The sequence below is a fragment of the Silene latifolia genome, chromosome X (assembly GCF_048544455.1).
Source record: "Silene latifolia isolate original U9 population chromosome X, ASM4854445v1, whole genome shotgun sequence".
NCBI classification, from domain to species: Eukaryota; Viridiplantae; Streptophyta; class Magnoliopsida; order Caryophyllales; family Caryophyllaceae; genus Silene; species Silene latifolia.
In genome coordinates, this window is record NC_133537.1 from 336,971,133 (window position 1) to 337,113,615 (window position 142,483).

A 142,483-nucleotide genomic window follows, 5' to 3' on the forward strand; every position below is an offset into this window, starting at 1 on the left:
CAGCGTTACATTTCTTCATGGAGACTGCCGCTCTTGTCGTGAGGACAGTATGAGCTGGCGTCTGTTTCTTCATAACGACCGCCGCTCTTGTCGGGAGGACAGTGTGAGCCGGCGTCTGTTTCTTCATAACGACCGCCGCTCTTGTCGGGAGGACAGTGTGAGCCGGCGTCGGCTTCTTGGTAGAGACTGCCGCTCTTGTCGATATGACAGTGTGAGTCGGCGTCATTTCTTCATAACGACCGCCGCTCTTGTCGGGAGGACAGTGTGAGCCGGCGTCGGCTTCTTGGTAGAGACTGCCGCTCTTGTCGATATGACATTGTGAGTCGGCGTCTGTTTCTTCATAACGACCGCCGCTCTTGTCGGGAGGACAGTGTGAGCCGGCGTCGGCTTCTTGGTAGAGACTGCCGCTCTTGTCGATATGACAGTGTGAGTCGGCGTCTGTTTCTTCATAACGACCGCCGCTCTTGTCGGGAGGACAGTGTGAGCCGGCGTCGGCTTCTTGGTAGAGACTGCCGCTCTTGTCGATATGACAGTGTGAGTCGGCGTCTGTTTCTTCATAACTAGTGACTATGTGGAAAAAGAACGTTTTGTTGGGAGACTTGGTATTTTTTAAATTAGATATAAAAAATGCGTCGGGGTGCCCACAGCCATTTTGGACACCTCCGCCGCTACACAAGGTCTACTAGTTCCCTAATGCTTTTTCAGTGGCGCTCCTTCCCTGTCAGCCGTCAGTCGCGTCCATGAGGTCGCCCTCCTGTTGTAAGGATGAGCTTTTCCCCCTCTCTGATTGTTTTGCCACTTTGAGAGATTGCATGTTGCATCCTCTGGCAGATACCTGGACGTTGACCACCTCGTCCTTCTCGTCCTTGGAGACGAGTTTATGCGCTTCCCCCCGGTCCGAGACGTACATCAGTGTCAGGGCCCGAATGGACATTACCGCGTCGGCCTCGCTCAGAGTGACTCGGCCTATGAGGACGTTGTAGGCGGACGAGCCGTCAATAACGACGAACTCAACTAGGACATTCTTAGCCGCATTCCCCTCGCCGAGCATCATCTTTGGCGGTCCGATTGCACCTGGGGTACCGAGCCACCCCAGTAGAAGGCATGCAGGTGGATTGGTGCGGGGCTTAAGTCCTTGACTTTCGGTAGAGGCTAAGGAAGCACTCCCTGAACATGATGTTTGTGTAGGCGCCTGTGTCAATCAGGCACCTCTTCACCAGGTGGTTGGATATGTCCAAGTTGACTACAAGCGGGTCGCTGTGAGGGGCGATGACTCCCTCGTAGTCCTTCCTCCCAATAGTCATATCGGGAATGTCAGGGGCGGTCGCTGTGTTGGGCACAAAGTTGATGGCCTGATACAGCTCGTTTAGGTGCCGTTTGTGCCCATGAGCCGACCCGCCGTTCTCGTTTCCCCCGATGACCACATGGATCACTCCTATCCGCTGAAAGACGGATTTCTTATCTGAGCCGCTGGCGTCAGTCTTTTGGCCTTTGGCCACATACTTGTCGAGGCTTCCCTTCCGGATTAGCTCTTCAATGGCATTCTTCAGATGCCGGCAGCTTGTCGGTGAGGTGGCCGTGCAACCGTGGTATTCACGATCGGCTCGTGTCGCCGTCTCCTTTTGGCTTGGGAGGCCGTTCCCACTTCTGGCCCTCGTTTCTGCTCAGGGCGAAGACCTCGGCGGCCGATGCGACCAGAGGGGTTTTGTCATGGTAATGCCTTTGGTAAAACGTTCCCGAAGTCCCCCCGGCGCCCGTCGAGTCCTGTTTCCTGGCAGATCTATCAGACCGTGACCTGTTATTGTCACGGCGTTTCTCATCGGACCGTGACCCGTTATTGTCACGGCGTCTCTCATCCGGGTTGTCATCCCGGTGGTTTTTCTTTTCTGAGGGCTCGGCCTCGCTGGGGCCTACCCAGGTCTTGTGATAATCTTCCACCTTGATGGCCTGGTCGGCCATCTTCCTAGCGGCGTCTAGGCCCAAACCCCCGTACTTGATGAGCTCGTCTTTTAAGTCTCCCCTTGGGAGGCCTTTCATCAGTGCGAAGGCCGCCAGTTCGGGGTTGATCTCCTGAATCTGCTGAACCTTGCCGTCGAATCTTTTCACATAGCTTCGTAGAGACTCGCCCTCCTCCTGTTTGATAGTTAGGAGGTCCGACGTCTCCACGGCTTTCCTCTTGTTGCAACAGTACTGGGCTATGAAGGCGTCCATTAGGTCGGCGAAACAGTATACCGAGCCGTCGGGTAGCCCCTTGTACCAATTTTGAGCCATCCCATGCAGAGTCGTTGGGAAGACTCGGCACCAGACCTCATCGGGCTGCTCCCATACCGACATGTAAGACTCGAAAGCCTCGGCGTGGTCGGTTGGGTCACTATCTCCTTTGTACGTGAACGCCGGCAACTTCAGCTTAGTTGGCACGGCGGTGTCAAGGACATAATCACTGAGTGGCTGTTTGACCACGTGTCGAATGACACGCGGCGATCGGCTCCTCGCATTCCTAGTCCGGCTCCTCTCCTCGTAGCGGGAAGGACTCCTTCTTCGGCTCGGGCTTCTTCTCCGACTCTGCTGAGTCGGGCTTCTCTGGCTCCTCCGGGGTGTGCCTCGTCGGTGCTGCGGCGACGCTGTTCTCTCACGAGTACGAGAAGGACTTAGGTTTACCACGACCACCTTGGGCTCCTCCGGCGTCTTGGCATGATCTACTTCTCCCGGTGCTCGTTTAAGTTTCTTGGAGTTACTTTAAGGGCCCCGGTCTCTTGGATGGTTTCCGCGGCTCCGTTGGCGTGACAGTGTGAGCCGCGTACTCCCACCAGGTCCGGGAGCGTCTTCGATTTCTTTGTGTCAACCACATGTCCCATGATGGTGACCTGGTTGACGGGCGACGGCGTGTCTGGTATTATCGGCATTCCGAATTCCGGTTGGATTACTCCGCCGGTGGAGGGCTGCACGACTCCAGAATTGTGAAAAGTATCATCTTGGCAGAGTGCGGTTTCGTCGGTCACTACTACCTGTTGTTGTTTTGACATCTTCTTAGCTTTTTTTTTTTTTGGGTGGGTTTTTTGTGTTTTTGTTTTTGTTGTTTGGGAATGAATGTGACTAGCTTCTAGTGTCCATTCCCACAGATGGCGCCAATTGTTCCGGGTGTAATTCCAGAGCAGATATTTGTTACCACTCGTAGCTCGTAGAATGATGTCTTTGCTCGAATCCTCCTAGCGGTCTCCTGAAAGGATGAACAAACTGAGGGCTCGGCTTTGGCCGAGCGTACTCACTCCGACGCTCAAGTCAGTTAACTTAGAGAGGTAAATTGTTGTTACTTGGCTAAGAGTATAATGTAGAGAGATAAGGAAGATATTACCAGATGAATAGTGGTTATTAGGTTAATTTGTGGATCCTTTCCTCAATGAAGGTTGAGGAGTATTTATAGACTTTCACCTTTTGTCACGTAGTGGCCAAGTGGCCAAGTGGCTAGCGGGTGGAAAGACCGTTCTACCCTCGGCCGATGGACCTATGGCAGGCCGGCCGAGGGGTCTTGGATATGAGCACGCGGATATGTGCCCCGGCTGGCTGGTTACGTGGCCGAGACCCAGGTGACAGGCCGATGGATTGCATCGGCTAGACTGTCTAAGTCTTTGACCTTGCTCAATATGTTGACCTGGTCAGCGGTGCAGAATATGCCCCATCAATAATCTTAACATGGTATCAGAGCCTCACGCTCTTGAGGCCTAAATACAAATTTTCGCTGCCTCGCCGATGGGTGTCAATATTCGATAATGTAACACACCCACCGGCGAGATCGAATTCACAAAAGTGTTGTTTTAAGACACTTCCTAAAGTTTCTGTTTCATGAAAATCAATACTTTGGCTATGGGCTATGGCGTGGGATTTGATAATTAATAATATAAACCACCCTTTTAGTCGAGAAAAAAAAAGAAAAAAAAAATCCTCTTTTCTTCAAATCCGATTAAAATCATTCAACGTCGTTTAAGGTGGTACTTGTTTATTTGGAGTCCGAAAAATTAACGTTCTCCAGATCTTGAAATTGACGGATAATTTTCCGTTTTATTGATATTTGTCAGGTTCGATTAGGGTTCCTGCAAATTAACTCATATTCGACAAGTCCGAAAAGCTTAACGTTCTTGTTCGAAGAAATTTTAACGAGTCTTATACTCGTTTCTTACCTACCTTTGAAGACGAAGAAGATTAATGAAGATGATGAAAATTGAAGATTTTATTATTCATTTTTTATATTTTTTCTTTGTATTTTTTTCCAATCGTAAAGTTCGTACTACGTACTGCCTTTACGATTGCGAGAGGGTATTAGGAGATTGGGCATATACTAGGCCCGGCTACCATTAGGGTTAGCCAAATTAGGGTTAATCTCCATTAAGATGAGAGGTATTATAAATACCCTCACCATAATCATGTAAGTCACAATTCAATAATACAATTCCTTTATGCAATCTCCCCCTCTATAATCTTAACAGCAAGCTCCTCTCTTACACTCTTAAATATGAGCTAATTATATGGCCTCTCCTATATCACCCAACACCCGGTCATCAACTCTAAACAATGAGAAAAAGGATTGTACATCAAATGTACTACTTCACACTTAATGAGTTTTTGTGTAATTTTTTTGAGTTTTATAGAGTTTATAAATTATATTTTAGTTTTATGACGTCAAAAATCAAATTTTTCTGAGTTTATATGTAATTTTTTGAGTTATAATGTAACTTTTTGAGATTAACGTTTAAATAAACAAACTCAAAAACTTTATAATAAAACTCAAAAACTTTATTTTAATACTCAAAAACTATATCATCTGATGTACTAAATACGGATATTTTTCTTAGCAAGGTTTGGACCTCCTAAAACTAACTTTTAGGATATTTTGTATAGACAGTTTCACCGCCTTCGCATTATTCAATCTTGAAATCAAAATGATGGGGCATATTCTGCACCCGCTGACCGAGTCAACATATTGACCAAGGTCAAAGCTAAAAGACAACAGGCCACGAGAACAGCGGCCTAGCCGACGAAGCCTGTCGGCCTGTCACTTGGGTCTCGGCTCGGCAACTAGCCGGCCGAGAGGCATATCCGTTTACTCACATCCAGTCCCCTCGGCATGGAGTCAACCAGGCATGTCGGTCTGCCATGGGTCCCTCGGCCGAGGGTAAGACAGTCTTTCCACCTGCTACGACCACTTGGCCACTTGGCCACTACGTGACAAAAGGTGAAAGTCTATAAATACTCCACATCTCTCATTGAGAAAAGGATCACGAAATCACAATACTAATCCAATAATCTGGTATAAACTCCCTTATCTCTCTACAATATACTTTGCCAAGTAACATACAACTTATCTCTCTAAGTTTACTGACTTGAGCGTCGGAGTGAGTACGTTCGGCCCCAAGCCGAGCCCTCAGTTTGTTCATCTTTACAAGAGAGAACACAAGGAAGAGACGAGCAACGACATCATTCTACTAGCTCACGTGGTCACAAAACTCTGCTTCGGAATTACACCCGGAACACAAAACTTAGAAGGATTTCAAGTAGAGCTCTTTAAATGTGGGTTTGGGTCGGACATGGGTCGGGTTGTGAAGAAAAAATTGCCCTTTAAGACTATAGTGGGCGGGCCAGGTTAGAATATGGGCCAATTATCCTTGCACATACCCGCCTTTTAGTCAAAAGTCGGGCGGCCCATTGGCTAATGGGCCGTAAAACTAATCTTTAACTGTTAATTACGTATTTGGTATAGAATGACTTCAATTTAAACTACTTTTTATATCTCATACCTTGATTTGAAATTTTAAATTAGGTGTTTAATATATATGGATAGTGAAGGAATACATATAAGGATAGAGGTAGGGATTGGATGTATACATTATTGTAACTTGTAATACACGGTAATTAGTGATGTTTTGAATATATGCGCCTATTGGAAAGACAATCAAATTTTAATTAGCATGAAGATATTTAGAAAGACAACGGTATAGGTTCGACTTTATTAAATAAAAATATGGTTTTATTTTCTTTCATTAAAAAAATAATTATTTACTCCCTCCCAGTCACTATATTGTTCCCATTTGATATGAGCACAATACTTAAGGAAAAGTATTAAAATAGAAGCAAAAGAGTTGTGTGGGGTTGGTGATAGGAGAGAGGGATGAATTATTAGTAGTTAAATAAAGAATTGTGGGGCCAAAACATAAAGAAAAGTAATAAAATAGGAGTAAAATAGTTGTGTGGGGTTTGGTGATAGGAGAGGGAAATGAATAAAATAAGAGTAAAAGTTCCTAAAAATAGAAAGGGGAACATTAGTTGAATAATCCGTTTCGGGAAAGAGGGAACATTATAGTGACTGGGAGGGAGTATAATATAAAACAATTAATATACACAAATAAATTAAAAATTTATTATCTTATATTTTGAGTGGGTCGGGCGGGTTGACCCGTTTGGAAAAGCTTGTGTCCATGTCCAGCCGATTTACTTAATCGAGCCAGGCTTGTCCAGCCCACGGCCATTTTTTAGAAAAATTTGTGTCTAAGCCCGCTAAAAATAAGAGCAGGAGGGGCCGGATTATTGGGCGATATGACCCATAAACAGCCCTATTTTCATGTGAGAGACCATATATTTCGTCATTTGGGCCCTAACCAAAACAGCTCATCGAAAATAACCCGATAACATCATAAGATAGACCCAAAACTTTATAACCCAATCCAAAATGCACTCTATATACTCCAAATAACCGACCCAAATGAAGTCAAATCTGAATTTATGGACCAACCCAAATACGTACGATTAACCTGTTTTTGTTTTGAATTAGAGTTGTTCATGGGTCATACCGCCCAATAATCCGGCCCATCCGACTCCTATTTAATTTCAGGTGACAGCAATGAAACAAGAGTACAAGAATGAAGTCAGTTCATTTTCCTGGGATCCTCTAGAATTTGACATCAGTCCTGTTTATATATAAACCCGTCATCTTTTCTCCACACTTTTCATTATTTATATATAATTTCACGTTGTTTCTCGACAATACTCGACCCTTCTACTGTTCTACAGCTTCCAACAATCTCTACTGTAAGTACTCCATCTTTTTATAATTTTTGTTTTATCATTTCTGTATTGTTTACAATTTTCTACTAGTTGTTTACTTGTGTAATTTTTTTTATTAATCAATTTTTGTATTGGGTTTGTCATATTTTTTTCGGAAACAGTCTCGTTGTGTTGCTAGCTGCTATAACTAGGTAAGGTTGCGTACATCCGACCCCCTTTCCTGCATTTTGCTTTCTGCTGGCTGTTTTTTTTTTTTTTTGACATTGTTTTATTATTTGGACTACTATTAGTTTGCTGGGATACCAATTAATGTGATCGAGAAGAAAAATTAAGGGTATTTGTACTTTTGTAGTTAGATACGGAGTAATTGAAATTACAATTGTAATCATCACGCAATAAACATGGAGAAAACGGATTACGCATCTGAGGTAGTACCTCAAACCTTGTAGTTTTTGAGCATATACACATTTTTTATGAGCATATTACCATTTATAAATATAGTTTTTGAGCAATATTATATTTTTTTAGTGTAATGTTTTAGTAAATGTGCTCAAAAACTTTATACTAAAGCAGAACTCAAAAACTTTAAAATAAAACTCAGAAAATAAATAATAAGAGTACTACCTCAGATGTATAGTCTTTGAACTGATAAACATGGTTGTTAAAGTATTTATACTCCCTTTGTCCCGCTCATTGGCTTACTTTTTTTGTTCTTTATGAAGAGTATTTTAATAAAAGATAAATAAATGATTGAGACGGAGGAAGTGTCTGTCGACTGTCATTGGGTGGAATTTTGATGGTTTATGATGAAAACTTCATTCAGCATAAAAGGTGGTGTCTTTTGATTTATAGGGAAATTCCAATAGAAAGTGAATTGCGAAAAATTCTTTTCTTTGGAGAAGAACATGCTAGTATGCTACCCTTGATTATGGTATTTGATAGGACTGTGAGTTAGTTGTCATTCTTGATGCAAGGAAAGGGTAGTAATAACGCCACTCGGAAATATAGTTTTCGCACTTAAAAAGCATATTAGAAAAGTTAATCTATCTATTAAGATAATACTCTCTTAAAATGAGTGGCAGGAGTACATTTTTTCTTTGGCGTTATCATTCCCCTAAGGAAATTGGGCAAGTAAGTTAGTTTTATATCTTCTGTCAAGGGATGATTAACTTGCGTTTATAGTACATCTTGAGAAGGGGAGCCTTGGCGCACCGGTTAAGGTGTTGCTTTGTGACCGTGAGGTCACGGGTTCAAGTCCTTGGAGCGGCCTCTTGCCAAAATGGCAAGGGAAGGCTTGCCCCAATTACACCCTTTGTGGTGGGACCCTTCCCCGGACCCTCGCCTAGCGGGGACGCCATCGTGCACGGGGCTGCCTTTTTTATAGTACATCTTGAGAAATGGCATTGTTCATGTTACTGGGGGTATTAGTGGTGGATAATGAATGCTGATTTAAAATTTGATCTCAATTTGTGTGCTATAAATGCGAGAGATGCAGTGTCAGAAAGTTGCTGCGGAATCCTTTGAAACGACTTTTGATACCATGGTTTAGTACTTTAGTTTATTGTAGGTTTATACTCCTATCAGCTACCAGTTGATTGATGTGGGTGGGTTTGTAGAACAGAATTTCGTCAGTATTCTTAGAAGTTCAGATGGTGCCCGCAAGTTGTATGGGTTGTCGAGTTTTGATGACAGTGTGCTAGCCAAGCGGTGAAATTGAATCCGCCTAGGCTCATCGCTGGTTGGCAGACTGCGTGAAAATGATTTATGTGTTTAAGATTGTGTCTGCATTTTTCTGATGGTGGTTGAGTAGTGGTTTGTGTGTCGATGATCTTGTTGATACTAGTACACAAAAATGAGTTATTACGTGTGGTCAGCCACATGTGTTATACGAAGTATAAAATTCCAACATGCACTATGCCATTGGTGGTTGTCTAAGGTTATCCGTGTCGATTTACACTTTTGGCTCAGTACTTGTTTGAACTGCCATGAATTAGAGCCCTAATCATTAATTTCTTGACTGTTCTCGTGGTTTCATATAGACCTAGCTCCATGTTGACGAATGAGCTTATATTCTGAACCTTATTTGGGGACTCCGTTTTTCTGGTCTCATTGGCTAGCCAACCAGTTGGAAATGGAAAATTTATATCTTTACCCGGTCCCGGTGTCTTGCAAGCTTTCTGCTCATCAAGCTTGTGTATTGCTCGTCTCTCTGAATGAACTTTTTGCTTGTATGATGAGTAGACAGTTAAATAGCTGTTCATGAACTCAAATTTGAAAGAACTAATTTTATGATCTGGGAAGTTCATCCTTCTCATTCTATGCTAGTCACTGGCCGCTACATGTCATCGCTATTTCAAATCATGTGAAACTCGTTCTTTGCTTAGTGCTAACTTGGCTTAGACGGAATTAGAATCTAAAGCTGTGTCAAATAGGTTGGACGTGTGAAACCCTTTTCTGTTACTGAAAAAACTCGAACAGATGTTTGATTATGTATTTATGTGAATTCATTAGTGCAGGAATGGCTGAACAAGCATACACTGTGGCATCTGACAGTGAAACTACTGTGGAAGAAAAGCCTTCTGCTTTCCCTGACACTGCAATTGGTATCGATATTGGTACTTCACAATGTAGTGTAGCAATTTGGAGTGGCTCTGAGGTGGAGCTCGTCGAGAACACTAGGAACCAGAAAATAATGCAATCTTATGTGAGCTTCAAAGATGACACCCCTACAGGAGGGGCCAGCAGTCGGCACGCCCATGATTATGAAATTCTGTCTGGGGCCGCAGTCTTCAATATGAAGCGACTAATTGGTAGAGTTGACACTGACCCCATTGTCCATGCGAGTAAAACCCTACCCTTTTTAGTTCAAACCCTAGACATCGGAGTCCGGCCATTTATAGCTGCCTTGGTCAACAATGTATGGAGGTCTACCACCCCCGAAGAAGTTCTGGCCATTTTTCTGGTGGAACTGCGGGCCATGGCAGAACTCCAGTTAAAGCGACCTATTAGAAACGTTGTCCTCACAGTCCCGGTTTCATTCAGCCGCTTCCAGCTGACTAGGATCGAAAGGGCCTGTGCCATGGCGGGTCTTCACGTCCTTAGATTGATGCCTGAACCAACTGCTGTCGCTCTTTTATATGCACAGCAACAACTACAGACTGTGCGTGATAATATGGGCAATGGGAGTGAGAAGGTTGCCCTGATTTTCAGTATGGGAGCTGGATATTGCGATGTTGCTGTCAGTGCAACTGCTGGTGGTGTTTCACAGATAAAAGCCTTGTCTGGTGCTCCCATTGGCGGTGAAGACATTCTTCAGAACATGATGCATTATCTTGTGCCCGACTTGGATGCTAAATTCTCAGGCAAGTTTTTTTTAACACTATATTGCAGAATGTTATACGGCCACCACCACACAGACACAACTACAACAATACCCCAATACCGTAAGGCTTAGATTATGAGGTGGTGTGCCTTTTATTCCCCGACACCCAAAATACATGCGATTTAGTGAACCAGCGCAGATTGTTACAGTTCAGAAATTTCATCTACGAGACACAAAATAAAAAATCTACTATAAGATCACTTTCGACTTTTTGAAAGGATCATCCTCAGTATCATCATAAACAGAATTGCAATCAAGATAACACGAAGAGTAAGCAGAATCAGATTTATTCATATTAATGTTTGAAAACGGCTGAAATATAGGTCACTCCCTATATTTTGCTTTGTTTTGTAAAAGAAATGGCCCGTTTGGTTCTAAAAATTATATGGAGTATGTAATCAAGCTTCTTTAATCGTATGTGTAATGAGATTCTAATTTACGAGGATTGGTGTATTCATTTTAGGCCATGGACTAAATGAGATCAAAGCAATGGCTTCTCTACGAATTTCAACCCAGAATGCTATTCACGTACTTTCCTCTCAAACTAGTGCCAAGATTGAAGCTGACTTGGGAAATGGCAGAATCGTATCAAAGGTTATTGACAGAAAGGAATTTGAGGATGTAAACAAGATCCTGTTCGAACAGATCGAGATTCTTGTGAAACAATGCCTGCACCGTGCAAAGGTAGAAGCTGGTGGTCTCAATGATATAATATTAGTAGGAGGATGTTCCCTGATTCCCAAGATAAGAGATACGGTCAAGCGCATATGTCAGACAGATCACCTATATGAAGGAATAGATCCCTCAGAAGCTGCAGTCCGTGGGGCCGCACTGGAAGGAGCCGTCGCTTCCGGGGTGAGTGACCCGTTTGGAAATCTAGACTTACTAACTATCCAGACCACGCCTCTGAGTATCGGAATTAGAGCAGACGGGAACAGTTTTGTCCCAATTATTCGGAGGAATACAACTGTGCCATCGAGAAAGGACCTGCTTTTCACGACAATTTTTGATAACCAGACTCAAGCCTTGATTGTTGTCTACGAAGGCGATGAGGCACAAATAGAGAAGAACTATCTCCTTGGATATTTTATGATCACTGGAATCCCTCCGCTCCCAAAAGGAGTCCCGGAGATCAACGTGTGCATGGATATTGATGCTTCGAATGTGCTCAGAGTGCTGGCTGGGGTCGTGATTCCTGGTAACCCGCAACCAGTGACTCCAATCATGGAAGTTCGAATGCCAACTATTGATGACGGGCATGGCTGGTGTGGTGAAGCTCTATACAGATCATATGGTTCTAGCTTAGATCTAGTTACAGTACAGAAGAAATAAGAATGCACATGCATGATCTGAGAGCTGTGGCACTTTTATCTGTAAGGTATGTTTTTATGTAATTAGTTTTGAGATGAGTGTAATTTTATATCTTCCGTTATATATGTACTCGTAATTAGTTTTGATGTAAGAAAATGACGGGTTTTATCAATACAGTTCCCTGCTTATGTTACGTCTTGATTAAGTTCAGAATTCATAGGATGCCCTCTGGTCACAGTGGTGGAGCTAGGGGGGGGCTAGCAGGGGCGGTCGCCCCACTGGTGGTTGAGTTTTTCGAGGTTTTAGTTAAATTTTTCAAAAAAAAAATCGAGTGTGCCTTATATTATTACCCATCCGCCCCCCCTAAAATTTTTCGCCCCCCCTAAGCTCAAATCCTGACTCCGCCACTGGTACTGCCTCTGGAGCTCGAAAATGCTCGTTTTAGTATGAAAGCAAAGACGTTGGTTTGACAGGAGACTCCGTTCAGATGACTTGTATTAAACGCGTTCATTGTCCAAACGGGTTTAGATTTGTACTGTTGAGTCTGCAGTCAAGGTAAGTCGAATAAGCTAAGCTGAGCCTGAAATGCATTGTCAAATCGACTTTTATTTGTTATAATGCGATAACTGCCTACTGCAAGCAGGTGCCGAGAGATAAGAATTGACAGGAGTATAGGACCCATGTCTGCATGAATTCAGTTGTCACAGATACATGCATTAGACTGCCCACCCAAATAGTTACAGTACAGTCTCCCAGTACGAAATGAAAGACGTTTTGACAGGAGACTCCGTTCAGATAACTTGTATTAAACACGTCCATTATCCAAATGGCGTAAAATTTGTACTGTCGAGTCTGCAGTCAAGATAAGTCGAAGAAGCTAGCTGAAATGCGTTGTCAACCCGAGTTTAATTTGTTATAATGAGATAACTACTGACTGCGAGCAGGTGCCGGGAGATAAGAAGTGACAGGAGCATTGGACCCATGTCTGCAGGAATTCAGTTGGCATGTATAAGCATTAGACTACCAACCCTGCGCACCCAAATTCAAGGATCTTGTTATCAGATATGTACAACTTATACAAAATCAGATCGTTTTCACGTGCAATCTGGACAACTTTTATGAAGGATCATGGTTCTGGACAAATAATTCAGAGATGTATATGACATGTAATTCAGTGATTTAGAGTACTTGGTACTTCAATTTTTGAAGTAGAGAGTCAAATGGTGAACAGGTGAAGTCATGCTTTATGGATTCTCAACTGAGAAATAATCAAGTAGACTATATATGTTGAACCATCTTGCTCTACATTTACTTTTTTGGCCTAAAAAACTAAAATACTTCTTACGTCTCAATTATTTATTTACTTTGAACAAATAATTGGGATGGAGGGAGCGCACATTTCCAATCTTTAGGATTAGTCATAAAAGGGTTTTTTTAGCACAAATAGGATCCTACATCCAGTTGTATAATGCTCATTATACAACTGGTTAGAATTCGAGCTAATATATAAAGAATTCGAGCTATATATTTTGAGGCTTGAGCTTATGTTTACCCATTCCAACAATTTTTCATATTTTTAGTATATGTTTCGAGTTCTTGGCATTACATCTACTAATGGTGCAACAAAATTTTAATTATATGAGATTTTGAGTCTATAATATATTGACCTCATAAAGGACATGTATGAGGGGGCTAGTGCAAGTGTTCGCACTAATGTTGAGAGAACGGAAGAATTTCCTATTACCATCGGGGTGCATCAAGGTTCCGCACTTAGTCCTTTTCTCTTTGCTATAGTTATGGATGAGTTGACAAGGGATATTCAGGACGACATCCCTTGGTGTATGATGTTTGCTGATGATATTGTGTTGATTGATGAGACAAAAGAGGGGGTGGAGAGAAAGTTGGAATTGTGGAGGCAGACTTTAGAGACTCGTGGGTTCAGACTGAGCATGAGTAAGACTGAGTATTTGAAGTGTCAGTTCACTAAGGTGGCGGGATTGAGATCGACAGAGGCGGGGAGTATTATTTTCGATGGGAATGTTGTTGAGGGTTCGGATTTCTTCAGATATCTAGGATCTATTATTCAAAAAGACGAGGAGTTAGACGGAGATGTGGCTCACAGAATTAAAGCGGGATGGTTGAAATGGAAGAGTGCTTCAGGGTTTCTATGCGATAAAGATATGCCCCAAAGATTAAAGGGAAAATTTTATCGCACGGCAATTAGGCACCTTACTACTTTACGGCTCCGAGTGTTGGGCCGTGAAGCATTGTCACATTCAAAAGATGAGTGTGGCGGAGATGCGCATGTTGAGGTGGATGTGCGGACATACAAGGAAAGATCGGTTAAGGAATGAGGTGATTAGGGAAAAGGTAAAAGTGGCGCCAATAGAGGACAAGATGATGGAAAACCGACTAAGATGGTTTGGCCATGTGAGAAGGAGACCTATGGACGCACTTTTGATTAGGAGGGCCGGAGACTTGGAGAACAGAAAAGGTCCCTAGAGGCAGAGGAAGACCGAGACAGACATGGTTGAGAGTGATAGAGCACGATATGAGAGTTCTGGGGCTTGAGGAGAGTATGGTGACGGAGAGGGCATAATGGAGGGAAAGGATACACGTGGATTTTTAGTATTTGATGTTTTTTGACTGATTTTATTCTTCTCTCCTTTATTACACTTTTTTACAAACCACTTTCTTATAGATTTTACCTTTCTTATAGATTTTACCTGGTTCATTCCGGATCCTTAACTCTATTTCGGTTTTTAAAAATCGTTTTAATCTTTTCTCTCGATTTAAATTTTAAGTTTTTATAAAAGAAAGACGGAATTCGATTTTAAAACTCCTAAGTTTACCTTGACCTCCCATTACATTTTCGTTCTTCCTTTTGTTTTTCATCTTCCCTTTTTTATTCGCATTTTGAGGCGTGCGTTCACCCATGAACGGTTCGAAAGGATGATTCATGTCAGCCGACCCCAAATCATTTTGGGATTAAGGCTCTGATGTTGTTGTTGTTGTTGTTGTTGTTGTTTGAGTCTATATAGAGTCTTTTGATTCTAATTGTAATGTAGAGTTTTTTTGTTGAAATTTTATATACAAACTAGTTTTAAGTTAGTTTTATATCCTTATTGATCTGTTGCTTAACAGTATGATATTAAACCTGACTTGTCAATTATATTTCCCAAGGCTTTTACGAGTCATCTAAGAAGACGAGCTATTACCCATAATTCATGTGTTATTGAACATAGAACTCGAGCTTATATAATAAAAAATTCGAGCCATCAGTCATTAGCCATTGAAGCTTCACCTGATGCGTGACTTGCCAATTGAATTTCCCAAGACTTTTGCAACTCATCTAAGAAGTCGAGCTATTACACATACTAGATGTGTTATTGACAATATAACTCGAGCTTAAATATGAAGAATTCGAGCCATCAGCCATCAATCATTGATAGTAAAAATTGATTTCGATTGAAGAAAGAGAGTTATAATAGTTGATTAAATAAATTAGCAGGGGAGGATGATTAAGTAAGGCATAATGGAAAAAAGATGGATATATAAAGAATTCGAGCCATCAGTCATCAGCCAATAAAGCTCCGTCCACCATTGATGGTAAAAATTGATTAATTTCTTAATGATTTTGATTGAAGAATGAGAGTCGTAATAGTTGAATGAATAATTTAGAGGGAGAAGATGATTAATCTGTATAAGGGAAAAAGATGGAGATCAGTAGTTAGAATAGGGAAGCAGTTATTGAGAAGAGGGATTACGTTTGATTTGTTTTAGGTTTGTTATTTTAGGATTTAATAATTGTATTAAAGAAAGACTAAAATAACCCTGGATGTACAATAGCATTATACATCCAGTTGTATAGTCTATAAACTGGTTTTTTAGTGTTCTTATTATCTACACTTCGCTATTCGAACTAGTGACGAAATCAGGATTTAACATTAAGGAGGCAAGAAATTCAAGCGGGGCGACCGACCCTGCTTCTGAACGGAGACTTTGTTCAGGAGTGTAGGACCCATGTCTCCAATTAGTTTTTTGTTGTTCAACGGGGTGACTGACCCTGTTAATCCCCACTTCACTCCGCTATTCATTTGGACTAAACCTAATAACGCAACCCCATCAACCCTAAAAATACAAATAATACACTACACTTTAGACCTGGCCAAATTGTCGGGTCATCAGCCCGACCCGACCCGGCTCTTTGGTCAACTTTGAGCCGGCTCGCATAACTCGCCCCTTGATCCGCCAGGCCCGTCCCATATACGGGCTGGGTACGGCTCTCGTGTCACCTTTTAGGTAAAATAGGAAAAAAAAAACAAATGAGGCCAGCCAGGCCAACCCACCTAAAACCCATCACGGGTCGAGACCAGGTAACAACCCCCAGCAGCCCGCCCTGCAATATTTACGGGGCTGTTAGGGCTCGGTGAGGTGAGCCCGGCCCGGTCCGACCCGAGCCCGACATGTGGCCCAGCTCTACTCCACTTAGCATGTGAAAGTCTCGGTTTCAAGCCGGCCCGATCAATGTTATGGATGATACCTGAGTACTATCGAAATGGTTTCAACTAGAATTGATCAAATGCGGTTTGAACCAAACATAAATTGGGATCACTTTAAAAATATTTGTCCACGAACAAGTGGTTTAACGGGTTTAGGATGAACTACCAGGCCAAGTCTTTTTAATTTTTCTAAAATGTCTCGTCCGTACCAGCTAACTATGCAGAGTAAACCCGTGAACAACACTATTTCAACCCTCTTTCACAACCACGATATAGTTATATATAACTCGAATTCATCTATGTCAAAAAAATGCTAGATGACAAAACATAAAACTCCAAAGAGGGTAATAACATAACAAATATGTAAACAAATAATTCATCAATAATGAAATACATTGTACAAGTAGCATCAATTGGTCACATAAGAGTGAAGCGTATAAGGCGCCATGATTTCAGTCAATTTTTGTACTGAAATGTTTAGAGTTTTCATTGGATTTTTGGTAAACATTTTACCTTCATCACTTAAAGACAATTTGTTACACGACAAGAACATGCTCAGACAGCCCAAAACAAGTTTGATACTTTACATACTTACATGTGGATATTTCCCTTATTTGACCTATTTAAATTCTCAAGAAAATATTGTTTACATTTCAATTGAAGTAGTATGATTTGATGTTGATATTACAACATGTAAGAAGAATAATCAGAGGTTGGATGTTGCCAAATGGTAGAGGCCAATCATCATTATGGATATAGGACTCGAATTGAATTGGGGTGTAAAATCGTTGATTGGGTCGTAATTATTATGTTCGACGGTTGATTGGAGAATTCTTTTTACTACATGGTATCAGGACGACAGAACTTATGCATAAAGGATTAAAATTGGATTGTAGTTTATTGAGATGAAAAATTATCAATTGGGTCTTAATTTCTGAAGAGCTTTGAAAAAAACTCGAGAAGAACTTAATAGAATCGATCACGCTAGTCCACACTCTCTTAAACTAAGTTCGTCGATGTAATGAAATTAAACTCCTTGTTAAGATTTAGAAGGGAATAGTATTGCATAATAAGAGATGTATATTTGATTGTATCTCATGAGAATACATGACAATATATATAATAGATGACTATACTCTAAACCCTAGACGGTAGCCGTCGTAAACTAAACCTAATAATAGTCGGGCCTAATGGGCCTAATATCCTAATACCCTCCCGCAATCGTAAAGGCAGTAAATAGTACGAACTTTACGATTGGAGAATTACAATAAAACCATAATCAATTAAAAAACGTCTTCATCTCGATCTCTCTTCGGAAAATCTTCTCATCTTCACAGGGTGGTAAGGGGTGCGTATAGGACTCGCTAGACAATTTTCATTGCGTATAGGACTCGCCAGACACTTTTCATTGCGTAACTCGCCGATTTTTCGATGCGTAACTCGCCATTTTTCGATGCGTAACTCGCTTTTTTTTCAGTGCGTATTGGTCTCGCCAGACAATTTTCTTGCGTAACTCGCCAGTTTTTTTCTTTTCTTTTGTACCACCTTGATAAAAAATCGAAAATTTTCTTTTAGAGCAATCTCGATAAAAGGATAAAAACATTATTAGAAGCTTTTTTTTTTTTAGCAAAAAAGAAATCCGGGAATGACAAATTTCGATCAAACGGAAACATATCCATTTGAATGTCACAGAAAGCATATCATTGATAACTTCAATGGATAACTTCAATGGTATTTTATCAAATTGCCATCACCATCAGTGGACGTTTTTTTTTTTTTTTTTAAACAGAAATTATTATTTGTGGTTGAAAATCCTACCGGTGGGTGTAAATTTCCGGCCACCCACCGGTAAGAATGCGGAAGCGGTTTATAGAGACCTCAAGAAGGAGGCTCTGATACCATGTTAAGATTTAGAAGGGAATAGTATTGCATAATAAGAGATGTATATTTGATTGTATCTCATGAGAATACATGACAATATATATAATAGATGACCATACTCTAAACCCTAGACGGTAGCCGTCGTAACCTAAACCTAATAATAGTCGGGCCTAATGAGCCTAATATCCTAATACTCCTCTATGTGTGTGTGGGGGGAGGGGGGTGTTACCAGAGCAGATCATCTGTCCCATTTCATGTCTCATCTTGTGTCTCATTACTTATCCTAATGACCTAATGACATATTAGCATTAAGAGATATAATATTACCATTTTTATTATTTCAAGTATGATGTGTCAAGATCTTAAGGGGATGGGACACAAGATGGGATATAAAAGTGGGACAGGTGATCTCTACTCGGGGGTAGTTGTGTAATTTTCATTACTATGTTGCCAATTTTCATTACTATGTTGGTCTCGGCATAGAAAGAAATAGTAGATAACAATTTATTTACGGGAATACTTATAGAATATATCTGAATAAATGAAAATGACAAAATAAAAGAATAATTCCATTACTATGAGCTACTTTTATTATATACCAAAGCATACAATCTAAAAGACAAATTAAAGGAATTGAAGAATTTCATTAACATGAGCTATGATAGAAGTTGGACTATACCCAAGAATAGAACCATGCATAAATCTCGAAGTTCGATAAAACACACACAAACACATACAAAAACGAGAAGTTCAAATATCCAATAATACAAACAACTATAGTACATACGTGGGTCAATCTAAGATAATGCAAGGCATATACGGAGTATTAAACTTGATTATTAATTAAAGTACTTAATTAAGTAATCAATTATTTCAATAATGTCAAGTTTTCTCATTATCATGTTCATAAATCATAACACATACACTTCGAAGTTTGCAACTATTACATGGGATCTCAAACGATTTTTTAGAACCAAAAATGCACAAATTTATTTGACGGACCTAATATTAAGCTTTGTTAATCATTACTTAATTAAATAATCACTAATTATTTTAGTAATGTCAAATTTTATCACTATATGTTTACACACAGTAGTAAATAACAAGGGAATCGAGATTTAAACTATTGATTTAGTGAGTCAATCTTTAAGACTCAATCATTGAGTTAAGGAGGGTCGCGACTGATAATTTGACGTTGTATTATTATGAAAAACCAGCGGAGTTCGCGTTTCCCCTAGGCATAACTAAGGTCCTTCAATTTTCATAGCACACACTTAAGACATTGCACCTATTAGGTCTTGTTCTTTTCGGCTTATTTTCAGCCCTCATTTAACTCACTTAATTCAATCCAACTCAGCTTATTTCAGCTATATTCATCTTCTCAACAAATTTCAAATCAATTCGTCTCCATTCAGCTCACTTAGCTCAATTGATCATTTCTCTTCAACTTTATTCCGCCCAAAAGAACATGGTCTTACATGATGGAGTTCAAACGATCTTTTAAAACCAAACCTCTCAAGTTTATTTGACGGGCCCGATATTAAGTATGATGATTACTTAATTAAGTAATCAATTATTTCAATTATAATGTCAAACTTTCTCATGATGATGTTCATAAGACACTCGAAAAATGCACTTAAGTTTGATTTTCAAAGCTTTGTCAACGTTACGACCACGCTATCTTATTCCCATGCATAGTTATTTTCCACTAACATGGATTATTATCATATTATTCATATTAACATCCCTCTTGGTACGTTATCTCCCGACCATCTACTCCTTGACTTTTATTTTTAATTAATTAAATTTATTATTCTTGTTCTTCATTAATTGTTCACACGAGTGCATGCTGATTAATTTCTTGATTTGTGTGCCTAGATTTTCTCAGGTAACTTCTTCTTTGACAATTACAAAAAATAATGTACCATGCATGGACTTTGGTTTCAAATTAAGAATAAGTTGTAGCTAGATCATGTTCAAACTAAATAAAATAAGACATTTGTTGTGATTTTAACGGTATTATTTGTCTCGTAAGACTGTTGCTAGCATTGTGTACGTCGATCTTTCGATATATTCGTTGAGCAATATTATTGTATAGAAATGTCTAACACTCGGTCATAATAAAGTTACGATTACATTAGAAAATAACCTTATTTTATAATTTTGTTAGTTTCGATATTAACAAGTCCGACTATTATAAAGTTGGTATATTTACAACGATCCCACAAAATAATTTGTGATTGTTTGAGAAAATTCATGAAGCACATATAATAATCCTAACAAAAACTAATTCGCTATTATATGTCTCGAATATTGTTATGTTTATTCTCATCGATCTCCATCTTTATTTGTACATTGTACAAACTATGTCCTAGATATGTCGAGATATAAACTATGCCACAAATACACTAGATTTATTATTTATTACTCCGTATTATATTATTATTATTACTAGGATAGCTCTTTTTTTTTTTTTGCAAATCACATTAATTAGGTTGAAATATATATTAATTATGTAGAAAATGAGGTACAAAACACGAAATGTGTCAATTGTATAAACTTACATTAGACACATACAGTAACATACAACAATCTCATATCGATTGATCCTCTAAATGAGGTACGAGTACAAAACAAGAAATGTGTCGATTGTATGCCTACATTAGACGACACATATAACATACAACGCTCTCATAGCGATTGAACTTAAAAACAACGTACAAAATTAGACATGTTTCAATTGTATGCCTACATTAGACATATACTCCGTACAATTTACAACGGTCTCATATCGATTGATCCTTCAAAACCGATGTATAAGACTAATTCAGTAATTCATAATACGATTAAACAAAAACATCAGTAAACATTTATAAAATGTCGATTGTTGTTACTTGTTACTTAACATAACAATATATAATGACGATCAAACTTTGTTGATAACAAAATTAACCCAAATATACTTTTTTTTTCCCTTCCTCTATGTACTACTCTTTGAAAACTGCCACGTCAGAACCGTTGCGATACCGACACATGGCGACGACGATGAAATTGACTTGAACCAACAATAGAGATTAACCCGCCAAGTGGAGGCTTCATTTTGGACCGGTATATCATCTCATCATACGCCCTTCTATAAAACTTAAAATAATTAACAAAACCATCTCGAACTTTCTCCTCTTTACCACCCGAGCACGTCCTATCGCGTCGACTAAATGAAAAAGCCGACGCGGTAGGCGTGCTAGGGAGTTTAGCAGCTTGAGCATCAGCATTGTGTGATTTCTGAGGTAAAGGAGTTGAAGGAATGAAGTTCTTTCTTAAAAGCTTATCTCCACCGTTGATTATATTGCCACGTGGCGAAGCGAAAGAGAATGATCTTGCTGTGGGTCCCAGGATGGATGATGACGTGGATGTGGTTATAGTTGGGCCTACTTTGGAGGATGACGTGTCGTGTCCACCTAGAGAAAGGTACCATGGTTTGAGAGAGTCAAAGTGGTGGGCCACTGTGAAGGTGAACCGGGATGATGCAGATGGGCCGATTTTTGATTGGGCTTGGATCGGGATTGAGGTTGGGTCGAACCGGAGTGAGGCGGCTCGAGGGTACATTGAGAAGTCGTTGTAGTCTAGTGTTACTGATTCTTGGTAGTCTGATGAGGAGACTATTGTTGTTACGTTCGATAGCTCGATAAATGGACGTACACCCTGATAAAAAAAAATGAAAAATGAGACGGTGTCATTACGTGGCAATAGTATCGAGACTCAATATCAAAACAGTTGATGGATCCTATAAAAGCATGTTAGTAAAGATTAACGAAAAACTTGTCCGATTTAAATGATATTTACATACTCTAATGAAAGATCGTGTTTTATGATATTTATACAGTGACTCAAAAAAAGAGTAATACTAAATACTAAATAGCATGACAAGTATTTATTTAGGTTGATCTTATACTAGTGGATGGTTGAATTTATTAGCGTATTTATTGTATTAGTTTATCTGATTTATTTGATTTTTTTACATTTGATTATAATACTACTCATCATAGAAAAATTGTACAGAATTTAAAAAATCGGAGTTAAACAAAGGTGACAAGCAAGCATGACAAATTAACAATAATAATGAGTTGACAAATTGACATCTAAAGTTTGAAAAATATTTAAAACAAGAGTCATACAGATTAAGGGCCCTATATTAAAAGTGATAATTTGTTACTAATATAGTGGAATTTTACTATTCTCATATGCTTTCAACTTACAAAATAACAAGCCATATGCACCTCACATGGAAATGTGGGGTAGAAGACTAGAAGGGGTGGGTTTACAAGTTTACAACAAACAATGCAAAAGTTACATGACATGCAAAAACATTTGACTCATTAACCCAAAAAAAGAGCAAGATAATTGAGGTAGGAACATTGAACAGAGTGAACATGGTAAGAATAATAAACAGGATTTTACCTTAGTTAACTTACCTAACCTAACAAATCTTGACTCAATCAGTAATTATTGTTTTATTGGGTAAAACATTTTCAAATTATAAAACGGTTTTATTGTACCTAAATCTGCTTCACGGTGTAAATAAAAGAACTGTCTCACAGTATTGACTAATATTAACCTAGCAAATCTTGACTCGGTAATTACTATCTCATCACATAGGGTGAGACGATTTCACACAATAAAACGGTCTTTTGTTTAGGAAATCGTTTCAGTGTGAAATCATCTTAATACAAAAGATCTCATTGGGTGAGACGGTTTTACACTATTTTTTTTGTGTAAAGGAAGTCACAATAGCGATTTGATGCTGACAAGGTTTGAACTCAGGTCATAAATATTACCGTTCATGACTTTACAAATTAAAGTAGGACGTCTACAAACTGTTTTACATAAAACAGTTATTTTATATGTAAAACCGTCTTATTACAAAGGGACCGTCTCAGAATGTTATGATCTTGACAAGTAGTAACTCTTTTTACCTAAAAGAAGCCTGAAATTTGATCCTACAATCATCATCAAAGGGAAGGTAAATGATGACCCTTTTAAACGGCTATGATTGGCCCATGATTTCACTATCAAAAGTCTTACAGTTTCAAATTAGTTTCCCTCCTTGCTTACTATTCACATTCTACATGTGAACTACTAGAAAAAGCCTTTATATCATCATTGGATTGAATTTCACCTTCTACCCTTATCCTCTCCTTTTTTGTTTTATAAAAGTAACATGTAATTATCTTAATTTTGAATTTCTTCAACAACCTTAGCAACTTTACAACTAATATATGGGACTAGTAAAACGTTTCTAGACATAATTAGTTATATTGGTACTCATGAATTTCATGTTAATTCAAAAATATGTTAGTAGCGGGATGAAAATGTATTGAGAACTGCATCGAATAATAGCGATCAGTTTAGAATTAATAAATACGTCATAGAAGAAGGTAAAATGATAGGTACCTTCCAAAGATAGTTAAAGAGAGAAGGAGGATCAATGACAAAGGCTTTGTGGAGACGACAAGGATAATGCTCGGCCACAATCTTAAGTGTCGGGAGTAATACGTTCATGAAACTTGAAGCCGATCTGAAAAAACCTGACAATTTACACATATTATTAGTTCAATGATCGAACAGGCATCAACTAGCCTTACATGCACAACTTCATATATATTTTGAACCATAATAGAAACTAAAATAAAAGGGGAATGTGACAATGTCGCGATTGCACATGTTCCGAGTATTTTATAAGTCCTCCTCCTTAGTATAGATTGATTGGTATACGGCCATGCATTACTATGATTTACATGAGTTTGAATGTCATCATAACAATATTCAAAGTTCTAATATCCAAATTTCATATTGTGCTTGTAAATTTTCATCATTTACTTTTAAACTCATGTTCATATGAGACGGGATCACAATAAGCTGACTTACTCTTATTCTTATTCTTAAGGAAAGTAGAGTATGTCATTCCTTTTCCAAACCCCAAAACAAGAAACACCCATGATAAAGCCTGAGTAAAATTGACTAATCTTAGTATAGTTTGTACAAATCTCCATGACATTCCACATTTACCCTTGGGAACTCAACTTACTATTGCTATTGGGATGAGTGTGATAGTGACAATTGAAGGGCAATCAATGGAAAAATCATCATAAATCAAAAAAAAAAAAAATTATCCACCCAACAAATTGCTGGGTCTTCCGACACACCAAAGTCTTACTTTTTTGTCCATGTGAGAAGACAAAAAGTGAAGTTTCTGAGAGACAAAAAACAGTGTTTTTGGACATACATTATGGAATAAAATCAGTGGAATTAATAATGTGTCTTCAAAATTTTTATTTAGGCGTGCTCTTTAAAAGATTAAAACAAAATAATAATATCATGCATAAAGTTATAAAAATGTTGCATTATCTATCTAGAAGTATACAAAAAGAAAAGCGAGTTTACTTAGTTAAAGTTAAAGCGTGTTTTTTACTTATTAAAACGAGTTTCAACTGCCTAAGTCATGACACGTAGACGTTAAAAAATAGTTATTCACAGAGTCAGTTTAAGCTGCCTAAAGCTATAGGTTAAAAAGTAAATGTCAGATCAAAAGAATTCGTTTGAGCCAGTTTATATTTATATAAAGCGGGTTTCAACGGCCTAAATCATGACATGTAGATGTTAAAAAGTACAGTAGTTATCAAAAGAATCCGTTTAGACGGTTTTATTTGCAAAAATGATGATTTTGTTTTTCCATTGATCAAAAACGGGTTTTAACTTTTAAGTGTCTAAAGCATGACACATATACGTTAAAGAATACCTATCTAAAAACCCATACAAACGAATTTATACTTATATAAAATTTTACATTATTATCTAAATCATGACATGTAGACGTTAAAAAGTAATTCGTAAATATTAAAAGAATCTATTTTACGATCTTACATGAGATCATATTCCATAGTTCCACAAGCATTGGTAATTAAAGTTGGAGAATTATAAAAAGGTGTATTAAGCCTTATAAACCAGATTCAGCCTTTTTATGAGAGGGAATCAGTGTTATAGTAAATGACGAAACTACCCTTTGTATTCAAATTTTAATCTAGGCGGGAAAGGATGTAAAGCAGGGTAATATAGTAAACTTACTTGCATCAAATAGTATGACAAATTGCTCAACATATCTTGACATTGTTTGTACGGCCACTTCTAGTGTAAATACCATTAAACGAGTAAATCTGCAAATTAAAAAATTTACCAAAAAAAATTAATTAAATAAAATTTTTACAAATTACGGAGTAAGACAGTTTTTATATAGTATGAGACGATTCTTCCGTTGATTAAATTATTAAACAGTGACTTATTACTACAAGTATGTAATAAATGAGCATTTTTATATACTATTTTGTGAATGTGAAAGAACCGTCTCATACAATAAAACGGACTTACACGATAATTATTGGATGCTTGAATTCATATAAAAAAGGGACTAATGAAGGTGACTGTGCTTACAGTTTCTGTGAATGAAACTTCTGATAGTCTTGCTTTATTCTGAAAACCTACAAAACACCAAACAACTAAAGTCTTCACATTTTATTCTCTTACAAAAACTGGTCATTTTCATTAAAGTCAACAAAAGTATATTCTTTAAATTCAAATACGATTGAACTAAAGCAAAATAATTCGATAAAATATTACCAATACGATAAAATTACTATTCTTTAAATTCAAATACAATGAACTAAAGCGAAATAATTTAAAGACGGATTTTTAGATTTAAAGTAAATGTCATTCGATAAAATATTGTCGATATGACAAAATTACTATTCTTTAAATTCATATACGATAAATTAAATCAAAATATGTCATTCGATAAAATATTACAAACATGACAAAATTACTATTCTTTAAATTCAAATATGATGAACTAAAGCAAAATAATTTAAAGACGGATTTTTAGATTGTGAAATAAATGTCATTCGATAAAATATTACCAATACGGGTCGTGATTCCTCATCGTGACCAGCTACATAAGCTAGACCTTCTGCCAACTCTCCAGAAAACTCATCTGCTATTAAATTCTCTGCATTTTTAATCAAAACATTAATATTTATAGAAACGGAAATTTGAGAAATGGAAAGAAAATAGACGGGTTTTAATTAATTAATTAAATTAAATTAAATACGTACCAATGCCAATGGTATCGCGCCACGTAAGAGAAGCTCTCAACTGTTTAGCAGCTTTCTTCACATTTTCACCCTTTACTTTCAAAAACCTCTCAACACAAGTTGTGTTACAAAATTTCTCCTGTTACAAAAATAAACTAATTAATTAATCGACAAATACATTAACCCCGGTGAGACGGTGTCTCAATGGTACTCGCAAATTATCGAAACGAATATAAATAATTACTTGTTTGAGAGAAAGAGGAGATTGTTTTTGGAGTAAGTGAAGAACAGCTTCAACTTTGGTCTTCTCTTTGTTGTTGTTTTTCCCCATTGAAAAATGATGGTTGTATTTGTATGTTAGTTTTATGATGGAATAATTGTTGGATTATATGCCAAACTTCGTTTACACGTTACAAACTTAAAACAATTGAGAAAAAAAAAACAGAGAGAGAAAGAAAGAAAGATGTTATCTGGAGTTTTATAGAAGTGACGCACTTATGAACTGAGGAAATTGAGATTGTGTGTATTTATAACAAGGCTTATCTCATTACTTTATATTGAGTCGGTCTCTCTTAATACGGTTATATATATATCCGTTTTAACGAGTTAAATTTTATTTGAACCGTTTCATATTTACACCAGAGTATCGGTCTTAAACCAAAAGAAAATTATCTCATGACTTTATATTGAATCGGTCTCTCTTAACACGGTTATATGTATATCCGTTTTAACAAGTTAAATTTTTTTTGAACCGTTTCGTATTTACGGCAGAGTATCGGTCTTAAACCAAAAGAAAAGGGTTCTGATGACTTTATATTCAATTGGTCTCTCATAACACGGGTATACATATCTCCGTGTTAACGGGTCAAATTGTACCTCATTTACATAAATTGAACAAAGTTGTTGCTAGTCTTTAAACATTCTGCTTTGGTCTTGTCTATTTATTTGAGCCGTTTTAAGTTTACACTGGATATATGTCTCTTGTAAAAAAAAAAAAAAAAAAGGAATGCATGGGCCCGGGTCTCTAAACGTTCGACTACCAGCTGGGGCGATGATCACTTGGCCACTGCAGCCTCCAGAGGGGGTGGCTTACATGGTCCATGTGGTGGTGCGGGAATGCATGGTCCCGGGGGATTCAAACTCATCGTCATAAAAAAAAAAAAAAAAAAAAAAAAAAAAAAAAAGCTAATATGGACTTTATAATCAGTTCATCTCTCTTAACACATTTATATGTATATTCATTTTAACGGGTTAAATTGTACGGAATAATTCATTTAGACAGATTGGACAATATTTATGTTAGATAATCGTCTCTAAAGAGTTTATATTTAGTCGTATTCATTTATTTAAATCGTTTTAAGTTTACAACGGATATAACCGTCTCAAACGGAATATTATGCTTTATATCATATGATCATGGAACTAACTAAGATTTAAAATTTTAAATGATGTTAGTTTATAACGTCAGTTTTGGGAAAGATCGGACGGTGGAAAATATGGGATTGATATAAAATTAGAGATTTAAGGTACATAGGCTTGATTTTGGAGGGATATATGGCCCAGCCTAGTGCAGTAAAGTGGGAAGGTCACCCGTTACAATCTCATCATTTATGAACTTAGCTTTATTTAATTTGTTTATATTTATTGCTTTTTCATTTTTAGTGATTTTGTGGTTTTGGTAAAATCTGTGTGTTATAATAATGTGACTATTTTGTACTGCAGTAAAAAGTCAAATTTAAGGTAGGCCTGAAATAGAACATGGTAGACTTCACTTGAGTGAAAAAGTCAAATGAAGTGTAGTAAACTGTGTAAAAAGACATGTAAACAGTTGTAAGTATGACAATTTTGTAATGGTTGGCTTTTACAATGGGTTAATCAATACTCATAAAATAAAATGTACTCTCTTAATATTTTCGAAAAATTCACACGGTACTCCTGAAATTTGACATTTTGCATAAAATACCTAATTTTTTTTATTCAGAAAACTTTAAGAGGTCATAACTCATGTTTATGAGTTTAATCGATTATCTTCTCGAGAACTACGATTTGAATAAAAATTATCGTATTTGAATTTGGTGGTTAGAAGTTTTTGTTTCATCTTTCAAAGTACGTATTTTACTATTTTTAATATATTTACGGTAGAAGTTTTTAGGTTCGACCCCAAATTTTTTTTTGGAAAGGATTAGATAACAAGCGATGCCATTTTTAATGGGAGAAGAAGTCTTACAAATCTCTTTGTGCTTTGTCAATCAGGAAGTCCCCTTGTAACGGATATATCCCTCATAAGCTTGTGACGGGTTAAGTATCACCAAATTAGGTATATAAGACAAAAATAAGAGTGTCTAGCAAATTACAAATGGTTTGTGTTTATCAACCCATGTGAATTTTATTTGACTCCTCACAAGCTTGTGACATATACTACCCGTCACAAATGAGAATTTGTACTTTGTCAATATCTTTGTAGTTTGTATCATTCAATGGGCCAAACTTTTGAGAACTTTTGAACACCTTCAGAACTTTGTGAGCCGGCCCAAACCAACTTGTTGAGTCAACCCACACAGAACTTAGCTGGCTCAATGTACGGTTAGAACCTTTGCAGTTTGCACAATCAATTAAGTGAATGAACCAACCTTGCTACAACGCTAATGAAGAATACAATTCCAGTGATAATTTGGAATGGAAATTGCACAAATAATTGAGATCACTTATATTTGTATAAAGTCGTCTTATACAAGTATACCATAAAACACACTTTGATAAATATACTTTTTTGTGGATCATATTCTCTTTGTGAATTGGACTAGTATCATATAAGACTTGTGCAAAAATGCATTACAAATGGATTAGGAGGTTGTTTGGTTATCACCTCATCCCTTAACCATGAGGTCAGGGGTTCGATCCCTGCCAATGGGAATATGGAGCAAACTCTTTGGCCAGCCGTTTACCTCTTCGTGAGAGCACGCGCGGCGAGGGGATTATACACTGTTGTCGACGGTGGACACCCCGGTTTACACCAAAAAAAAAAAAAAAAGGAGGTTGTTTGGTTATGGCCTTATATATGATGTTCAAGAAAGAGTAAGGAGGGAAATAATTATTTTTCTTGGTGTTATTGGACTATTTCATTAATATCTCATTTCCTTATCATTCGGCCCCAACCACCCGTAAGAGACGATAATTGAAGTTACCGCCTATTACATATGAAATTGTAACATTAAAAAAAACAACTAGTCTTGCTTGTGACGGGCTAATCTCGTCACAAGCTTGTGACCTCTCACAAAAAGGGAGAGGGGACAAGATGGGGGCACCCCCATGTGCTTCCCACTCACCTCTCAATTGACATTTTGTGAGAGGAAACGGTATCCATCACAAGCTTGTGACGAATATCGCCCGTCTTTAATGAAATTTTGTGTAAAAAAAAGAGGGGTAATGGAGGCATTAAGGCTCGAACTTTAGTCTCCCCCAGGAGAAGTAGCCTTGCAAACCACATAACCGCTTAACTATCATGCATGTTTAAGTCACTGCATTAAATGTAGCAAAAATTCGAGGTCAGATTCATGCCCACGTGTCCTAAGATCTGCAATCAACAGTCACAACGAATAATACTAGCACTTAACTTGCGACCACCACCACCACCACCTGTATTTGTTTTTTCCCCCGGTGAATTAGAGGGTTTCATAATAACGACATTGGTGGTTTTTTTTTGTTATGATGGCGCCGTAGTTTTAGAGAGCTGGATAGGACCGGGACTCGACATGTTGGAAGGGGGTTTGTCGCAATCCGAACTAGGGTGGAGATGGAGGCGTAGACATACACGATGGGGTAATAAAAGAGTCACCGACAGTGGTGGCTGTGGTGATTAGTGCCTTTTGTGGCGGTCATGGAGACAATTATTAGGTGGAACCGTAACGACAATTATTTCCCTTTTCCAAATCCATATTGTTTTGGTTTTTTTTGGCTTTTCCTGGATAAACGGTTGTTCTTCCCGCCTCTGTCAAAACACATACCAACTAAGGATTTGTTGTAGATAGAATTACTAAGAAAATTAATTGAATTGCATAAAAATTGTTTTGTTTGCACGAGGAAAATGAATTAATGTCAACACTTCGACTCATCAAGGGTAATTGAGAAATTGACGTCCTACATTTTGTTGGAATTAGAGTTACGTAAGATATTCTATTTCTGATAAACTTGAAAATCAAACACATCATTTGTTTTCAGTCTGGGAGAAATTTTACTTCCCATCATAGAGAAGGGCAACAAACAATCCCTAAATATCTAAATTAAAGGAAATTCACTTCATTTCTCCTCGTATCTCTTGTTTGATTCCACATTCATATCTACATTTGGCTATTTGCCTATGGTAAATTATATCCTACTCCCATGAGTAGGGAGTAGGATACTCTCATCATTTAATTATTGGTAAACCATAAAATCAAAACTTAAAACCTTTAAAATTTAAATTTGATACATTTGAAAAATATAAAAATTTGTACCACAATTTATAATTTTCGTTCCACTATAAATAGAGATCACTTTTGATATATTTTGGTGTTTATTTTGATTTTACTCACATATTCACATCACATAATTGACATATTCATAACAATGAGATATCCACATAACGTAATTAACATACTCATCAGATATTCATATTACATAACTAGCATATTCACATAGATTAAAAATTATATTCACAAAGTAAAACTCACATACTCACACAACTAATATAGATATTCAAACAATATAATAGACATGTTCACAAATTACTTGTTCATAAGAACAACAAACATTTTATTGAGTTATTCACAGATATTCATTTAACAAAATATACATATTCACACATTTTAACATGTGAATATATCACTTAAATTTTGTGATTATATATTTAAATATTATAAACGAGTTTCAAAATATAGCAAATATGATCTTTTTTTATTGAGTAAAAAATATTATGAACATTAGTGATTTTATGTTTTTTAAAATTGGTAGTTAGATTGAAAATAAAGTCATTTTAAATATATATGCATCTTTTAATAACTACCCACTAACTACATTACAACTAAAAAAAACTATGGGAGTACCATGCACCATACTCTTGGGTGCATGGTATAAGAATTTATTTGCCTATACTAGTTTTAACCCGTGCAAAAAATGCACGGATTTGACGTAATATTATTATCAAGTTATAATACACTAATTTGATATATGATGATAATACCATTTTATGAATATATTCATGTGGATAATTTCACATGATTGAATATTAAAGTACTATACTAAATTCAAAAGTAGTGAAAATAAATTTTACATAATTATAATTTAAATGGTTATGAATACCTTTCGATATAAGTCGTGATACAATTTAACTTGTAAGCCCGAAATGAGTAATGTGAATGCTTATAACCCCAAAATAATTAAAAATAAGCCCTAAACTAAATTCAAAAGCATTGAATGACAAATTTATCGCCTCTAGAGTCTTGATTACTCGACTCGTGTGTGGGTTGATTTGTGTCCTGAATTAGTTACTCATATTGTAGCCTCCAATTTCATTTCGGCATTTGATTAATAAAAGTATTCCTTTTTCCCTAAAAAAAATTATAAATGCTCATGAGCCTATAATTAAATTAAGCCCAAATTAGAATTTTCTAAGGGGGAATAAAGAAGGTGTAAACATAGAACGGAGGGAGTATTATACACTAAACACCCATAACGAAAACCTAAATCCACCAGCCCACCTTCACTAATCTAATACCCTCAGTAACAATTGTGAACAATTTTTGTATCACAATCTAACCCTCAACTTCACTCTATCACTCTATCCTTTCCGCCTCTACCTACCTATGTCACTCATTTACCTTCCTTTTGTTTTCTACTAAACCTATCACATTTTCCAAAATTCATCTACCATCATCATTCATTATTGTTCTATTTTTTTCATCATGTGTGATTTACATAAAAAAGATCTTCAATAATTTGTAAGATTCATGAAATCGTCCTACAATCCTATTAAATTTCAATTGTTTTGTAAATCGATATTTTACTATAATAACTCATTTGCATGTGATATCTAGGAGTAAATATTTTTTCGTTTTTAAATCTTCATATTAGTAGATGTTAAATCTTGTGTAATTTTTTAAACACTACTATAACTTCGATTTGTTTTATTATTATGTACTTAATTTTAATTTGACTGATTTCTTCAAATATTTACTTCATATTCCGTATATATATCAGGCTATACAACGATTGTTTTTTTTTTTTTTTTTAATTTACGTCAAATCGATTCAGTTCTAACTATCCAACTTTTATTCTATTACGCTGTTTTCTATATTTATCCTACAAATTTTTTCTATTAGCCTTTTTCTTCTTTAAAAAAATTTGGAGTTTTTTATTTTATGTTATTTATGCAAAGATGTATAATCTATGATTTTGTATTAATGAATTAATTAGAATATGAAATCTGGAAGAAAGAAAGTAATTAATTGCTTAGTGATCGTGGGTACTCTCAATCAGCAAAAATAAACTTTGCATTTTCATTCCCTAAACTGAGGAGAGAGGGAAATTAAAAGTTTAGATTAAACGTGGGTGGATTTTTTTTTCCTACAATCATGGAGCCAATGAGAATCATCTATTGGCTTCAGCTTTTATAGATAGGGGATATTGGTCTATTGGAGTCATTAACCCAACACCAACTTAAGATTATTGTGGAATAGTGAATCTTGTTGGATTTAGATCAAATTAAGTGGGCTAGATCACGAGAAATTTACAATCCATTCAGGAGTATCACGTGGCTCAAAATCTATGGATTGTTTCAAATTCAACTTTTGGTGCACCTAAAAATGTAATGAATTCACGATTTTGAAAAATAAAATTACATCACATATATTAGGTTGGACCGACCGTTAGAAATTTTATACTCCCTCCTATTCTACATAATCGTCCCATTGTCCATTTCCGTCTAGTCGGGTAATTGTCCCATTGTCTATTTTTGGTAAGTGTTGTGTGGTCCAAATTCAATTCCATTTCCGTCTATTCACATAACTGTCCCATTGTCAGTATTGTGTGGTCTAAACTCACTTTCTTAATTCTTGTGCCATTTTCACAATGAGAAGGTTATGTAGAATAGGAGGGAGTATTAGGTTGGACCGACCGTTAGAAATTTTTAACTCTTTAACGTAATGCTGATATATACTTCGTATTGATAACGAAGTATATATTTCTTTTTACACTATTTAAAGGACCCATGATTTTTTTTTTTTTTTTTTTTTTTTTTTTTTTTTTTTTTGAAAAGCTCTTAATTTTTCTTTTTTGGTAAATAATTTTTTTTGAAAAAAGGGTGAGAAGCGATAAAATAAACCTGCAAAAGAGGTGTCTCTCTATTCTAGGGGACGACGCTCAAGACTCAAGCGAAAACAACTTGTCCTTCGCTTCGTAATCTCTTTCCTGTTCTTCCCCAATTTTCATAACCCTAGATCGATTTGTAAGCTGATTAAAATTACTCTTCCACTTAATTAATCTCCATAATTCTTCAGCTAATTTACGAGGTACGTAATTCTCCTTGACGCAATCAATTTTACATGAAGTGTAATTTTTGCGTTTTATAATTCCGCGAAAAATTAGGGTTTTTGTCGCAATTAAGCTCGGATCTGACTTCGCATGCTGTAACAATTGCGTTATTGATACCTAATTGAAGTTATAATTTTGAATTTCGAATTTGTGGATATTTGATTGAGTTAGGGTTGATTTGAGAAAGAGAGGGATTAATTTCGTTTGTTGAGGTTTTGTGATGGTCAAATGAATAAAATGGAGGGTAAAAGTCAAAGTGGTGGGAGTAATTCAGGTGGTGTTGTGAAGAATAGGAACTCTTCGGGTTGTTTAGTGATAAAGAAGAAGCCGGATGGAGCAGGGGCGGAGACGTCGGGTGATCGGAAGGTTTACGAGTCTAAGAAGGCAAAGAAAAGGGCTCGAGTTAGTGCTGGGGACGGGGACTCGAGTGATGAGGAGTTGTTGGAGTATTATAGGAGGGAAGGTGGGGGATTAGGGAGTGGTTCAGGTGGGTATAATGATTTTGGAGATATGGGGTTTGGCAGGAATAGGTTGATGAGGGAGGGCGCGATGAAACGGAGTAAACTTGATGTGTATGATTTTGATGAGTATGATGATTTGAATGATGTAGAGATGATGGGTGCTAGGTATTATTTTGAACGGGAGATGGACGTTGGTGGTGGTAGTGAGAGGGGGATTTTTAGTCCGAGGATGGAGATGAAAAGTGGTAGTGGTAGTGGTGATGGGATGGATTTTGAGGGTGGGTCGAGTAAGGGTGATATTATTTATAAAAGACGGAAATCATTCCATGGGAGTACGGGTGGGGAGTACTATTCGATGGGGAAGGAGAGGTTTGGCGGTTCTGATGAAGCTATTAGGTTGCAGGGTAAGAATGGGGTGCTCAAAGTGAGGGTCAAGAATAAGGAGGAGGTTAATAAGAACCATCCACAAATGTATAGACCAATGGGGGGAAATAGTGTTAATTATAGGGGACAAGAACTAACTGCGAAGAGCATAATCATTCAGCGTCATTCACCGTATTCTGAAAGGAATCTGCCAAAGAAGCCAGTAACAGCTGGTGGTAGAACAGTAAAAAAACCAGCGGAGAGGCGAAAGTCTTGGCCGGCTAAGAGCAGTGAGGAGAGTGATGAAGAATCAGAGGATGACCATGCATCTGCCAAGTTCCAATCTGGTAGCGTGAAGGGTCGTCAACCCAATAAAAGGGGTAGGAGAGCAGGACGTGTACAATCGCCTGAAATTTCCCAAATAGCCAAAGCGAGGGAAGGGAAAGTCAAGCGTGGTACGGGTACCGAGAAGCAGCTGTTGCGTGAGAAAATAAGGAGCATGCTCATTAGTGCGGGTTGGACAATTGATTATAGACCTAGGCGTGGCAGAGACTACTCTGATGCAGTGTATATTAACCCATCAGGTACCGCTTTTTGGTCGATTATCAAAGCTTATGATGCACTTCAGAAACAGCTTGAGGAAGATGGCAAGAGCCTGAAAGCTAGCAATGACAGCTCATCTCTTGCACCAATATCTGAGGACACATTGAGTAAACTGACTAGGCAAACTCGAAAGAAGATTGAGAAGGAATTGAAAAGAAAGAAAAGGGAGGAAAGTGCGAGTAAGAAAAATCATGCCAATCGGAATTTTGATGAGGATGACTCGGATGAAGATAGCTCTGGCAGTGGCAGACCCGACGAAAAATTGAGTTCATACATGAAACGTAGTGGTAAGCCTTCTAAATCCTCATCTAAAGATGCTTGGAGAGATGTGGGCAAATCTAACCGGAAATTGCAAGAAATGGGTGACAAATCCAGTTTTAGGTTCATTCATGGAAGAAAAAGTAATAAGATTGGCAGGTGTACTTTGCTCGTACGCAATTCTGAGAAGGGTCATGATGTTGGAACTGATGGTTTTGTTCCTTATACGGGTAAACGCAACTTGCTTTCATGGTTGATTGATATGGGAACTGTTGAGCTTAGTGAGAAGGTGCACTATATGAATCGTAGACGCACAAAAGTGATGCTTGAGGGCTGGATCACGAGAGATGGTATACATTGTGGCTGCTGTAGTAAAATTCTCACTGTTACTAAATTTGAAATCCATGCTGCAAGCAAACTTCGTCAACCATTCCAGAACATATATTTGAGCTCAGGGCCTTCTCTTTTACAATGCCTGGTAGATACATGGAACAAACAAGATGAGTCACTTCGTGATGGCTTTAATAAAATTAATGTTGATGGGGATGATTCGAACGATGACACTTGTGCCCTCTGCGGTGATGGAGGGAATTTGATCTGCTGTGATAGCTGTCCTTCAACATTTCATCAGAACTGTTTGGATATCCAGGTGAACTCCCTTCATGATTTCTCCTATTGTTGTGACAGAGACAACTTAATATAATGCCTTTTCCATTTATTATGTTTGATTTTGGGTTACCGGATCTGTTAATTGATATTGGAATATTATGGAAGTGGAAAGAGTAGAAGTATTGTGAGACCCTCAGGAATGCTTTTCGTTCATTCTGGTTATACATTAAAGCGAGGCTCTCTTATTTGTTTATACTTTATAGTATTTATCTGAATAAGTTATGTTACTCTATGTCCAGACTTAGTATTTGCTCTAAGTTTTTCAGAGAATGTTAGAAATTCTCCTAAGCAGGTGACTTGCATAGTTGTAGACTTGTAGTAACAAATAAACGGACTGTTGTTAGTTTAACTTCAGACTAGAGCCCACATGTTTTTCTTCCCCTGCCATGTCTATTCTTTGCCCATACTCCCAACATTGGCAATTAAGTTGATCTGCTCTAATCAATGTGTTTGTCTACTTACAGGTGCTTCCTCCCGGTGATTGGCACTGCCCACACTGTTCATGCAAATTATGTGGCCTCGCCAATGTCAGTACGGTTGAAGGAGACGATACTAAAGAGGATATATTGCTCAAATGTAGCTTATGTGAGAGAAAATGTAATATTTCCAGACTTGATTCTGTTTTTTAGTACTAACTTAGGGCCAAGCATCTCTCTTGCCTTGCATACCCTGGCTAGCATGCACTTTATGTTGGTGTGCTGATATAACTTCTCTATCTTATTGCTTTGTTTGCTTTCAAATTTTGCAGATCACAACTCATGTGTGGAGATGGACATTTCCGTTGTTTCGGGTAGCACTCTTCCTTTTTGTGGGAAAGTTTGTCACGAGGTATTCTACCTTTTTTTTGTGCCATTTTATCTTCAAATATTGTCATGCAAAACATTAATGAGCTGCATAAGAATTATAGAAGTTTCAATCACCCCACTTGATCCATTGGGTTGGTAATTATTTTGTGTTTGATGTGGTTGCCAACACGCTCTTTTGATTTTTTTAGGATAATATAGCTTCTTGTGCTCTAGTAATCTAGTTGGTACCTGTGTTACTTTTCCAAAGGCAACTCTTTGCACAGATATATTACAAACCTTGATTTTAACCCGTATATCCAATAATAAGTCATGGATTATAATATCATGTGTCCCATCTCCCATATAATATAATAAATTGTATTATTTGCTTCATGTTTGGGAAGTTCCTTCAGTTTGCATGGTAGAATAGGAAGCTAGATACTGCAAGCTGAAACTGTTACGTTCTTTAGCCAGTCCTTAGCGTTCCTTAATTAATATTTTATCTTAAAAATATTACTCCGGCACAGTAAAACCTATCACGAAGGCCTTGTTACTGAACCAAAGTATCTACGATTTGCTCAAACTGCTGTGTTGGATATATTCGTATGAATACTTTAAATTTTCACTGTAGACCAAAAAATTAAAATCTTTCAGAAAAATAATGGGAGGCCCACAAAGTTACATGCTGTTCAATTAACTCTATTCAGCTAAATCATGTTCTCATCTGAACTTTAAAAATTTCAGCAAACCCTTCTTGTGTATTTGCGCCTGTCATTCACCTAGAAAGTACGAAATTCAAACTTATATGACGCGGTCGTACGTGGGAGGTCAACCCTTAAACTATATATGATGAATACATAAATATCTGAATTTGTCTCACGTATGAGTCCATCTCATACAAGACATATGGGATATGAAGTCCCTGTGTTCTGACAGTATCCATGTTCTTTCTATGAAAAAGACAACATCCATGTAGATCATTGCAACCTGAAAGAGTAATCTTTTCTTTCTATTTTTTACGAATTTTATTTGAATTATAAGCATGTGCGGATTTGTTACCTGTACAGGTCTTTGAGAAGTTTCAGAAACTTCTGGGGGTCAAACATGAATTAGAAGATGGATTGTGTTGGTCTCTCATTCACCGTACAGATTTAAGTTCTGATAACTCTCTTCGAAGCTTTCTCCAAAGAGTCGAATGGAATTCGAAGTTGGCCGTGGCTCTGTCGATCATGGACGAATGCTTTTTGCCCATAACTGACAGAAGAAGTGGTATTAACATAATTCATAATGTTTTCTACAATTGTGGGTAAGAACTATGACCGTTTCTGTCGATCTTTCCTTTAGTTTTCTTGAAACCTCTGCTCTTCCTCTCACTCGTATGTTTTTGTTTTGCACTCTTCTTTGCGATTATAGTTTTTTTTTTTCCTTATTTACAATTTTTTGTATTTACTTGCTTCATGTTATTTTTTTCCACTAGCACCTTTATATAAAAAACGTTGTTTTGTGTGTGCGTGTGTGTGTGTTTTCCTTCTGGAAAGAGACTAGTTGGTTAAGGCAGAATGGAGGGGCAAGTGGGCAACTATGTTATCTACACCTATGGAGACCCTGCCATCATCGTGCTTTGTAGTTGTTATGTCTTTTTGGACTGAAAAGTTGATACCGATAATAATGTCACCTCACATGTGTTTTTGTGATATGCATCAAAGCAATTCTTAATACTGCAACATAATAGCTAGAATCAGGCATACACTAGTGTACCGGTAAGAAGGAAATGAGTGAACAATATTTTTGAAGTATATCAGGCTTAAATAAAATTACTGATGAAGGTTGGCTTGAGAAGTTGAGATATGGTTGTACCATCTGTAGACACAAGTCACAACCCACAAGGCTTGTTGGTTATGGATGAAGGTTGGCTGTGACGTATTGTTTTAGGCATATAAGCTAAGTGTTAGAGATCACAAGTTTGATGCAAATTTATAGCAGTAATAATTGAGTATCATAGACAGTCTTACAATGGTCTGTGATGATATATGATTTTATACAAGCAACTCCTACTTTTCAAATTTAAGATTTTTGTGTTTGTTTTCAACTTTTAATAAGATACGTCTGTTTTACTTTTTATTTACATCACTCTATTATCATAAAATCCTACTGTTTAATCTGTAAATTTTAGGAGCTGACAGTTTGACCAGTACTTCATGGTCAGTCATATACAATTGTGTTTGTGTTACGAGGATGCTATCATGACTTGTGGTATTTACATCAAAAATTTAAATGTAGCTGCTTTTCAACTTTGGGTTCAAGTTATGTTCCTCCTATTTCAATTACCGGATTGTTGAAGACGATAACCTTATTCCCGATAGCTTATTTAGTGGTCATGCGAACCATATTCTTTTAAGTAGAAGATTCAGTCTGATTGAGCCATGTCTGTAATCTAATACTAACCACTCCGTCATTGTCACACATCATTTAGATGTAAAGGCCAGTGCTCTTGGAGGGGAGATTGATTAGCTTTTGCTTGTAAGAGTAAATCGGTTCCATTTATTGTCCAGTTTTGCTATATGTGCTGATGTGAAACACCCACATCTGGATTTTTGAAGAAAGCCAAATTTTATGGATCATAAACCAAACTGAGAAAATATATTGGTTCCTTGAAAAGTTTTTTTTTGTACTTTTGTACTTTAACTTTTCTGGAAATTTGCAACAATTAGAGTATGTTTGAGCTTATTTATCAGGGGACAAAAAATCTGAGGCTAGTTGCTATTTCTTTCAGGTCAAATTTTACAAGACTCAATTACAATGGATTTTACACTGCTGTACTGGAGAGAAGTGATGAAATAATATCTGCCGCATCAATAAGGTATAGTGTCATATTATCATATCATTTCTTAACATTAAGACATCTTATGGCTGACCCAATCCTCTTTCCATGTTTTTCAATTAATTATCGTCTTTGATGGATACCTCTCCGTTTGTAATCATGTAAGAATTTATATACGTGGTTAGATTGTGCTTATTATGGTTTCATAGTACTCCATCCAATTTTTCGGAGTTGCAAGGCAAGAATTTCTGAGTTGATAAATTACTTAATAGCATTTGCAAGTGGGGAAAATGACCCTCCATTTCAGAACATAACTGATGTAGTCTTTCGCTTCCCCTTTTGCTATCTTACTACTACACTTCTTTTGGTTGTGTGATACTGTGTTGCGTATCGACACAACACTTCACTCCTTCAGAGAAGACATTTGGTTTTATGCTAAAAGATTATTTACTCTCAGTTTTTACAGAAGGGCCATGTATGACATTCTTTCACCCCCGTGCCCAACACTTGGTGCTGAGTTTTAAGTAACGTAGCGTTTATATTCTCCTTCCTGGGTTATCTTATCTAATACGGAGTATAATTTTATTCTCTCTTCTTTTTGTGCCCAGGATACATGGTACACAGTTTGCAGAGATGCCGTTTATTGGAACTCGCCACATCTACAGGCGTCAAGGGATGTGTCGGCGACTCTTTTCTGCCATTGAATCGGTATCTTTGAAAGTTCCTGATCTTCATTATAATGATTAAATAATAAAAATTTTATAAGCAGTCTGTTGAATCAATTAATATTTCGATTTACAATTATTTTATTTCAATAAAATTGTTTGCAATAACAAAATGAGAAATCAACAAATGCAAAAATAAGTGGACCTGACCTATTGAATCTTGACTCTATTCGCTATTCTGATATAAAAATGCGATTGGGATTAAAGCGGAACAATGTACCTTTTTCGCCTGTATTTCAAATGCTCATTGTGCAAGAAATATTTTATTGAACTTGCCTCGGGAAAGCGTGCATAAGTACTACAGTTGAGCATGGTGCTACAGTTGCTAATATTTTTAGGGAATGCTGCTTGATTCCCTGCTCCTCATACGTGACATTTCTATCCAACAAAAAAAGAGTGTTATGTTTTCAGCTGCAAATTATTTCTTACGTTGGTTTATGTTTCTTAGTCCATCTATGCTACTGAAATTTTGAAAAACTGGGGTAATTCCAAAGAATAAGAGGGAGTAGAAGTTAATCCTTTGATTGGAGTTTCCTGTATACTACTATACTGTTATGGTTCTTTAGTGCATTTACATTTTGTTTTAGCCTTTGTTCTCTCTGTTTCCTACACTGCCACACTGGTAGTACTTCTTTGATTCATTCTCATATGTTGATGGGTTGTGGATGGCTTGTAATCTATTCACTGCGCCGTGATTGTCCACGAATTTCGTAGACTAATTGTCATATGGGCATGATGAAATGAATAATGCCAAATGTGTTCAGCAATTTCTTGTATTTTCTTGCTCTCATTTGTTGATGGTTAACTGCCTCATACCCACCGCATTTCAGACTCTCACTTAGTGTTGAGGTGGATAACATTTTTAGCTTGTTGAATACCATGCTTTCTCATGACCAGCCTTCTGGTTGCTGTCTCAGGCACTGCGTTCTCTTAATGTGGACAAGCTGATAATTCCTGCTATATCTGAGTTGATGGATACCTGGACTAGAGTTTTTGGGTTCAGTACTCTTGAGGAATCGGATAAGCGAGAAATGAAGACATTGAATATGTTGGTGTTTCCCGGAACCGATATGCTGCAGAAGAAGCTAGTCGATCAAGACGGTTTTGAGATTGATTTAAAAGGTAAAACTTCAAATGTTTGTAAATAACAGTTTTATACAACACTAGTGTATATCCCTTGCGTCACGGTATTTTAGACCGTATTGTTTAGAGATGTTAACAATTAAAGTCATCGTATTTCACTGGAATTTGTTATCATATTTCAATGCATTTTTAATTTAACATTACAATCTACATTGTTAATGTATGTACCAACAAATAAAACAATCTACATTGTTAATGTATAGTTCTAAGATGTTAAAAAGATTTAAAAAAAACAGTTCACCCCGAATAACATTGACAATTTAAATGAAAGTATATAAAATAATATTACTCCGTATATTATTACTGCATTTACTAAAGTCATTAAACTTGACTAATGACATTAAGAATAAAATCAAGTCCTTAAAAATGCAACGTATAATTTGAATTTTTTAAATATTGCAATTTAGGAAAATAAGTCTTCATGTTTAGCATTTAGTGTCACATATCGAATCTAAAAAAGTAGGTGGGTGAAAAAATAGGACTAATTATAGCCCATTAATTCTATAGTTTGGCACCCACCAGTGAAGCCCAATTCTAAGTGAATGTTATTTAGGTGGGAAGCTTTTTTTTATTTCTATTTTTTCATTTTTTGCGTTTGAAAATATACTTGCAGGTGTGGATTCATGTGATGCTGCTGATAACCCCTCAGATGCGCTGGATCATACTCAAACTTCTGATTTCAATTCTTCCCCTGGCCCCAGCATTGCTACTACATCACAGGATGGTGCAAAAGTTAATGACAATTCCTTCAATAGCCGCTGTTCTGAAGAAAGGGCGATTTCTGTTCAAGGAGCATCACCTGAACCTCGTCAAGATGTGGTTCATGAACAAGTCAAGCCTGCTTCACATAATACTTCCGCCAATTGTTCTGATGAGGCCATGCAAGTAGTTCCTGGTGATAACCCCTCAGATGCGCTGGATCATACTAAAACATCTGATTTTGATTCTTCCCCTGGGCCTAGCATTGTTACTACATCACCGGATGGTGCAAAAGTTAATGACAATTCCTGCAATAGTCGCTGTTCTGAAGAACTGGCGATTTCTGTTCAAGGAACATCACCTGAACCTTGTCAAGATGTGGTTCATGAACAAGTCAAGCCTGCTTCACATAATACTTCCGCCAATAGTTCCGATGAAGCCATGCCAGTAATTCCTGGTGATAACCCCTCGGATGCGCTGGATCATACTCAAACATCTGATTTCGGTTCTTCCCCTGGGCCCAGCATTGCTACTACATCACAGGATGGTGCAAAAGTTGATGACAATTCCTTCAATAGTCGCTGTTCTGAAGAAATGGCGATTTCTGTTCCAGGAACATCACCCGAACCTCGTCAAGATGTGGTTCATGAACAAGTCAAGCTTGCTTCACATAATACTTCCGCCAATAGTTCTGATGAAGCCATGCCAGTAGTTCCTGGTGATAACCCCTCAGATGCCCTGGATCATACTCAAACATCTGATTTCGATTCTTCCCTTGGCCCTAGCATTGCTACTACATCACAGGATGGTGCAAAAGTTAATGACAATTCCTTCAATAGTCGCTCTTCTGAAGAAATGGCGATTTCTGTTCAAGGAACTTCACCTGAACCTCGTCAAGATGTGGTTCATGAACAAGTCAAGCCTGTTTCACATAATACTTCTGCCAATAGTGCTGATGAAGCCATGCCAGTAATTCCTGGTGATAACCCCTCAGATGCGCTGGATCATACTCAAACATCTGATTTCGGTTCTTCCCCTGGGCCTAGCATTGCTACTACATCACAGGATGGTGCAAAAGTTGATGACAATTCCTTCAATAGTCGTTGTTCTGAAGAAATGGCGATTTCTGTTCAAGAAACATCACCTGAACCTCGTCAAGATGTTCATGAACAAGTCAAGCCTGCTTCACATAATACTTCCGCCAATAGTTCTGATGAAGCCGTGCCAGTAATTCCTGGTGAGGAAGAAAAAGGGCAGGACACCACAGTTTTACCTCTACAAACGGGTATGAAATTGGAGTCTATTGAACATGTGAAGGAGCATATTACTTCAGATACAAGAGAAAACGTTGATGTTACTAAAAATGTCTTGGACAGTTCTACTGATTTTATGGTTAATGGTCTATCTATGGATGATAAAGCACACGATGATGACTCCTTATCTCTAAGTGTCCAATCTGCTCCTTGTGATCAACAGCCGCCAATATCAGAAGAAGCTCATGATGATTTTAGTTCCAAGGATACTACTACTATAATTCCTGGCGAGAGAAGCCAAGTGACCACACCATCTCCTATGGAATTGGACATAAAGTTGAACGAGTCTTCTGAACATGTCAACGGCCATATTACTTCAAATACAAGGGAAGACATCGATGTTCCTGAAACTGAAATGATGGGTAATGGATTACCGATGAATGATAAAGCCCACAACGATGACTCTTTGTCTCTAAATGTCCATGATAATACTCCGGTAGTTACTTCAGATACAAGGGAAGACATTGATGTTCCTGAAAATACCTTGGACAGTTCTACTGAAATGATGGGCAATGGATTACCGATGAATGATAAAGCCCACAACGATGACTCTGTGTCTCTAAATGTCCATGATACTACTCCGGTAGTTCCTTGTGAGGAAAGCCAAGTGACTGCACCCTCTCCTATGGAATTGGACATCAAGTTGAAAGAGTCTTCTGAAGATTTGGAGGATCATATTACCTCAACAATTGAAGACATTGATATTGTTGAAAAACAGGATGTATCTGTTTCAAAAATAACGGGTAATGGCGTTCTTAAAAACGACGCTTCTGAGGATGATGGTAATTTCGTTGAAGCCATGCCAGTCATTGCAGGTGAGGGAATCCAAGCGGCCTCAAACCCTTGTCTTCAATTGGACATTAAGTCAAAAGAGTCTTCCGAAGATTTGGAGGAACATATTACCGTAACAGGTGAAGCAGTTGATATTGTTGATGGGTGAAGTGGTCCTACAAAGTTCTTCCCATTTTATGGGAACTCGTCATTTTTGATGGGTGAAGTTGCAGCAGATTGCCCAAATGACTTCGATGATTTTTCTGCTGTAGCCCATAGCCTTAGACTGTAGCCTTGCCTCGGAACCCAGATGTAACTTTGTATTTATACTAAAAATTGGCAAATAGGTCAAAGGGAAGGTCTCATCCGCCCAAGATGTGTAATTGGTATTATCATTATATGACCTCCATTGTTGCAGATTTTTCCGTCTTGCATTCGAATGTGAATTACTACTATTTCTGCTGCCTGTAATTTATGCAATTGCCCTAGCCTTATTTTTTTTTTTAAATAGCACCTGGAGGCAATCTAGTGTAATAATCTTATTTTTTTTGGCCGTATTTTTCTATCCTGTTTCATTTTTATCGTGTCAAATGGTGATTTATACCCGTCTTTAAATCATTTTAGGATGAAGACTTTGTAATCGCATCTGTTTGTGAAATTTATAACCTGTGCCATTGTGCTAACATTTTATCGTCTTTTTTCTTTTGTAAATGGTTTGTTTGTCTCACGTTTTTAACCCGAACATGCTAAATTTGCATCGGGTTTTTGTCGGGTAATTTCTTCTCTTAGATAAGATCGTGCAGGATGATCATGTACTACTATTATGTTTTTATGCCACAAGCTTGTGACGGATATTCTGAGAATTCGTGATTCTCTTTGTTGTTACCTACTTGCTTGCCAGTTGCTATCTCAAGTATAAACAATTCTATGGAAAAATTTATAAAAAAAATGGTGGAATGGTTCACTTGCTCCACTCATTGATCGTGCACACAAGTAATCCATCCCACCCTTTATATTACTTATTTCTCTACACCTTACCATGGAAACAAAATATATGAAGGTATAGCAGTTTTCATGTCGCCAATGAAGTCGAGGTTTTCGATGCAGAAGTACACGGGAATCGTCCCGTTTGTGTACACGGTCATCAAACACTTGAAGCAACGAGGTCGTCGATATGGGTATCAAAAGCTTCAACAAGGAGGAGAGCCCTTGTTGGGCGAATCCAGATTCTTCAACCGGCGATTCCGAATTGCTGGGCTTGCTGTTATTTTCTCTAGGCGTTATGCAAGTGTTTAACTTCAAGATGGTTTCGGCTGCCAAAAAAAAAAAAAAAAACTTCAAGATGGTTAATCTTTATATTCCATGTCAAGCTTTGTATGTGCTACATTTATGTATGCATGGTTACATTAATGAAGGCACTATTACCTCAATTATGCATCTTAATTCCTTTTTTTTTTTTTTTTTTTTTTTTTTTTTTTTTAATGATGAGGAAACCTGTAACGCCTTCGGTGGGCACTAGGTAAACACAAATAAATGCAAAATTGCAAAATGCTCGTATTTACAAACTCAAAACATTTAGAAATAGTATTATCATTAAAGCCTTCCTCACTTGGCCTTGCCCGATTGCCCAACGCGATTGGCGTTTCAATAGGCGAAACTCTAAGTCATAAAAAGCCTCTATCGGCATGATTAGTAGAGGTTTCAGCAAGCATAACCTAAATGTTACCCCAATACAATTGGATCAAAACTCAAAACTTATGTGCCAAAAAAAGAGATTCACCCTAACACAACCGACTTCACGCAATTATGAATACAGTAAAAATGAGTCCAAATCTTCCAACTTTATCTGTCACAAGCTTGTAACGGGTCAAATAAAACCTACTCATATATAAATAGATAAAGATAAATCATTTGTTATTCCAAATATATCGTAAAAACTAAAAGGGTAAATTATCAATAACTCCCTTTTAAAATACACTTTTTAAAATTTACTCCCTTTTAAAAAAAATTTAAAAATTACACCCAGAATAATGCAAAAATTTAAAAATTGCTACCAAACCCCTATTTTTACATTTTTATGACAAAAATGCCCCTAAGTTTCTATTCTCATATAACGAATATGATGGTGGATTTTGGGTGGAGGATTGTGGAGGTTTACCGTGGAGTCCTTGGGTGGTAGAAAGGTGGGTAGAGTTGTAATGGAGTTTGATAAACATATGAGAAATAAAAAAATGAGGGGCATTTTTGTCATAAAAATGCAAAAATATAGGTTAAGGAGCAATTTTTAAATTTTTGCAATATTTTGAGTGTAATTTTTAAACTTTTTTTAAAAAGAGAATAAATTTTAAAAAACATATTTTAAAAGGGAGTTTTTGATAATTTACTCTAAAAAAAAAGTTCAGATCCTCTCCATTCCGAATATTAAGCTTTTGGTATAAATCGAGAGAATCTCAAGTGCTTAGAAACTACACCACCTTCAGTTCTCACTTCCATGGCACTTTCAACTAATGCAACTCACCTTCTCAATCCAACACCAAAACCCCATTTTCACAACCTTCCTTCTTCAACAAATCTCACCCTTTTTCCTCATCAATTTCCCAATTTTTACAAACCTAAATTACCCTTTAATTCACTCAAACTCATGACTTCAAATCCCTTAATTCCTCATGCTTCTTTGCTTGATGATAATGGCGTCCCTTCTTCTACTTCCACCTCTACTCCCGTCACCTCTGGTTCGAATTTCTTCACTTTATTTCTGTAATTCCTGTAATTTTAATTACCCATTATTTCAATTTGAATATCTGTTTTAGAAATTTTGAATGTTGACTTTTGAGTATTTTGTTTGTTGACCGTGGCGGATTTAGGGAGCTAGTAGGAGCGGTCGCCTTATCATAAAAAAAAGTTGGAATCTTGATTAAAGTTTGCAACTTTGTGCTAGTTTACTTTATTCCATTAATAGTTGGCAGTGGCGGAACTAGGGGGACTAGTAGGGGCGGTCGCCCCATTAATAAATTCACGACTTTTTTCTAGTTTACCTTATTTCATTAATAATTCGCCCTCTTGAAAATTTTCGTACCCTAACTATAAGTCCTGGTTCCGCTACTGATTGTTGGGGAAGTTTCATATTATGGGTTTATTTAAGGGGTTATTGAGGAAGTGTTTTGCATAGAAAATTTATAGTTTGGAAGGATCAATTTCTGATTTTGATTGTTTTTATTTTAGGGTGTGTTTGGATTGAGGGATTTGGAGGGAAAAGAAAGGGAGGGAGAGTAGGGGATTTAAAATCCTTTGTTTGAATAGCAAATGAGGGTGGAGGAAAATGGAGGGGGAGAGATTTGGAGGGATCCTATTTCCCTCTTCCAAGCCTCTCCACAATAGGCAAGATTTGGAGGGAAATTGTATCCAAACAACCACACTTCATTCCCCTTTCCCTTCCCTTCTCTCCCCTTCCCTTCCCTCCTTCCCCCTCCCCTCCCTTTCCCTCAACTTTTGCTATCCAAACACACCCTTAGGGTTTTTCTAAAATGCGCCCTAATTTATTCTAGTTTACCTTAATTAATAAATTCGTCCTCTTGAAAATTTTCATCCCCTAACTGTAAATTCTGGTTCCGCCACTGATTGTTGGAGAAGTTTCATATTATGGGTTTATTTAAGGGTTATGACTTATGAGGAAGTATTTTGTATTTAAAAATGATTGATGAAGCAAAGCTTATAGTTTGGAGGGATCGGTTTCTGATTTTGATTAGTTTGTTGGTTGTAATTTAGTGGGAAGAATAGGGGAGGTGAAGCGGGTGACGAAAGAAACGAATGTGAGTGTGAAGATTAACTTGGATGGTACTGGGCTGGCTGATTCCACTACTTCAATTCCTTTCCTTGATCACATGTTGGATGTTAGTAATCTTAATTCCGGTTTCGTTTATTTACTTTTAGCTTAATTGCTTAATTGGTTAGATGATGAAATTTATCAATTGGTGTTTTGTTATCTGTAGCAACTTGCTTCCCATGGGTTATTTGATGTCCATGTGAGAGCTACTGGTGATATTCATATTGATGATCATCATACTAACGAAGATGTTGCACTCGCCATTGGAACGGTATACACTCACATTTTATATTTGTTAGCAGCCACTTTTGTATTTCATATCTAAAAAAGGGATTGTGGTCATTATGAAGATGTGCACGTCTCTTCGATGTAGGCTTTGCTGCAAGCTCTGGGCGATAGGAAAGGAATCAATAGATTTGGGAACTTCTCTGCTCCCCTTGACGAAGCTCTAATACATGTCTCACTGGTATGCCATCTCCATCACTTTGGCTTTTTTGTAGGTTGGAAGTTTTCTACACGCTATTAGTCTGATATTGTGGAATGTGGATCTTGTCTATAAATGGGTTTCAGAGTATTATGGCTAATTTTTATTTAGCTTAACAAGAAATAGGGTGAAATCTTCTATTAACCATAGTGTAGTGAATATGATTGATATAGGATAAGCTTGTCTACTCACACTTAGTGAACGAATTTGTTTCATTGGGCGTAAAACTAGAACAGTGCGTCATTTTCTGGTTCTTCCATGTTAGTTTGTACAATACAAAGTCCTTGTAGTTTCATAGCAATCCTGACGCGGACATGTGGCTGTTTAGTTAAGAACATGGAACAATACTTGAATGTCAAAAGGGTTTTTCGTTTGATAGCTTCCAGTCCCGTTTCATGTCTCATTCATCATTTTTTTTGAAAGTAATCTTGTTTCCATTGAGTTTGTGACTTTGTGCATACAAAGTAGGTAACTGAATTCCTTTTGCTATTAAAAGGCGAGGGTTTTGAAGTCAGGGTTATATCATTAATCTTTTTCAGTTAGAAAAAAAATAGAGAAGTATGCATTACACGTAGCTGTTATATTACCCAAAGAGGACTGTGAACCATATGAATATAATGTCTTAGATTTTAAATATGCTGATCGAAGTCTCCAAATTTTACCTATAAATCTTTGAACATGCTCTCAGTAGCATGTTCAATTACTCATGTGCAGCCTCTTTGAACAATGGGTTAGGGTCTTAAGGATTTGATAACTCTCAAGTCTTGGCTGTCAGACATTGGGCGGGCTGTAGTCTGGCGCTATGGCTTGGTTAAGTTTTCTCTGTTCTCTGATTTACAGGCATTTATGAGGATGTTTGCCTTGTTTTGACCAAGGGTTTACTGAAATACAGTTCTATCTTGGTTGCCCTAGATTTTGTATAGCGAGATGGCTTAATTTAGTCGTGGGTTTATCTTGTCTGTAAGGTGTTTCCATTTCATCTATCCTCCACATAGGGACTGCCTCTATGTCCAAGATTTTCTCCTCAGAGGTTTATTTTTGGTCTATTTCTTTCAACTGTTTGTCTGGTTTCAGTAGTTTATCACTTTAATAAGCTCAAATTCTTTAGATGATGCTTAATTGTATAATATCTTGTGCTCTTGGACAATTTAGACTGATGTACCTTTGCTGCAGGATTTATCTGGAAGGCCCTACTTGGGATATGATCTGCAGATACCTACTGAGAGAGTTGGGACATACGACACCCAGGTAACACTTGCTCCTTTGCTCCTGGGCTATCTTATTGTTTGGTTTATTTCAGGCAGACTTCATTGATCATCTTTAACTTGCTCCAACGCCAGAGTTTATTGATCCCCCAGATAGCTCATATGGTTTTCTATCACTTTTATCCATGTTTTTTAGATTTTCTTCTACCCCTTGCAATCTTAAATTTTCATTTTTCAAGCCTCTTAATTTCCGTGTCACTTTCTCTCCCAACTCACATGTTAAAACTACCTCAATTATTCTCCTTTATCTTATCTTCAATAGGTGCAAGCCGTGCAACTTCTATTTTCTCCCTAATTACCTCATTTCTTATCCGATCCTTTTTTTATGACCACACATCCATCATTCCACCGTAGTGTATGCACGTGAGCCCCCACATTAATGTATCCAGGCACATTTTGCTAGTCTTGTATATATATGAATATGTTACCCCTGATGGAAGAAGTAGATTAGTTTTCTTCAAATTGTTGTGTCATGCTGGTCTATTTTCTTAATACGAAGCACAGGTCAAAATGAAAAACTAAATTGTATAACTATTTTTATTGTTTCATTTGACTGCTACAAGTACATTTCTTCTTCTTTAATAATAGAATGTGGATCTCCTAACTTATCCCGGTGTCTTTGTATCTAGTTAGTGGAGCATTTTTTCCAGTCTTTGGTGAATACATCTGGTATGACGCTTCACATTCGGCAGGTACGCTTATCTTTATTGCTTATAATTTCAACTCATCCTGCATCAGGATTATTTTTTGTCTCGAAAACTACTTATCAGTTTGTTGAGAAGGTGAATGAATTTAAGGTGTATGTTTTTATAATGTTGAAAGGCGTCGACGAGAAATCTAGTGTTCGAAGTGGTAACCGTCTTTTAATTTTGAAAAAATGACTATGTTTCTTAAGAAGATGCACACATTTTCCTTGTTATCATTTCTTGGATTGGGTGGTGGTTATGTTTTTTTTTTCTTTGTTATGGTTTTGACATGGTATTAATTCCCGGCTACAACACTGCATTGCAACCGAGTTATCAAAGTTTGGAAAGTTACCGCCACCACATTTTAAGGCTATATAACCCCTTGTTTATGCTGCAATGTCTGAGATCATGACGCGGTAACCTATCCAAGACTAAGTCTCAAACCGATGTTTAATACCATGACCTCCAGGGTCCGTGATTAGTAACATGCCTCCATCAGCTTCTAAACTGTACGCAAAATACATATTAGCTGGGAGTTTATATAATTAGTTTGTTTGGTAAAAAGTTTCACTCTTTTTGATGCAGCTTGCCGGAAAGAATTCTCACCACATAATTGAGGCAACATTCAAGGCTTTTGCTAGAGCTCTCAGGCAGGCTACAGAATACGATCATCGTCGTGCTGGAACTGTGCCAAGGTTTGTATATATATACCTGATTAATGTTGAGCAGTAGTTTTTCTACTCTTCTTTTTCCATTTACTTTCTTCCCAATCTTGCTGAATTGAAGTTACGAATTGAGCTGGATCGATCTAATCAACCAGGCTTGAATAATGATTTACCGTCTTTGCACCGATAAAACTTTAGTACAATTGTTGCCTGATAGTTTCATCATGTACTCATGCTAAAGCATGTGTTCCTTTTTGGCAGCTCAAAGGGGCTCCTATCACGTTCCTGATGTCGACCATAAGATCGTCTCTGAACTTGTTCAAGAAGTTGATAGCCATACTATATACTGCGCATCTCGATGCATATACTATCCAGGTCTGAAAGTTGATGTTAAGTTTACAGGATGGTTGATATGTTCAAATTATCTGTTGGTTGGTGACACATTCTATAGCAAGTTTGTTTACATTCGAAGATTTTGATCGATAGGTGTTGGCAAATTTTGAGCGATATTGAACTTCAGACTTTGTAATAAATAATGTTACTGGATAATCCTTGTAATGTTAATACTCTCTGTGAAAGCAAATTTGTCGAAATTGTCGTCCTCCCCTGTGATAAAAAATTGCCTGTTGTCATCGGCATAGGGATAAGGTTCACCTGTGGGCCAATGCCAGCGTTGGAGGGTTGCCCTGCGGCTACCTCTCTGGATAGTTCTCGGAACCCTCAGCTATTGAATCTGGGGGTGAGTTAATCCAGTTCTGCTGTACGGCAAATCTGATTCAGTAGACATCATCGGAGGTATGGAGTAGAAAAGCAAGTAATCTGATTCAGTAAATATGGGTTTCGACATAACAACAGGAAACCAAGTTGACGAAGTTTGGATGAAATTAGGATTTCTACAACACCTGGGAATAATTCAACAGAGCTAACAAATTTATTGATTATTTCTACCATTAACCGAAAGAGTGTCAAACAGAACATATAAACTCTATAATACTCGAAAAAAATACACAAAAACTCAAAAAATCATTAATTATGATGTACTACATCCGATGTACGTCGACTTGGAGCAACCCACGGCATCAGCTTCTTGTAGAAACATTTAGATGCTAGAATCAGTAACCGTGTACTGACGCCAAAACTACAACAGCATGAATTGCAACGAGTCGATAAAAAACACTTTACGCTGAAAATACTGACGCCAAAACTCCAACAGCACGAATTGCAATGACTACCCCGAATCCAAGTGACCCCTTGGTAATTACCAGTAATCACCACAAGAGCAAGAACCATTTTGAAAATGATGAAACCGTTTTGTATCCCTCACTAAAATTTCTCTCTTAATTACCCGTGATACAAACTTAATGGCAGAGTGGCAGTCAACACACATCCGAATGTTCTTTTTAATACGAATAATGGATCCAGGCGGTGTGTTCAGAATCGCAAAAGCCAAGGCAAGCTTTTCACTGTGCTGCTGCAAATTCACTTCTCTCTCTCGGTCCTCCACAAACAAAAGCACCTGGTTAGTGTCTGGTACATACCCAATTTCTTTGATCTTTGCACTTATATTTTCCCAAGTTTTGTAGATCTCTTTGATCTGAGGATGAGTATGATCATCTGCAACAAACACATGGACTACATTCTCGATCTCCACCCAGCTACAAGCCGGTTCCTTGCTTACACCACATTCCTTCATCATCATTCTCACTTTTGCCACATCAGCCCTCCTACCAGCTGAAGCGTAAATGTTGGACAGTATAACATAGGGACCCGGATCACAGGGATCAAGCTCAAAAACGCGTTTGGCAGCATAAACACCCAACTCCATGTTTTTATGCGATCTGCAAGCACCCAATAACGCTTTCCATATTTCGGCAACAGGTTCAATTGGCATATTTGTGATAAATTTCACTGCCTCATCAAGCCTGCCCGCTCGACCAAAAAGATCAACCATGGTAACATAATGCCCAACCTTTGGCTCCAAACCGAACAATTTCATCCTATTAAGGTGATCCCATCCCTCATCCACAAGCCCAGCATGGCTACATGCAGTAAGCAGGCCAAGAAATGTTATCTCATTAGGCTGTATTTTCGTCTTTAACATGGCGTCAAACAGGTTGACCGATTTACGTCCAAGACCATATTGGGCATACCCAGTCAACATTGTGTTCCATGAAACAACACTTTGCTTTGTTAATCTAGTGAATACCTTTTCGGCATCCATAATGCTCCCACACTTTGCATACATATGTAGAAGAGTATTCCCGACAAAACCCACGAGCGTCATCCCTGATTTTATTACATGACCATGAATCCACTTGCCTTGCTCCAAAGAACCACTACTAGCACACGAACTAAGTACACTGGAATACGTAAAATCATCGGGCTCAAAGGTTTCTCTTTTCATCCTTTGGAACAAATTAAGTGCTTTGTCTCCTTGGTCATTTCTAGCATAACCAGCAATTAAGGCGTTCCAAGAGACCTCATTTTTGCTCAAAAGCCCATCAAATATCAATTCCGCTTCATTCATAAGGCCATATCCTATATAAATATCTACTAGAGCTGTCCCTACGTAAGCACACGAGTCATAACCATATTTTATGCAAAGCGCATGCATATGCATACCGTGCTTGACAGTAGAAACTGCCCTAGAGGCCTTTAGAAGGCTAGAGAAGGTAAATTTGTTCGGCTTGGCACCAAGATGAAGCATCTGTGGAAACAACAAAAGAGCTCTCGAGGGGCTTCCATTCTGCGAATAAGCTATAATCATAGTAGTCCAAGTGAACGTGTCTTTTATAGGCATCTCGTCAAAAAACTTTTGCGCTTCACGTACTGCACCACACTTCGAATACATGTACAGAATGTTGTTGTTGATTATCACATCATCCTTAAACTCTGATTTAAAGACATGAGCATGCACCATTCTGCCATGTCTGAGATGACCAAGCTCGGCAAATTGCTTCAGTAATCCACTATAGAATGAGGGATCAACAACACTAAGAACTTCTCCTTGAATCGAAGTTCTTACTGAAACGTATTTACCATAACATATGTTTGGTATAGGTACATCAATGGGTCTTTTTTCTTCTCCTTCCGAGACATCATGTTCAGCGCTTGTGCGCAAAACTGATGCTCCCAGGAAAGTCGAGAATGGCTCATGAGACACCTTTTTGATTTTGAATCGATTTTCATTCCCATACACCAATGTCCTTAGTCCCAGGGATACAGACCTTCTCATATGTCACAAGTACACTAAATTGAACATATGCGAGCCAGATATTTATGAATAACTAGCCATCAACCATTTTTGATAACAGTTCGTTTGCTATCACGACCTCCTATAGACCTCTACTCTGCAAACATGTACAGCGAAATGAATGCAAGGATAAGGAATAACGCAAAATAAAATAGCTACGTAAACAAAAACAAATCTAACGCTCCCTCCATCCCAATTATATACTCCGTAATCCTTAATTGACAACAATGGCGGTAAAATTATGTCCACTTTGGCAGTTTGACAGATACTTTCACATTCTGACAGTGTACCATACTTGATACTTCCAACATTTTTAACAATAACTACTCCATCCATCCCAATCATTTGTTCACCTTAGATTAAAATACGCCTCGTAAAGAAAAAGAAAAAAAAGGCAAACAAATAATTGGAAGTTTGGGACCGATAGAGTATAAAAACAATTGGTTTGATAAATGAAAGACGACAAATCTTAAATTTAATCTGTGTATATTTCGGAAAGAGCCGTTCCGGAAGCCCTTAAGGCATTGGGCTAATATTGTTGTCGTAATGGTGACATTAGAAATTGGCCGATCATCAAAGTCAAATGGGACAATAAGGGTGTGTTTGGATTGAGGAATTTGGAGGTAAAAGAAAGATAGGGAGCGTAGGGGATTTAAAATCTCTTGTTTGGATAGGAAATAAGGGTGGAGGGAAATGAAGGCGGAAGGATTTAGAAGGATCCATTTTCCCTCCTACAAGACAAATTAAAATCTCTCTACAATAGGCAAAATTTGGAGGGAAATTGTATCCAAACACCCTCTCCTTCCCTTCCATCCCTTTCTCTTCTCTCTCCCCTCACTTTCCCTCCACTTTTGCTATCCAAACACACTGAGGTGTGTTTGGATTGAGTGATTTGGAGATAAAAGAAAGGGAGGGAGAATAGGGGATTTAAAATCCCTTGTTTGGAAATGGAGAGGGAGAGATTTGGAGGGATCAAATTTCTCACCTCTAAGCCTAATCAAAATCTCTCCACAATAGGCAAGATTTGAAGGGAAATTGTATCCAAAGACCCACACCTCATTCCCCCTCCCCTCGCTTCCCCTTCCTCCTCCCCTTCATTTCCCTCCACTTTTACTATCCAAACACACCCTAAATATGGTATCGAGGCCATAATAATCAAACAAAACTCTTTCCAGTAAAGCAAAGATGACAAATTTCATGTCAAATTGTGACAGAATCAATTTTCAGCAAGTAATTTAAACAGGTATACATTATTTTCCACAACAAATGCAAAAAAAGAACAATAATTACAATGCCAAACCAGAAGCAAACAGTACTTCCTCCATTCGGTTAGATTTCATACATTTCATTAAAATACGCCTTTCATGCATTAAAAAAACGTATGAAATCTAAATGAATAGACGAAGTAATAAATAAACAACAAAAAGATAGGAGTGAGAAACTTACCAATGGAAGCCAACACCGCAAGCAACTATGAGAGTGCGAGGAGTGGGAACTGGGAACTGGGTTGAGCGTAGATAAACTAAGTCAAGCCCATTAACCAAACATGCAATAGTCCGAATTATACCCGATCCTTATTTAGGACCGTCTTAACTTAAGATGTCTCTCACATAGTCACGCCCAATAAAATAAAGATGAAAATGATTCAATGAACACAAATTATTCTATAGGACCATTTTATGAATAAGACTAGCCCATTTACAAAAGGTCCAACTAAAATAATTAATATATTTGTATATAAATATTTTATTTTAATAACCTAATATTTTATTTTGATAACTTGCACTTTTAAATATGTCCGAGTTCATCCTAAGATATTGAGTTATCAAAATAAAATTAAAATGTAAATATAATTAACTATTAAGTGTGGGGCTATTCTTTTATTGGGTCAGTCCTATGCTATAGGACGGTCCTATAGGAGAGTTGTTGTTCAATAAAAGGGGTTGTGAAAGGTTTTAAGAAAGACCGTTTTAAGAGAAATCCACTCAATTAATAAGTTTGATTATTTGTCAAATATTGCCCGAGAAAATTTGTTAAACATTACTTTTAACGATAGGTCTCTCAAAGATTCAGTCTCTTAATAAGTTTATTAAGAGACAATTACAATTAAAAATTAAAAATGGTATAAAAACTTACTCCCTCCGTCCCGGTCATTTGTTGTCTTTTGATTTTGGCACAAAGACCAAGGAAAAAGGAGATGGTCAATTACTAAATGACAAGTGGAACAAATTGAATGTGAATGATCAAATTACTCATCAAGTTCATTCTTAAAATAGAAAGGACAACAAATGACTGAGACACCCCAAAATGGAAAAGAACAACAAATGGCCGGGACAGAGGGAGTATAAAATCGGTACGAATTATACATAATGCTATAACGGTGTTGTGACAGCTCGCGATAACGCAATGAAAGTAGACACATAATTGCTATTGGAAAAACATGGATTTTTAAAGCTTTTTAATAAGGGTTTTTTTGTCATAAACTATCTTTTATTTAGGGTCATTTGTGAACAACTACCTCTCATTTGATTTTTGGCTTTCAACTACCTTTCATTTCTTCTTTTTGCAAGAGACTACCAGAATTTCATTTCCGACTAAAAAAAGTCAACTCTCCGACATTCAGTCGTCATTTTCATATTAAATTTAATTTTTTACTTCGTAAACCTAATAATTGACGATAAATATTGATTAAACCCAACATTAATCACCTCAATTTGTCCATCTCTTACCCGAATCAAAATCTCAATTCACCAAAAAACCACCAGAAAGTTATCAGAACATGGTATATACTTCTTCAACAATAATAATGATCTATTTATGGGCAAACAAAGCCGCCTAGTGTTAACTATTCAAAAATAATCATGGATTCACTATTAGGATTACTTGTCTACTATCTCATTAGTTTTCTTATACCCATCATCTTCGCCATGAAGAGAAAAAGAGGGTACTTTAATATGTCTGAGATGGACTCATGAACATTAGGTTGTTGAATCGTGAATAGTCTATAAGCTAAGATTGTCGAAATGTAAAGACGTAGTTGAAGGTGGCAGTAAAGGTGATTTTACGACGGAGATGGAGAGGGAGATTGAGATAGAAGAGACTTTTGATAAGGTGTTGGGCATGGAGAAGAGCTTTTTCACATTTTGTAGGGTGAACAAATGGGGAAATCTAGATTATATGTGTGAAAAGGGGAGAAAAGAGCAAGTCAACACCGGAAAGTTGACTTTTTTTCGCCGGTAGTGGAATTCTGGTAGTCTTTTGCAAAAAGAAGAAATGAAAGGTAGTTGAAAACCAATAATAAAATGAAAGGTAGTTGTTCACAAATGGCCCTAAATAAAAGGTAGTTTCTGACAAAAAAACCCTTTTAATAAATAATAAATCGCAAGTCTGGGGTTCATGTTTTCATGAAAGACACCTAAGAGGTTTTTGTTTTCTAAGGCGAAACAACAATGTGTTTTCACGATGTAGCTATAACTCGATCTTTTGGACTAGGCTTGTATTTGTACCGAAGGATTGTAATCTCTTGAAGACGTTTTTTTTTTTGACAAAAGGTAATAACTTACAATATTCCGAGCAGTACAAAATAAGCTATTCGACTAAGTAACACCAGAAATCCGACTAATGAATCTAGTATTACAAAGCCAGTTTCAGAGATGACATAAACATAAGATAAGACTAGGAGTACAACAACAGAGTAGGCTAGTGTAACGAAGGCAGGATGATGAAAGACGGAAGATTGGCCACGAGAATTTGTCCCAGCATCGTCAGCACGGAAAACCTCCAAACCCGTTGGTACGTTAACCGCTGAATGGCAATAGCATTTATGTTTTCATTTAAACTCTTTTATTGTATTAAAGCTTTAAACCTCTCGACTTTATGTTTTAGTGAGACTTGCGAATTTAATAGTACTATTTCTGTCATATACTTCAAGAGACAAGAGGACTAGAGATATAAGAGGATAATTCCCCTTGTGTCAATCTCATCAATGAAGATCAACTAGTGAGCAACAGTCTAAAATTCATTGTTAAAAGATGCAAAGATTTGATAGCTGAGGACCATTGGAGGATCAAGCTGGAACATTCTTATAGGGAAGCAAACAGAGCTGCAGAATTCCTTGCTAATAAGGGAGTCAATTCTAGTACTTTAATTACGCATTTAGACTCTCCTCCTAGTGAGTTAAGCCCTATTCTTAGGGAGGATATTTTTGGGTAGCTATTCCCCGTGTAATAGCCAGTAGTTAATTTTCGGGGGTTTGCCCCTCTTGCGCACCAAAAAAAAAAAAGAGATATAAGAGGATAGTAATGCCGTTTTTAATACCAGGACAGATTTAGGGGCACTCTTGTCTTGAGACAATTTATCATATACGGAGTAAATCACTCCGTAAAGAACATTTGATAAAATCTCAATCAGGCACCGTATTTAGAGTTTTGAGTGAAATATATTATAACACCGATTCTCATTGAAGACCGATACTTTTCGTCACAAGCTGAGAACAGCCCCCGTATTTAGAGTGGAGTATATTAGAGCATCCGCAAAGGTGGAAATCGAGCTTCTCATATACACTCTCTTTCCTCAAATGGGGCTCCTCATTGTTGCACCAAGCTCCCCAACATTTGGGGATCCACTGTTTTTAGGGAAGGTCCCCAAAAAAAAGTGTAATATCCCGAAAAAAAATTAACTTTTATTACCCGTATAGGTTAATATTAATATACGACTAAATTTTACTTCCGAGTAATAGTGACCTGAAATACACTAATTTGTTATGGCCTAAGATTTTAACCCGACTAAATTATGGTGAGTTGTAAGTTTTCGTTTATATTATTAAACAATCTTAAATATCTATCCATTATTATCTAGATAAACATCTACATAGGATTTTAGATATACTTATCATGCAAGTGTAGATGGCAAAGTAAGACTTGATTAAGCATAATGATTACAAGGACACTTCATATGGCCACCACGTAGCATAGAAATTTGCTTCTAGACCGTCTTTTGAAGCCTATAAATAGCCTTTCATCTTTCATTTTGTTAACATGTGAAAATTTAAGGAAATAGCTATTATTTCATAACTATCCGCATGTAGATAAAATAAGGTATGATTTCGGAATCCTTCGTCGATATGAGTAATTATTTACATTTGAAATAAGATATTAGAAATAACTGGTTATAATAGTTTTATTGTTAATTTCATCTTATGATTGTTATACTGCCCACATGTTATATTATTTACCGTCTTATAAAGTTATGACTGTGATAATGGTATTATCGTTATAATGTACTATTGGTCAATTGTCGCATTCGGGATACAATTATTGGATAGAGACGACATTATTTTGTCCTATGTACATGGAAGGAGGGGGAGGGGGAAGTATGACCCCATATGAACGATGAGAGGAGGGGGAAGTATGACCCCATATGAACGATGAGGGGAGGGGGGAGTATGACCCCATATGAACAATGAGGGGAGGGGAAGCATGGCCCCATATGAATGATAATTATGTTATCCGGCAATGGCCGAGATGGGTCTCAGACCCGGATTTCTTATCTTATGTACATGGAGGTGGGCTTGGCCCGGAGGAGTTTCGGCTCCGTAATGTCTCTCTTTTTAATATTGGTAGACCAGTATAAGAGTAAAATGAAATGTTCCATATTGAAAATGACAGGTTGTGCATGTCTATTTTATGATTCAATTGCACCCATGTGACCTATCACACAGCCTTGTGAGACATTATTAAAATACTAAAATAGAGGTAAGTAGGGCCGGTGGAGGTGACCGGAGTCATACTCAGCCTGTGGTTGGCTGATTCCGTTACTTTCATTCTTTTTCAGGTACAAGTGTCGGGGAAGGACAAGTGTGAGGAATTTCAGATAACCTAATAGGATGAATAATGTAATCGAGTTATTAGTTTTTAACTTTAACTTTGTATTTATCTTTATTTTTGTATAAGCCTTGTATTCTCCGAAGGGGGAATACGGCGGTGACGCCCTTGTAATTCCGTTGCTGTCTGTTATTAATAAAAAGAGTTATTTTGAGCTGCCTGTCTGCTTTCCGGGGGCGTTACAAAATGGTATCAGAGCAACTCTGCAACCGCGTGTTGAGCCTTCGGCCATACGTCTAGCGGGGGAGTAGATTCTTGGGTCTAGTATAAAATTTGTATCAGACACATAGAAACCGACTAAAAGAGAGTGAGATAAATATAAAGTGTCTCGAATTACTTGTTTAAGTGATTTTGTTTACTAATAATACCTTTATTGCTTTATATGGTACGAGTACATATGAATTGGATGTTTAATTTTCTTATGTGTGTACATTTGCATGGAGTTGTTAGTTTCATAATATATACATATTTCATTTTTTTTTTTTTTTTTTTGGTGAGATGGTTAGACAAGTTTTGGGATACACTATACCTCTAGGATTTTTACACTTTATCCTTTCACTCATTATATCTTGATATTGTTTTCATAGTTTCGAATTTTTGATTTTCAAACCGTTTCACATACTACAGAAATTTCAAAAAAAAAAAAAAAAAAAAAAAAAAAAAAAAAAAAAAAAGTGCAGTTAATCTTTGTGGCATTTAAAATTTTATGTTGTTTATTAAAAAAAAATGCTTACAAAAAAATTGAAAATAAACTTTTTCAATTTTTGTTTTCATTGGTTTTATGCGATTGGTTGGACGTTAGGACTTGTTATTAGAGGCATCTAATAACCGGTTCAGCGCCTATTTACGCATGAATTTAGTTTATCTATGAATTGGATTACTCGATTTCTTGTTCGCGACTGGAATTTTTGTGTCCCATTATATTTGACATACTTGTTTTTACTCATTTCACGAATGTGGTTGAAAGACTTTTATTAAATTAAACAATTGTAACTCTTTTGACTCTTGAAATAACGAAGCTTTTAACTTTTTCATTTCCTATTTTCAAGTTTCGGGACGAAACTTATTTTAAGGAGGGTAGAATGTAATATCCCGAAAAAAAATTAACTTTTATTACCCGTATAGGTTAATATTAATATACGACTAAATTTTACTTCCGAGTAATAGTGACCTGAAATACACTAATTTGTTATGGCCTAAGATTTTAACCCGACTAAATTATGGTGAGTTGTAAGTTTTCGTTTATATTATTAAACAATCTTAAATATCTATCCATTATTATCTAGATAAACATCTACATAGGATTTTAGATATACTTATCATGCAAGTGTAGATGGCAAAGTAAGACTTGATTAAGCATAATGATTACAAGGACACTTCATATGGCCACCACGTAGCATAGAAATTTGCTTCTAGACCGTCTTTTGAAGCCTATAAATAGCCTTTCATCTTTCATTTTGTTAACATGTGAAAATTTAAGGAAATAGCTATTATTTCATAACTATCCGCATGTAGATAAAATAAGGTATGATTTCGGAATCCTTCGTCGATATGAGTAATTATTTACATTTGAAATAAGATATTAGAAATAACTGGTTATAATAGTTTTATTGTTAATTTCATCTTATGATTGTTATACTGCCCACATGTTATATTATTTACCGTCTTATAAAGTTATGACTGTGATAATGGTATTATCGTTATAATGTACTATTGGCCAATTGTCGCATTCGGGATACAATTATTGGATAGAGACGACATTATTTTGTCCTATGTACATGGAAGGAGGGGGAGGGGGAAGTATGACCCCATATGAACGATGAGAGGAAGGGGAAGTATGACCCCATATGAACGATGAGGGGAGGGGGGAGTATGACCCCATATGAACAATGAGGGGAGGGGAAGCATGGCCCCATATGAATGATAATTATGTTATCCGGCAATGGCCGAGATGGGTCTCAGACCCGGATTTCTTATCTTATGTACATGGAGGTGGGCTTGGCCCGGAGGAGTTTCGGCTCCGTAATGTCTCTCTTTTTAATATTGGTAGACCAGTATAAGAGTAAAATGAAATGTTCCATATTGAAAATGACAGGTTGTGCATGTCTATTTTATGATTCAATTGCACCCATGTGACCTATCACACAGCCTTGTGAGACATTATTAAAATACTAAAATAGAGGTAAGTAGGGCCGGTGGAGGTGACCGGAGTCATACTCAGCCTGTGGTTGGCTGATTCCGTTACTTTCATTCTTTTTCAGGTACAAGTGTCGGGGAAGGACAAGTGTGAGGAATTTCAGATAACCTAATAGGATGAATAATGTAATCGAGTTATTAGTTTTTAACTTTAACTTTGTATTTATCTTTATTTTTGTATAAGCCTTGTATTCTCCGAAGGGGGAATACGGCGGTGACGCCCTTGTAATTCCGTTGCTGTCTGTTATTAATAAAAAGAGCTATTTTGAGCTGCCTGTCTGCTTTCCGGGGGCGTTACAAAAAGTAAGGCAATTTGTGTTACTTTTGGGGAGGTTCCTAAATTTTTGTGTGTAAATTGAGGAACCCCATTGTTGCATAGATGTAGTTATGAAATGAGGAGGGTAAATGGAAAAATTAGTGGAAAATGAGGTGGACGAATAAGAAAAAGAAAGAGAAAATATGGGGAGCCCAACTTTGCGATGCTCTTATATAGTCATCGAGTGATTTTTGGGTTGCTTCCTTCATAACGGATTAGTTGAAACCAGTCTCAATTAGGGTCCACCTTAACTAAACAAATCATGGCCGGCGAAAAACACAAATCCTCCGCCGCCGCCACCACCACCACTACCACCGTCAACCGCACGCCACCGTCCTCATCCAAACCACCACCATCCTCCTCCACCCCAAACTCCCGCAACTCAAACCCATCCAAACCCTCCCCCAAACCCGGTTCACAACCCGGTCCGAAACCCTACCCAACCCAAACCCCACCCCAAAACCAATTCCGCCACCAACCCGAACCGCCGCAACCACTTCCGCCACCGTCATACGGATTCCAAATGCTAGACCGCCGTACCATCGTCCTCGCTGACGGCAGCGTCCGGTCTTACTTCGCCCTTCCCCCAAACTACATCGACATCCCTCCCCAATCCCCGCACCGTCACCGCTTATTGGCTCCCGATCATCATCCATTGAAGCGCAAATTCGATGACGATCGGGATCGGGAAAGGGAAAGGGAACGGGATTGGCAGAAACAGCAGGTTCTCCAGTATGGTGGTAATAATGGGCCTGTTCTTGGGCCTGGGCCTGGGGCTGGTCCGAGTAGTAGTAGTCCGTTTAGACCGTCTAAGGTTGGGAAATACGATGGCGGGGGCGGCGGAGGCGGCGGAGGGGGTGGTATGAGGGTTGATCCAGCTGTTATTAAGGCGTTTTTGCGGTTTGTTAAGGTGATTTATGAGAATGGTGATTTGAGACAGAAATTGTTGGATAATGGGAAGCGAGGTCCGGTTCAATGTCTTGCTTGTACCGGGTTAGTCAGTCGTCTTTCTCTATTGTTTTTCGTGGATTATGTTTGTAGTTTATGCTTACATTCGACTCCCCCTACCCCGCAATTTGCTGTAGTTGTTGTTGCTTGTAGATTGTATCATTGTTTATGCTCGAGCCTCACCGCCCCAAATCCCAATCATTAGTTTTATCTGTGATTAAAATACCGTCATAAAGTCTAATAAAAGGTAAACAATTGATTGTGTGTACTTTCATTGCAGTGGATTTTGTTTGGGACTGTTAATTTCTGTAACGGCCTACCCCTCAATCATGCTGTAGTTGTTGTTAGTTTGCAGATTGTATCATGCTTGTACTACCTCCATCCTAGATAAATTGTTTACCTTTGATTTAAATGGCCGTTACAAAAAAAAAAGGTAAATAATTTATTGGGATAAAGGGAGTTTAAACTTCATTATTTTTTTTTGGTAAATAGGCACATGTTTTTGTTATTGATACGCTATAGTCCTGTCTAGATAGACTCGTATATGGAACACCATCTAGTTTTTAAGAGGTCGTTTCTTTAGAATAACTTAAGAACTGCGGTTGACTTAATCAGCTAATATCATTGACAGTGCCAAATGTCAAAGAATTTTATGTAACCCGCAATTTGCTGTAGTTGTTGGTTTGCAGATTATATTATTGTTTATGTTTGTAGTCTCACCTCCCCAATCTTTTGTTTTATCTGTGATTGAAATACCCGTCACAAAGGCTAAAAAAAGGTGCAATTGGTTGTATACTTCATTTCAGTGAATTTTCGTTAGGACTGTTAATTTCTGTAGTGGCCCTCTTAGCTTTTGAGAAATTAGCTAATTATTTTTTGTTTTCTGGATTCATGTCATTCAATCAAATCCAGTGGGCACTATGTCCACTAGGATACTGATACATGTCTGCTCTTAATGAAGGGTGAAAAGTTTGTCTTTTGAGGTTGAACAGCCATATTTTAGCGTGATTGAGTCTTTACTCTTTACATACCCATTTGAGTTGTAGATTGTACATTGTTTTAGCAAGGAATCTTTTTTTTTTTTATTGATACAGTACAATCTTGTCTAGATTGATGTGGATATGGAACACCATCATGTTTTAGCTAATATCATTGGCAGTACCAAATGGCGAAGACATTAAAGTCATGTGCTTTTTGGATAATGATTTACTTATCTGTGATACAGAGGAACTAGTTTCATGCAGTCATATTGCTTACTAGAAAGTCCTCCAGTTCTTGGCCTCGCCATTTTTAGTTCGATTTTGGCATATTTTACAAAGACTGCTACTTGTTTTGATGTGGCAGTTTTATGCTATGATACCCTTGGTCCTTCTATCACCTTTGGACCGAAGATTCGTTGTTGTAGTCTGTTTCTTTTTTCAAATAGCTGCTCTTCTGTGATACATAGTGGTATATGGTATGACTTGCTATTTGACAATGGTCGCATTTTAGTTCATTTTTTAGGAATTGTGTGATCAGGCAAAGTTTGAATGGACATTCTTCCTACGCCTTTTCAATGTCTTTGGTGTGTCCTTCATTACTTCCATCAGGTAGTTTAGTGGATTGTAAATTTGTAAGCTCTCTTTGGTGTTCCCTTAGGTAATGGCCTTTTATATACGGAGTAACTTATAGGGTACAATTCTGTATCATATTTTAGTTTTGTGGTTGTATATAGCTTATAAAGTGAGAATAGATAAGAAAAGATTTATTGAAAGGCTTATTATCATGTTTCTCGAAGGTCGGTTTTAGCTCTCCTAAAACTCCATGCCTTAGGCCATATAGAGTTATAGACTCTTGTCTGGTTCATATTATGCTCTCTACATGGCTTTAGTTTTTGTAAGTTGCTTTTATAGATCTTTAGCAAAGATACATCACATCATCATTGTGGATTGGGGTCTTTTGAGTCTCACTTATGATTTGGTTAATCAAGATTTTGGATGATGGTCTTGGAGCTGCTATTATTTCGATCTCTCTCTCTCTCTTTTCATGGGGACTTCTTTGCGCTTAAATTTTTTACAACTTAGGAGGCCACTATGAGTTAGCTACTTGTATTAATAGACATAGACACAAATAAGCATCAGTTGAAGCTAATATCTTTGTCATAGTGATTGAGGCTCATGATTTGATGTCGAGAAGCTAGGGATGTCAAATTTTGAAGTCTCTAAGAGCATCCACAATAGAGAGGATGCACCCTCCTCTTAGCACTCTCTTTCCTCTAAGAGGAGGTTCTCTCTATTGTGGAATAAAATGGATCATCCTCTTGTAAAGAGGAAGTAGCCCACTTCCTCTATAATTTGGCCCTTGTGCCAACTACCCACCCATAATATTCCATTTGGCGTATTAATAAATTTTTATTTTTATTTATACAGAGTTAAAGTATAATTTATGGTAATGATGAGTAAGAGGATCTCTCTACAACAACAACAACAACATCAGAGCCTTAATCCCAAAATGATTTGGGGTCGGCCGACATGAATCATCCTTTGGAACCGTCCATGGGTGAACGCACACCTCGGTGCGAAAAAATAGAAAAGAAAAAGTGAAAAACAAAAGGAGAGTGAAACATAATACAAAAGCCAAGTAAACTTATAGGTTTTAAAATCGAAGTCCGGATTTCTTTTATAAAAAACTTAAAATTTAAATCGAGAATAAAGATTAAAACGATTTTGAAAACTGGAGCAAAACTTAAGGGTCCGGAATACCGTAAAAGTGAACCAAGTATTAATATATAAGAAAGTTGTTGGTAAAAAGGGGTAATAAATCCGAAAAGAACAAGTTTTTTTTTTTTTAAATTAAATAAAAACATTAAATATCTCAAATAACGTCAAATACTAAAAATCCACATGTATCATAGAAGAAAATTTTATGAAGAGGATGTAAATGTTGGAAAATAAGATAAATGATAGAGAAAATGTGGTGTCAAAAAAAGAGAGGGAGACGAAAAAATAAGAGGATGATAATGTCCTCTCTATTGTATATGCTCTAAAGCTTTAGTTTTTGGTCAAGAGGAATTGATTACATACTTATTTTTGTTTGGTAGAAGTTTGGTTATGGTATTTACTCAACCTCGATGAACTGTGAACTATTCACGTATATCACTTCTATGTATTACGTATTCGCACCATTGTGTTTATCATAATTCTTGCATAGAATACTCTTCTTAGTGTATATTATATCTGTATTACGTGTTTGAATACGCGTATAATGAATTAGCACCCATGAGGTAGAGTTATGGTCAACATTTAACCGGTGAAATAAACCCTAGTTATCCATAGTTTTGGACTTAAGGTTCTTGTGTGTTGCTGATTTTAAGTTAAAATCCACTTCAGTGTGTAGGGTTTTGAATGTCTTAAAGACCTAAAAGCCTTGAAGTCCCTCTCCATCATGGTCATATTATCAGGCTTCCAAATTTGCTTTTTTTCTTGCTATGTTGTATTGTAACATGTAAGGCATGCTCTTCGTTTTGAGCATCTTCTGTTGTAGGGTAATAACATCACCGTCTGCGCAAAGCTCACAGAGCACCTGCCAAAAACGTCTCGAGTTGCGGCAAGTGCACTCTGGTGCATATTGCACAGACATAAGGTTCAACAAGTGATGCACACTCCTATGCAAATTCCATTTTTTTTCCTACTTTCATTTTGACCTTCATTCTCTTTGCCCCATTATCTCTATCTTACATCTTAGCCCTTTTCTAAGTAAGGGCGTTATTGGCTTATTGCACAATACTCCCTCCGATCCAGACAGATGGTAACACTTACCTAAAATGGATGAACCACACCAATGGTAACATACCATATTTGGCATGAAAAAGGACTAAATTACCCTTACATCCACTACCTATTTACAACTTTATCATCCACTCACCCACTCACCAACTACTTATTTAATCCACCTAAACTCATGTGGCCCCAATCAAACTTTCCTACTTTACCCCTTACTTTTCCACCTTTTCTTAAATAACTACTTTTTTCTTATGTTACCATTTGTCTGGATCGGAGGGAGTATTATATAGTGAAGAATATAGTTTTGTTTGGAAAAATGGCGTGCCTTGTGTAAATGAGGTGGGCTCCTTGCCTCACTCTTGCTCCTCATTGCCACAGGCCCTCATCGTCTCACTTCCCCTCACTTCTTTTTAAAATTAAGCTATGATTTCATTGAATTCCTAGGATTATACTCGGATAAAATACATGTGAAGGGAGATGTTTAAGGTTATTTGCTCTTATATTGCACTACTATATACCGTGTTCATTATCAAGCTTTAGCTTTGTGTGTTTCAGCCTTGCTGGTTCTCTTACAGATTCCATCAAAGGTGTTGGATTCTGCTGTAATCGTCTATCTAGATGACTTTTTGACTTATTTATATCTTCAGCCTTTCCTAGTTTTACTATGTATTTTCTGAACCAGCTTACAACATCTATTATAGATGGGGGCTTACTTGGATCTGCAGATAGTGCTGTACTCAGGCTATGCCTGTTTCTTTCATCGTTTTCCCTTAAACATTTGATCTTAGTAATTGTGCAATATGTTTATATTGTGTGTATCAAGGGAGGAACCATATATGTTGACTTGTCGCTTCATTACAACTCATTGTAATGGAATGTCAAACTTAGTGTGCATTCTTTTGTCCTTCACATACACCTTGGCTATGTAGTTCAATACTTCGGTGTGCTTATATAGTATCCCGCTGCTACTTGTGTTGAAAGTCAAATTTGTAATGCGTGAAGCAAACCGGACAAAGTGACACTTCTTGTTTCTCTGTGCTCCGTTGAGTGGGGTCAGAATAGTTTTATGTTTCTGTAGAAAATAGCATGCCTAGTTTAGATGTTTGGGAGTGTTTAATGTCTCACGTCATCTTTCTTATTTTATACTCCGTTATTAACACGAGCTTAGTACACACTCAGCGATTGCTTCTCCAATTATATTAGCTGTCCTTATCATTCTTCTGCAGCAGGTCTTTAGCTTCCTTAGGATTATTTCAAATTCTTATTTTATGAAAATGTTTAGATGGCTTGTGAGGAAACTTTCCACACTAAATGACAGCCTTGAAGGAGGTGTAGTGAGTGGTGTGTATGTATCTTAGCCTGCACCTGTTAAAAGCTGTTCTTTTGCGTGAATGAATCTTCTGGTATGGATTTTGATGGAGTAAAGCAAAAGAACTAGTTAAACTTACCTTACTTCTTTTTACTGTGAATTAAATGTCATTCTATACAATTCCCGGCACAATTTTTATTATGGGTCACCAGAAAGGAGACTTTCTGTGCCTTTCTATGTTGACAACACAGGGGCAGGCTGCATAAATCGGACCCTCTTATTCTGTCTTTTGCCAAAGCCCTTAGGCATTGGGATAACACTGTTGTTTTAAATTAATTTGAAAAGTTCTAAGTATATGTAAAAAAGGACATAAGTATGTGTTTTCCGACACTGTTGGTATTGGAAATTACAGGTCTTCTAAACATTTCCCAGATGTGCATTCTCTTGTAATGCACGCGCACAAGCCAGATAATGCAGATTCACAGGTGGATCATTTGGGCTTACACAGAGCTCTGTGTGCCCTAATGGGTTGGAATTGCATGAGGGCTCCTGACAATTCCAGGATGTATCAGTTTCTACCTGCTGAAGATGCTGCTGCGTTCCAAGATGATTTAATCATGTGGCCTCCCACGGTCATTATACATAACACAAATACCGGCAAGGGTAAAGACGGGCGCATGGAGGGTTTGGGAAATAAGGCCATGGATAGTAAACTTAGAGGTAAGATTCACAATTCTTTGATTCTGGAGTATGATGAAATAAATCAAAATCACTCACTTAACTTGTTGCGCCTCTTTTTATATAAAGTCTAAAGTCATTTGACACAGTGGTCGAACAATTCATTATGGGTCAGTCAGAAACAACCTCCCTGTGTTATTAACACAAGGGAAGGGCATAAGGGTGCATTTATCCCAACCCCGCCATCTGCGAAAGCCCTTGAGGCATATAGTTAATGTCATAGCTAAATTAAGAGGTATAATACACCCTTTATTGCTTACAGCAAATATTCTCCTTTAGCAAACCAACCTTGGCTCTTTGATACGTCTGCCATGTGTTATTTTTCCCGCCTTATCTACTGCGCTATAATATTGTTAAATAGATAGGCCTCTTGAGAATCTGCGTCAACCAACATGTTCCATATAAAACCTTGATTTAGATAAGTTTTCACTATTTGTATTTAATTCTATCCTCTGATTCACGAGGTACAGAAAGTTTTGATATGTTTGGGCTATAAACTTACTCATACTATCTGGGTTTCTTGTATATTGCTAGCATTTAAAAGAGCGAATGGTTGATCATTGTTTTAGCAGGTCTTATTAGATAGAAGCTGGTGGTGTTTCAGAGTGGTTTTTTGAGAAGGAACTTCTTTGTGTGAGGGCCGTGAGGCTTAATACCTATGAGCTCAAATATCTGCCAAGAGATTCTCGATTGCCCCCCTCCCCCCTTGACTTCTTTTCTCCTTTTTAGAGGTTCTCTCAGGCTTTTTCATTTGTTGTTCACTCTAGTTATATTCCCTTTTGCTTCTCCTCTCTGTTATCTTTCTTGAGATTTTCTCTCTTACCTTTTTTCCTCTAGTTGCAATAATGGTTTCATATGCCGTTTTCATATTACTGACCCTGAAACAGTTTTAGACTGGCTTTTAAGTAGGACAGTAGGCCAAAACATCTGGGAGTTGATGACATTATTTCTTCATTAAAGTGTGTAGACCCCCCTGTCCTTAAGGGTGTGTTTGGATTGAAGGATTTGGAGGGAAAAAGAAAGGGAGGGAGAGTAGGAGATTTAAAATCCCTTGTTTGGATAGCAAATGAGGGTGAAGAGAAATAGAGGGGTAGAGATTTGGAGGGATCCAATTTCTCTCCTCCAAGCCTAATCAAAATCTCTCCACAATAGGCAAGATTTGGAAGGAAATTGTCTCCAAACACCTACACCCCATTCCCCCTCCTCTTCCCTTTTCTCCCTTTCTCTTCCCTCCTTCCCCCTCCCCTCCCTTTCCCTCCACTTTTGCTATCCAAACACACCCTAACACTTGCAATGCAGTTTTTGGCAACGACCAGTTTATTCAGTGTCAGATTCATCAGCTATAATAGTGTGTATGTATACAGTAATGTGATTACAATTTTCTGTAAAGCAATAGACACAACATACAAGTATTAAAGTTAACTCCAAACTCACTTCATTTCTGTTAGGGCATGTTATACTTCAGTGAAGCATTTCAGTGTATTAAAATTGTTTTCCTGGAAGGATGAAGATCATGTATACCATGATGTCCCATTTTTTGTCGCATATACTAATCTTCTCCAACATCATGACCTAGAATAATTAAACAAAATTAAAGTAAATATGGTGATTTTAAGGATTATATGTGTCTCTGTGTAAAAAATAGGAATATAGTGGGGCAAGAGATGGTCACCATTTGGGACATGTGATCTGTATAAAGTGGCTCTTTTAATGATGATTTTCCTCTCTCACTAGGTGCCCATGAGTTAATTTCCATTTGAAAGACAATCTTTATAAATTGGCTGCTTAGTTGCATTTATCCCTTTTTTAGTTAGTAAGCTTTGCTTTTCAACTAAGCGGGTGATGTTTCACATTACACGAGCACTTGGTTCATTTTGTGCGGTTTCTTCTTGCAAAGTGTATTTGCACTTTGTCTCATTACATGACCTGTTAACTGTTTATATTAGTATAGTTTTTTTAAAAAGAAATACAGACTATACAGTAAAAAAAATTTGTTGGAAATATGTTTAAATTGGATAAAATTGTGAAAGTTCTGTAACGTCGAGTTCAGCTGAGTGACCTGTTTTCATAATTGACATTACCTGGATTTGATATTTTCTTTTCTATGATTCATTAGATATGGCTAGGGCTTAACCATTGTACTATGGGTTGTCTGATAATATCATGTCATTATTTTGGTTCAAAATTTACTGCTTATGGCTGCAGTGATCGTTGTAATGTTTCAGTATTAGGATGTATCATCCGATGCAGCTGCTACCGGATTTCAAAAATGTTTAACCGATTGTGTTATATTTGAACTTTTTCGTAACTTTTGAATTTGAGTTTCTTTCCATGTCAGTAGTCTATGCCGCGTTTTCCTTTTTTTTCCCCTCTATAAACTAAGTCACGGAAATCAGTATAAAACTATAAAACAACGATATGAAGTTTAGATTGTCATTGCCTTAATATTGGCGTCCTCTTAGAGGAGCTTTATATAACGGTAAATAACGTAATAGTAGCATGACCAGGGGAATGTTTATACTATGGCAGTTAGTTGTCCTAGAGGCTCTCTATTTTTTTTGGCTGATTAGCAGGAAACAGTGATGTTACTGTGTGAAGTGTGAACCTGAGGATTCTTCTTTATTTATTCTCTTCTGGATGAACCTGTATTCAATAATGTTGAACCAGTATTTATAATGGTTAAACAAAGTTTACTTACTTCTTCTTCAGAAATCACACACAAATGACTCCATTCATTTTATCTGATTCTTTTATTCTATAGTTTAGGATTTCTGTTTGCACTCGATTTTAAGGGTATTCGATCTATATTGCAGTAAGAAAATTATATGTAGGCCTATATAATAAAGAAAGAACTGCTATGTGTAGGAAGAATGGAGACAATTTGTGCTGGTGGTTATGGTCAAGGATTCTCTATACTCGAGTCGTTTGAATGTTATATGGTGTAACAGTTGGTCTTAATTGAGCGTGAATGTGGGATTAACCAATTTATCTGCTATGATTTTTCTGATTCTAAAGCACTGTCTAGACTGTATATCTGTTTTAATACTAATTTTAGCCTGGCTTCCGTGGGTATTAAAGAGGTTTTGTTCTTTGCTGGATTCAGGTAAGCAGGCATGATTGACTTATTCCCTCTTTTGGTATCAGACTCGAAAGTACTTGTATTTTTACTCTAAAATGTACATATCCGAAATCTGTTTACTCTGAATTACGGTAAAGAATTCTGCTTGCCTATGCAACATGCAAGATTGTGATAAACTAGCGAGTCAGAATTCTTACCGATGCTTTCATGGAATGTTTTTGGTCGTCTTTATGAGAGTTTTGATAGATGATAATGCAATGTTTCAGTTTTCTGAATGCTTTCATCTTATTACTGTTGTGAGAAAGTTATAGGTAAAACATTGGTGTGCTCCAATATCACTCAGCCTTCACTACTTGTATAGGGATGGTTTCTTGTGGCATTAATGCATTATCCTCCGTATGAGTCACTGCCAATGTGGGCGTAGTTTTTTTTTTTAAATAACATATTTTCCCTAATGCGAGATTACTTCCTAAGATCTGAAACTTTAGCTGATTTTCTATGTTTGTAGCTGATGAACTACAGTTGATTCTCGTGGCTCACTGCGACATTAACTTTTTCTTTGACACTGTCTTAATATATGTTCTTCCATTGTTAATACTTGACTATTGTTCCAGACCTTGGATTTTCTGGAGGCAAGTCCAAGTCCGTGTACAATAGAGAAGGTCATCTCGGGATCACTCTTATCAAGTTTGGTGGTGATCAGTTGGGCTTGAAAGAGGCCATGCGTTTATCTGATCACTTTGAGAGGGATCGCCATGGGCGTAGAGATTGGACTCACGTACAATCAACTGGGGCTGGCCAGAATGACGAGAACAACCCCAATCTCGTGATGGTGGATAAGAGGACTGGGGAAAGGACAAGAATACTTTACGGTTATCTGTTGACAGCATCAGACCTCGACAAAGTAGATCCAGATACACGAAAGAAGGCTGTCATAGAAAGCAAACTCGAAAAATTGCATGCTTCCAAATAAACTAATGTAAGTTTCCTCTATGTCTATCTAGTTAATATTTAATGGATATGCCATGGGCTGATGTTTATACCAAAAGGGGCTCTTGTTTGCAAGCAATATTTACCTTTTGTGTTAACTGTGTAGAATGACCGCAAATTGATTACAGTGGCAAATCTCTCGTAACACTGTCTACATGTAAAAACTCCAGTATAAGAAATTGGTTAACTGATAAATTAAGAACTTAGTATTAGAAAAACATGTGGCATTGCCCTCCTTAATGCACGACCGTTTCTATCCAAGTTTTGTGTTATTGTCGATACAGACTCCAAAAGCCTTCCGATATACTCATCCTTATTGTAATTTCTGTTTGCTCATTTTTCAATTTTTCTATTATTTTTCTATTTTCTTCGGATTTCTTTTTCTTTACCATCTTATACATGTATCATGTTTACTTTTTTTTATTCATAATTTTCGTTATTTTTATTTTTCACATTCATGATTTTAAAAAACTTTTCATGTTAGCTGACTACATTTCATTTGGGACTAAGATGTTGTTGCTTTTGTTATTGTAAATCAGATTTCACTTGAGCACTAGAGACGGAAGAACTGCTGTTCGGGGAATGAGAGTATTTTTTCGGAATGGTGGACTGTTACTTGCCAAAATTAGCATTATGTCATGACATGGAACTGTGACAATTGATGGAGGCCTTTTTTTTTTTTTTTAATTGTTTCGCTTTTAAATTGATACTAATGGCTTCATGCCTAAGGCTACACATGAAGTATACTTCCGGTACAATTGTTTTTGTGTATGACTATTGGATTTCCAGTAAATGGGAAATTATAAAACAAATTCGAGCTTCATTGTACAGGTTTAGATTTCAATTGTATTCCGGTGAATAAAAAGGGAAGTGCGCGATTTTGATGAAGTATTGGTGAAGCTTTCTTGGGAACAGATCTTAGATGGGCCGAAGAGGTGTTCGAGTGTTTCAACTCCCTGATTTCTTCAAAAACCGTCCATACAGGTTTCGCCCATATAGAGGCATAGAACAATTAAGTGTTCAAACCTGGTCGCGTATAAAACAATCTCATGCTGGTTTAACAGTGTCTACCATTGTGCTCTCCTCTTTTGTTTTGAAGAATTATTTGCGTAAATAGTAAATCATACTCCGTATAAGAAATTATGTCGAGGTTGAAAGGATTTTGAAGTCGAAAACGTTAATAAACGTTGCAATTACTGAACGTTCATAACCTCAAAAGATTCATCACTAAACGTTGCAATACTGAATTGAATGTTCGACACAAGGAAAGACGATATCTGTAGCCAATAATTGCAGTACAGATGAGCCTAGTGACTGTCGTTCGAGAAAAAAAACATACATCGGATATACTATCTCAAACTTTTTTGTTTTTGAGCATATATATGTATTTTTTTTAGCTTATTACTCAAACTTTATTTGTTTTTTAGCATATATATATATATATATATTTTTTTTGAGCTTATTAAAGTTTATAAGTTATATTTTAATTTTTTTTCCGTCAAAACTCAAATTTTACTAGACTTCTATGTAATGTTTTTGAGTTTTATAGTAATTTTTTAGAGCTTAATGTTTAAGTAAATATACTCAGAAACTTTATATTAAAACCCATAATTTTTAAAACAAAACTCAAAAACTTTATTATAATGCTCATAAACTATAGAATTGATGGTAGTACATAAGATGTATAACGTTCCGATTTCTGTATGATGACATAAACTTGGGAACCAATTGAATACAGAAATAAATTCCTACAATGAAAACATAGAAACAAAATGGATAACTTCAGAAAAAGAAGTAGTATTGCTTAAAACCGTCTTAACTTTAGTCATTAGCAGTAGCAAGTTGAAGAGACAGTAATTCCTCTTCAGGAATAACTTGAACAGTACAATCAGAAAGAGGATAAGCAACACACATAAGAGCATAACCCCTTTCAATAACATCATCACTAAGCATTCCTTCACTTTGATCAACACTTCCTTTTATAAGCTTAGCTGGGCAAGTCATACATACACCAAGCTTACAGTCATGTGGAATGTCGAGGCCGCTATCGAGCGCTTTCGACAGAATGCTCTCATCTGGGTCTACCTCCAGCTCTGTTGTCTCACCATCATGCTCAATCACCACTTTGTATGAGCATATGAGGGAGGTTAATGATTGTTGTCGCGATACGGGTCGAGGAAAGTGTGGATAGGGAGTGGAGTGGGGTTTGGTTTTGGGTTGTTTTGGGGTTGTGAGTGTTAATGGAGATGGTGGAGTGAAGGGTAGGGAAGCCATTGTTAGGGAGTGGGGGTGTGGGAGGATAAGGTTCACTTTGGTCCCAATGCTTATATATGTTCTATTGGGCTAACAATTGTCTCCGATTACATTAAATTCAATTAGTCTCAGTGTATACGGGTACATCCGTCTAAAGATGTAAACGGGTAATATGTCACCACTTCCATAATAAGACAATCCCCACCATCTCACTTGTTCTTTGTCTTATTATGAGAGTGGTGACATTACATATTTGACCTGTTTACAGCTTTAGACGGATAATGAGTCCGTCAAAAGTGAGATTTTGTGCATTAAATTTTATTTTACCTGCTTTTTTTTCCTTTTTCGGAAAATTATAAATACTTTGGGAGAGACGATTTCTCATTAAAACCCTGAGAGACTACATTTTTCGAATCTCGTTATATGTTTTTTTTTTTTTTTTTTTTTTGACAGCCGGAGAATAACTTACATTATTGTAACCGATACACAGTAAGCTATTCGACTAGGTAGCACCAGACACTTAACAACAAGATCTAGCACTACAAAGCCATACAAAGAGAAAACATAGCCTTTAAATAAACATAAATCTACAACAATAAGATAAGCAAGGACGAAGATGGTAGGGAGGCAAATGACGGTAGCTTGATCACGAACGTTGATGTCATCTTCATTGACACGGAAGACCTCCACAAACCGTCGATACATACAAACGACGAAGTGACAACGACTAAGTGCACTTACGCTCTTGCGAAAAGAACGTAGAAGGAAAAGAAGAGAGGCAAGACGGAATCTGCCCTCGGCGGAGAAAAATCTCCTACACCTGAGAAGTCGCACCCATTGATCATAGTACCGACTGACCGAGAAAACCAACACACAATGAGCAGCACGAACCCCCAGAGACACAAGCACCTCAACACCCGCACCATTTAAGGGATTTGGCTTACCACTAAAGAGACGCCTAAGACTCCTATTTAAGGAGATTATTAGCGAGAAAAAACAAGACAGAAACAGAAAGTGTGACACCATTTGACAAGAAGACCACCGCCTCAATTCCATCCAACGCCACCACCGGACACCCAAACTCACCCTACCCAACACGCCTCAACCGTAAAGAAATGCATTTGAACAAACAAAACCAAACCCCAACCCACGAAACAGCCAGACGCGAGCACCATCCACAAAGACACGTCCACCCAACGAGACCAAACACCAGAAACTGAGACTCAAAATTCCATACGAACCCCCCAGGACCATCGGCACACATCAAACCCATCAATCTTAACCCACATAAAACAGACAAAGAAAGACCAGGAAAAGAGACTAATCTGGTGGGGGAGGGGGCGAGGGGAAGGGGAAACACCAGATCATCCCGAGACCACCACCACTTAACAGAAAAAACCACCCAGATGAGCTATGCTCATCGACCAGACACCACGACGACCACCAACAAACAAGACGAAAGGACTTACCAGGGGTGGGGAGAGGGGCGAGGGAGAGGGGAAACACCCCTGGATCGCATGCGCCGCTTCGATGACAGGACAGGGGAACGAGGAACGGACCGACCTCAGAATCATACCGCCAAAAACCAGCAAAACACCGGACGAAACAGGACGGAGTCGACGAACCGGAAACCGAGGGGGGTGAGATCATGCCATTGCATGGGGGCCGCCGCAAAGAGGAACCGTGATCAATCACCGGAGATGGGGCAATGAGAACCCCATCTCCGGCGATGGGTAGGGGAGAAAGTGGGGTGGAGATTGGAAAGGAGAGGCGGCGGGTTCAAAAGCAGGAAATTAGGGTTTTTTTCTTAGAGAGAGGAGGGAGATTTTTTAGAGAAAAGTTATTGTTATCGTTATATGGTTTTTTGTAACCCATTATCATAACCAAAAAACTTTTTCATTTGGTATATGTTTTTATAATGAGCGTACCTATTTTATCGAAAATTGTGAGTTGTGATTATTATAGTACCTCTATGGCTCTACAGTCTACATACCCATTTTAAAAAGAAATTCCCACGAACTCTATTAAAAGAGAGTTTTTCGATAAAATGCTACTCTGTATTACAATAAGTGCGATACAATTTAATAATATAGGACAATAATGTTACACAAAAAATCCTAAAATGGTTACTAATGATATATACACATTAACTACGGAGTAATAAAGAAAAATATAGATATCAACTAATTTAATTGTTAAAATCATGAGAGATAACGCTCATCATCTAAATATAGATGCCAACTAACTTTAGTTGGTAAAAACTTAAAATCATGAGAGATAATACTCATCATGTGAATTCAAATCTTATGAGTATCATTGAAATCACTTTGTACGATATTCAAAACCTACTTTATGATGAAGTCCACTTTTCTATTTCAATCTCGAATCGTTTACTTCTGCAAAGTGACGTTATACTAAGGGGGTGTTTGGTTCGGGAAAGGAAAAGGTAATGAAGTCAAGAAAGGGAAAGAAGAGGTAAGGAATAGCACTACCCATATTATACTTGGGTGTTTGGGTGTTCCAGGACCCTATAATCCCGAAAACCATGTATTTTTACACTTCAATTTAAGCTGTTGGAGTAGTCGTATCAGAGCGTGTTTCTTTTTCTCCCGATTTTTATTTCAAGTGTCCGAGATTAATTCAGGAGTTATCCTATTAAGTTTGAGCCCCAAATACCTAGTATTAATCCATTTTTTCATGATTGTCCGAATTTCACTCAAGGTTGGTTTGTCGCATACCGTCACCCTCAAATGTTCTCTCTTGTTTCTCAAAAAATTATGGCAGGTTTAATTGGCATGAATAACCTATGTGTGATTTCTTGAAATTTCTTTTCCGGGAAACTTATAATCTCGAAAACTGTGGATTTTGCACTTTAATTTGAGCTATTCGGGAAAGTCATATCGGACCATGTCTCTTTTTCTCCCGCTTTTTCTTCCACGTGTCCTGGATTACTTCAGAAGTTATCCTATTTAGTTTTGGCCCCCAAAACCTAGTATTAATCAACTCTTTTAAGGATTATCCGAATTTCACGCAAGGCTGCTTTATCGCATACATCACCCTTAAATGTTCTCAGTTGCTTCTCAAAATTTGTGTGGCCGCTTTATCTGGCATGAGTAACCCTTTGTCCGGTTTATGTATATTTTTGTTCTGGGACACTGTAAAATCCAAAACCGTGTATTTTACACTTCAATTTGAGCTGTTCGGGAGGTCGTATCGGAACATGTCTCTTTTTCTCCCGTTTTTTTTCCACGTGTCCGGATATACTTCAGGAGTTATCCTTTTAAGTTTTAACCTCAAATGCCTAGTATTAATCCATTTTTCATGATTATCCGAATTTTACTCAAGGCTGTTTTATCGCATACCGTCACTCTGTTGTGGTAAAAAACAAATCTTATTTTTAACCTTGCAAGTGTACAAGTAGTCGTGTAGTATTGCAAGGGTCGAACCCTAGGGAGGGAATTATGGCTCTAGAATTGTTTGTTTAAGCTCCTAGTTTAGTTCAATCTAAGGTGATGGGTTGGTTTTAAGACTAACTAAAGAGATTAAGGTTAAAGTAATTAAAAGTCAAGTGATTATTAGAACGATAAGAAACAATGATTGAGAAAACTAGGATGTTCGGGTTCACTTATATAGATAAAGGAGGAAGTACACATAGATTAACAAAATCCAAGAGTAAATGCAAAGGAAAGACCCAATCTCTCAATGTGAAACTAACCATAACTTAAGATTGATTAAGTCCTCACTTGATTAACCAAACCCATAATTTCATCATGCGATTCCTAGATACTAGTCAAACTCTCACCCAACAAGTAGAAAAGATAGTGCAGACACCTAAATTCTCATTCAAGCATTTTCAAAAACACCTTGTATGCATGATAAAACCGTGTATTTTACACTTCAATTTGAGCCGTTCGGGAGGTCGTATCAGAACAAGTTTCTTTTTTCTCCCGGTTTTTCTTCCACGTGTCCGGAGTTACTTCAGAAGTAACCCTATTAAGTTTGAGCCCCAAATACCAATTATTAATCCAAGACCAGTTGCATCCCGAGACCAGTTGCATCCCGATACCACAAATAACACAAATACTATCCTGCAACTAGTTGTATAATAGCTATGTACAACCGCGTCAAAGTTATCGAGCTCTAACACAAAGTTGTTGAGTTATTTTATAAGTTATTGAATTATTTTACGAAGTTATTGAGCTTAATAATTATTCTGTTAAGCTCAACAACTTTGTATCATAACTCGATAATTTTGTTAATAGAGCTCGACAACTTTGGCCCTGTTCTTTTGGATTTAATTTCAGTTCTTATAAGTTGAGTTTAGTTCAGTTCAGCTTTATTAAGTTCAGTTCAGTTCAGTTCAGCTCCATTCAGTTCAGTTCAGATCGGTTCAGTTCAGTTCAGTTTATTTCAACATTAATAATACAATTCCTATTTTATATTCTTACTTTTATCATTATCATTATTATATTAATCTATTTAATATTTTTATTATTATATTAATATATATATTTATTATATTACTATTGTTTTTATTATTATTTTTATCATTTTATTTATATTTAAAATATTTATTTATTATTATATTATTATGATTAATGGCAATATTAGTAGTATAAAGTATTAATATTTATTATTATTATTATTTTACTTTTATTATTATTATTATTATTATTGTTATATTATATTTATTATTTATTAATATATTCATTTTGATTAATATTATTAATAACATATTTATTATTTTTATTATTATTTTTTGTTATTATTATATTACATGTATTATTATTATTTATATTAAACGTTAAAATTATTTATAATATTTATATTATACTATACTTGTTGTATTTATTTTTTAGTTATTATAATTAATATATTGTATTATTTAATATTATATTATTATTAAAAATGTTATCATTTATATTACTAATATATTATTATTATTATGTTTATGTTTATTATTATTATTATTCCTATTTTTTATATATATTATTAGATTATTATTAAATTATATTAATATATTAATAATAATATTAACGAATAATAATAATAATAATAATAATAATAATAATAATAATAATGAATAATATTGTTATAATATTTATTATTATTATTATTATTATTATTGGTATTAATTTTATTATTATTATTATAATCTTTTATTATTATTTGATTCGATTGATTCGATTGAGATCAGATCGATTCGATTCAATCTATGTTGATTCGATTGATTCACTCCATTAAATTGATTCAGATTCGATTCAGACAATTTCGATCCAAAAAATGGCGCTTTTGTAAACTAAACTCCACAACACTAAATAAGTTGTATATACAACCGGTTGTATAATACATTAACTGCACAAATAATCTCTTTTCTCCAAAACAGCCTCAATTTCGATTGAAACTCCAAACCCTAATTTTCGAAACTATTGTTCATTCGATTCCATTCAACCACATCAGGTATGCATTTCTTCTCTCTTCAATCTTCTTCTCTCCTGATTTTTCCCTCTTTTTCATTGGATTAATCTTATCTTAGTATGAGTTGTTGATTAACTCAATTTGTACTTCTTCATGAACAACTCATTCGATTTAGGTTATTTGAATCTCAGTATTTTATACTTGTATAGCTAGTAAGCTAGGTCTCAGCGATAGTAGATTGATACGCATTAAATTTAGTAATTTACAGGATATTATTTGATGATGAACTCATGTTTTTGTGTATAAATGTTGAGTGTGAAGTTGATGTTTTGTTTGATTTGCTATTGGTTGATGCATGCGTTAGATTCCTGCAACTTTTCAAGCTTCGTGGCGACGTCGGTCTTTTGGAAGTTGAAACTTTTGTGATTTTTGCATTGTACGAGTGTCACTTTGTTTGTATGATATAATTAGTCGTAACGAGGTAGCGGGATTGTATAAGAGGGAGGGAAGGGGATAGGAAGTATATTAGACGAAAGGATAGCGGTGTAACGGAGAGTGTCAAAATAAAGTTCAGATTATTACGAGAAGACGACCTGAAATCTCGTAAACATAATCCTTCTCGTAGTCTCATTCTTATCTCTTTCCCAAATTATCGGAATGATTGATCTATACCTTCTCCCTTCCCTTCCATTACCTTCCTCACACGTTCCCTTCTGCGTCATGTCGCTTGTTGATCGTGCATTACTTCACAGTTTATCTTTTGAAACTGCATTATGAAACAGATAGCCCATTTCTTCCTTCACTGACTATTAAAGTTGAACAGACCTATTGTACTACCGTAGCTTGTTTAGAAACATTTGCCACGTGAAAGCCTCCTGCAAGCATGTTCAATAATTTCCATTACCGTCTCAGGTCAATAGCAACCCGCTGGATCTTTATGCTAAATCATTTTTTTTAGTAAGCTTAGACTTTAGAATAAAATATTTGATGTCGAATTTTCATTTTAGCCAATATTTTATATTTACAAGTTGCAATTAGAAAGCTGACTTGTTCTTGGTTCGTAAGGGGATTTTGGGGATTCTAGTTTTCTTGAAGCTAGCTCCTGGATTATGTTTGTGGCCTTGTATAATCCTAAAATTGCTGGCACTGCAGAAAATTGGCTTGCTAAGCCAAGGGTCACAAGAGAGAGCCAATTTCAAACGATTTCCATAATCAGTACGTAGTAGCCGTCTCTGTGATTCATCATTCTTGTAAAATGATAGTAATGAGAAGATTTTCTGCCTCAACTTCCTTTGCAAATCCTCGTATTGTTTTGTGGTTTTGCAAATATACTTCAAAAAGCCTGCCATCTTTGAACAAAGATGAGGGTACTTCTGATCAGCTTATATCAGCTGGTAAAAGTGATCTTAATTTTAGGAGTTATCTTGGGGCACAAGGTTCGCCCTCATTTTGGCAAAATTGTTCACAACTTAATATCAGTCAAATCGAGGTTGTTGATTCAGATGCTTGGTCAGTTTCTTCATGTTTAGCCCCTGTCTCAAAGGCTGCACAAGAGGCCTCCCAATCGAGATTGATTGGTTTAGAGGAAGTAGGTGATGGGGTTGCTCTTGTTCCTAAACATATTGAGAATGATCCTGACATTGATGATGTTGAAGACTTGAGAATTCGTGGGAAATTATTTTACAAGGTAGAACAAAGGTCAATGGAGTTTGATGAATACAAATTTGATTTCCATGGAAGTAAATTCAAATCCAAAAGTAAGAACAAGAGAGAGAGCGAGAAGAAAGAAGACCTGAGACGTGACTTGACCCAAATTGATCAGACTTCTTTGAAAAGTAAGGAGTCTCAACAGACGATCAACAAGAAGGGAAACTTAAAAGACGGGCCTTTGGTGAATGCAGAACGGCTTGCTAAAACTATTAAAGACAAATTTGTTGTTTGTACTCCTGACGAGCGATCTTCTGTTGGGAAGAAGCTGAGAACTCCTACTTTTAATCAACTCACTGGGCCTTACCATGAACCCTTTTGTCTGGACATTTATGTATCGAAAGGCTCAGTCCGTGCCTGTGTGGTCCACAGAGTAACCAGCAAGGTTGTTATTGTTGCTCATTCAATATCGAAAGACATGAAGTTTGAGCTAGGGTCTACAAAGAGTGTAGCTGCTGCCACTGCTGTGGGCAAAGTTCTAGCTCAACGAGCTTTGGAAGATGATATTCATGATGTGATTTATACACCAAGGAAAGGAGATAAGTTGGAGGGAAAACTTCAGGTTGTGCTTCAAGCAATTATAAATAATGGACTTAATGTGAAGCTAAAGCTAAAACAAAGGAATCCAAACAAAGCCATTGGAAGGCCTTAGATCTATCTTTCATGATAGGGATAAATAATAATTTAGCCGTCAACTGGTAGGCCGCTCACCTTTACTTTGTGATCTTGGAAAATTCAATAAATGGAAAATCAGAGAAGCTACAGCTGATTAAGGATAAAATGATAGAAATAATGTCTTACTACAAATAAGGTTTTGTAAAGAGCTACAGTTAATCATTCTGTAAGCAGGGGTTTTGGTGCTAAATATCCTAAGCTATAACTTTCGGCTTTGGTGTGCCTAACTTGAATTTTGTGGCCCATGGAGAATCCCTTATTTTCTTTTTTAAGAGAATTGTCAAATGGTGTGGTTTGGGTACACAGATTCCATATCCTTACTCTCAAACATCATGTCAGTTACGGAATGGTCCGAAAATATGAAGAGTCGAAGTAACAAAGAGGACTAATCATATGTTGATGCTGGTGTCCTAGCCGAGCCTGTTCTCTGTTTCTGTCAGTATAGCCGCATATTTATTCAGTGCGCTTGTAATACTTAGTTATTTTGCATTCTGCTGAAGAGAGACGGTGCCCTTAGTTTGGGCTTACTATATTTGTGCTCATGTCCTTTGAATGTTAAGTGAAGTTTTGCCCTGTTAGCTCTGTCTGCTTTGATGTCATTTGCTCTTTCCTGTGTGCTACTATTACTACTTGCTGAAACTGGTCAATGTTAAGTGAAGTTTTGGCTTTGTTCGCTTTGAGCTCATTTTCTTTCTTGTGTGCTACTATCAACTTGCTGATTACCATGTATTTTCCTTTATGCTGCATCTAACTCATGTGATTTCTGCTTGACCGACAAGGGTATTTATTAGCTGCTCTTTCTGATTTTCATTTGTTCATTATTTATTATTTTCAAGAGTGGTGATTCTGAAAGAATTACGTCTAGCTAGTTATGGTATCCTAATGCTTGATAGTCGTTTGGTTGTTAATGCACATGGAGAGCATGTCAATTTTTGCTGAGCAGTTCGCTAAAATTTGAATTTATGTTTGCTATTTGCAGGAAATGGCCAGCAGAGAACCAGTCAACGAACAGGCGGTTGCTAACAGGTATGCCTCTATGAAGTCGGAACTTAATCAGATTTATTCAAAAATTACAGAACTTGAGATGGAAGTAAGCGAGCATACGTTGGTAATGAATGCCATTCAACCACTGGATCCCTCAAGGAAATGCTTTCGTATGATTGGAGGTGTGCTGGTTGAAAGAACAGTCAGGGAGGTCTTACCAGCTGTTCAGCGGAACAAGGAGGGTCTGGAGGAGGTCGTTTCTAGGCTTAATGAGACTCTTGAGAAAAAGAAGCAAGAAATCACTGATTTTGAAGCCAAGTATAAAATTAGAATCCGAAAATCTGATAATGATGTCAAGGACGGAAGTAGCGTCAAAGAAGGTTCAGCCCAGGGCGTTCTTGTTGGCCCAGCTTAGCCTCTTCTTCATAATAGACGTGCTAGTCAGGACCGTGTGTGGATTTTCATCTTAGTCTCTTCTTTGTCAAGTGTCATTTCGGTGTCATATTTTTCATTCGGTGTGAAAGGAGACACCAGTACACCATTCAACGACTTTATTAGCTCGGCTATATGCCTATATGTGAATCTTTTGTCAGTCTTTGTGTTCTCTACCGTCTTTGGAGGAAATGGTTACATTTGTTCTTGTTACATAAGAAAGGAATGTTGCCAAAGGTTTCGAGCTTGTTGGAATGCCTAGAAATTGTCGAAATGAGGGAGCCTACGTTTCCCAAAAGCTTTAGCAGTTTTTCCCTTTGTACGCGATTGAAACGAATTAAACCTAGTATATTATGCTTTGAAGAAATGAACAAGCTTTCTGCTTTTGTTGAGTTGAGCTCCTTGTCATATTCCTGCTAGTGTTGCTAAACACGGTTTCGTTGTTAAATAACCACTCTTAGGCCTTACTGTCTTAGCATCGAAAGATCCAGATTGATTACTAGTTTGTTTGTTTTTTTTTTTTTTTTTTTTTTTTTTTTTTTGACAGGTATTACTAGTGAAGTTACTGTGTCCTGTTCGGCTGTTCTCCTGTAAAACCGTCTCACTAAGAAAGCATCCCAATTTCTTAGATTGTTCCCAAGTCGCAACTAAAGCAAGAATTTCCTCTAAACCAAACTGCCATTTGAGACGACAATACAATCAAACACGATACAGTATACACTAGGGCAGAGCAAAAAATCCGATTATCCAAACTGATCCGATATCCGATACGAATCTGATCCGAATGTTTGGATATCTGATCCGAAAGTTAAGTTTGGTTTGGATATCTGATCCGAAATCTTTGGTTTTGGTTTGGATATGGATATTAGAATTAAAACATTTGGATATCCGATCCGATCCGAAACTATAGTTTTCTAGTATAATTTCGAGAAAATCAAATTTTATTTGATACAACAACTTAATTAATGTTTAAAATATTAGAGAAATATTTAGGTGGTACTTAAATTTTATGTCGAGTACATTGGAATAAGTATACTAAAGAAAATCATCATGTAAGACTGAATATAATCGTGTTTCAAACTTAATTTTAAAGTAAATTCTAAAGTATGGATATCGATGGATATCCGCATCCGATCCGAATTTTGGATACCCGAACATTGGATATCCGAAACATTTGGTTTGTATATTGGATATCTAACTTCAGAATTTTTAATATGGATATCCGATCCAAACTAGCACTTTGGATCAAATACCCTATCCGTATTCTGCCCTAGTATACACCATACAACAATCAAGTAATCAATCCTGAAACCTTTCGCAATTACACAAATTCTCATTATAGACGGACACTATCCGTCTATACGTATAGACGGATACCATTTCCCCTCACAAAATATCCATTTGCCATAAAGTGGGAAGCACATGGGGGTGCCCCACCTTGTCCCCCCTACCCATTTTATTAGAGGTCTTTACCCGTCTATTCGCCCCACCCGTCTATACCAAGACCTATTGTCGCAATTATACCAATTCTTGTCATTTGAATCAAAACTGTGTAAACCAAGCAAGTAATGCAAGTGACAACAACGTATATTTCTATCTACCAACACAAAAAAAGACGATTTACAGAAGAACAAAGTTTCACAATTCCTCGAACAATCATAGGATAATGATACAGATAAACCTAATCTGTTGCTCGCTATGGCGTCTTTTAAATGACAGAGGATATTAGTGAGTGTATCGTTTTGAATGACAGGATACATTATTAGCCAGCAAAGAAATCCTGAACACCTTTACCAACAAAAACCTGATCAGAAAGCTCAGCTAAAACAGCATTAAGAGTAAGCAATACGATACTCGAACCCGCAATTACAGCAAGAACAACACCAGTAGTTCCCAATACTTTCCCAAATTGCGGCCATTCAATTTGCCCTATTTCCTCCACCACTCCATTCCAAAACTCTCCAACTCCGCCTCCGCCTTCTCCCCGCTCCTTCATCGCCTTCTTAATTTCCTCCCCGACCTCCGACAGCGTGTCCGCCTCGGACGGCGGGACTTCCGGAGTTGTTGCCGGAGTTTCGGCGTCGTTGTCGGTTTGCGCGCCGTTTTCGGTGGCGCGTAATAGAATAATGCGGCGGTGGTTGGAATGAAGTAGTGATACGGAGAGTGTAGCGGATTTGACGGCGAGGGATTGGTAATGCGGATTACGGAGTTGGAGATGGTGGTGGTGGTGGTGGGAGTGGAGTGGAGAGAAAGGGAGGTTGAGTGATCGAGGAAGGGTTAACGCCATTTTCATGGTGGTGGTGTTTTTGGATTGGGATAAGGAGGATAACTATGGATTTTGTGGGTTGATGTTTTACACTTTGTGACCACTTCAAATTGCCCATAATCACATCCCACATGTCGATTTTCGAGTAGTTAGGTTCCGTTCTTTTAGATTTAATTTCAGTTTTTATAAGTTTAATTCAGGTTAGTACAATTTAGTATTGTAATATCTAGGGGTGTTCATTCGCGGTTCGGTTCACCGAACCTCTAATTTAATTCGGTTCGCAACGAACCTAAACCGCACCGTTAGAAACGGTTATAAACGATTCGGTTAACCACTTTAAACGGTTATTAGCGGTTCGGTTACCGGTTAACCGATAATCGTTCTATATTACTTTTTTTTCAGTTTTCGTTAATTTTGAAGAATTTTTCTAATAGTTTAATTAAATTTTCATTATATATTATACTAACAATAAAGTTAATAAGCTAAACTTTAGCATTAATCAATTTAAGAAATTTTAAATTTGGATACATTAAGAAAATTAAATGAACGAACAGTTTTTTATATAATATTTTAATTTTTTGCTTACTTTTTTGTGAAACGGTTCGGTTCGCGGTTAACCGGTTATCTAAAATTGCGAACCTTAACCGAACCTTTTTCATAATAAAGTTAACGGTTCGGTTCAAAGAACCGCTTTGTTGAAACGGTTCAGTTAATCGAACCTTAAAAATGGACGGTTTTGCGGTTCGGTTATTGCGGTTCGGTTTATTTTGAACACCCCTAGTAATATCAGTTCAGTTTAGTAAAGTCACTTTCAGTCCGAAAGAAAAGGGCTTTAACCTGATATATGTGATTTGTAAACTATTCTCGTCAATTGGGCCGAGCGTATGTAGGTTTATTTTGAGCCTGAGTGATTTTGAGTTTGTATAAGAACCCGGGTTAGGTTATATCTCGGTCCGGGTCATGGTCATTTTTCTGCATGTTATCATCAAGTTACTTTTCTTGTTCCGACTTCCGATCATTTGTTTACCTATTCCTTTTTTTAAGTGTCTCAACCGTTTACTTTTATAGTTTTAAATGTCGAGAATGATTTTGACCGAGTAATTGGATCACTCATATGGTCATGTGGATCATTGTCCACTTGTCATCCAATAAGAATAACCACAAATGACCACCTCCACTTCCTTCGGACTTTGTGTCAAAAGTAAAGGTAAACAAATAACCGGGACGGAGGAAGTGTTTAGGGATAATGATCAATGGTAATAATAAACATTTGGGTCTTGTTACATTAAATCGGCCATTTTTTTTTATTTTTTTTTTGACAATGGTGAAAAAGACGTAACTACATATTGTTTTGGCTTAAAAAGCCTAGTTACATCCAAACTTATTCAACATAAAAACAAACCATATAACGAATAAAACTAATATTACTACATGACTAAAGATATGACTGGTAACAAAAGCATGCTGGAGAAGCACGCTAGAATGGACACGAGTAACTTCATCCACGTCTTCAGCAATACTAACAACTCCAATAGGCCAATGAGACAAACCAGGTGCACTTCCGCACTAAATCGGCCAATTTAAGGTCAAGCTCAAGTACTCAATTTGGGTGTCAGGTTGGACACTTATCAGATTATTCAGCGTAGGCCAATTTTGCGAGATAAACTATAACAATTTTTATTTATCTATTTTTAACAGCTTCTCTCGCCTATTTCCAATTTCTCAACTTACCTCAAATTTCTCTCTTGAATAAACAATAAACAACAAAAAACAAAAACAAATGAAGGTGATTAACCCTCAATGCGAATTTCTAAGCTTTTATCTTCCGAATGACGCTGATCATCTGATATCGCGTACAAAGTAATGCTATATAGTAACTCTGTGTCTTTATTACATTCATTGGAAGTGAATCTTTAATCAATAGGAATAGTTCACACACACAAAATCTCGAAGTTCATCGGTCCATAAAGGTCGACAACTTCCAAACACCCATGAAATAAAAGTTTGAAGGCAAATGGCCATCGTAGCAAAAGCATGCAAAGAACGCGCAAAGATCCTCCGTTAGCAAATAAAAACATAAGGTCAGTGAGCAACCTCGTTTTCCAACATTTAGGTTAGGAAAACGAAAATTTTTGCAAATCCCAACTCCCTTAGTCGCATCCATTTATGTATTTTATAAATTTTTATGGGAGAAATTTGAACAATCGTAAATACATGGATAAGACAAAGAGAGCATACCACGAATGGCAGTGCAAGTTATAGCTCTGAAATTTGAGAAGCGCTTCCACCTCTATGACTTGGTTACCCCGACTTTTAAAATCTCAAGTTGCAAGAAGCTGGGGCAAACCAGGTGACAATGAGTCACGGTGGCGCTGGCGCATCTGCTGTCGTCGATGAGCCCTTTTCTGCTTACGACTCTGTACTTTGGGTGCTTCGCCTGATGCCTCCGGTTGCTCGACATTTTCATTTGCTAAAGCATAACCAAACAAAACCTCGAGTGGATCACCATATCCATACGCGCTAATTCCAGGGTTTGTCTGCAGAAAAGCGTTGCTATCAGACATGTCCTCGCATTAGTCAAACAAGGCATATATAGCTCTCACAAGCTATTATAAGTGATTAAGTGGTGCATTACACTCAAAGAGCGCGATTGATAACTCACAAGTTTCGCCAACTTGAAAATGCAAATGCAAATGCAATTATTAAGTCGCAAATCCTAAATGCACTCAGAACTGCAAAAGACATGTCAAAGAGGCAACGGGGAGGACAAGTAGTAAGAACATGGATAAGAATCACCAGAAGAAAAATAGAACATACCCGGAGTTTAGTTTAGGTTACTTTTGACAGTAGAAAGATAAATCCCAGTAAAATTCAGGGTTAAACTACTATATGGATCGTCTAATATGCGCGACTAGCCAAGACAAAAAAGTATCAACCTATTTATTCGCATACTTTTTAAGGATTACGCTCGCAAGGAGGAGCACGAATGTGATATTATGCTTCTCGTGTATAACCTATCAGCACATGTAAGTTCAATTGGTATACAAAGTTTCTAAGAGGAATATATAATTGTATACATACCCGAACTTGCTTGTTCTCCATATTACGGCCATTCACTTTCGGTGAGTTGCGATCAACAATCCTCTGATCGTGGTTCCTCTGTTGCTCGTCAGAATCAGATACACCATATACATTTTCAATTCCCTTAGGATTATCCATATAAACGTGCCGCGGTCTATAAACTAATCTAGGGTATTCTGGACTGGAATCACTGTAAAGTTCTTCACCATAGAAATGTTTGGAATATGCTTGCATTCTACCGGGATCATTCCCGTACCTTTGTAGCACTCTGCATTTAAAATGCAGTCACACATATAAATATATGTCCATGCATGGAGCATTCAGCAGCAACATAGAATGACACTCTAGAACCTTTAGTAAAATGTTAAAAAGATTTAATTTTTTGTTTTACAAAATTCCCTACATGAACCGCTATATTTTTCTGACTAGTCAAATACCGTCATACTGCGTGTCAGAAACATGTAACCAACACCAGCACTTGACAGTTGACACATTGCGTTACACCTTGTTTGGATACAATAATAAGACGGAAAGAGAGGGGAGGGGAGGGGTTTGGAGCATGATGTTTTTCTTCCAAATTTATCCTCCAATTCCCCCCAAACCCAAATTTGCTATCCTTCTCTGTTTGACTAGAGTTGGGTTACATTGTCAGGTTAAAGATACTCTTTTGGCTTGGAAAAGAATGATCAAGAAGAATTGCATCAGCTAAAATTATGGCACGATGATCTTAGTTAGGCCGCAACAATCAAATCCGAGATCAAGAATGAAAACTGATAATCTATAACGTCCTTGCTCTTGATGACAAATAATAGAAAACAGTACCATAAAAAAAAACACAAAGCTTAACATAAATAACAGAAGAAAAAAAAAATTAGGAAAAAAAAAAACATCACCATTTCAAATTACTGTCATCACACTTTGGTCCTATGTCTGAAAGCATATTGGGAAGAAATACGAAAACAAGACATGATGCATACATTTTTTTGAGCTCGTTCTGCATCCGCGTCCCATCCAAACCAAGGATTTGGTTAACACAAGTTCTATATGATTTTTGAAACGTCCAATATCCAGCCGTGAAACCAGCTCCTGAGAACGTAGAGACAGAAACTTCGCTCATAAAATAACCTTAAATATTAACATTAGTCACAACTCGCAATCCAATTCTTAAGAGCAACCGTAGAAGATATTCCAACTGTTCTAGCTCTATAGTATAGTAGTCTATTAGACAAAAAAATCTAAATGTAAAATCCATTCATTATGATATTAAGTAAAATTGATAACATTAACTGGCAGCAGTTTCAGGAGACCCATGAACTTGAGAAGAAAAAAAAACAATCACACAAGTTGCACAATCAACATTTAGATCATGTTATTTAAAATTGTTAGATAGACTATAATAATTACATGGTCTAAATTTATGATTTAAAACTGTTAAATAAACTAGAATTTATGAGATGAATATGAGAAAAGAATTACAAAACAAGAAAGGAGAATCGTAGTTACCTCCACAAAGAATGAAGCGATTAAATCTATTCAGCTTTCTCGTTCCTACAAGAGGATAAAGATTACCATAAAAAAGCTGACACAGGAATCATGAGTTAACCATAGCAACAAACATCAGAACTTTTTTTTGTTAGTGTATATCCCTATAATGTACATATTCTATAAGTGGATCACTGCAATAAGCATCAAAACTCCCAGTGTGCCAACTGCGCTATTACAATGGAAGTTGAAAGGTAATACTGAACACATATCTAGCGGAATTTCAACTGGTTCATCAGCATTTTTCTTCCTTTTACACTAAATTCCCTTAGACATGTAACACAAGCGATCATCAAACCTTAAAGTGCCATTTCCTCAAAAGATATGTCAAAATCCACTCTCATATCCCCTCCTAATACAGTATCTTGAAGGTCTTAAACTAGCATATGATAGGTTCATCCGTATGTCCAAAATCCAAATGGACATCCAAGAATTCTCCCCCAACAACATTGCACTACAGCAGACTTGCTAAATAATGATCAGCACGCAGCATATTGGCCAGCCATGACAAACAGAATTTTTAGCTTACCGTGCTCATAGTTTCTGGCATGTAACGGATTGTAAAATTAATTGATACCTGGCAAATGCTCCCTATAATCAACCGACAAGGTCTATACAGGACTGCCAGAAAGCGGATACAGCTTATATAACCAACTCAAAGACAGGCTGGATGAACGTGCCACACAATCAAAGTGTAGGTGTAGTATATAGCAGTTCGTGACTATTACGTGATCATGAAGTATACCACAATTCAATACCATATTGTAGGCCTTGTAACCCAACCTCAAAAACTTTATTACCCCTCTTTTCACAAGAGACTTGGACATCAACTAAAACAACTCATTAAAGGTCAAGTACTTTATAAAAACTAAATAAAGGGGAAAAAAACAGAATCAGAATCAGAAAAAACACGACACAAATAACAAACTATGTCTTAACAAGAACCAAAAGAAACGCAACCGCCTATCTACCATCAAGAAGCAGTACAAAACCATTCAGATACTTCGACAATCAATGACCAATAATGAACTTGCTGTAGCCACGCCACATTAGCCATGTGATGAAGTGTGGAAGCTGCAATGTACCCAAGTGAAGTATATTTTTCTACTGAGATCCTCATGACATCGCACTATCCGTTATCCAAATAAGCATTCCAACAATATAACCAGGTCATCACACAAGCCAAAGTAGTCATCATCAGTTAAGAAGATAATTAGTAGCTGGGATTTGGTTGGCAATATATTTGAACAAAAATGCTAAACTATTTCAATTGGAGGCCAATTTCACAATACAAAAAGTACATCAGCAAGGATTATAATACTCAAGTTGCGAGTTTGTATTTCCATGATACCTTTATCCTTGCAGCATAACCACCATCACCATCCTTTGAAAAGAGCCAAAATCAACTTATCTTTTGGCCACTGATTAACTATAATGAAAAAATAGAATGTCCCTCCCTCTAAATAGTTGTTCCACCCCATTATTCCTCCCTATCAATTAGTAAGTCCCCAATAACAATATACTCTAAATACTTGAAACACAGTCTCAATGAAGTTTCTTCATAAACATCCTGCCACTGCCCATTCCATAATAATTTTTGTAGCATCCCCGACATAGCACATGCGTTCAGCAAAGATTATGTATCCTAGATTCCATAACAAGAAGAGAAGAATAAAAATAATCCCATTGCTGGATGGCACGATCTCTTCTATTACACCCCCAAAACTTCATTAAATGAATCATTATTTTACCACCGACATCCCAATAAAGCACCCTTCTGTCTTCTTGTATACGCGTGTTACCCCATTGTGTCATTTGATATGTATACATTGGATGGCCACATTGATATCATGGTTCTTATCCCCTTTCGCCAATGAACCTATACTAAACTGTTCAAGTTGTTCTGTCATTGGCTCCCTCCTTTGCCTCCAATATGCATGGTCATTTATTGTCTTCTACCAAAAGAGTTGTCGTCATTCCTCTCCTTCACCACAACCCCCAATCCTACATATCTTGCTAGTCTCCTCTTTCCTATGCTATCGGCTGAATGTCAGAAATCAGAACAAACTTTTCTACAAAAATGCTACGGACAACTGTTTTAATGGTAGGGGCCACACATTCTCAGCAGTCTTACTGCCGGCAAAGAGAAGTGAAAGACCAATAAAAATTGGAGGTATACACACTATAAGAAAAATAATAGATCATTAAGGAAAATGTCTACTGTGATGCTCCCTGAATTGCAGGAATCATGGAGCATCTAGAACACAAACAAAAACAAGTATCTCGTAAAATATGTGAAAATAGCCTATCAGTAGCTACTATATCTGTAATGATTTGATACTATAGGTACATTTGGTGACAAATAATTCAAAAGAACGAGGACAAAGCTTCCTGATACCACTCACTATAATCGCAATTTGCAAAGCTAAATGTACACTAGTTCTAAGCGGCTTCATATATTTCTACATCAAAATGCCCAAATGATTCAACCCCTTTTAAGATCAACAAGTGATCCCTGTGCTATATGACAACTCGTCTATGACAAAAATCTTTTCTACTCAACTTTTACTTGGACCAACCATGTGTTCCAAACAAGGTTGCGTACATGACTACATCTGATCCTAGAAATCCCCTTCAAGATCAGAGACTAATCCCCGCGCTACATTACACCATTTAATCCGTTTATGACACAATCCATTTCCACTCAACCTCAACTTATACCACCCATGTGCTCCAAATAAGGTTGCGCACATCCTACCCTAAACCCTACACTAACTAAAACCCCTTCCTGATTAAGGTTATCACCTCACATTTCTCATCAAAAATCAAACATACAACACAAGCCCAACAAAATAGTCACTTGATTAAAACCAAATTACACCAAAAAAACCCCTTTCAAGATCAAATCTTTTTTACTTGGACCAACCACGTGTTCCAAATAAGGTTGCGTACATCAGATCCTAGTACAAACCCCCTCTAAGATCGAAGAGTAATCCCTGCCCTAATTATGCCACTCAACCTCAACTTATACCAACCATATGCTCTGAATAAGGTTACGTACATCCGACCCCCAAATCCTAACCCTAACTGAAACCCATTCCTAATTAAGGATATTACCTCACATTACAAAACAACACAAACCCAACAAAATAATACATTGATTAAACCCAAATTACACCAAAAAAAAAAAACATAAAAAAAACAATAAATTACCAATAAATACAAGAGTAGATGCAATTGATCCTTGAGTAAAAGAACTCCTAAGGGTTTTAGCCCTCCAATTCAAGAAGAAATTCCATTCTTCAGTAGTGATTTTATCCTGACCCTAATTATCAAATCAAATATAAACCCAACAAAATTAATCATTTTAATTACAGCAAAATGTCCTTAATTAGTAACTAATAAATTGAATTAGAAAAATAAACTGAATTAGAAAGCTCACATCTTTGGACAGAAGATTTTGAAAGAGTTCTGCAATTAGAACCACCATTTTTTTTTTCCTGGGTTCGATTGAAACACTTTGCGTGATCAACCTTTATCCATTCAGTTTCAACGCCACCTATCGCAAGTAGAGGTGGACTTGTGTGCGGTTCAGCCCGGCCCGCCATCTCGTGCCCCATTTTTCCCAGCCCGCCAAACCCGCTAAAAAGCCCGACCAACCCGTCTACAATACCGGGCCGGGCTAGGGCTGTGTACCTCCTAACCCGGCCCGGCAAGTGACCCGCACATTTGTTTTGGTCCGCCCTAGCCCGCACAACCCGCACGGCCCAATGGTCGACCATTTGGCCCATTACCCTAGGACTTGTACTTTTTTTTTTTAAATTATATTTGAATTCAAATTTAATTGTATTTTCCCCCCTAATTTGTTCTATAAATACCCACTTTATTCAAGCTAAATACTCACACAATTTTCTCCAATCTATTCTCTAGTAATCAATTAATCATCTTCTTAATCTTTTAATTAATTTCAAATAATCAAGTTATTTCAAGTTGTGAAGTTATTAATTACAATCTAAAGTTCTAATTCTCTCTTAATCTACCTTAATCTTTCTAATTTTCACTAATTGTATCATAATGCCTCAAAATATCAATATTGATATTCCTGAAGCAATCGATGAAGAGAAGATGGAAATAATGTTTGGTGATGGTAAATAATTTATACTAGTAATTATTAATTATTTTTATCATTTCATGTTATTATTAATTACTTTGATTGTATTATTAATTAAAAATATGATCAAAGTAATTATACTTTCACTCTAATTCTCTAATCTCAATTTCCTTATATTGTAATTAATTTTCATTTATTAATTGACTTGATTATATTACTAATTAGTTTTGTTTATTATGTTTATTAGTTGGTGACCTTCCAAATACCCAAGAATCGCAAACTTTTGTTGGTTCGGGATCGACTACGACCAAGAAAAAGGGCGGAAGGCAAGGCGATGTATCTCGGGTTTGGGAGTATTTTGAGAAAGTGCCTCGTGAAGGTCAAGTAAAAGGCGAAGAAGTGCACTTTATATGCTCTTGTAAAGTTTGTCCAGTGGTGGGGAAGAAAGTCATCCCTTATCAATGGAAGAAGAGAACGGGAACGGGTATCTTGACCCGTCACCTGGATAAGCATGAGTTAAATGCCACTAATCACAAATCTGGTGGAGGAAAGGAAAAACAACCAACAATTAGTGGCTATGCATCTTCGATGTCTGGTGGAGGTAAACCGTTCTTTTATAATCGAAACACTATGGTTGATAACATGACTTGAATCATTTAACACTATGTTGGTTGTTCAACTATAGTGTTTCGATTATAAAAGAACGATTTACCTCCACCGGGCATCGAAGATGCATAGCCACTAATTGTTGGTTGTTTTCCTTTCCTCCACCGGATTTGTGACTAGTGGCATTTAGCTCATGCTTATCCAAGTGACGGGTCAAGATACCCGTTCCCGTTCCCTTCTTCCATGGATAAGGGATGACTTTCTTCCCCACCACTAGACAAACTTTACAAGAGCATAAAAAGTGCGCTTCTTCGCCTTTTACTTGACCTTCACGAGGCACTTTCTCAAAATACTCCCAAACCCAAGATACACCGCCTTGCCTTTTGCCCTTTTTCTTGGTAGTAGTCGAACCCGAACCAACAAAAGTTTGCGATTCTTGGGTATTTGGAAGGCCACCAACTAATAAACATAATAAACAAAACTAATTAGTAATATAACCAAGTCAATTAATAAATGAAAATTAATTACAATATAAAGAAATTGAGATTAGAGAATTAGAGAGAAAGTATAATTACCTTGATTATATTTTTAATTAATAATATAATCAAAGTAATTAATATTAACATAAAATGATAAAAATAATTAATAATTACTAGTATAAATTATTTACCATCAGCAAACATTCTTTCCATCTCCTCTGCATCGATTGCTTCGGGAATATCAATGTTGATATTTTGAGACATTATAATACAATTAGTGAGAATGAGAAAAATTAAGATAGATTAAGAGAGAATTAGAACTTTAGATTATAATTAATAACTTCACAACTTGAAATAACTTGATTATTTGAAATTAATTAGAAGATTGAGAAGATGATTAATTGATTACTAGAGAATAGATTGGAGAAAATTGTGTGAGTATTTAGCTTGAATAAAGTGGGTATTTATAGAACAAATTAGGGGAGAGAATACAATTAAATTTGAATTCAAATATAATAATAAAAAGTACAACCCTTAGGGTAATGGGCCAAACGGTCGACCCATTAGGCTGTGTGGGTTGTGCGGGTTATATGGGCTAGGGCGGGCTAGGGTGAGCCAAAATAAATGGTGCGGGTCATTGGCCGGGCCGGGTTAGGAGGTACACAAACCGAGCCCGACCCAGTATTACAAGCGGGTTGGGCGGGCTGGAAAAAATGGCGCTCGCGATGGCAAGCCGGGCTGAACCGCACCCAAGTCCACCTCTAACGGAGGGTGAGTTGTCGGAGGCGAAAGGAGGGAGATGAAAGAAAAAATCATTTGAGCAAGAGTGAAAAAAGTGACAAGGGTAAAAATGTAAAAGACGTATGTGAAAAAGTAAAATTCGTATGTGAAAAAGCACGACCCTTGAATTTAATCAAAGGTAAAATGTAAAAGACGTAAGTGAAAGAATAAATTCCGTATGTGAAAAAGCACGACCCTTAAATTTAATCAAAAGGTAAATAATGTGTAACTAAAAGCCTGTATTTTTGAACTTATTTTTGCTTTGCTTACTTAACTTAACTTAACCTATTTTTTCTGAATTTAACTTATATTTGTTGAACTTAACTTATCTCTACTTAACATTTCATTTAATGATAAGAGTAGTTATTATTCCTTCCATCTGGTCATTTGTTTACCTTTACTTTTGACGCAAGAACCAAGGAAAAAAGATGACACTAATTTATACTATGACAAATGGATCAAGTTAAGTGTGGAAGATCAAATTGAACATCAAAAACATTCTTAACATAAAAAGGTGAATAATTGACCGAGATACCCAAAATAAAACAGCTAAATAAAGAAAAAAAAGATTGTACATCGGATGTACTACCTCATACTTAATGACTTTTTGAGTTTTTGTGTATTTTTTTTTCAGTTCTATAGAGTTTATAAATTACATTTAGTTTTATGATGTCAAAAATCAAATTTTTCTAAGTTTATATGTAATTTTTTTGAATTATAATGTGATTTTTTGAGATTAATGTTCAAGTTAATGAACTCGAAAACTTTATAATAAAACTCAAAATTTTTAAATTAAAACTAAAAAACTATATCTTAATGCTCAAAAACTATATCATCTGATGTACTACATCAGATGTATAATCCACTTACTGCTAAACAAATGATCGGGACAGAGAAAGTGTCAATGACAGAGTCATATTGCAGTCTCTGAAGTCTGACCCTAGCTAATAACATTAACATAAGATACAAAAGTTGGCTAGTGTGAGTGGTAAGGACTCTCATCTCTTAAACAAATGGTTATGGGTTCGATTCCCCAATCTTGCGAATGAATAGGGGATACTCCTGATAAAAAAAAAAAAAAATTAAGACAAGGTAATTTTACGTATTTACAAGTTACTCGTACAAAGTACTCCGTTAAAACTAGTAATGAGGTTACTAATGGTTAGATGGGTTGGTTATAATGTCAATTTATGCCATCATATTTCATGGCAAAGAGCAGAATTTAAGGATTGTTGTAGGCATATTTCTCGTTTTTTTCCCCATTATTTATATTTTTAACCAGCCTCATTTTACGTCAAACGACTCATGTAATATTTGTAGTTAAAATAAGGGCAATTATTGAAGTTTAGATCCTTTATTTAGTCATCACTAATTGCCATTGGGTAGTTGACTTATCATTATTTTATCCCTAGACTTAGATTTATTTAATAATATCTCTAAGTTATTGGACATGATATGCAAAGTCAAGTTAATAAGGCGACCATTATGGCGAATCTATGGGTTAATTTCTTAGAAAGGAATCTTTTAAGAATTAAGAACAATTGATTTTGCTTTAGACGGACCATTTTAGTTTGAAGTAATAAGACGGGATATTGTAACCGTTTTACAGTAACTGTAACCACTATTGAAAAACAAGTTACAATAAGCTATAACACTGGCGATATCATTGTGGTTGTATTTAACCATAGACTGATCACATATAGGCGTTTGAAACAATAATTTGTGCTTTACGAATTCTTACTCCTTGAACAATATCCTTAAGACTATAATATCCGTTTTAGGATTAAAACGGATCAGACGATACATCCCTTTAAATAGAATAAGATATGCTTTTTATTATTTCCCACCCATTTAACTTTTATCTCATCTACATTAGTTAAACCGTTTTAAGTTTAAGATGGATATATTTACCTTAAACCGGATTTGTATGAAAATACACAAAATGAAGGCACCCAATTCAAAGTGGTTATGATGTCTTGTCCATTATTGTTCAACATGGTTTTGTCATTCGTGGAAAGGGAACCCTTTTTAATGGAATTATGTTTTCCTAGTCATCTTGTTTTAAAAAGTGTTTATCTACTTATTTTTATTACAAAAAGTTCCATTAAATAACAAATCAATTTCACATGGACATAATATTATGTCTATATATTTATAGATCCTTTAATTCAAGTGGTTCATTATATCTCATGTCCCACCTTCTCATTATTTTGTCCGAATAATCATGAGGTTAGATTATCCTTTGGTGATTTTATGTTCAATATGGTAAAGTTAATTAACTTCTTTTTTTTCGATAAACGGTATAGTTATTATTTAGTGGAAATGTCGTAGGTTAAGTTATGCGCTTTCAGTTATTCATTCTCACATAAAGTTGTTTTACACAAGATTTGTGTAAAAAGAATCTAAAAATACAAATATTATGACCCTACAGATGAAAATTTAGTAATTCATAAACTCATTTTACATTCTGTTTGACTAACAAACTCGAAAGTGTGACATTCGCATTTTATTTTATTATAATGAGTCTGTATTATGATTTATTGGTATTAGTATTTTTAGTTTTATACCAATGTTCAGACGTGTTCTATATATCTATTTTATTGAAATAAACTAATCATTTAATATAATTATAGAGATTATATGTTACGAAGACAATTAAAAAGATTTTTTTTTGTGAAAAATACGATATTTTTGCATTATTTTCGAGAAATAACCAAGTTAAAAAAAAATCCAAATATGTACATTACTAGTTTATTAACTACCAAAACATAGAAAGAAAGCTAGGTAGGTAGCCAACTATGATAGACATTTCAACTTATGCAACACCATTACTCATTTCCAACTATCACCAATTCTTATTTAAGACCGTCTTAACTTAAAACGACTCTCACACTCCCAATTGAAACAAAGGTGAAAGTAAAATGAGTTTGTGAGAGGTCTTAAGTTAAGACGGTTTTAAACAAGACCAACTGTTCAACTACCACCAATACATACAAGCAACTTTGCATGATTGCACAATTTTATAGTACACTAGTAGACCTCCCATACTTCTTGGTACTAGAAGAAGCATTTTGTGTTAATTCTCCTGACCTTCTCCTAAGCATTAATCTCATACCATCAGCCACCCTTGATGCCGGGCTCGAGTTGTGTTTTCGACAAAATGACATATGTGCCCTTACGGCATCCTCTATACTACCTCGGACCGCCTCGTCTCCTACGGCTTCCGAGCATAACCCACATAGCCATTTTCCATTGAATTTGGCTTTTACACCTTCTATGTATTCTATGGTGCATTCTTCTTTTAGGGCACAACATTCACATTTTACTAATATTTCCATAATTATTGTTATTTTTAGTGATTATTAAGGATTTTGAGGAGTTATTTGTATGGAAAAAAGAGGAGATGTGTAAGAGAGAATTAAGGATTAGGAATTATTAGGAAAATAGAGATGGTGAGGAGGGTTTTATATAGTGGTAGGGAAATTAGCCATGATTTATTGCATGTTATATGGGGACAAGGGTAGTGGCTAAATAAAACAAAAGGAGTCAATGTTTTAGGGAGTAGGGACATTATATTTGTGACTTTATTTGTTACTAGTTGATGAGTAGAAAAATTGGATTATATCATTGAAATAATTAAGGATTATGATAAATACAACTCAATGGGTTATATTTAAGAAATTAAAAAAGAAAATAAATACTTAATATATGCATTAATTGCATAGATTTATGTGTAATTTATTATCTAATTTATAAATTAATACTAATACCAAATTTGGAAAGGTATTTAAATACTTAAATACAATCCATTGGGTTGTATATAGCATTTCCCAATAATTAATCAATTTGTAGATAATGAAGTTTTATATAGTTGTTTTATGGTGTTTTCAGGAGGGCCATATGTTTTCACGGATTAATTTTTTTTCACGGTTCACCTAAATATACTATTGTATTCACCTAAATACACTATTATATTCACTTGAATGAACAGTAATAGTTTTACCGGATTATATTCTTAAAACCAATTGATTTGTAGATAGTGAAACTTTATAAAGTTGTTTTATAGTGATTTCAGGAGGACCATATTTTATACGCCGATATGACAGAGAAAAAAGAACATACATCGGATGTACTACATCCAATTTTTTGTTTTTTGAGCATATATGTATTTTTTTTGAGCTTATTACTTCAAACTTTAATTGGTTTTGAGCATAATAAAGTTTATAAGTTAGAGTTTAATATATTTTCCGCTAAAACTCAAATTTAACTAAACTTATACGTAATGTTTTTGAGTTTTATTGTAACTTTTTAGAGTTTAATATTTAAGTGAATAAACTCAGAAACTTCATAATGAAACTCAAAAAATTTAAAACAAAACTCAAAAGCTTTATTATAATGCTCATAAAATATAGAATTGGAGGTAGTACATCAGATGTATAATCCTCTTACTGATTTTACTTCTATTAAAGCAAGAGCAAATAAACAACATTGGTTAAGCAACGTCACAAATACAAGCAACAATTTCATTAGGAGAAAAAGTGTCACATGATGTCATAGTGACATCATCCCATCACCCACCCAACATTTGTTTGCATGGTTTCCAATTTCCAACATCATTTATATCACATAAATTTATACCAAATAATAATAATAATAATAATAATAATAATAATAATAATAATAATAATAATAATAATAATAATAATAATAATAATAACAAAGTAGAGTATTAAATAAGTTTTAACATTTCCAAAAAAAAAATTGGCAATATAATTTTTTTTTTTTTAAAAATCTTGCTAATTTACAATAAGTTTTATTAAAAAAAAATAAGTTTAAACATTTCTCAAAAATTGACATCATGTATTTTACGTCCCGTTTGATAATTACAAATGAAATTTATAATTCAAATCTACATAGAAAATATAATTATATTGTTTTTATAAATCTTGTAATTTACAATATTGAATTACATACCCGTGCAAAATATTTTGCACGGGTTAAAAACTAGTAAACTATATTTTTACGTAAACACACTATTATATTCACCTGAATACACTGTGGTTTTACCGTAATATGAACTATATATATATTCCCCTAAATAAATGTCCTTGTTTAACAAACAACAACAGCATATTATTAATAAGGCCATCGTCAAAATAAAATGAGACAATGCTGAGTAATCGTGTTTTAACCAAAAGTTAATATATACGGATTAATTGGACGAAGGGAATAGTAATTAACTAACTAACTAACTATGCAAGTATGAATGAAAAACTTAATTATCGATTCTACTAAATTTATTCATAGAGTGTTAGAGTTCGTACTTTCAAAAGTTACAAAAAAACCATCCTAGAAAATATTTTTCTGTTCAAATAATCGGAGCCAACTACAGCCGTGCTCAGCATGAGCGCCGAAATTGGACTTTTAATTTTGGGAATCAAATTTAATCAGAAGCTTTATTGATGAAATTCAACCCACACCTTAAAATATAGTCATTTGTACATTCATATTTGAAACCGTTTTTTTTTTTTTTTTTTTTTTTTTTTTTTTTTTTTAAAACTACCCCGCAAGTTATGCCTAACAAGTATGAAGGCCATTATGATTAGTAGGTTCATGTTTGAATTTGTTGCCTCCATGCTCCTCTCGTTTAGATAATCACACCACCTAACTCATCTATAACAATCATAATGTTGTTACCATAACAATGAAACAATTGAGGAATGAAATATCACTTTCGAACATTAAGATGATACAAGAAGAATGAACGAGTTACATGGATGACACAATGACACGAAGAACTCTACACATAAACATTGAAGTGAGGCAAGTAGCAAATCACATGTGATGATGGATGTTTGAGCCCTATGTCACAAACACACATTCTCTTCGTCACGATCAATTTTTTACGTTTGTTTTGACATACAAATCAAGGAAAACCGTGCCATATGTCAAAAATAAATATTACATTCCCTTCGTTCAAATCAATTCTTTACGTTTGTTTTGACTTACAGTTTAAGAAAAAACGAAATATATGCTTTTAAAAAAATACAAAACCCGAAAAATGAACATGCACATCAGAAGAGATATAAAACTCGATTAGTCCATGCTCTTTCTGGCTTAGTTTCTCAGTTTAACTTCCTTCAATTCAGTTCAGCTCAATTTTACTCAAATTAACTCGATCTTATTTCAACTTCATTTAGTTCAATTCAACTCAATTCAGTTTAGTTCGATTCCTTTTAGCCGAAAAGAACAAAGCCTCACTCATACCTAAGACGGAAACGCAAGGACATGATCGACTTAGACACTCAACGAACTACCGAGACAATTAAGGAAAACATAAAGAATTGACCGGGGCGAAAATTACATAAAATGGACATAGCATGTGGGGTTGTTCACCCTATAAATGCAAATATAGTGAATAGATGCATAATTTCATGGGCATGTAAATGTAAGCCACACAAGTTCCAAGACACAAATGTCATAACCGTGGAGGTTGACTAGCTGGAGTTCTGGGGCGTTATACATACATTGCCTAATGCCTTTGCATGCATTCGTATTAACTGCCCTTTGCATTTACACCTTGTTTTTGTGCAAACATCCCATCGCATCATATGCTAAGTGTAACTAGTTTATTCGTGTGTTAGGCTATAACACATGTACACAAAACGTTGAGATCGACTTGAACAATGGGCTAATTCCATGGGCGTTCGTTGTTGCCCTGTTATTTTTTACCATGTGAGATGGTAACGTATGCCCAATCCTGATTATTGTCTATGTATGATCTGAGCCGAACTTGAGTTAGCTAGTCGTAATTGTTGACCTGACTCGATAATAGACCGATTGAATCGATTGAAGTTAGTTGTTGGTAAAAAAATCAAGAATTGAGATGGGATGAACTCGTGTCAGTTCAGTCGATTGGTAGTTTCTGAAATTATGTTTGAAACATTGTTGCTTAACAAGGGAAGGAAAGGAAATCAATCATTTCATGTGATCAAATACGGATGCTCATTGCCTTTCTAAATAACATTAACATAAAAATTATTTTAACATTATTATGAATAAAAATGTATTCCTATTAGTGGGAGGATTTAAACTATTTTATTAGAAGACAGCTTTGTACAAGACTTGTTTTCATAAATTGCGGGACATAATTTACAAAGAAAACAAACGATCTCTGATTTAGTAAGGGTATATACTACTACCCGATTACAGAGTGTCGTCGGTGAAGTAAAGCTATAGCGTAGTTTAGTCTTTTTCATACTGACAAAATAAAAATAAAAAAATGTGTTGTCGGTGATAAACTGATACCGAATCTCAATATCATCCTAATACCTACATAGAAGACATAAAAAGATGATACCGAAACTCAATATCACCTATAACGCCAACTCATTTTCCATACTATTTAAATGTTTGGTAACCTGAGGCCTCGCAATGAAGCTATCTATCTGATTGAATACGGCGCTATAATTACGTTTTGTATACCAAATGGTCCACCATGGCACATGGCCTTGAGAGTTTATATGGACTATAGTAGCTATTGGTGAGGAGGGACTTGACCTTTTTATAACTTATGGTCCTAATAATGCCCAAACAACACTCAATTTATCCAGAATCTACCATGATGTCTTGTCTTTAAGACTTTTTTTTTTTTAATTTCTCAGTTCTTTCTCCTTAATTTTAACTTATTTTAGTTTAGCTCAGCTCATTTCAGTTCAATTCATCTCTTCGCAAAGTAACTCCAAGATCCATTTAGTTCAGTTCGGCTCTTATCAGCCGAAAAGAACAGGGCCTTAAGTCTTCCTCGAGACAAATATATATCCGTTTTATGATTAAAACGGTTTAAATAACGCTTCACTTGTATAGATGTGATAAACTTTTTATTAATTTTAATACATTCTCCTTAAGACGGAAGATTTTATTTTACGTTTTTTAAATTTTAGACAGATATATCCAACTTAAACGAAAATTTGTTTTTATTAATATATGACAAGTAGTCCACAGTTTCATACTATACTACTAACACTAAGAAACAAAATATGGAATGATGTATTGATGTTAGTTTATGTTATTTGTATTTGATCTAATCATACATCAATTATGGAGCACATGCAATCAGTATTAAATTGACTCTTTTGCGGCTACCTAACCATCACAAGTTATGAACATACATACAAAGTATTTACTTCTTACTACCCAAATAATTAGCAAAAATACAAATTATCAAAACAAAGTTAATTAGTATATGTCAACTGCTTAATCATACAAAATCATAATTATAACCACTAATAATTAGCTAAAACAAATCTAATCAAAAGAATAATACATCAAGAAGAAATTATTGGAGATGAGCCGGTATAATTTTGACCTCTTAATCACATACAGAGTACTAAATAGGTTACGATTATGTTATGTGGACTTTTGGAGGCGTTTGGTTGAATAGTTCGGAATGATATATTACGACTTTATAAGGTTAAGGATGTAATTTAAATTTACCAGCGGCATCTTAAAATAAATGGTGGCCTGCGCACCACACAAACATCAAAACTTAAATATGAACGCATAAGTGTACTATACTTCAAGGTTTGTATTAAATTACATTAATAAAGCTTGTAAATTTGGAGGCATAGTTTCTATGCTCATGACTACACACTACACAGGGCCTTAGATAGTTTGTTTTACAATTGTTAAACCAATCATCACAATAAACCAAAATCCATTCTAATTCATTCCGAACTATTCAACCAAACGCCTCCAAAAGTCCACATAACATGATTGTAACGTAACCTATTTAGTACTCTGTATGTGATTAACAGCTCAAAATTATACCGGCTGAGTAATACCTCACAAAAACATAGACCAAGTGCAGAGTGCATGAACTTTAAGTCATTTACTCTTTGTCCTAATCAGTTGTTTACCTTGGTTTTACCACAAAGACCAAGCGAGTATAAAGGGACCATTTATAGGTATTGTTATTGAATAACAAGTGGATAGAAAAACTTGTGGATGATCAAATTACCTATAAAAAACATTTCAAAAATAAAAAGGTAAACAAATAAATAAGACCCTAAAACATAAAGAAATGAGCGGGGTCAAAGCACAAATACTACGTATTATACAACAGGTTGTACAAGAGCATTGTACAATCATAATTAATCTTGCTGAGCTTAGAGCAAGTTCAATGGTAGACTATTTGCTACTAATTTGACAAATCCACATCACATTTTAAGCCACAATAATTTTAAACTATCATATTATTCCAATGATTTAGCTAGCTTTCATAAATTTTATTTAATTAATTAAACATTTAACTAATTTTTCAATCGGTTGATTTTAAGTTGTGGGCCACTTTAAGCTACTAGCTTCATGAGGCTAGTTGCTTAAACTAATCCATTATACTCCGTATATGACTAGGGATGGCAATGGGTAGGGTCCGCCTAGACCCGGACCCGACCCGAGATTTTTCCTTTGGACCCGTACCCGACCCAGACCCGCAAGGGTCTAAAATTTGAGGACCCATACCCGGACCCTATGGGTAAGGGTAGGGTCTGGTCTACTGCCCGGGTCCGAGTTTCACCACTTTAGTAACAAGATTAACAACTACTGGGTCTATAATATTAAAAAAAAATTCATACTACTTTAACATTATCAGTTTATTAATCTGCCGTTAATGGTGGTTGTCGGTCGCCGGCTATTAGAGAGGTGATTGCCAGTCGCGTATCAGTGCTGTGGTGGTGGTTTTCTTGTGTCAGTGGTGGAGTGGTGGTATTGTCAGAAGAGTTTGGTTGAGTTTTATCACTTTATGGGATGAGGGAAGAGTAAGAGACTTTAGTTGGGTTTCTACAGTCTGCCAGTATGAATTCAGAAAAGTTGTAATTTTGATTTTTTTTCTTTAATAAAGGGTCTAAGGGTCGGGTATGGGTCTCATAGCTTAAACCCGGACCTCGGCCCAAAATATTTTCTTAAGACCCATACCCGACCTATACCCATTGGGTTTGATAAAAAGAGACCCATACCCGACCCGTTAGGGTCCGACCCTCAGGGTCTGGGTCGGGTCCCCGACCCACTGCCATCCCTATATATGACCATCTCCAATGGTTTAACCACTAGCCAAGCAAGTCCTTATGCTAAACTATTGGACTTGCCCTTACGTGTATTTTTTTTGAGCTCTTATAATTTTTTATTTATATTTTAATTTTCGATGTCAAAAATTAAAATTTAATTCAGCTCCTATATATTATTTTTGAGTTTCATTATAATTTTTTATGTTCAATATTTTTATAATGAAGCTCGGATTCTTTTAAACAAAGCTCATAATCTATAGATCTAAACTCAACTAAATAATTCTAAAGCTCGGATTCTTTTCTATATAACCAATACTAGGGGCAAAGAGCTATGAAATAGAGAGACAAATGAGAAGGATCAGAAAATTTGAAATCATATAAATATCAAATTAAATGTTTCGTATAGTTTTTTTTCCTCTACATTTGTAATCTAGGCCTCTTTCTCTGCTCCTCTGACGGAAGTATCGGAGTAGTAAGGGCAGGGTACATATTCAACAATATATCTTTTACCGTGTCGAAACATGCACCACCCCAAAAAGTTCTGGCCTCCGGGATACATATATAAGAAGTAGTTCTAGGTTACAATGAGGTTCCGATCTCAGTTTGCCTTCATCTCAATGTCACCATCTTCATTATTTTCGTCATCGAGATTTTCAGCGTTGAGGAAGCCGAGAAGTGGCAAAGGCAACAACGAGCTGAGGTTGCAAAGGATTATAAGAGCAGCTAAATTGTCAAATCTGTCCTTGGTTACACCAAAAACTTGGGTCAGTCCGGCCCCAAATAACCCTCCCAGTACACTTCCTGCGTTTGATATCGACATTAATGTTGCGAAGAGAGTAGCTTCGACTCCTTCTGGGCATAATTTGGCAGCTAAAACAAGGATTGGCATAAATGAAATCTGCAATATAGATCTTTACGAGATTAGGACGAAGGATCACCAAAATAAACATGACCAGCGGTTGAAAACTTGTGCCAGCTTCATCAAATGAAATTTGCAATATATACTTAGCTGAATTTATTCACACGAGAGGTTATTACGTTTACTGATCTTATAGATGCCGGTTGGCAATCGATATAGTGGTTCAAAGATCAAAGGCCATTAAACTCATGAAAAGCCGCGTAGCTTTGAGAACTAAAATTCGCTCTAAAATGACGAATACCGCCTCTTTAGAAAGTTTATGCAAACAATTTCCATCATTGCAGGCAACATGGACACAAACACACGATGGTGGTTGTGTGTCAGCGCTGTGACTAGAAACTTATCCTACGGAAGTTCTCCTGAATTCTGAACCTTTCAAAATAACTTCACTACGAGGAAGCATTTCCACTTTACATGTAAGAATGTACACCGATAATGTTCAATAACTACCTTTTTCCTAACAGAAAATCTATGTCGAAGATGGAAGACGAAAGGCTTTCTAAACAAACACAGAGACCAACTCCAGAAAACAATCAAGATGCATTATCAACATACCTGGGCAAGCACAGTGAGAATAAGGGAATCCCCTATGGCAAACCACTCATCGCTGATGCCTAATTGATGATTAAATCCAGTTACTAGGACAACCTGACAATAAAACCTCAAAATGTTAATTTAAGGAATATTAGAGGCAGGAATAACCAGATCACAACTCTGACAACTTCAAGAACAAACCTGAGTCATGCCTAGAACAGTTCCAGCAATCGTGGTTGCCAGGAATATTGTCTTCAGATGAACTCTCTTCAAAAAGCCATTATAGAGTCCAACACCAAGCAGCGATGCAACAGAAGTTACAAGCTTCACACGTCCGAGAAATTCAGGGGTAAACCCAAGTTTATTTGTCCTGAAATTAAAGTTACCAACACCTTATTCGAATGACAGTACTTCAAAAGGCTTATAGTTAAGAAAGGGAGAATGACCCATGTTTCAATAAGTTAAGGCTGGAAGATAAGTTTTAAGAAAGGAATACAGCCATAGAGCCAGGCTAGATAGCTACAGTAATTAACTAATTATCATTGAACAACTCAATTTCATACACATGGAAACTATCCTTTCGCAGTTAGTTATGTGGAGAACATTAGATCCTCTTGAACAAAGCAAAATGGCTCAGTTAAGTCAGTAGTTGGAAGATGCAATTATTGGTGTAAGAAATAAGGACTATCCTAAAACAGTATATCTCTTCACTGCAACACATTGGATAAGGTCGGGTAAATCTGACCTCTTGTGCCCATAAGGTATCCAAGTATCTAACACTTGCATTTGCAAAGTTTAGCGTCTCACAGATATTGTGAAATATCCTTTGAAACCGCCAATATGAGGTGCAATATCCTTTGAAACCATCAATATGAGATAAATTAACAAAACAAAATGGGAAGCACGCTAGAAAAGGACTAGATAATAAGAGAGAAAAATAGTGCTAATAGAAGAAAAGAGTGGGCATAAAAATGTGGATATTTTTTAACAATTTCCCTTAACATAGATTTAAATGAGAAGATTAAGTGCAAATAAGATCAAGAGAAAAAAATAATCTTAACATAGATTTAAAGGAGAAGATTAAGCGCAAATAAATTCAAGAGAAAATACGGAGTACCAAACATCGGAGACATAATACAGAAAAGATTCAGTATGGAAAAGAAAAAGGCCTGAAAAGAAAAGAAAAAAAGACCTAGAAAGTGGAATCAAATAAACACATAACTGGAGTTTAAAAAAAAAATGCTCTATAATATGCCTTGCAGGAGGTAAGAGGTGAATTTCCCATCCAAATCTTTCACGCCTTGAAGATTTAAAGTGATTTTAATTTGCCTTGCAGAAGGAAAATGGAGAGATCCATTTCATTTTCCTTCCCTCGAAATCCCCACCTCGCCCTTTTTCCTCCCCTCCCTTTCCCATCAGTCCATCAATCTAAACAAAGGGGAAAAGCGTAAGTAACAATGCTTTGTGAATAGAGGAAATACAACTTGCTCTTGTACAAAAGATATTGGTCAAAGAAAAGAAGCATACGTGAAGTAGAACATAGCTGATTCAGAATGTGGAGTTGCCTGCCACAGGAAAACGAACAGTGTAGGATAGTATACGTTTGGCTGCTTCACAGTTTCCCACAACTGAACAACACTTCGCTTGAAGCTTTCTATTAAGTTGCTGTTATCAACAGTACCATTAAACTCTGACGATGGACCAAGTATACGCCGCTCTTGCACCAGAACAGCAACAGCAGATGTAATCAGCGGGAGAAACGCAGTCACTCCAAAAACAAATCTGAAATATAAATTTAAAGAAGGCTTAAAACCCTTAGTGGCAAAAAAGTACACAAAACTTTGAAACTTATATGTCAATATATCGACACACCTTACACCATAAGCACCAACCAAAGAGCCACTAAAATAAGCACTCACAATGCCCCCAAATGCTGAAGATCCCCAACATAGAGACTGAAGAGAACCCGATAAACTCTGTGACTCACCACGAGCTCTCTCAACAACCATGGAATCTACAACCTAAAGCATGTATCAGTGCTTGATATGGCGAATGGGACCATAAAAAAAAGGAATGAGGGCACACGATTGATACAAATTGTCTCTTTAAAGAAACTTCACAAAATGCAGTATTCTATATTTTCAGAGTACAGACATGAACATTAGTCTACCACTATATTAATGTGATTAGGTCGGAAACCCAGAACATCTCACTCACAAGTTATGTCCATAAGGCTGTAAGCAATGGTGGACAGAGGGGTATAGGAGGGAGTAGCCAGGGATTATCACCTCATAGGATTAGTAAAAATGCAATTTGTGACTTCATCTAAAATCGATTTGATCAATGGTATTTGGTAGGTGGCGGATTAGTGTGATAAATGATTGGACGTTCTGAATTTATTTTCCATGATCTTTTATCGTGATCCTTCACATCCTTCATATCCCCTCCCCCTCCCAACCCAAGAATTTAACATTTGTTATAATCTGTTGTTACTGCTAGGTAACAACATAAGCTTGCATAGTTATAGGTATTTGCAGATGGCTTACCATAAATGTTCATGGCAAATCTGCATTTCAAGTTTGGTATAACATATTAGCATTCACCTTTACAGCAACATGTCAAAAGAAATCCCTAGTTTAAATTATCAGGCATTTGTACCATTCACAAAGCACTTGTTGATTCTAATATAGTAATAAAATGCTTACAACGTCAGAGAAGGCAACTGAAAGAGAGCTGAGAAGAATGCACAAAGCAGCACTGTATTTACTGTCAACAATTGTAGCCATCAAACTCCACGAAAATGCACCAAGAAGGCCGGATAGTACTAAATATGATCGTCTCCGATAGCCAAAAAGAGGTACGGAATCACTGTAAATCATTATTTGTCACCAAGAGAGGTACAATTATCAGAAATTGAAACAATTGGACTAGCATCAGTCTTGAGAAACAATAGAACTGAAGGGTACCTGATAAAGCCATAAAGAGGTTTAACAAGCCATGGAAATGCAGAAAACCCAGATATCAGAGCTGTCTAGTTGATCATCAACAAATTTGTCAGTCCTATAACTGTGTGTAACGTTACTGATTACATGACAGTAGAAACTTAGACACAAGCATAGTGAAATGATCACATCATATTGAGCCTTGTGTGTCTTACTCATCAATATTTACACAGGTGTCCAATAAAACTACTATCTTTGTCCCAATCATTTGTTTACTTTTTATTCTTTGTGAGGGGTATTTAATCAAAGGCACACAAATGATTGGGACGGAGGGAGTATATTAGAAGCTAACAGCTGCATCTGGTTTACTGATTTGGTAATACATACTCCCGCCTATTCACTCATTTCCTCCCTATTTCCTTTTTCATGGTAGTCGGATTTTTCTCCCTCTTTCCTTTTTTGGTAAGTTTTGTGTGGTCTAAATCTAATTGCTTGTGGGGTCAAGTGTTTTTGTGCAAAATGAAAGGGGAGAAAATGAGTGAATAGGAGGGAGTATATAAAAAAAAAGACACAGGATGTAAGCAAGCAATCACACATAACTCAAAATTTAATATTTGAGTCACGTGGCTTAGAGACATCAGACACAGTCATACAGACGTACAGTTCATTCAATGACAATATTAAAATACAAACAAAGAAATAAAATTGCAAGAAAGTAATGCGTTTACCTCTGCGGGATCTAAATGCAAATCGTCTTTCAAATAAAAACTGACAGCTAGCCTAGAGAGGCCTAAAACACCCTGAACAAAATACACCATGGCAACAGCAATTGTATCTGCTGACATGTCCACGTCAAACAATCTAAACCAGCTTTTAGCATTTTTTCGTCGGAGGGGAACTTTACTCGATGAGCGTCTTTCACTCTCATCGGTTGTTAAGAAATCTCCTTCTCTTGAATCTGGATCGAAAAAAGGTTAAAAAAATAATGTGAGGAAGACCGTGGGATTATAATAACACACTTGCAAGAGTTGCAACAAACTTCGGGCACTTTAGAACAACATAAGGCAGACATTGATAGTACAATTTGAAAAGTCAATTTCGAAATTTCTATAAAATCCACCAATAGGTTCCATCGAACCAAAAAGCATAGCTTACAAAAGGCATATTACTCTGATGTTTGGTTCATGCATGTCTCTAAATCCAAATTTAAAATGTGAAAAAAGGTCAATAAAAATACTATTGCAGGGACAAGATAAGCCTTTTTACATTTTAGTCAAAATTAACCAATGAAACTTGAGGCTGGACTGTTGAAATCTAACTTTAGATTCCTACACAAGCCCATCAGACATTATTGATTCAGCCACGAGCAATCACATAAGATGAAAAAAATCCCATATCCTAGGGGTAAATAACGTTAAGGCCCTACTCCCTAGTACTAAGTATATACCGTCATAATACAGCTCACTAACATTTGCTCTTTTCCATTTCTAACATTTATACGGGACCTCACTTGATTCATTTTTGTAACAATACAACAACAACAACAACAACAACAACAACAACAACAACAACAACATTACCCCAGTGCCTCAATGGCTCCCGCAAATTGCGGGGTAAGGAGAGTCGGATGTATGCAGCCTTACCCTTGTGTTAGCAACACAAAGAGGCTGTTTCCGAATGACCCAAGATGAAAATTGCGTCGAGAACTGCATCGAAGGACCGCTACTTCACAAAAGAAAGAAGAGCAGACACTTTAGTGTTTGTAACAATAGTACCAAAAAATGTGATGCTCATCAACACCTACTTAAGTGTTTTAATCATTGTTCCCCGTTCATATCATCTTCGAGTTGTTTTATTAAATTTGCCTTTTTCTTTACCTCTTCCTTTAGCCACTGGAATTGCAATTGCAAACTTTAGAATTGATCCCTCCATTTTCCATACTATGTGTTATCATCATTACTTTCTATGACGTCAATGAAGTACTCAACTTTACGGCCAATTGTGACATTATACCCTTCTCAAGTGGTTTTCACTTTCCTCTATCATCCAAACGATGAAATAGGCCGGTCTTCGTTTTCTTTCTTCACAAAAAGATAACGTTGATTGCAACAAAAATCGATTCTCCCCTCTTAAGCTTTCATTCATCTCCTCTTTGTCATCCTCTACCCCCAAATTCTTAATTATTCCCTTCTCATTTGCATTATTCTGGTAATCTCCAACAATATTTCCTGTTAGCTCATAACTCAACTAGCGAAAACTAATCCATAACCACGTCAAATAACTGCATTTCGTAACCTAAGTTAGATTACTAGATACAGCACATAAACTTCCACAAACATGTCATGAAACTCAGCTCCTCTTTGTCTTAATTCTAATTTTCCGCCCTACTCATTCGCCTTTTACTCTCGTAATCTCCAACAATTTCCTGCTACCTCATAACTCAACTTGCAAAACTTCATCCATAACCGCGTCAAATAACTACATTCCCTAATCTAACATAGAGACACTACATAAACCATTAAACCTCCACAAACATATCACCTAAGCTAATTACTCCACTTATCACCAACAATACAATCAAATCAATCGATAAACGCCGTAATTACCGTTGCTAACCAAAATCAATAAAGCTAAATTACTAACTAAAACAACATTAAACACAGCAATAACATATTAACATGATACGAAAACTCTCAAAATCAAAAATCAGCATTCAATTATCCACAACAATAAACAAAATCAACAAAATTAATCAAAATCTAAACTATCAAACAATCGAAGCGATAAATGCAATCGATAAAGCTGAATAACTAACTACAGCAAGCTTAAACTAATATGATAATCAATCATTAAATAATCGAAACGATAAATGCAATCAATTAAAGGCATTTTACCGTTGACAGCGACGAGAAAAGGTTCGAGCTCTCTATCGCGGCGGTGCGAGGTTCCGGCGCCAGGCACGGGAACCGAGACCGGCATGTCGGAAATCCGACGAATTTTCCGGTGGTTTTTCCGGCGATAGGGTTTGCGAACGCCGGCGATAAGGAGAGGAGTACAGTGGTGAATTTGGGGGAGAGTAAGAGAGAGGTGTAGTGATGAAGATGTGGAAAATGGTGTTGTTGAGATTAACATGGATTTTATTTTATCTTTTTTCTTTTTGTGTTTTTTCTTTTACTATTGGTGAATAATCATTCTTAAAGTGTACTTTCATCTTTCAATGGCCAGGAGTCCAGGACGTGGCTGATTGGAGGTTGGTGGTTCGAATTAGACCTGATAAACGGGTCAATCGACTCGAGTTTGGGTTGGGTGAATTAAGTCCTGATCATTTTCGAGTTGCAACAATTAAGTCAGGTTGGTCGGATTGTATCATTCCATATTCGGATTATTTTCTGTCTATTATTACCAAGTTATTTACGAAATGGTCATTTACTCATTTTGTAACAATAAACATTCATAAAAATGATATTGATTGTGAGAAAACGACATTGATTATAAAAATAGGATAATTTCATCACTTTGTTATTGGATGGAGTATAGCATTCTTGGCCTACTCGAGGGTTTACCCAATACCTACCAAAAGTAGCGGTTGCGGTTCCCTCATCACCAAAGAAGGAAAAAAAAAAGCAAAAAGTACGAGCGCACATTTATGATTAGCCAAAATCGATGCTGACGACTTTTTAGTACGCTTGTTGAGGATGATTTTATTTTGCATTAGTGTATGCACAAATCAGACTACTATATGTACAGAGTAGTAAGATTTTGCTTATTTGATTAGAGTTTACTCTTTTTGTTTTATACTTCCTCCAATTCACTAATAATAACAAATTTCGTTGATCACCCATTCGTGTAAGATTATAAGGTCTTACGTACGTGAATTGTGATTGTATATTTGCACATGATGTCAAGCAAAAAAATGCTTATATCATTATACACAAAATCTCATTTGTGACGACACGTATTCGTCACTTTGGAGTGACGGATACCATTTTCCCTCACAAATGACCCAAATAGAGGAGAGAGGGAAACACATGGGGGTGCCCCCACCTTGTCCCCCTATTCATTTTGTGAGTGACATTATCCGTCACTTGCTCCGACCCGTCTTCAGCAAGACTAATTGATCATTATAAGTGTTGCAATTGACAACAATGAGTTTTTGCTTAAGTTGATAACTAACCAACAAATTAAATATCACTAAATCCACATCAATTGCAAACCTAAAAAAGGCTAAACTCACCTACTTAACTACTTCCCTCCCCTTTACTTTTCTATAACTAAGTTAGTTAAATGTAGTTGAGCTCCTAACCCACTTCAAAACTACCAAATATTCCTACTTCATTTGCTTAAACCTCCCAAACACTATAAATCCCTCAACACTAACCCTTCTCAAATCACAAATCTTAATAACACTCGTATAAATTATAAAACAGTATTCACTAAAAAGCATACTGCGAAAAAAACTACGTTAACTTTTCAAAATGATGAATGTTTTGAAGACTAATTACTTCTTAGCCATAATATTGGCTTACACTATGTTTCTTAATAGTCCAATTAATGCACAATTCCCTACTTCTCCATGCACAGCCTCAATGCTAACAAGCTTCACACCATGTATTAACTACCTTACTAATAGTACTTCAACCGGAACGTCTTCGCCGACCAGTGATTGTTGTAACTCCCTTAGGTCTCTTGTGAGCAATAGCTCAGGTTGCTTTTGCCAAATTGTTACCGGTGGTGTTCCTGTTCGTCTTCCTATTAACCGGACTTTGGCTATCTCGCTTCCTAAGGCTTGTAACCAACCCGGGGTTCCTGTCAATTGCAAAGGTACTTATTACTTAACCAAGTCTTATCATACTCGATACTGATTTATTAGTTTTAAAGCTCGTGCGATGCCCAGAAAAAAAAAAAAAAAGGCTCGTAAGAGTATTTCTTTTTGAGACGTTGATATAAGGAACTACGCGTAAAATTTAGTTTTTTTTTTTAAGATGGAGAAAGTAAAATGGAGTTTTTATGTCGTTTCTAACAATTTTCCTCTGATTTCAGCTTCTGCCGGTTCTCCACTTCCTGCACCAGGTACTATCATCTACTGAAATTTATGTCATATGATCGAAACTAGCATCGTCATATTTAATAGAGTAAATTAAAAATTACTCCTTTTAAAATACAATTTTTTAAAATTACTCCCTTGTATAATTTTTTACACTTTTATCAAAAATTGATTCAAAACACCAAATTAAGTTACTTCAGTTCAGAAACAGACGTAAAAAGCCACATAAATTGGAGTTTTGAAACAATTTTTGATAAAAGTGTATATTAAAAGAGTAATTTCAGGGAAAAATTATAATAAGGGAGTAATTTTAGAAAGAGAAATTTAAAAGGGAGTAATTTTTAATTTACTCTATTTAATACAGTATTTTAGTTTGGTGATACGAAAAATCAAGAAGTTTATGTGTTGATTTTTTCGAAACTGGCAGGTCCTACAGCAGCATTTAGCCCATCTGCATCCCCTGCAGCAGCCGTCGTTCCTGGTCCTTCAGGTACTTGCCTTGGTTTACAATCAGTTTCCGGGTTAACATAGAATTTCAAGTTATATGCTAAAGATTGCGAGTTAAAAATAACAATGCAGGTAGCACAATTCCTACAACAGAAACACCAGCCTTGGCTCCGGTCTCTGACACAACACCTACAACAGAAGGATCAGTACCAGGAACATCGACACCTACTGGTACTGATACTGGTACTGGTACTGGTACTAGCACCGGGACTAGTTCCACGCCCACGTCATCAGCTTCCATGCCGTCTCTCAGTGTTTCGCCTTTACTCATGTTTTCTTCAGTTGCCATCTTGATGATCAAGTTCTTTTAAATGGCCTCACTTTCATGGTTCACCTACTGTTTGTAATATATCGATGAACATCATTCTTTTGAGTCGTGTGTAATAATTCAATATCGTCAGTGTGATTTCCAAGTACTATTTATGTAAATGCATGTGTTTTTGTGTTGTCATCTCTACACTACAGGGAGTCTTGTATAGGAATCCTTATGTATTCGACATTTGATTACAGAATTAATCCCTTGGTTTGCCTGTACGACCTTCTCTTATAGCGAAATGTGGTACTAAGAAAACTTTAATAGATGTGAGCATTAAATTTGAGTAATAATCATCGAGAATGCATTTTGAAGCAATACAGACCGATAAAATCAGTTGGCAGACCTTGACTCAAATCGTCTCACGTTTACTGTGTTGGCTGAATGCACAACAGTTGAATTCTAACCTGTTGCTCATGCTTCAGCTGTGCATCAAGTCATTCATTTCAGCTGATCCCATTCTCGGAACAACATTTCCATGATTCCACGACTCTCATCCACCCCTCGAATCAATGCAGACATATACAAAGCATAAATACAGCTCTAATGTCTAATAAATGTACATTCCAACAAATTTCAGAAATACTGTCACAAAAAAAAAATCAAATTTCAGAAATGGGTCTTACTGTTATAATAATGTGTCTCAAATGTGCTATAGCCGCTACCCTAATACTGTCGGTTTTCGCTCCTGGTATTCAGATGGAGAACCTAGGGTGCTCTTTGCAGGGGTTAGAGCTAGACAAATGCTTGAACCAAAAAGGAGAGTATGTTTTGCTCGAGCCATGTTGTCGAGCGTTGAACATGGCTATTAGAACCGGAATCCACTGCTTGTGTTCTGTACTGATGACAAATACTCCAGAATTCACTACCCTCTTCTCTTGGTCCATGTCAGGCTGCTACATTTCAGTCCCTCCTATGACCATTTGCCGAGGTAATTATACTACTCCCTCCGTCTCAATCATTTACGTACCTAGACAACCTAGTCATAGCCCTTTCACTTTCCCATTAGAATTTTGTAGTGATGATTTAGATTTACATTGAAATTTGAAATTGGGATATTCTCTCGTGTACCCCTCAATTTTTCCGTTTTCTAAGATGTACCCTCTTTTCTTACAAAAAAAACTTTGACCGTCAATAACTTTTGGCTACAAGTTCAGAATACGATAAACTTTTTTTTTTCAAATTGACCGTGTTTAACAGTTCTTTAGTTTGAAAAATAATTCACCGACGTCTCAGCTCGTAGTCGGGAATTATGGTCAGTCAAAGTTTATTTGTTAAAAAAAACCTTGACCAACCATAACTACATGCTACGAGTTCAAAAAGGGTGATTTTTTTTTTTCAAATTTAAGGCCTTGATGAGATAATTGGTTTGAAAAAAAAATGACCGTTTTCTGAACTCGTAACATAGAATTACTGTCGGTCAAAGTTTTTTTGTAAAAAACGAGGGGTACACCTTAGAAAATGAAAAAGTCCAGGGGTACACGAGAGAATATCCGTGAAATTTATTGCTTCTTTTTTCCGCGTTGCATTTGGAACTTTTTTAACGAGTTTATATGAGATGGTAATACATGCGAGATCGATTCAAATATATGGAACGATGAAGATATATAGAGTACTAACATAAAATTTGTTCGATTGATGAAGATATGGGAACAATGCCGATCACACTCCCAATCGACGTACATCCTTACACGCCACCAAGGGAGCTGCCATCAGCGCGAACAAATCAGCTAGTACCGGCACCTCCCCCTCCACGGCAAGTCAATGTTTCATCGATCTTCTCCACGTCAAATAACAACTCAAATGCTGTTAAAAATCCGGCTGAGTTGAACAAGAATGTTACACCGAAGTTCCATGTTTCCGAAGTACTAGTAAAGAACGCATCTGGCCGTGGCCGTGATTATGCTACTGGTGTTATTTACAGCTTTACTTGGTTGCTTTCTTTAGCTGCTGTTTATGCCATGAGTCCATGACCTTGGTCGCCTGAAGACGTGCGTTTTTTTCAATACATTTTTATTGTTTTAATGTTGAGAAAATATAATTCTCAATTCTATAATTTTGAAAGAATTATCGATCATATTATGCGAAATCTTCTAAAATCTTGACTGCATCACCATTTTTAATCATAAATAAATAAATCAGCAACCAGTTCAACATTACTTCTTGACATTAGTGTAACTGTGTAAAACCTTATCACAGAATACGCCGTTTTCGCCTAATCTCGGTCATTTCGCTTTATAAATGCGACCAATATCGGTTCAATGTGAGGTTGCCATAATTCCAGTGAACTTCAAAATTTTAACAACTCAACCACGTTTCTTTCTGGACCGTCAGTCCGCCCCCCATTTACCTTTCTCTCTAGACTGTCAGCCCCTTCCCCATTTACCTTTCTCTCTAGACTGTCAGCCCTTCTTCCTGGTGTACCTTGCTCCACTGAATCTAACCCACCACACTGCGTCTCTTGATCCGCACCATCAGCGCATTTCTTCATTTCCGCTTCATCTGGACCGTCGGACCATTCCTTCTTTATTGCTTCATCTGGACCCCCCCCCCCCCCCCCCTTCCCCGCTTGTCGGGGACCGTCAGACCATTTCTCTTTTCCCACTTGAGCTGGACCGTCTGAATACCCTTCTCGATCTGGACCATCCCCGCCCTCTTCCGCTTGATCTGGAACGTCAGAACATCCCATTTTAACCGCTTGTTCTGGACCGTTGGACAATCCCCAACCCTCCTTGACCATTTCATCAGGACCGTCAGACCAATCTCCCTTAACCGCTTGATCAGTATTAGTAGAAGTAAATATTGTATATTTAGTTGTTTCCTATATTCATGTATATCTTTGATATGGTTGTGATATGTTCACATTGTAACCACTGTATATATATTCTCGTCAATGAAATGATATCGTCAGGGATTCAATCATTTACATGGTATCAGTTATCTAGGTTTTTCTTCAAAAATAAAAAATAAAAAAATATTTTAACGATCTCCTTCCCCTCCCTCTTGAGCTTCGGCCATGGTAGGAGAAGTCGTTCAAACAGAGGCCTCTGGCTCTCAATCCGGCAAGCCCGAATTGCATCCTGTCTACTCCGTCAACAATATCCTCCACAAAATCCGGATGCTTGACGGCGTTAAAATCACATACTCGTCATGGGTAAAGCTTTTCACCCTCAATGCGAAAGGATATAAGGTTTCCAATCACATCGACGGGACTCCCCCTCCGGCAGACACCGACCCCAAATACGCTGAATGGTGCGAAATCGATGCGCATGTACTTCAATGGATCTACGGCTCCATATCTGAAGATCTCTTGATTCGCATTCTTGAGACGGATTCCACCGCTTATGAGGCCTGGACTCGTCTTAAGAATCACTTTCACAACAATAAAGAGGCAAGGGCGGCTGCTTTGGAGCACGAATTTACCAACCTTTCGCTTTCCAAATGCGGTTCCATGGACGATTATTGCCAGAAATTAAAAGATCTCGCAACCCAATTGACCGACGTTGGTAGCTCTGTCACCGATCAACGGTTGGTGTTGCAAATGGTTCGTGGACTTCCTGCTTCCTATGACACCGTTGGGGCATATATCAATCAATTGCTCCCTGCTTTTGAGACGGCTCGGAGTATGCTACAATTGGAGGAGCACCGCCGGTCTGCACGCTCAGAGGACACCACTGCTGCTGCCCTCGCTGCTCCTGCTGTTGCTCCAACCCAACAACTCCGACTGGACCGACGGTTCAAATGGGTCAGGAAATTCGGGACAGAATAATCGTGGTAATGGCAATAGTAATTGGAACAACAAGAAGACGGGTTACAAAGGAAAGAACAAAGGCGGCGGTCAGCAGCGCGGGGGTGGAAGTAATGGTGGTGGACGGCCTACTATGCCACAAACGTGGGTCGCCACAGGCCCGACGCAGCTCTGGCCTATGCAATGGGCAGTCCCGCCTTGTCCCTATCCTGCTCAACAAGGGTGGATGAACCCGTGGCAACCTCCACCACCCCGTCAAAATTCGCAGGTACAGGCCCGCTTTCCAATGTTTCAACCCGTCTCTGGACAACAAGGTCAGGCTTACGTTGCAGCGGCTGATGGGTTCGGGCCATCGCAATTGGGGCAGGCGTTCCAAGCGATGACACCCTCTATTAACCCGAGGATGCAAATTACTATATGGACACGGGAGCATCGTCTCATTTAACATCCGAGTCAGGTACACTTTCTCCTCCGTTTAATAAGAATAATATTCGGTCTATTTATGTTGGTAATGGAAAGTCAATTTCGGTTCATGGATCCGGTAACACCACCATAACCACACCGACTCGAAATTTTACACTTAAAAATGTCCTTTACACCCCACAGATAATTAAAAACTTGATTTCCGTACGACAATTTACAAAAGACAATAATGTAACCGTCGAATTTGACCCTCATGGTTTCTCTGTGAAGGATATACGGACTGGGAAAATCCTAATGCGGAGCAATAGCACCGGTACTCTCTATCCCGTGTCAGCTACATCATCCAAAGAGCCGCCCCAAGCCTTCCTTGCTGCGTCGACCTCCGACTTGTGGCATCCTCGCCTCGGTCATCCGGGTCACAATATTCTTGATTGTCTTAGGTTTAAAAACATTATTAAATGTAATAAGGAGCGTCGCTCCCGTTTGTGTCATGCTTGTCAAATTGGCAAGCATAAACGTTTGCCTTTTGTTTCGTCAAATTCCATTTCTTTATCGCCTTTTGACATTATACATTGTGATTTATGGACCTCTCCCATCTTAAGCAAAAGTGGTTTCAAATATTATATGGTCTTAATTGATAATTTCTCGCAATATGTTTAGATTTACCCACTAAAATTAAAATCCGAGGTCTTTAACAAATTTCTTCAATTTCGTAATTATGTCCGCACCCAATTCGAAAAAGAAATTAAGAGCTTTCAATGTGATATGGGGCGGGAATTTGATAACTCGTCTTTCCACCAACTTAGCACGCAAAACGGACTCACTCTCCGTTTCTCCTGTCCCCACACGTCCTCCCAAAATGGCAAGGCCGAACGCATGATTCGTCGCCTTAACGAAATCGTTCTTGCCCTCCTAGCTCACGCCTCTCTACCTCCCATTTATTGGGTTGACGCTCTTCACACCGCTACATATCTCCATCCTACAATATCGATCCCCTGCTTCCGCTCTTTTTCTCCGTCAACCTACCTATGACCACTTTCGCGTGTTTGGCTGTCTTTGTTACCTAAATCTCTCTGCCACACGTGATCACAAACTACAAACCCGCTCCAACAAGTGTGTCTTTCTCGGCTATCCCCCGAACTATAGAGGGTACCGGTGTCTCGATATCGCAACAGGAAAAATTATTTTGTCCCGGCACGTCACCTTCGATGAACATGTCTTCCCCTATGCCTCGAACTTCACACCTGAGCCCACAACTTACCAGTTCCTCGAACCCGACACCCCACCCCTGCCTCATGACGCCTTTGCCTACCCTTCCCACACCACGCCTGTTCCCACTACCCCGTCCAGTCCCATCGTGACACCCACAACCACACCATCTAGCCCTACTCCCACCTCTACACCCGATAGCCCTCCTGCCACCTCTACACCAGCTAGCCTCTCTAACCCGTCCACCTTTTCCCCCTCCTCTACCACGGTCTCACAACCTTCCCCTACCCCACCACCTCCACCCCCCCCCCCACCTCCACCAAAACCAACCCACGGCATGTCCACCCGTGCCCATCATGGCATCTTTAAGCCAATTGATCGCCTTAACCTCTTAACCCACACCCCGGCCATTTCACCCGTCCCAAAATCCCCCTCTGCCGCCCTTCATGACCCGAATTGGCGTGCCGCCATGAATGCCGAATATAAAGCTCTTATTGACAACAACACTTGGGAGCTTGTTCCTCGACCATTGGATGCTCATGTGATTCGTTGTATGTGGCTATTTCATCACAAATTTCGCTCCAATGGTCAGCTTGAGCGCTATAAAGCGCGCCTTGTAGTCAATGGCAAAACTCAGCAGGTAGGTATTGACTGTGACGAAACATTTAGCCCGGTTGTCAAACCTACTACCATTCGCACGGTCTTAAGTCTCGCTGTGTCCCGCGCTTGGCCCATTCACCAATTGGATGTTAAAAATGCTTTTTTACACAGAGACTTACTTGAAACCGTCTATATGCATCAACCCCCCGGCTTTGTTGATTCCTCCGCCCCCAGTCATGTATGTCGCTTAATGAAATCTTTATATGGGCTTAAGCAAGAACCTAGGGCGTGGTATCAACGGTTTGCATCGTATATTTTATCCAAGGGGTTTCAAGGCAGTAAGTGTGATCCTTCCCTGTTTATCTATCAACATGGGTCTCAAATAGCTTATCTTCTTTTATATGTTGATGATATTGTTATTACTGCATCTACTACTGCTCTGCTACGTAATATTATTGCTACAGTGTCTAGTGAATTTGCCATGACTGATTTGGGCCAGCTGCATCACTTCCTTGGCATAACGGTTACACGCTCCTCCACGGGGTTGTTCCTTTCTCAACGCCAATATGCCAACTTCATTCTAGCACGTGCTTCCATGACTGGCTGTAATGCGACTGCCACGCCTGTTGACACCTCCTCGAAGCTCAGTGCCGCGGACGGCCCTCCCGTGGCTGATCCTGCTCTTTACAGGAGCCTTGTAGGTGCCTTACAATATCTCACTATTACTCGCCCGGACATCACCTATGCGGTACAACAACTTTGTTTATTTATGCATGACCCCCGGGAAAGTCACTTCCATTTCATGAAACGGGTCCTTCGTTATATTAAAGGTACTATGCATTTCGGACTTACTATGACCGTGTCCAAGTCTCACGCTCTCACAGCCTACTCCGATGCCGACTGGGGCGGTTGTCATGACTCTCGCCGGTCTACTTCCGGGTACTGCGTTTTTTTGGGTGATAATTTAATTTCCTGGTCCTCCAAGCGCCAGCCCACTGTCTCTAAGTCCAGTGTCGAGGCCGAGTATCGCGGGGTTGCCAATGTTGTAGCCGAGACGAGTTGGCTTCGTAATCTTCTACTCGAGCTTCACATGCCTATTCGTCACGCTAGGCTCGTTTATTGTGATAATGTCTCAGCTGTTTATCTTTCCGGCAATCCCGTCCAACACCAGCGCACGAATCATATTGAAATTGACATACATTTTGTTCGTGAGCAGGTTCAGCTTGGTAAAGTGCGCGTTCTTCATATCCCTTCTTCGTTTCAATATGCTGATATTTTTACTAAAGGGTTACCGCGCCAGCTTTTCACGCAATTTCGATCCAGTCTTTGCGTCCGTCCTCCTCCCGCTACGACTGCGGGGGTGTATTAGTAGAAGTATATATTGTATATTTAGTTGTTTCCTATATTCATGTATATCTTTGATATGGTTGTGATATGTTCACATTGTAACCATTGTATATATATTCTCGTCAATGAAATGATATCGTCAGGGTTTCAATCATTTACAATCAGGACCAGACCACCCCTTTCCTGCTTGATTTAGACCATCAGACCACCCGCCCTTTTCCGCTTGATCTGAAATGTCAGACCATCCTCCTTCAACCACTTGATCTGGACCGTCAGACCATCCCCCTCTTGGCCACTTCGTCCGGACCATCCTCTTTCTTTCTTTTGTTCTTATCATTTCCCATAACTAGAATATTGTAGAATGGCTAAGGTTTATATATATTAGGTTGGTTCTAATTGTATTCGGTCAGTTTTCGTTACGATACGATACTTATTCACTTTCCAACGTTCTGTTATGTAATTTACTCTGAAGTACTTCACTTTGAAGAAATGTTTTTTTTCTATACATGTTAGTATGCGTTCTTAAGTATAGTTATCACTAGTCTTTTTTTTTGTTCCCTTTACGTTTCAAGTTATTATATTATTTGTTTTCTATTCGATTTCCAAATAGATATACGATTTTCTTTACTATTCAAATTTGAATTTTACATTACAAATATATATATTTTTTTTCTTTCTAAAATTTTATTTTAGCAAAATATTTTCTACTTATTTCTAGGCTGACTCAAATTTCGGGGTGTTACACATGTTCAAATTGTTCAAACCAACAAATGAAAAAGAACAAATAATCAAAAGAGATGACATGGTGAACATTTCAACAATGATAAAAGACAAGTTAATATGTAAACAATTGATTAAGAAAGTAAATAAGAGAAGAGATATACCAACAAAGAGTAAAGATGATTGCTTTGATTGAATTAATAAAGAGAATCCTTCAATATCTCCCAATACAATCCAAGAACCAAGTGTAAACAATTGACAAATACTACTACTAAACTAATCTTACTAAATGATTAATAATATTAATATTGATTAAGGAAAGATTAATGCTTTAATTAGGGAAAGATTGCATAAATTAGGGAAGGTTTTAGATCTAGGGTTGTGTGTCGAAAATGAACAAGAGAGGGGTATTTATAGTTTTACAATAATTTAGGTCAAAAATTACAAGGAAGTTCAAAATGCGGGGAAGGGAGTTTGAGCCGGTCAACCGGCCGCCGGTCTGGAGACCGGCACATAACCCGCTGTAACTTTTGGTGTCAATTAAATCATCAGGTTTGGTGGGCCGGTGGACCGGCTGCCGGCTCTGGACCGGCTCAGGAGAAGGACTTCCAGCCGGTTGACCGGCTGCCGGCTAGCCGGCTTGGAGCCCTTCCTTCACCTCTTCATCTTCAATGCTTCGTATAGGGGACTCTCAGCCGGTGGACCGGCTCCCGGCCGACCGGCCGGGAGTCCTGCTTCTCTTCTCTTCACTCTCTTTCTCTATGCATGCCTTGTAAGCTCCTTAGCTAGCTCCCTTAGCCCACTTTCCTATGCAAAACCTGCAGTGAGGAACATAAAGCGCATAGTACGGGACTAATGCTACAAAATGGGGCTAAAAGGGTCAAAAACCGCGTGTGATCGGGAAATATGCATAGGGAAGAAGGATGAAATTGACACAAAATAGGCACTCATCACCTAGTATGGCCTCATGAGCGGCTCAAATTATAGTGTATAATACACGGTTTTCGAGATTCTAAGGTCTCGGAACCAAATCTCCGAAAATCACATAGATGGTTTCTCAGGTTAGACAAAGCGGCCTCACATATTTTGAGGAGCGATAGAGAACATTTGAGACTGTCGTACGATAAACCAGTCTCGAACGGAAATCGGATACTCGTTAAAAATGGTTTAATTCTTGTTATTTGGGGGTAACTTCTAATACGACCCCATACACGTGATACAAAAATGAGCTGAGAAATAAATACAACCCAGTATGGCCTCCCGAGCGGCTCAAATTGAAGTGTATAATACACGGTTTTCGGGATTCTAAGGTCCCGGAACCAAATCTCCTAAAATCACATGAATGGTTTTTCGAGTTAGACAAAGCGGCCTCAAAAAATTTGAGGAGCAACAGAGAACATTTGAGGCTGCCGATGTGCGATAAACTTGTACATATTATTAGCTTTATTGTTATTGTTATTGTTATTGTTATTGTTATTGTTATTGTTATTGTTATTGTTATGTAATTAAAATATGACATATTGATGATGATAGATATTTTGGTTTTCCTTTTAATTATATTTATAAATTTGTACATATTATTAGCTTTATAATCCAAATTATTAGATTTTTTATTTACTACTTATCAGACCTTTTAGCTACTATCTTTATGGTTAAGGAGGAGTTAGATGAACAAATTGAATGATTTAAATGATGAGAGTAAATTCTTAATTTATTTTTATAATTTAAATCATGATCTTATGGTTTCCACACAAAATACTAAACCTTATAATGAGTTTTAATAAATTTATTAAAGTAGCCTTAATATTAACAATATAAATTAATAAAATTTAATTATGATAATCCTACATGGCAAAAAAATTAAATGTATTAACCTGCCTTTTAACTATATAATTAAAATATGACATTTTGATGATGATAAATATTTTGGTTTTCCTTTTAATTATATTTATAAATTTGTAGATATTAGTAGCTTTAAAATCTAAATTATTAGATTTTTTATTTACTATATAAGACCTTTTAGCTACTATATTTATGGTTAAGGAGGAGTTAGATGAACAAATTGAATGATTTAAATGATGAGACTAAATTCTTAATTTATTTTTATAATTTAAATCATGATCTTGTGGTTTCCACATTAAAAAAAATATTACTAAACCTTATAATGAATTTTAATAAATTTATTAAAGTAGCCTTAATATTAACAATATAAATTAATAGAATTTAATTATGATAATCCTACATGCCAAAAAATTAAATGTATTAAGTTGCCTTTTAACTATATAGTATAGATTATATAGATTTATAGATGTGGCATTCGTAATGCACGTGTGGCTTTTTTTTCGCCTATGTGGCTTTGTCTACGTGGCCTTTTAATGTTATCCTTTTAATATAGTTTTATAGATTTTCTTTAATTTTACTTATAAAAACACAGTTATACGAAATATTAAATGGATCAATCGTTACACGTATGTACGTCACAAGTAGTATATGATAATCATTTTAGCAACCAATTTTGTGAAGGGGGTAAAATTTACCAGTTTTCGGTAGAACATAAACTCCCGCTCCTAAATCTTATATGTACTGGATAACAATTGAAGCTTATTCATTGCTGCTATACACTTTCGAAACACCCAAGAAATTGTTAGCAACAATCAAATTCGCAAGCCCTCTAATTTTTCTCTCCTCGTCTTCCATTGTAATGACTCAAAATTTCCCAATCGACCCAAATTTTCCCGCCACTACGTCCGTTCAGCAAAACACAATCCGTGTAACACGCACCGGGCTCGAACAAGGTCAAAACGAAAAGCTTTTCAACCTGAAACACATTAATACGGAAGTGTATCACGGGTATCATCTCGAACCAGTTGTTCGATATTGGCCTATCACCGTTACCAATGGGAGGAAAATGCGGGTTCACCCTGCACCCCCACACATGGTCGGTGACGAGGCCGGTTTTTGGGACGCTGAACTGCGTCGCATTTGGTCTTTCCGTTGTGGGACTGATCAACAAAGATACTTCTGAGTTCTGTTTCGATGACATTGAATGGCAAACATACTATCGTTCTCATAAGATTGTTAACGGGATCATCTGAGGGTTTATCAATATCGTAGACCGAACCAGAGTCTTGGTTATTCCATTGAAGTTGATCGACGATCGTTGAGATGCCATGAGATGGGTTTTTGGTTTTCTTTCTGGTGTTGGTGCGTGGTCTCTAGGTATATGTCCTGTATTTTCTTGTTTACATTTCTTTTTTCTGTTTCTTTCTTTAGGATACGTTATTGGTCAAATAGTCTTTTCAATAAATTGCTGGTGAACTCTGCACCTCCATTCATGGTCAATAAATTGCTTCGTCGGAATTGGGGTTTTCGTTGTGAGATTAATGCACAAGGACACGCTTTCACTGGTGTCGAATGACAAGCTTACAGTCGTTCTTATATGACTTCCGTTGGGGATCATCTTAGGATTTATCAATATCGTTGACCTAATCTCAGTCTTGGTTATCAATGTCAATCTGGAAATGCCGTGAAGAAGCCGGGTTCTTGGTCTTCTTTCTTGGGTTGGTGTCTCTAGGTGTATGTCCTGTATTTTCTTGTTTTTCCGTCTTCCTTCTTTAGGATCAGTTATTGGTCAAATAGTCTTCTCAATAAATTTTGTGCTCCGTACGGATTGTATGTAGTGAATAAAATTTTCACGTTTCCTGTTCTGTAATTTTCATTGTAATTCTACCAGTTCAGATTGTTCAGATTGTATATCTGTTTTCCTGTGTTTCTTCCATTGGCGGTTTTGTACTTATGTCATGCTCATACAGTTCTGCTGAACTAAGTCTAAGTCGGTCATCATCGTCTAGGTTTTACACAGTTTCACTTCAATTACGCTGGAAAATTCTGTCAATCTGTGCGCTTATTTTGATAAAAATACGGTTACAGAAGCTTTCTTGAAATTTGATTTCGATCAACATACGCCGCGTGCATCAAGTGAAACTGTGTAAAACCTTATCACAGAATCCGCCTTGTGGCCTAATCTCGGTCATTTCGCTTTATAAATGCGACCAATATCGGTTCAATATCAGGTTGCCGTAATTCCAGTGAACTACAAAATTTTGACCACTCAACCACATTTATGTGTCGCAACCAATATTTTAAAATAAGCAACATATTTGTGAGAACTTCGGAGAAATTTCTTTTCCTGAAGCTCAGTGATCTGATTCCTTGTTTGCATTTGCAACTTCAGTCAAAAATAGAATTCTTTAGATCTTAAACAAGAAAAGGCTCCAGAAATATTCTAGAAGTAGGGCGAGGGAAAGAGCGTAAATGCGTGATCAAAAGAAAGTAATAGGTAAAACCTGGGAGGGATGTGCAACACAGTAGATGGTCATTTCCATCCGTCGGACCATTCATCCTCATCCTTGACAGGTTCGGGAAAATCTTCTACCCATGAACACTCTTTACTTTCTCGCTTTGAAGCATGAGATGTCCCCTTTGCCCCTCCACCTGTAACTGAACAGCCCCACTGTGTTTCTCGGCCAGAACCATTAGACCCCTTTATCGCTTGATCAGACCGTCGTTCATTTGTCATTCTCTCTGGACCGTCAGATCGTCGCCTATTTACCATTCTTTCTGGATTGTCAGTCCGCCACCCATTTACCTTTCTCTCTAGACTGTCAGCCCCTTCCCCGTTTACCTTTCTCTCTAGACTGTCAGCCCGTCCTCCTGGTGTACCTTGCTCCACTGAATCTAACCCACCACACTGCGTCTCTTGATCCGCACCATCAGCGCATTTCTTCATTTCCGCTTCATCTGGACCGTCAGACCATTCCTTCTTTACTGCTTCATCTGGACCCCCCTTTCCCGCTTGTCGGGGACCGTCAGACCATTCCTCTTTTCCCACTTGAGCTGGACCGTCTGAATACCCTTCTCGATCTGGACCATCCCCGCCCTCTTCCGCTTGATCTGGAACGTCAGAACATCCCATCTTAACCGCTTGTTCTGGACCGTTGGACAATCCCCAATCCTCCTTGACCATTTCATCAGGACCGTCAGACCAATCTCCCTTAACCGCTTGATCAGGACCAGACCACCCCTTTCCTGCTTGATTTAGACCATCAGACCGATCTGAAATGTCAGACCATCCTCCTTCAACCACTTTATCTGGACCGTCGGACCATCCCTCCTTCGCCACTTTGTCTGGACCATCATACCAACCCCCGTTGACCGCTTGACCAGGAGTGTCAGACCATCCCTCCTTTACCATTTGGTCTGGAGTTTCAGACCATCCGCCTTGACCTTGGTCTGGAGCATCTGACCAGCCCCACTGGTTCTCCTGGTCGGGAGCACCAGACCATCCGCCTTGACCTTGCTCCACTGAATCGGACCATCCCCATTGTGTCACTTGATTAGCAGCACCAGACCAATCCCCTGTTTCTTGCTCTGTCCATTCCTCCTCTATCGGAAACTGACGTTCCGGAAGAGAGCAACCCTCATATGCGTTGTTATCAACACAACGCCATAATAGTTTCTCCCAGTTACGATCCTAATAGACAAAAGCAACGGTAATATCCAAAGGAACGTTAGTGTCAAACTAATTGCTTTCTCCTTCCAAAAACAAATTAATATAACAATATTTACTCCAATGCCTCAAAGGCTCTGCATGCGGCATCTTAAGGAAGTCGGAGGGGCGGCTATGTGTTAAAACACAAAGAAGCGACCCATAAAGAAAATTGAGGCGTAAAATACATAACGCTCTGCTACTTCATATTATAAGAAGAAAAGAGAGGTTACCGAACCATTTTGTTTAACACGTCATATTACAAAGCACTTGTGACAAACATGATAGATCACATTCATAGAAAATAACCATTAAATGCTCATAATCACAATCACGATCATTAATCCGGTGCCTCAAAGAGTTTATCGTAACAAGAGCACAAGGGCGTATAGGATAGAACAATAGCATCAATACATAAGACAGATCAAAAATTGCTAGCATGATTGACAAGTATTAGTATTACGGCACAAGAGGAAACTCTGTTAATTTTGGGATTGTATTGATCCATGATCGGAAGGACAAGATCATGCAAAAGCTTATGAACAAACATTTATGAGTAGAGGCAACAACATAGGACTAGAACGTCAGCAGAGAGATGGTTTAGCAATACCTTACAGATAATGTGTGGATTTCCAATAATGACAAGCAAGGATCTAGCTCGGGTAATGGCAACATTAAACCTTTTTGGATTACTCAGAAATCCCAGGCAATAGATTCTATCGAATTCATCGTGTTTTACAGTAGATCGAACAGTCGATATGATAATGACCTCCCTCTCTTGTCCCTGAAATTGCTCAACGCTACCAATTTTGATATTCGTGATCCCTGCATCATCCAGAGCAAGTTTTATTTTGGCTACTTGTTGCCTGTAAGGTGTAATTACCCCAATCATATCTTCACTCACTTTCCTAGCTATGAGTTTCTTGATGAGTTTAACAACCATGCTTGCCTCGGTTCGATTAAACCATGAAGGGTTATCTCCTTCTCTCTCGTCATAGGCTTGGATACCATTAAAAAGAATGGGAAACTCCTTGTTAGGAAGGAGATCAGCCCAAGGCAAAGATTCCAATGATTCATGACATGCAATCAATTGCCCATTGTAAAACAATTCGGAAGGCAGCTGAAGTATGTCAGGGTGGGACCGGTAGTTCCGTTGAAGGGTTGTTACATATCCTTCATCCCCTTCGCTGTACAGTTCACACTCAAACAGTCGTTCCAGATATGATTTTGCTAACCCGTGAATTTTTGCATCTGGTGAGAAAATGACTGGTCCCAGTTGCTTCGGGTCGCCAGCAAGAACAATGACAGTGTCTTTGTGGCAGAGGTTGGAAATGGGAACCATGGTTTCTGGTTCCGAAGCCTGGCCTGCCTCATCCAGAATTACGTGAGAGAAGTTTCCCTTCTTGACACCTTCAGCATGCAGAAGGGAGGAACTCATATACGTTGTTATGATAATTCGGTAGCGTAACAAGTCTCTGAGTGGAGGGCACTTGAACATATTTTCTTCACCACAACAAAATTGCAGATAATCAGGGTTCATATCCTCGAATGGACGACTAACCGCATTGAGCCGAAAGATATCGCTATCTCTGATCCGGGTGCCTTTTTTATTCAAGATCTTCTCCAATATATGATCGGCTGCACTATTTGATGCAGCGCATATCAGGATTCGTGAATACTTTCTGGTAGTGTAAAGTTGAAGGACCGCTTCAACAAGTGTCATAGTTTTACCAGTACCTGGGGGGCCATTTATAATGTATGGGACCCCTCCTTTGCACCCCAGAATCATTCTAACAGCATTCAGTTGTTCCTCGTTGAGATTACCAGATATCGGTACAACTGATGTTGGTCTAATACGTCTCTTCACAGAAGACTCGGATGGGAAGAGAAAATCTACATGTAATTCTTGTGCGGCTTCAGTTGCGTGATACAATCGTCTCATGTTGACACGATTATACATGAAACTGATGTTATAATAATTATGATCGCAGTGACGCTTGTGGAAGTCATCGGCAAATTTCAGGTATACTTGATCAGCCTCAACACGGTGGATAAAGCCCTGTCCAACAACACACTTTATGACTCAACAAATCTAGGTCCAAATTTGACAGTTTTGACTTTTGACAGCCGGGAATCAAGTAAAGAAACTAAGGCACGGAAACAATCAACCAGCTATCAAAGTCAACGACTAACAGTTTGTCCTCTGTAATACTCCTTCCATTCAACTCCACACTACACGTTACCTTTTTGCACATTTTTTAAGAAAATGAATAAAAAACTATAGAAGGTACAAGTTGGATGAAAACGAAATGGATGAAAAGGGTATATGTGTAGTGTGGGTGGGTTTTGAGTGTAAATTAGAGTGGGCCATCTATAGCATTTTATGTAAATAACTTGTTTGCATTAGGATAAAATGGTCTTTTGCATTTCCTTTTTTAGAAAGGTGTAGTGTGGAGTTGAATGGATGAAAAGGGTATGTGTAGTGTGGAGTTGAATGGAGGGAGTAACTAATAAGCAATCATTTGACCAGATCTGTCTTAGCAATAGTTAATATGAAACTCTCCTTTATAGTAGCTGAAACTTGAAAGAAGAGGATGTTTTGGTTATCGGGTAAAATTTGCACAAAGCATTCAAGAGTGCAGTAGACAGTGATCCAACGGTGCCTGTAGAAGTTCAAAATGACTACGAAATAAACCATTAAAAAGAATATACACGCAAACTATAAAAGAGGATATCATACAGAAGGCCTTCCTTTTGCTTTATTTAACATAAGTGATAAAAAGTAGGAGCAAGTTATATAGGCTGCCTCAAACTCAAAGTAAGGGTTCTAGCGCCAAACAATATTATTGTACTCCTCAAACAGCGATTACCAATTAAACTGACAAAACAAATGAAGCTCGTTACCTCATAAACACGAGTCTCTTCCCCATATTGAGATTCAAGTCTGGCATACACAGAATCTCCATGCACAAGCGAGGGCCTTCTCTCGGCTAACCCTAGCACCTCAAGTACCAGAAACTGACGTCCGCGGCTCTTCATAGTGACATTTTCCATATCATAAGCCCTTATATCTTCCTGCAGAAAGGATGTGAGCTGGTCAATAATAGCAGAGAACTTGAATGCAGAAATATCGATGCTGCATAGGTAAAAGGAACAACAGGCAGTCAGGTAAAAAAGATCTAGTCACCTCCAACCGTAACTCTTCCATGATAAGCAGTGTTCTAAAGTAAGGTACATAATTCTTCTTTGATAATCCATCTATAATGGCATCTGGAACCTGCTTACTCTTTATTATCTCTCTTGTATCTGCTGGTATTTTATAAGGAGGGAGCCTATATCGGAAAGCACGGTTGCCAGCCTTAGCAGCAGGACGAACCCCATTGACAAATGTATCAACGGCAAACTGGGACTTATTTCTTGCTCTTTGATAAGGCTTTTTCGAAGCTAAAGCCTTCGAGATATTGTCTTCTGCCAAAACAAAGACCACTCGTTCTATCTTATCATCCCCAACATCAAAATGGACAATGCATGTAAGCATACCAATTTCTTTAGGCTTGCAAGACAACCAGACTGTCAATGTTTTGTTTGGCTGGAGCACCCGGTCTTCCAAAGAAGATGAACCTACAAATCCTGGTTTGGAAGGATCCATCAATGACAGGGTAAAAGACTCTTCGGGATTTGCTGCATATATATGGATTCCCCAAAGTTCAATTGATTCTGTAGTGGTGTTCTCTAAGGTAATTGCACAGCTATTAGTCTCATTAACAGATACTGACTGGGGTCTCTGTTGTAAAAACGGGAAAGGCACAGAAATTACGACTGGGCCCTCATCGACTGGATTGTAACTACACACAGATTTATCATCTCCATAATCGAGGAACCCCATCTCTCCTTTGTCTCCAATGACGGAATATTCATCATCGGATTTGTCTCCATAGACACTCATCGCTCAAACTAAGACGATGTGAGAACAATCTGAGAGCTCCTCTTTTTGTCAGGTGACTCAGATGCAATTCCAAGCTCCTCCTGCCAAACATAAAACAATAAAAAGTGTTTATTAAGTAATACAAATTAAGCTTTCCAGTAATCAGCTAGTAATCCTAGTATCATCAGCTCGCTACAGTAAAGTAACGCAATGACACACATGTCTATAAGTTGCGATCCAGATAATGAAACCAGACTTCAACACTAAACCTACGGTTCTTCAAACACTTTTACCAGGTTGTGTATGAGTTGACAGGAAACTTTATTTTAGGCCAACCACATGAAATTCTTACAAATAAGCCGCGTCTGATATTTCACCACATCTATGTGTCTATGTCTAACACTTGCCGTCAAAGGCGTCAAGTAACACAGCCATCAACCTTTAGAGCTTTTACCTCGCTATCAACGTCTCACTATTGCTTGACTAATGAAAATTCAGGGTATACTTTTAAGACACTAATTTTTTATCATTAATCATTATGTACTCTCAACCACCACTAATTAGTACAAGTTGCCAAACATAACTGTTCTGACACGGGGCATATGTAAAACCAGCAAGTCTCATTGAAGACGGGCATATCCGTCACAAGCTGAAGACGGGTCAAGTAATACCCAAGTGAGTAGATAAGACAAAAGCAAAATGCTACTCCCTAAGCATTCTGCTTTTGTCTTATCTACTCACTTGGGTATTACTTTACCGTCTTCAGCTTGTAACGGATGTGCCCGTCTTCAATGAGAGATGTAAAACATACATTTCCACTTGTGTCCACACTTTTGATAAGATATCCCATTACATAGCATGCAACTTCAAAGATTTAACATCACCGGAGAACAAAACCCGCAATTTTGCCAAAAAATTGCAGAATTAGGTAAACAAGTTTGAGAACAATTTCAAAAGTGTGGTAATGATTCTGGATTCATACCCAAAATATTGAAATTTATAATCTCGATTCGACAAATAAATGATCACATAAAAAACACAATAATTTGAGGAACCCACAATCCTCATTTATCTAAAAAAATTTGCAGAATTAGATAAACAAGTTTGACATTAATATCAAAAGTGTTGTAATGATTCATACCCATAACATTGAAATTTACAATAATACACGATCATATAAAAAACGCAATAATTTGAGTAACCCACAATCCGAAATCCACAAATTTAGCTACACAAACAGAATCAACCAAAATTAGGGTTTTTCAGGGTTTCAATCAAAATGTTGGATAAATCATTCCAGTAACTTGAATTCAGATTGTTCATAATATAGTAGAATAAAGGTGCCCTAAAATTACCAGTAAAAAGAACAATCAAAAACAAGAAAACAGCAAACATTGAGCGAATGTAGGATGAGAAATTACCAGAAAAGAGAAGATGAAACGGATAATTTTACTGGAATTGAGATAAAGTAAGTGAGATCATTGGGAGTAATGTGGGGAATTTATTTGTAACAAGTGACAACTGATGAGGATTCTATTGTAAAATGTAAATGCATCGCTCTCCGCCTCTCACCGTGATTTTATCAAATGCGGTTATGTTTGTTCACATTTCGTATTCGGAAAATGAGATGACGTTACCGATTTGGTGTTACGGGTCACCGTCTTATATACTTTCTCCTATTCATTCATTTTGTCCCTCTTTCCTTATCGAAGCTAGTCGGATTTTTGTCCTTCTTTCCTTTTTTTGATAATTTTTGTGTGGTCCAAATTTAATTACATGTGGGGTAGAGTGGAATAGAGTGTTTTGTGTGGTCCAAAATCATTTTCTTAATTCTTGTGCAAAAAAGAAGGGGGACAAAATGAATGAATAGAAGGGAGTATATATTATAAGGTAGGTAATTAAAGTTGGTTGGTGTGACCGGTGATAGCGTTTAACTCTTAAACAAATAGCTACATTCAGTACTCGAATGAGATTGTCCGACGGCTAATTCCATGTCAATCAGTCAATCGTGTAGTGCATTCAGTACTCGAATGAGATTGTCCGACGGCTAATTCCATGTCAATCAGTCAATCGTGTAAGGTTGATATTATGTTAGTGACTGACTGGTAGCGCTTTATTATAAAAAAAAAAAAAAAAACTGGTGAAAGTCCTCTTAAATTAGATTTTTTTTTTCGTTTCAATTTGAATTTAATATGGTTATAGCTAAGTTTAATTTGACATATAAAGATCGTGCTTGTTAAGTTTTGATTTTCGTTTAATTTGTTTAAATCATTTTTTTATTAATTAACTAGTTTTATGTTTCACGCTAATAATTGACTCATTAGTTATGCAATAATTCTTTTATGAACAAATTTACACAGAGCTTAGTACTTCAAGTTTACACAGAGCTTATTACTTCAAGTAACTGCCCAGTGCCCCCACTAACAACTTCCATTAACTATCATGATTAGCTAGCTAATAAGGAATCAGGGTACTTTATTACTGGTTTTACAATGTTTTATCGAAACCTATATCCGATGTCTTACAAAATTTGGGTAATTATCGAAACCTACTCATAACCTGGATTCAATTCTCGTCATCATCAAAATTTGGCTGTAGTAACAATTTGTAAAATCAATGATTAAAACTTGGGTGAAATTCCCAGAAGACCAAGGCTCAAACATTGTCAATACCAACCTCGTGGAGTATTTATGGCCGGAGTCTATGTCTTATACACTTTGAGTCTGTTATTTTAGGGTGGCTTACGTGGTAATCTGGTATACGTGGTTTGCAACCATTGCATACTATTACGTATACCCGAAGATTTACTCAGTGCGCACCGAATGTAACGGCTGTATATTCCCTTTATCACCCAAAAAAAATTCAATCCAAGTCGATTTTAACCCGATACATTAAACCAACCCAAACGAACACCTTACTCCGACCATACCCAGCCCAACAAATGAACAATAACCCGACCCGATTTCCAACTCCCAAACCGGACTTGTATTTGAACCTAACAAAACCAAGACGGACAATCCCGACGAGTGTTGTCTTACTTACTGTCTACTCCTTAAGTCCTAATAACGCAAATCACAAATTTCCCCCCAAAATCACAAGAACCCTAACAAAATCCCAGATTCAATTACGTCTACTACGATCAACCAAATCGATGGAGTGTGTTTTCGGATTAGTCGGCGACGGATTTTCGATCATAGCAGCAGATACATCTGCAGTTAACAGCATATTAGTACACAAATCGAATGAAGACAAGGTTATGATTCTCGATTCTCACAAGCTTATGGGTGCTAGTGGGGAAGCCGGCGACAGGTTTTGATTCAATTTTTAGGGTTTTGTGTTTTGATTGTGGTTTTTGGTTGTGATTAATTAGGGTTTTTGATATTTGGTGAATTGATTGATTGATTGTGTAATTGTTTGATTTGTAGAGTTCAATTCACGGAGTATGTTCAAAAGAATGTGGCTTTGTATCAGTTTAGGAATGGAATTCCTTTGTCTACTGCTGCTACTGCTAATTTCACCCGTGGTGAACTCGCTACCGCGTTGCGAAAGGTGAATTCTTTGTCTGTTGTTGCGTTGTTATGTTGTGATGTTGTGATTTTATTGGTAGTGTTTTCTTGAATCTGTGATTGCTGTTGTTTATTTTGTTCTATAAGTTGTTGGGGAATTTTTGAGCTTTTGTGTGTTGTTGGTAGTTTTGATGGCGATAATTGATGGAAAATAGAGGAGGGGTCGGGTTTATGAAGCCGTTGTATGTTATGGGTTTTTGGTGGCTCAATCTATAATAGGCATGGTAGACATTCTGTTTGTGGTGGTGCGTATTAACAAAGTAGTCTGGTGGTTTGCTCTGTATGCCCTGTTGTCAGTTCAATTGACTTTGTTTGGTGAGAGAAACGGAATGTATGACGAGGGAGCAAAAGGGTGCTAGATTGCCATTTGTGAGTCGCTATAGGTGAGGGTCTACCTTTTGCTGTTGCTAGATTGAGAGTGGGTAGGTAATAGACTTGTGACTTGTGAGGCACTGGATAGAGAATGTCGCAAGGAAGAGGAACGGGATAAATTGAAGATTTGTTCTCCATTGCTTGAGGATGATGCTGACTTTATAAACTTCTTCACCAAAATTGTTTCGCTCATGAGGAAATGCTTATGAACTTTAAGTTTTGGGTTATCAGATTTTAGTTCGTGTATGTATCACTGTAGTGAGGTATTCCAATGCTAGTGTGCTGTTCGCTGCAGCTCATTGTAGTACACTATCTTGTCCATCACTGCTTTGGCATGGAGTTTTGGAACTTCAACAGCTTCTTTCTTTTTTATCTGTCTCATGCGCAATCTCGCACGCGCACATTTGAGTGCCTGTGACTTGTAGGCGGACACAAGATTCTCATACTAATGAATCATGGTCACTTTTTCGGTATAAAATGTGGATTATAATGAGTGTCTACATTCAGTTCCTTTGTTCTCCTTTTTGACCCGCCAGGCCCTAAGGCTTGAGTATGGTTTCTTATCTGGTCTTGGAAACCTGGTGCTAATTTCTGTGTGATGAAACAATTCATTACACCTTTTGCTGCAGCATCCATTAAATTTGCTATACTTGCTGCTTCATGCGTTGTGCATCCTAATTTTTTAATTGTGGCTCGTAACGCAATGTTGTGTGGTAATGCAGCCAAATAATCTCTTCAGTCCTGTGTCAATTTTTTTTATTGAATTCAGTCGGTTGAGTAGGTGGTATTCATCAAAGATGGTGGGTGTTTATGTCACTGTCTAATGCTGAGCAGAAAAAAAGATAGAACTCTGAATGTAGATAATGAGAATTTGGTACATAAGTTGGAATTTTCTGTACACTTATTATTGATAATGGGTAGGTATAGTTTGCCTGGTTCAATTGATGATAGGTTGGAACCTATCTATTCTCATAAAGGTCTGTATTTAAAAACTTATTTTATCTGTATTCCATTACAATTTTTGAAAAAGGTGGTGTACTTCAGACTTGGTGGGTAGATATCTTGCTGTCTGATACTGAACAAGAATGTAATCTTCCAGATTTAGATAACATAATAACTAGGATCTAGTAGGGTATAGTTTTTTTTGGCCCGTTTAGTCACGAATAATGGAAATATTTCCCTTATTTTATGAAGGTGAGAAAAGTTTAGAAGGTCCTGAAAGTAATGGAAACTCTTACACGAGCGTTTTCATTCAGACAAGTTAGGTAAATTTAGAGAAGATTCACTTCCCAAAATTTCTGACCAGCTGAACTAGCCGATTCATTTTGTTTGGCGAAGAATAATACTCCATATGATTAATGTGAATTTGGTCCTGTTCTTTTGAGTTTTTTGTTCCCTTAATTTTTTTTTTTTGTCTTTGTGGCTGCTTTCGTGTTATTATTAACCATTTAGAAAATTCGACAGACTACACTTGGGGTTGGATTGTTTATCTTGCTTCCTTATCAGCTAAGCAGCTGTTGCTTTTATTAATACCCCAATTATCCTTCTTCAAGTAATTGGGATGGTTTGTAATTTCAGTTAGATCCTTGTTCGCTGATGTAATTTTCTGTAATATTGAGTACGGAGCATTATTTTTCCATCTAAAAGTGCATTAAGCATTCGGAAAATGTGTTTCTCTATTCACCTTGGACATTGCTATTTCCCGCCTTTTTCTTTTCCTTTATTTTGCTGCGAGTTATCCTGCTATTCTTTTTTCCCCTTTTGTGATAATTCTCTCATCCTGTTTTCATAAAATATAAAACTTTAAAGGTTACATTTTCTTTTAGTATATCCTTATGTTCACTTTTAATGTATTCCGGACCCTTAAATTTTACTTCGGTTTTCAAATCTTTATTCTCGATTTAAATTTTAAGTTTTTATAAAAGAAATCTGGACTTCGATTTTTAAAACCTATAGGTTTACCTTGACTTTTGTATTATGTTTCACTCTCCCTTTTGTTTTTCATTTTTCCTTTTCTATTTTGTTCACATTTTGAGGTGTGCGTTCACCCATGCACGGTTCTAAAGGCTGATTCTTGTCAGCCGACCCCAAATCATTCTGGTATTAAGGCTTTGATGTTGTTGTTGTATATCCTTATGTTCAGTTTTATGGAATCATTGTATCCTGATGGTTATTATTTCCTATATACAGAACCCATACTCTGTGAATATTCTTTTGGCTGGCTATGACGAGGAAACCGGGCCATCTCTCTACTTCATAGACTACATTGCAACTCTCCACAAGGTAGACAAGGCGGCTTTTGGCTATGGTGCCTACTTCGCCCTCTCCATGATGGACAGGCATTACCACAGTGGCATGTCACTTGAAAAAGCTACTGACTTGGTCGACAAATGCATCTTAGAGATCAGGTCAAGGCTTGTTGTAGCCCCACCAAATTTCGTGATCAAAATTGTCGACAAGGACGGTGCAAGAGAGCACGCTTGGCGTGAGTCCATTAAAGATCAGAGTGCTGCTTCTGAGTGACCC

The 142,483-nt window shown here is 37.2% G+C and overlaps 16 protein-coding genes across 21 annotated transcripts in view; 9 read left to right on the forward strand and 7 right to left on the reverse strand.

Annotated features, from left to right (window-relative positions):
• Nucleotides 1-6,849: 6,849 nt before the first annotated feature.
• LOC141619111 (heat shock 70 kDa protein 8) lies at nt 6,850-12,962 on the forward strand. Of its 3 annotated transcripts, XM_074436137.1 has the most exons (4): nt 6,860-7,077; nt 9,565-10,415; nt 10,899-11,813; nt 12,691-12,962. In XM_074436137.1, exons 2-3 carry the CDS (start codon nt 9,572-9,574, stop codon nt 11,765-11,767), a joined length of 1,713 nt encoding a protein of 570 aa, XP_074292238.1. In that variant the 5' UTR covers nt 6,860-7,077; nt 9,565-9,571; the 3' UTR covers nt 11,768-11,813; nt 12,691-12,962. The 3 variants fall into 3 exon arrangements, with proteins under 3 accessions (XP_074292237.1, XP_074292238.1, XP_074292239.1); XM_074436136.1 differs by lacking the exon at nt 12,691-12,962 and having other exon boundaries at nt 6,850-7,077; nt 10,899-11,947; XM_074436138.1 differs by lacking the exon at nt 12,691-12,962 and having other exon boundaries at nt 9,570-10,415; nt 10,899-11,947.
• Nucleotides 12,963-20,975: 8,013 nt separating this feature from the next.
• LOC141619112 (uncharacterized) lies at nt 20,976-26,795 on the reverse strand. Its single transcript, XM_074436139.1, has 7 exons — nt 26,515-26,795; nt 26,292-26,409; nt 26,097-26,185; nt 25,615-25,661; nt 25,252-25,340; nt 23,581-23,714; nt 20,976-21,831 (listed from the first exon to the last, which is right to left on the reverse strand). Exons 1-7 carry the CDS (start codon nt 26,599-26,601, stop codon nt 21,139-21,141), a joined length of 1,257 nt encoding a protein of 418 aa, XP_074292240.1. The 5' UTR covers nt 26,602-26,795; the 3' UTR covers nt 20,976-21,138.
• A 6,762-nt stretch (nt 26,796-33,557) lies between these two features.
• On the forward strand, nt 33,558-45,022 carry LOC141619113 (uncharacterized). Its single transcript, XM_074436140.1, has 8 exons — nt 33,558-36,170; nt 36,655-36,787; nt 36,939-37,018; nt 38,043-38,281; nt 39,749-39,835; nt 40,405-40,504; nt 41,439-41,643; nt 42,278-45,022. The coding sequence occupies exons 1-8, from the start codon at nt 34,065-34,067 to the stop codon at nt 44,614-44,616; spliced, it is 5,289 nt and encodes a 1,762-aa protein (XP_074292241.1). The 5' UTR covers nt 33,558-34,064; the 3' UTR covers nt 44,617-45,022.
• A 1,830-nt stretch (nt 45,023-46,852) lies between these two features.
• On the forward strand, nt 46,853-51,963 carry LOC141619192 (imidazoleglycerol-phosphate dehydratase 1, chloroplastic-like). Its single transcript, XM_074436219.1, has 8 exons — nt 46,853-47,179; nt 48,213-48,337; nt 48,437-48,541; nt 48,644-48,736; nt 49,928-50,002; nt 50,649-50,711; nt 51,291-51,400; nt 51,632-51,963. Exons 1-8 carry the CDS (start codon nt 46,939-46,941, stop codon nt 51,657-51,659), a joined length of 840 nt encoding a protein of 279 aa, XP_074292320.1. The 5' UTR covers nt 46,853-46,938; the 3' UTR covers nt 51,660-51,963.
• Nucleotides 51,964-52,441: 478 nt separating this feature from the next.
• On the reverse strand, nt 52,442-56,265 carry LOC141619191 (pentatricopeptide repeat-containing protein At3g24000, mitochondrial-like). Of its 2 annotated transcripts, none has more exons than XM_074436217.1 (2): nt 56,070-56,265; nt 52,442-54,720 (listed from the first exon to the last, which is right to left on the reverse strand). In XM_074436217.1, exon 2 carries the CDS (start codon nt 54,603-54,605, stop codon nt 52,629-52,631), a length of 1,977 nt encoding a protein of 658 aa, XP_074292318.1. In that variant the 5' UTR covers nt 54,606-54,720; nt 56,070-56,265; the 3' UTR covers nt 52,442-52,628. The 2 variants fall into 2 exon arrangements, with proteins under 2 accessions (XP_074292318.1, XP_074292319.1); XM_074436218.1 differs by lacking the exon at nt 56,070-56,265 and having other exon boundaries at nt 52,531-54,533; nt 54,570-54,703.
• Nucleotides 56,266-63,216: 6,951 nt separating this feature from the next.
• Nucleotides 63,217-74,665, forward strand: LOC141619193 (uncharacterized). Its single transcript, XM_074436220.1, has 4 exons — nt 63,217-64,010; nt 69,448-69,755; nt 73,467-73,831; nt 74,382-74,665. The coding sequence occupies exons 1-3, from the start codon at nt 63,280-63,282 to the stop codon at nt 73,823-73,825; spliced, it is 1,398 nt and encodes a 465-aa protein (XP_074292321.1). The 5' UTR covers nt 63,217-63,279; the 3' UTR covers nt 73,826-73,831; nt 74,382-74,665.
• An 803-nt stretch (nt 74,666-75,468) lies between these two features.
• On the reverse strand, nt 75,469-76,159 carry LOC141619196 (ferredoxin C 1, chloroplastic). Its single transcript, XM_074436223.1, has one exon. The coding sequence runs from the start codon at nt 76,114-76,116 to the stop codon at nt 75,664-75,666; it is 453 nt and encodes a 150-aa protein (XP_074292324.1). The 5' UTR covers nt 76,117-76,159; the 3' UTR covers nt 75,469-75,663.
• Nucleotides 76,160-81,465: 5,306 nt separating this feature from the next.
• Nucleotides 81,466-85,703, forward strand: LOC141619195 (prefoldin subunit 2). Of its 2 annotated transcripts, none has more exons than XM_074436221.1 (2): nt 81,466-81,555; nt 82,666-84,473. In XM_074436221.1, exon 2 carries the CDS (start codon nt 82,769-82,771, stop codon nt 83,870-83,872), a length of 1,104 nt encoding a protein of 367 aa, XP_074292322.1. In that variant the 5' UTR covers nt 81,466-81,555; nt 82,666-82,768; the 3' UTR covers nt 83,873-84,473. The 2 variants fall into 2 exon arrangements, with proteins under 2 accessions (XP_074292322.1, XP_074292323.1); XM_074436222.1 differs by lacking the exon at nt 82,666-84,473 and adding an exon at nt 84,875-85,703 and having other exon boundaries at nt 81,472-81,555.
• Nucleotides 85,704-89,613: 3,910 nt separating this feature from the next.
• On the reverse strand, nt 89,614-95,778 carry LOC141619197 (uncharacterized). The gene is made up of 6 exons (XM_074436224.1): nt 95,643-95,778; nt 95,414-95,525; nt 92,162-92,206; nt 91,636-91,744; nt 90,659-90,926; nt 89,614-90,114 (listed from the first exon to the last, which is right to left on the reverse strand). The coding sequence occupies exons 1-6, from the start codon at nt 95,688-95,690 to the stop codon at nt 89,899-89,901; spliced, it is 798 nt and encodes a 265-aa protein (XP_074292325.1). The 5' UTR covers nt 95,691-95,778; the 3' UTR covers nt 89,614-89,898.
• Nucleotides 95,779-100,894: 5,116 nt separating this feature from the next.
• Nucleotides 100,895-101,653, reverse strand: LOC141622540 (uncharacterized). The gene has a single exon (XM_074438576.1). The coding sequence runs from the start codon at nt 101,512-101,514 to the stop codon at nt 101,197-101,199; it is 318 nt and encodes a 105-aa protein (XP_074294677.1). The 5' UTR covers nt 101,515-101,653; the 3' UTR covers nt 100,895-101,196.
• A 6,943-nt stretch (nt 101,654-108,596) lies between these two features.
• On the reverse strand, nt 108,597-115,818 carry LOC141619199 (folate-biopterin transporter 1, chloroplastic). The gene is made up of 9 exons (XM_074436225.1): nt 115,530-115,818; nt 113,364-113,593; nt 112,660-112,724; nt 112,399-112,561; nt 111,566-111,714; nt 111,221-111,475; nt 109,895-110,063; nt 109,715-109,807; nt 108,597-109,138 (listed from the first exon to the last, which is right to left on the reverse strand). Exons 1-9 carry the CDS (start codon nt 115,765-115,767, stop codon nt 108,839-108,841), a joined length of 1,662 nt encoding a protein of 553 aa, XP_074292326.1. The 5' UTR covers nt 115,768-115,818; the 3' UTR covers nt 108,597-108,838.
• A 1,046-nt stretch (nt 115,819-116,864) lies between these two features.
• On the forward strand, nt 116,865-118,630 carry LOC141622542 (non-specific lipid transfer protein GPI-anchored 16-like). Its single transcript, XM_074438577.1, has 4 exons — nt 116,865-117,456; nt 117,676-117,705; nt 118,107-118,169; nt 118,259-118,630. The coding sequence occupies exons 1-4, from the start codon at nt 117,111-117,113 to the stop codon at nt 118,495-118,497; spliced, it is 678 nt and encodes a 225-aa protein (XP_074294678.1). The 5' UTR covers nt 116,865-117,110; the 3' UTR covers nt 118,498-118,630.
• Nucleotides 118,631-119,057: 427 nt separating this feature from the next.
• LOC141619116 (uncharacterized) lies at nt 119,058-120,658 on the forward strand. The gene is made up of 2 exons (XM_074436142.1): nt 119,058-119,430; nt 120,144-120,658. Exons 1-2 carry the CDS (start codon nt 119,115-119,117, stop codon nt 120,470-120,472), a joined length of 645 nt encoding a protein of 214 aa, XP_074292243.1. The 5' UTR covers nt 119,058-119,114; the 3' UTR covers nt 120,473-120,658.
• An 857-nt stretch (nt 120,659-121,515) lies between these two features.
• Nucleotides 121,516-122,268, forward strand: LOC141620984 (uncharacterized). Its single transcript, XM_074437716.1, has one exon. The coding sequence runs from the start codon at nt 121,516-121,518 to the stop codon at nt 122,266-122,268; it is 753 nt and encodes a 250-aa protein (XP_074293817.1).
• An 8,379-nt stretch (nt 122,269-130,647) lies between these two features.
• Nucleotides 130,648-137,657, reverse strand: LOC141619117 (putative RNA helicase SDE3). 2 transcript variants are annotated; one of them, XM_074436144.1, is made up of 6 exons: nt 137,441-137,654; nt 135,282-136,120; nt 134,999-135,169; nt 132,705-134,153; nt 131,231-132,079; nt 130,648-131,194 (listed from the first exon to the last, which is right to left on the reverse strand). In XM_074436144.1, exons 2-6 carry the CDS (start codon nt 136,038-136,040, stop codon nt 130,922-130,924), a joined length of 3,501 nt encoding a protein of 1,166 aa, XP_074292245.1. In that variant the 5' UTR covers nt 136,041-136,120; nt 137,441-137,654; the 3' UTR covers nt 130,648-130,921. The 2 variants fall into 2 exon arrangements, with proteins under 2 accessions (XP_074292245.1, XP_074292244.1); XM_074436143.1 differs by having other exon boundaries at nt 130,648-132,079; nt 137,441-137,657.
• Nucleotides 137,658-139,018: 1,361 nt separating this feature from the next.
• LOC141619119 (proteasome subunit beta type-2-A-like) overlaps nt 139,019-142,483 on the forward strand; it is a 3,728-nt gene continuing 263 nt past the window's right edge. Inside the window, exons 1-3 of the mRNA XM_074436145.1 lie at nt 139,019-139,328; nt 139,445-139,568; nt 142,148-142,483. The exon at nt 142,148-142,483 is cut by the window's right edge and continues 263 nt beyond it. Of these exons, the coding sequence (XP_074292246.1) occupies nt 139,171-139,328; nt 139,445-139,568; nt 142,148-142,480 (615 nt within the window). The 5' untranslated portion in view covers nt 139,019-139,170 and the 3' untranslated portion in view covers nt 142,481-142,483. The remainder of the gene's footprint in view (nt 139,329-139,444; nt 139,569-142,147) is intronic.

Coding starts and splice junctions, on each gene's coding strand:
- LOC141619111 (XM_074436136.1), top strand. CDS start 9,572: ATGGCTGAACAAGCATACACTGTGGCATCTGACAGTGAAACTACTGTG. Junction 10,416..10,898: donor CTTGGATGCTAAATTCTCAG/GCAAGTTTTTTT, acceptor TATTCATTTTAG/GCCATGGACTAAATGAGATC.
- LOC141619112 (XM_074436139.1), bottom strand. CDS start 26,601: ATGGGGAAAAACAACAACAAAGAGAAGACCAAAGTTGAAGCTGTTCTT. Junction 25,662..26,096: donor AGGAATCACGACCCGTATTG/GTAATATTTTAT, acceptor GGTGTTTTGTAG/GTTTTCAGAATAAAGCAAGA. Junction 25,341..25,614: donor AAGTTTCATTCACAGAAACT/GTAAGCACAGTC, acceptor TTTAATTTGCAG/ATTTACTCGTTTAATGGTAT.
- LOC141619113 (XM_074436140.1), top strand. CDS start 34,065: ATGAATAAAATGGAGGGTAAAAGTCAAAGTGGTGGGAGTAATTCAGGT. Junction 36,788..36,938: donor TAGCTTATGTGAGAGAAAAT/GTAATATTTCCA, acceptor CAAATTTTGCAG/ATCACAACTCATGTGTGGAG. Junction 40,505..41,438: donor TCTTTTCTGCCATTGAATCG/GTATCTTTGAAA, acceptor TTGCTGTCTCAG/GCACTGCGTTCTCTTAATGT.
- LOC141619192 (XM_074436219.1), top strand. CDS start 46,939: ATGGCACTTTCAACTAATGCAACTCACCTTCTCAATCCAACACCAAAA. Junction 47,180..48,212: donor CTCTACTCCCGTCACCTCTG/GTTCGAATTTCT, acceptor GTTGTAATTTAG/TGGGAAGAATAGGGGAGGTG. Junction 50,003..50,648: donor TTGGGACATACGACACCCAG/GTAACACTTGCT, acceptor CTTTGTATCTAG/TTAGTGGAGCATTTTTTCCA.
- LOC141619191 (XM_074436217.1), bottom strand. CDS start 54,605: ATGAGAAGGTCTGTATCCCTGGGACTAAGGACATTGGTGTATGGGAAT.
- LOC141619193 (XM_074436220.1), top strand. CDS start 63,280: ATGGCCGGCGAAAAACACAAATCCTCCGCCGCCGCCACCACCACCACT. Junction 64,011..69,447: donor CAATGTCTTGCTTGTACCGG/GTTAGTCAGTCG, acceptor TGGAAATTACAG/GTCTTCTAAACATTTCCCAG. Junction 69,756..73,466: donor CATGGATAGTAAACTTAGAG/GTAAGATTCACA, acceptor CTATTGTTCCAG/ACCTTGGATTTTCTGGAGGC.
- LOC141619196 (XM_074436223.1), bottom strand. CDS start 76,116: ATGGCTTCCCTACCCTTCACTCCACCATCTCCATTAACACTCACAACC.
- LOC141619195 (XM_074436221.1), top strand. CDS start 82,769: ATGATAGTAATGAGAAGATTTTCTGCCTCAACTTCCTTTGCAAATCCT.
- LOC141619197 (XM_074436224.1), bottom strand. CDS start 95,690: ATGGTGGTTCTAATTGCAGAACTCTTTCAAAATCTTCTGTCCAAAGAT. Junction 95,526..95,642: donor AAAATCTTCTGTCCAAAGAT/GTGAGCTTTCTA, acceptor TTTGATAATTAG/GGTCAGGATAAAATCACTAC. Junction 90,115..90,658: donor TGGAGAACAAGCAAGTTCGG/GTATGTATACAA, acceptor GCTTTTCTGCAG/ACAAACCCTGGAATTAGCGC.
- LOC141622540 (XM_074438576.1), bottom strand. CDS start 101,514: ATGGAAATATTAGTAAAATGTGAATGTTGTGCCCTAAAAGAAGAATGC.
- LOC141619199 (XM_074436225.1), bottom strand. CDS start 115,767: ATGTTAATCTCAACAACACCATTTTCCACATCTTCATCACTACACCTC. Junction 109,808..109,894: donor CTGTTCTAGGCATGACTCAG/GTTTGTTCTTGA, acceptor TTTTATTGTCAG/GTTGTCCTAGTAACTGGATT. Junction 109,139..109,714: donor TTCTCACTGTGCTTGCCCAG/GTATGTTGATAA, acceptor TCTATATTGCAG/ATTTCATTTATGCCAATCCT.
- LOC141622542 (XM_074438577.1), top strand. CDS start 117,111: ATGATGAATGTTTTGAAGACTAATTACTTCTTAGCCATAATATTGGCT. Junction 117,457..117,675: donor GGTTCCTGTCAATTGCAAAG/GTACTTATTACT, acceptor CTCTGATTTCAG/CTTCTGCCGGTTCTCCACTT. Junction 118,170..118,258: donor CGTCGTTCCTGGTCCTTCAG/GTACTTGCCTTG, acceptor ATAACAATGCAG/GTAGCACAATTCCTACAACA.
- LOC141619116 (XM_074436142.1), top strand. CDS start 119,115: ATGGGTCTTACTGTTATAATAATGTGTCTCAAATGTGCTATAGCCGCT. Junction 119,431..120,143: donor TCCTATGACCATTTGCCGAG/GTAATTATACTA, acceptor CGATTGATGAAG/ATATGGGAACAATGCCGATC.
- LOC141620984 (XM_074437716.1), top strand. CDS start 121,516: ATGGTAGGAGAAGTCGTTCAAACAGAGGCCTCTGGCTCTCAATCCGGC.
- LOC141619117 (XM_074436143.1), bottom strand. CDS start 136,040: ATGAGTGTCTATGGAGACAAATCCGATGATGAATATTCCGTCATTGGA. Junction 135,170..135,281: donor TGGAAGAGTTACGGTTGGAG/GTGACTAGATCT, acceptor TCCTTTCTGCAG/GAAGATATAAGGGCTTATGA. Junction 134,154..134,998: donor AAGAGACTCGTGTTTATGAG/GTAACGAGCTTC, acceptor GTTGTTGGACAG/GGCTTTATCCACCGTGTTGA.